At 42.1% G+C, this 144179-nt stretch overlaps 2 protein-coding genes and 2 long non-coding RNA genes across 5 annotated transcripts in view; 2 read left to right on the top strand and 2 right to left on the bottom strand.

Annotated features, from left to right (window-relative positions):
• The window catches only part of LOC147239650 (uncharacterized), a 3885-nt gene extending 2873 nt beyond the window's left edge, over nt 1-1012 (bottom strand). Inside the window, exons 1-2 of the long non-coding RNA XR_015111681.1 lie at nt 986-1012; nt 521-624 (exon numbers count right to left, since the gene is read on the bottom strand). This is a non-coding gene — a long non-coding RNA (uncharacterized LOC147239650). The remainder of the gene's footprint in view (nt 1-520; nt 625-985) is intronic.
• A 30413-nt stretch (nt 1013-31425) lies between these two features.
• On the bottom strand, nt 31426-36073 carry LOC147239649 (uncharacterized). Its single transcript, XR_015111617.1, has 3 exons — nt 35965-36073; nt 31646-31767; nt 31426-31539 (listed from the first exon to the last, which is right to left on the bottom strand). It is a non-coding gene; the product is annotated as an uncharacterized LOC147239649 (long non-coding RNA).
• Nucleotides 36074-57028: 20955 nt separating this feature from the next.
• Nucleotides 57029-63223, top strand: LOC147239648 (glycylpeptide N-tetradecanoyltransferase 1-like). 2 transcript variants are annotated; one of them, XM_086195139.1, is made up of 12 exons: nt 57029-57127; nt 57232-57340; nt 57619-57763; nt 58456-58574; nt 58818-58909; nt 59441-59557; nt 59643-59846; nt 60512-60620; nt 60770-60940; nt 61029-61196; nt 61287-61424; nt 62352-63223. In XM_086195139.1, the coding sequence occupies exons 1-12, from the start codon at nt 57108-57110 to the stop codon at nt 62373-62375; spliced, it is 1416 nt and encodes a 471-aa protein (XP_086051265.1). In that variant the 5' UTR covers nt 57029-57107; the 3' UTR covers nt 62376-63223. The 2 variants fall into 2 exon arrangements, with proteins under 2 accessions (XP_086051265.1, XP_086051267.1); XM_086195141.1 differs by having other exon boundaries at nt 59676-59846; nt 62352-63222.
• Nucleotides 63224-63822: 599 nt separating this feature from the next.
• Nucleotides 63823-105494, top strand: svild (supervillin d). Its single transcript, XM_086194985.1, has 29 exons — nt 63823-64166; nt 76269-76746; nt 81180-81214; nt 84729-84787; nt 86739-86827; nt 88347-88449; nt 89472-89935; nt 90040-90175; nt 95577-95724; nt 96079-96162; nt 96314-96400; nt 96573-96756; nt 96929-97101; nt 97961-98116; nt 98235-98371; nt 98460-98607; nt 98858-99003; nt 99215-99390; nt 99596-99725; nt 100157-100457; nt 100570-100724; nt 100850-100952; nt 101055-101262; nt 101331-101464; nt 101557-101712; nt 103352-103495; nt 103664-103776; nt 104165-104320; nt 104407-105494. Exons 2-29 carry the CDS (start codon nt 76376-76378, stop codon nt 104491-104493), a joined length of 4383 nt encoding a protein of 1460 aa, XP_086051111.1. The 5' UTR covers nt 63823-64166; nt 76269-76375; the 3' UTR covers nt 104494-105494.
• Nucleotides 105495-144179: the final 38685 nt, after the last annotated feature.

Here is a 144179-nt window from a genome sequence, read left to right as displayed (position 1 = left end):
TATGGTCGCCATGGGAACACGTTTATCCTGACAAGAACCATTTCATTCAGAAACCAGGGGAAAAGTGGATGGTTTGTATGTGCTCGGACTCTTTTTATTGGCTCACCAAGTGGAGACGCCAATTAAATATTGCTGTGAGGTAAATAGGCTTCACTGAGTTGGGCAACTTTTGAAAAAAAGAGAGCATGAATTTCAGATACAGGGAGAAAGATTCAGTTTCACAAGAGGCCAGAATGTCGGAACTGTCCCACAAGTGTTTGTATTAAGTGAATTCCTGGATATTAGCTACTCATCTGTACTTCCCTTCCTCATTAATGTGCTGCTTGCTGTTAAGTACCGTCTGCTATTAGTTTTATTATCCCCTTATTCAATGGACAGTTTGCCTAAATGGCTACTAAAGCACTTCATACTGTACCTGCTGTGAAAAGTTTGAGACCAACCTGAAAAAATAAAATCAGGCATTGCTTTTGACCTGCGGTGCAGTGCAGTGAGAGGCGGGCCAGGAGAGCTCACCGCGTACCCAGTCCCAGCTTACTCAGACGCAGCGGGGATGAGGATCCACCTGCATGGCCGAATGCCAGATCCACTGGAAGAGAACCTCTGAGCTGGATCTGTTGGATACCTCTGTGGAAAAATGACCGATTTTCTTAAGGGAGTCTGGTTTAGAAGAATACTGTTTATCAGTTTACGTGCACAAAGAACTCCGATCAAGGTCCGTGTTCTGGTTGAGGTACTCGTCCGAATGCTTTTAAATGCGCCGCGGTTGTGGGAATATTCCTGTGTACGTGTTGAGTTACAGATTCTGAATAAAGTATTCTTTGCCTGTGGTAAATACCACACACTACCTGCTCTACTTCCGGGCTGTTGCCAGGCAACATTGCCAAACCTCCCTAAGTTGTATTAAACTTTCATTCTTAAAAAAATTTAAAAAGTTATCAAGATAAACAATTAGTTGTCTCGAATGCAGTATGAAAATGTAACGCACCTTTGGGTCGTCATGGCAACACGGAAACTTGCAGCATAGTAACATTCTGCTCAGGATCCTTTTGGGACTTCTGTGTTTACATGATTTAATATTCTGGTTAATACGAGCATGTGGCAGGAGTCACATTCAGGTTTTGGTAACCAGTGTATGATCTTTATCAGGTTATAGCAGGTGTTTACATGAGTCACTCTAGAAAAATATTGTCATATTCCAACAAATACACAAATATGGTGTGAATGTAAACATGATCAGTGTGACTGAAATCAACACTTAACATCATTTTGCAATGAAGCTTTATATTCTGGTCAGAAGTGTTTGTGTTACGAAAATAATGCGTATAAGAAATGGAATTAGTAGCGTTAAAGTGTGCTGGCCCGGTCCTGTGATAATTGTGTGTGTGTGTGTGTGTGTGTGTGTGTACGTGTACGTGTACATGAGCATATGTGCACATTAAACATCCATCAAGTCAGCCTGTGATGCATTAATGCATCTCTCCTCTTCCTCTCTCACTTTCGCTCTCATTATAAATCATGTTAAGACAATAAAGGCAAATATGTGCACCCCCACATGGCCACATCCTTCCTCACGTCTTTGTGTGTGTGTGTGTGTGTGTGCGTGTGTTTGTTTATGTTTGTAATTATCAGTGTGATGATCATTACATTTTGAGTCAGTGTTGAAAAGTCTGGTTGAAGGTAGAGATGCTGACCTGGCTATGAACCTCACACACACACACACACACACACACACACACACACACACACACACACACACACACACACACACACACACACAAACTTTCTTGCACATTGAAAGACATCCACACTGTACTGTACACATCTTGTACGCATAACACAATTACTCATATTAATAGACATATTTTCTGCTTCAATTGTTTAACCACATGACACTGTGTGTGTGCATGTGCATGCGTGTGTGTGTGTGTGTGTGTGTGTGTGTGTGTGTGTGTGTAAGCGGGCTTGGTAGTGGTTTGGGGTTGCTCAGAGAAGGAGGGAGGAGATTTAATCATCTGTTTGTGACTCGGCTGTGACCTCCGGATGAAAAGACTTGTGACGTTGAAGATAATTTAACATGGATTCCTAATTTCATATTTCGATTAACATTTTCATCATGATTTCAGATATGTAATAGAATAGAATAGAATATTATAGAATAGACTTTGTCCTCATACATCGAGGCGTACAATGAAATCATTGAGAGCATCTTCCTTCCAGTGCAGGAATAAGAGCGCTTCCAGAATAAATAAAAAGAATAAAAATACATAGATATATTTGTGAGTGTGCATATATATACTGAATATAATCAGTGGTATCTACAGAAATATTGCACTGGGGTATATCAACCTTAGGAGCGGAACAGTAAAAGCTGCTGCGCAGAGGTAGACTGATTGTCCTTGGTATTGGAACGCGCGGGGATCACTCATGTGCATTTAAGTTAACACTAATGGTGAGAATAAAACAACTATAACCAGTGAAAATGGTACAAAGCTGTCAGTCAGTAGAAGTGAGCATGAAAATCCAAGAGTTCAACCGTTGGAACAAAAAAAAAAAAAAGGGATGTTCAGATTTTGTCAATGACTTCTTGAAAGAAAACAGAATTTATGAGTGAGAACTGTAGAGTTTCAAGAATTACAATTAAAATTTCAACTGATGGTAAACAGCGCTTACTTTCTTTTACAGTTTTGTTTTTTTAGATAAATGTGACTGTCTACTGCAAATATGTTTTTTTTTTTAAAGCGGAAGATCTTTTGCGTTAACCAAATCATAATTGTGATGCGTTTATAAATTGTAACACTAAGAAACATGAGTAATACACAATCACACACTATTTTTTTTTCGTCGGATGGATTCTTTAAGCCGTTGTGTGCAGTGTTGGATTGAATTCGGTGACCTGAGGACTGTACACCCCCCCCACCCTTTTTTAATATATTTTTTTGCTGATCTTGTAGTTACACTTGCTCCACTGAACTGTGACCTCCAGTGTACGGCTGAGTGTGAAGGTGCTCTGATGAGGGTCAGCAGAGTGGAGGAATTACGGACCCCAGCGTGGCCGGGGATCAACTGAGGATATCCCGCGAAGAGCTGCAAGATTTGACAGCTGAGATGGATCGTCGGCTGGAGCTCGCTTAGCCTGCAACCACGTCGACTTCCACCACATCATTAAGTTGTCAGAACATAACAAGAGTTACTGTCAAAGGTCTTTACGTGACAGGTTAAAAAGATGAACGGCGCCATCTCAGAATATATGGATTAAAATAAAAACATTAGTAACTTCCGGTTGAATTACAGGATTGTCTTTAAAAACTCAAAGTTTGACGCGTTGTGCGATTGAAGCTTTAAAAGACAAAAAAAAAAAAAAGCACTGATGAAACTATAATACAGATATATTTCAGATTTATTGATGTGGCCTTGTGTGAGGTATTCATCCATCGTAAGGGTCTCACCTTCAGGAGATGTGGGTCAACACACCTCCTGTGCAGCGAGCCCAGCATTGTACTGCTGGACGGACTACTGCAGAAAATACTTGCCCGACCCAGGAAGTAAAGTTGAAAATTCCTAGTTCACGTGTCTGTTGTATTTGTAAAATTTTCCACTACTTTAATTTCTTGCGGCTCTACATAATCAGCCACAGAACGTCCTTGTGTTCCTACTCATGCTGCTTGCACGTCACTCCGCAGCTGAATCGTATTAGTGCTGCCACTCGAAGCAATACTGTTTGAAATAATGCAAGTTATACACACACACACACACACACACACACACACACATATAGATATATATATATAGACACCAACCAACCAATCAAAACTCACAGAATGACACCAACTCCAGCCAGTCGAATCCCTTCAAAATGGATGTAACTGATGTTTAAAAATAAAATTACAACTACAACAACAGTAGATTATACATGAGATTGAATTTGGTTCGTCTGTAATTTCATGTTGTTTTGATTCATGTTATGATTTTAATGATTTAATTTATTGATTTTAACTTTAACTTCTATCGGATGATGAACATCCCAGGTATTATTCTGATTTGAATGTTCCCTTTTATGAGGTTTTTAATATTTTCTGAGCCGCAGTTTTTCCTTCAGCCATGACATTTTGTTTTGATTCTGTTCAATTTGAAGACATGAACAGTTTGGCTTCTGTTAAAAAAAATTAAAAAAAAGCTCAAGTTAAAATTTCTCAGACCAGTTATTCAGTAAAACTTATTACAAGATGGAACGATGAGACATTCAATGGCAAAAGGAAATTAAATTCAATCAAAATGACAAATCAAAGTTTTGAAGCCAGAAGAGGAAAGAGAGAACGACAGCTTCGAGTTGATGACCACGTGTGGTCGACTCATCCAACAAAGAATCCCTTTTTTTTTTCCCAACTGAAGAAAGAAGGAATTCTTTCATTATCTTCCACATATAGCAGCTCTTCGCTAAAATGCAGCCGCAAAGTGGTCGCAAACAACAAATGTCAAGCTTTACAATGACAAATTCCCGAACCTGATGCTGGCAGAAAGTTCAAAGACAAAGAGTGTGAGCTCAGTCGTGCAGGGTTAGAGAAACACTCCCAGGGAGAAGTCAAGATGCTCCTCTCACACAGGGCTGTCACATTCATTTCATACAAACCCTGATGCTCCCCGTCACTAAAAGCATGTCTGTGGCTGCTAGAAAGCTGTTTGGTGAGAATCGCAGCACTCATCCTTTCAAGAGAAAATGGAGCACGGAGCACCTGTTACTGAGAGAACGGCGGATTGTGTGCTTTCATTGACCGGTGGTGTTCCATTAATCAGACGCCGATTACAATCCTTCCAGGCCAACATTACTCAAGTTGAGTCCTCTCCCTATGCTTCGAAAATAAGAACGTTATTTGAAAACTCCATCATGTTGAATAGCAGTCCCTCACGTGTGCACTTTCCTAGCAAAAATTACATTTTTTTGTCCACGCAGGAGCCGCTGTTGTGTAGGGGCGACGACAACACCGTGACCCACGTTCACGTGTGACACATTGCATTCATTACATGAGATTTATGCAACCTTAAAGTTCTCAGTTAGTCGGACCCTTTTTTTTTTTTTTTTTTTGCAACAAATAGGAATTTTTTGCACCAAATGGCAAATTATGCCAGTTCCTGCAATTTTACTGCAAAAGAAAAAAAAAAGAAAAAAGAAAATCCCGCAAATCTTTTTGAAATCTTTAAGAACGATGTCCACATTGAAATGTGCTTAAAACGCTGCTCCTCTCTTTTATGGGGGTGAGCTCTCTCATCTATAAGGATGGGCTCTCTCATCTATGGGGGTGAGCTCTCTCATCTATAAGGATGGGCTCTCTCATCTATGGGGGTGGGCTCTCTCATCTATAAGGATGGGCTCTCTCACCTATGGGGGTGAGCTCTCTCATCTATGGGGGTGAGCTCTCTCATCTATAAGGATGGGCTCTCTCACCTATGGGGGTGAGCTCTCTCATCTATGGGGGTGGGCTCTCTCATCTATGGGGGTGAGCTCTCTCACCTATGGGGGTGAGCTCTCTCATCTATAAGGATGGGCTCTCTCACCTATGGGGGTGGGCTCTCTCACCTATGGGGGTGGGCTCTCTCACCTATGGGGGTGAGCTCTCTCATCTATGGGGGTGGGCTCTCTCATCTATGGGGGTGAGCTCTCTCATCTATAAGGATGGGCTCTCTCATCTATGGGGGTGAGCTCTCTCATCTATAAGGATGGGCTCTCTCACCTATGGGGGTGAGCTCTCTCATCTATGGGGGTGGGCTCTCTCATCTATGGGGGTGAGCTCTCTCATCTATGGGGGTGAGCTCTCTCATCTATAAGGATGGGCTCTCTCACCTATGGGGGTGAGCTCTCTCATCTATGGGGGTGGGCTCTCTCATCTATGGGGGTGAGCTCTCTCATCTATGGGGGTGAGCTCTCTCATCTATAAGGATGGGCTCTCTCACCTATGGGGGTGGGCTCTCTCACCTATGGGGGTGGGCTCTCTCACCTATGGGGGTGAGCTCTCTCATCTATGGGGGTGGGCTCTCTCATCTATGGGGGTGAGCTCTCTCATCTATAAGGATGGGCTCTCTCATCTATAAGGATGAGCTCTCTCATCTATGGGGGTGAGCTCTCTCATCTATGGGGGTGGGCTCTCTCATCTATAAGGATGGGCTCTCTCATCTATGGGGGTGAGCTCTCTCATCTATGGGGGTGGGCTCTCTCATCTATGGGGGTGACCTCTCTCATCTATGGGGGTGGGCTCTCTCATCTATAAGGATGGGCTCTCTCATCTATGGGGTGGGCTCTCTCACCTATGGGGGTGAGCTCTCTCATCTATAAGGATGGGCTCTCTCACCTATGGGGGTGACCTCTCTCATCTATGGGGGTGGGCTCTCTCATCTATAAGGATGGGCTCTCTCATCTATAAGGATGAGCTCTCTCATCTATGGGGGTGAGCTCTCTCACCTATGGGGGTGGGCTCTCTCACCTATGGGGGTGAGCTCTCTCATCTATAAGGATGGGCTCTCTCATCTATAAGGATGGGCTCTCTCACCTATGGGGGTGAGCTCTCTCATCTATGGGGGTGGGCTCTCTCATCTATGGGGGTGGGCTCTCTCACCTATGGGGGTGGGCTCTCTCACCTATGGGGGTGGGCTCTCTCAACTATGGGGGTGGGCTCTCTCATCTATAAGGATGGGCTCTCTCACCTATGGGGGTGAGCTCTCTCATCTATGGGGGTGGGCTCTCTCATCTATGGGGGTGGGCTCTCTCACCTATGGGGGTGGGCTCTCTCACCTATGGGGGTGAGCTCTCTCATCTATAAGGATGGGCTCTCTCACCTATGGGGGTGAGCTCTCTCACCTATGGGGGTGGGCTCTCTCATCTATAAGGATGGGCTCTCTCACCTATGGGGGTGGGCTCTCTCATCTGAGGGGATGGGCTCTCTCATCTATGGGGGTGGGCTCTCTCATCTGAGGGGGTGAGCTCTCTCATCTATGGGGGTGGGCTCTCTCATCTGAGGGGGTGAGCTCTCTCATCTATGGGGGTGGGCTCTCTCATCTGAGGGGGTGAGCTCTCTCATCTATAAGGATGGGCTCTCTCACCTATGGGGGTGAGCTCTCTCACCTATGGGGGTGGGCTCTCTCATCTGTAAGGATGGGCTCTCTCACCTATGGGGGTGGGCTCTCTCATCTATAAGGATGGGCTCTCTCATCTATGGGGGTGGGCTCTCTCATCTGAGGGGATGAAGACGAGAGGAACCACGCACAAGAGCAGTGCCAGAGTAGCTTTCAAAAGCGGAATGAGGACGACTCATAAAGGAGAAGACGGTGAAAGGTAAAGGTAAAGGTGTGCCCCACCCCCCACCCCCCACCCCACGGAGGCCAGTGGTGAAGGCAGAAACCCTCCAGAGGCTGGTGGTGTTGGCCGAACTCATCTGGAGGCCAAGCAGTAAAAGAGAAACCGTTGTTGGCACATCCTGGAGGATGAGACACCACCTGGGTTGTTGTTAGCATGGACAGCTTGCAAAAGTCTCACAATCCCTTTTTGCCAGGTTTTAATCCTCCATGTGGCCAAAAATGCTATCAAAATGGACTGAAGGGCAAAGAAATAAGACAGAAATATTAAATGAACTGGAAGGTTTACAGGTGGCAGGCAGAAGGTCAAAGATGATACACGAGGGAGAACTTGAGAAAACGGCTCGATACAGACGAAAACGTTGGCAACAGAAGGAGGGACAACAGGACTCTATAAATCCACAGGAGACTAATGAGGAACAAGACACACCTGAGACACATTAGGGCGGGGCAGACAATCTGTCCTCAGCCTTATCTACATGCCAGCCACCTCTCTCTTTCTATCTTCCTCTCCGTCATTCCTTTTCGTGCCTCCCTCCACTTCCCTCAACCGCGTCTTATCGATTCCATCCTAAAACTGGGCCTTGTTGGACAGCAGCGGCTCTTGCCTATGAAGCAGTAAATGTCAGGCACCTTTGGGAGGACATGATTAGAGAGCTCCGAGCAATCCGTCTGTCTCCCCCACTTATGGCGAGTTGATTCTCAGTCTTACACTCTTCTTCCTCTTGTCCCCCCCATCTGTTTTTTTTCCCCTCCACCTTTTCCTCTCCCCTAACTCTCTTTTTCCCTCCGTCACTCTAATCCACTCAAGTGCTGGTTGTTCTAAACCATATTAACACAGGAATCGTCTTTGTCTTGTTGAATTAAAATGGAAAGCGAGGAGATGTGAGTCGTAGCTGCTGTCAATGTGAAAACCCGGTATTTCTGGAAGATCAGCAGCAGCCATTATACCTCCGTTTCTATGGGATACGGAACTGTTTATTGGGGGGGGGGGGGCGGGATCATGGCTGGGTCGCTGTAAGTTTGTAGTAAAATAATCAGATGTAAGGATTGAGCCAAAGAATCAAGGTAAAATTCAGACAGAGTCCAATCCTCTTCCCTTCTAATTAAACAGTAAAAGATGTGGGAGCACCTCAGCCTGGGATAGAGGAAGGATCAAGGGGATCGAGAGTCTGGCCTCTGGGACACCCGCACTGCTTTTAGCGAGAATCATCTGACTTTTGCAGATTGAAAGATTGATTCACTGTTTAATTCATTCAATAAAAGATTTTATTAAGGCAAATAATGTTAAAAGTTAAAAAAAAGTGCTTATTTCAATCCAAACCGTGATATTTCCCTCAATCAAAGTGCCTCTCAAGACCTCATCCAACATGAACATGAACATTCGGGGCATCTCCTGTCGGTGGTAGAGGCGCTGGTTTGCAGAGTTCAGAAACACGGCTGCTACCAGAGGGTTAGGAAAATGTCACACATACGACTGTCTGGTTTGGTTTTGTCAGAGAGAACGACAAGATTTTAAAATATTTCTCGCTTATTACCTACAAATCAATCAAAGCCGATGGGGGCGCACGGTAATCTGGCATAATTTTCAGTGATTCAAATTCATACAAGAGAGATTTCATCGCTAGGGTAACTTCCTGTTGCTGATGAACAGGCAATGATTGACAACCGAGCTCCGCGGCTATTTATTAGAGCCATGGGCGTGATAGTGGGGGGGGGTGGACCTGACTACCAGGGCCCGAGTAGGTAGAGGGGCCCATGAAAATCCAGATTTTTTTTTTTGTGATGTTTTTATTTCAAATGAATTGGGCCCTCCAATAGTGTCATAATTTATTTCAAAGCGTAGTTAGTTGCCAACCAGGCTACTCGCGGCTGTAAGTAGAAAGATAATTATGAGCCAGCTAGTTAGCTGTCAACATTAACCAGTTTCAGAAACAAACATGTAAACAGGCACTGTAATGTAGCTTCTTTGAGTTGATTCTGAGTGTACGGTCGCCTCCTGTTCAAGAATAAATGTTTTGAAATCAAAATTTGCAGGAGAGTCATGGATCAAAACGTGAGTACACGAACCAGATGTAGCCAAATGGGTTAGCGCTTTGAGCCCAATGCATCTCAGTTCAGGTGGTGAATGAAAGAACCACTCATAAAAATAATCTGATTGTAGCTTAAAACCTTATTTATGCTCTTTTATTTTAAATAAACACCCCCCCCCTTTTTTTTTTTTTGGAACCCTCCCGCCTTAAATTAATGAGCAGAAAAACCAACTGCTAGTAATACAACATCCCTATGGCCTCCACGTTTGTTTGTTTTTTTCTGAAAATGCATTTTAAATTTCAGAGTGATGAAACAACCTCATAAAGCATTCCTGAGTGGAATGTAGCTCTTTTATTATGCACCGCTGTGTCATAATCAACAATGCACAAATCTTTTTTTAAAGAACTTGGCCAATCAAATACTTGATTGGGATGGCTCCTTAAATGAATGAGTGGTTTTGTCATTACTGGCATCTAACAAAAGCACACACCCACCCCCCCACACACACACCCACACACACACTTTCAGCAATTTAAATAGAAGGATTAATGGGAAAAAGCTAGCACACTGCTAAAAAGAAGGTGTCAAAGCTAAACCTTGTGATGCTAAAATAGAAATGATTTAATTCATACCTAATACAAAACAAAAGGAAAAAAAAACAATCAAAAGAATAGCAAAATAAATAAACACGTCTGAACCTCGGAGTAGTGAACCGAACAAAAGAGAAACTTGGTTTTGCTCTTTGTGAACAAGAAAGGAGGAAAAAGGGTCACAGGTTTGTTTACAAATGAGGGAAAAATCGGAACAAAGATGTTTTGTTTCGTATCCACACTGGTGCGCACAAAAGGATGGAGCTTCATAAAAAGAAATAAAATAGAACAGAGTACCATAAGGGAGCAAGCTTCTCCAGTTAAATTACATTATGTTGCCTTGAATTTTGTTCTGTTTCTCCCTGCAGGACAATTGTAAGGTCACTGTCACCATAAAGAAGGAAGACAAACAAAGACAGCGTGCGCTGGATGATAATGTCATATATCACAAAAACTCTCTGGATAGAGACACAAGTATATCACTAACTAAACATATTGTTAAAATTAATAATTACACACAGGCCACATTCCTCAGAAAAATCTAAAATTTCACGTCTGAGTTTTTCCTCTTTCTTTTATGTGAAGAATACTTTTTTTCCCCCCAGCTTCCTCCTCACTGTGTCCTGTGTCAGTTTGACAAACTGCCAACGCTTTAGTTCCATTTGCAATGGAAGAAGAGCACCTTCTTTTTTTTAAACCACTTTTGTGATTCATATCCGTCTCCCTTAGTGTTACTGTTGGTCACAAATGTCTAAAAGTAAAAAGAAATCAATGAAATAGGAATCCAAAAAAGCCTATCGGATATTAGCCAAGGTGATGAATAGACAAAAGCAGCCACTCACTGATCTGGAGCGCCTGGATTTCTTTCTTGAACTTGATATATTTTTTGACCTGCTTATTTCTTAACGGTCGCAGAGCGCCCACACACACGCCAGCTCACACACACTTTGTAGCTACGCAGTAAAGGTGCGGGGCGAACAGCTAAACGATTTACTTTTATGAGAGGCTCCACAAAAGCTGAGTAAGATTCACTTTGTAATAGCACATGACCAGAAAGTGTCCGCTCCTTTCTACACATTTATGCGAGAGGGCCACATTTTTTTCAAAGACGCCGCTCTTTCGCCGTATAAATCACCAATTTTCACAAAAGGTTCGCAAAATATGTGGGGCTTGTAGGATTTCATAATCGCTGCATTTTCATTGCAAAAAAAGCCACACATATCTTTGCAGAAAGTTGAAAAATGTTACTTCACACAAGAGTCAAGTCGAGTCAGTTTTGTTTGTTTGGTGCCAAATCACAACAAACGTTATGTGATGACACTTTACAAGTCGAGCAGGTCTAGTGCCACACTCCTTCAATGAATCTACACCCAACAATTCTCCATCAGCAAGCACAGGACAGCAGCGACGAAAACCTTCCTTTTAACAGGCAGGAACTTCCAGCAGTTCCAGGCTCAATGGGGACGGACGTCTGCTTTGACCTCTTGGGGCGAAGGAGAGCAGGAGAGCGGGGCAGAGACAAAGACAGATAATGGAGGAAGACAGATATGCAGAAAGAAAGAGAGGGACAGAGATAAAGAGAGAGAGAGAAAGGAGAAGAGACAGATGGACAGACGGGGACGTGAGCAGGTGGTGCTATGGGGGGCAGCTTGAGCCTCTTTAGGTCTGCAGCCTCCTCCAGCAGCACTGGGGATCTGGGATGCGGGGAGCCCGAAGGCTCCGGAGAAGAAGATGAGTTCATACTAGAGCAGCCATTTTTTTGCGGTTGCCTTGGGGACATTGTGAAATGACGTCACAGGGAAGCTACAAACCGCACGAAGGAGACATGATGACTCAGTCTCATTCGCCAACAAAAATAAGCTTGGAACTCGTTTGACTCATCAAGGGTTTGTAAGTTTGAGCCATGTTTTTACTGAGGTCTGAAATAAAACAAGATGAGAACTTCATTATTCCCAGCACTTTCTGTGACGTAGTAGCAGTTGTGAACTGTTTATATTGCCTTATTTTTTAAGTGGTGACTGCAGTTGTGTCTGGTCACCCATAAAATTGTGTTTCTGAACCTGTATTCATAAAACGGATTGTAAGGTAACCTGTTTTGAAGCAGAGATGTTTTTCGATCAAACGTTTGAGTAATAGCACAATACATTTAACATTGGAAAAAAATCATAATAAAAATAGGGGTCGCTGCACTTTTAAGCTCAAAATAAATGAGATTTGTGTACTTTACTGTTGGTGGAGGTAGTTGACGCATATCAGTACGCACTGAAAGGCCAATCCAAATACTGCCAAATTCAAAATGTTTTAAAATCCAGTTGCTATCTTCATTATCAATGTAGTACTATTATTTTTACCTTTAGAAACAATTCTGACTTATTGCATCATCCCGTGTGCGTTACGGACCGTGTGTTTTTTTTGGTTTTGCTCTCTTTTAGTTTGCATCACCATGAACTCCCGTTTACATCTTTACATCATTCTCCGGTTTTCTGTCAGATGTGAGGAAGAAGATGGAACCTAACGCTGAGAATAGGTGGTGAGCTGGGAGTTCGTTAGCCAAAAACTAGAAATAGTTCAATAAAAGAAAACAGAATGAGGCGGGGAAAAAAAACCAACCATGGATGCTTAGGAACACACGCACGGAGCAAACTGATGAAACATAAGGGAGGAAGCGGAGAAACAGAACTATAAGAGAAACTGAGCTAGTCCCGCTACAAGAAACAGGTGGGAGAACATCAGGGCAGGGAAGAAGCTGAGCGGAGGAGAAACCAACGACAGAAGACTAACGGGCGAACGAGACCGAGGTGAAAGACCCCAAATGAGGAGGAACGTCGGAGAAAACACATGTAAAGCAATCATGACACAAGAGAAAAGGGGATCTCAGTGGCCGACACAAGTGATCAAAACACAAAGGAGAAACAGACACTGAGCAAACTCAAGAGCAAAGATCCAAACGAGTTTACTACATCTTGCAGTGTATATATATTTATACATATATAATTTACTGCAAGAATGCAAGAGTAATCCTACATTTATAGCGTCTTTGTCATCCGTATTTAGAGCATTCCTGCGATATGTGTATATTTTATGGCCGGAGAAAAAAGAAAAAGGATAGCAATATATCTCAAGAGGTAGGTGAGAAACCTACACAGTTATAAAATGACACAGGTTTGTATGATAGTGCACATAACCATACACGCATGAACATACGTGCACATGCAAATTTTTGCATACACTTCTGGACACACGCACACACAAAAACAACAACAACAACCAAAGTGGTGCTGTAATTCCTCAGAGTTGTTTCAGTGTGATTCATACGTTAAATGAATTCGTCCCACTGTTTCCAATGTTTGTGCCTTTTCACTTTACTGTGTGTTATTCCGTCTGTTTCCGAAGTGTCATTGACAGTTTGCTTCCACTTGTTCAATAAAGGCAGAGTTGCTCATGTATTTTCATGGGTTAGTTCCTACCAGTGTCAAGACCTGTGCCAACACACAACCACAGAAAACGCCCCACCGAAGGAGCCGTGACCAAACGTGTTGCAGCAAAACAGAAAGTGCTAACACAGGGAGACACGGGAAAAGTCTAACGGCTGAATACAAGCATAGTCGCTAAATTATATTCTGTCTTTTGTGTTCTTCATCAACCACACAAACACTCGTCTTTTTATGCATATTTCTAAAGCAAATAATGAAAACATTTTGATGAGGCTGTCAGAGACGGTTCGTGTGTGTGTGTGTAGCAACCCTGCAGTTGTTTTTCATGGATATTTGAGGGGAAGGGGTTTTTTTTTAGGTTTGTGTGTGTATGCACAGTATGAGGTCATACAGCAGGCAAACACATGCCAGAGGAGACACATTAGGATTAACTCACACTGAGTCAAACTCACACACACACACACACACGCACACACTCACACAGAAACCTAGGCAGAAATACACATTGTCAATGCATAAATACAAACAGCGAATACAAATATATCAACAAATAATCCTCCCCTCCTCTGTCGTGTCTGGTTTGCTGCCAAAATCTGCTCCATGAATATATGAGTGTAATAAATAACTCAAATTAATCACCTGCAGTGCAACCAACACCTAATGGTACAATATGGATTTTGTTTACAACTTTAATCCACACCTGAAATTATATCTTTCCTTTTGCTGGGGGTGTTCTCGGTGCTTGTCTGTGCACAAATATAAGGAATTTTAGCCAAATTTATTCATCACTACAAGAGCCCTCATTCATAGTGCACTGAACATTATGAAAGCCTTTATTGGTGCCAATATTAGGATGTTTTCTACCATTTTGTGTGTGTGTGTGTGTGTGTGTGTGTGGGGGGGGGGGGGTTACGATATTCTGGAACTCAATATTTTGCAAAAATATCTGTACTTCAAAAAAAATCCCCATGGAATCATCACAAACTGACATCAACAAAATATAAAAAAAGGAGACAAAAAAAAAAATCCTGTGGAAATGTAATGAACATGTAATACCTCATGTAATATACACACTTAGATTTGTTTTCCCTTTTATTGATAAAAGTCCTGTTTTCATTTAAAGATTTCAAAGTTTGACAACAAGAGACTCACCCAGATTACAAAACTCTAAAAAAACCAACAAAAAACAACGTTGATAATTAAAGGGTTTTGGAGGGTGACCAGGTAAGTGCGTCCTACCATATTTACCATTTGTTCCTGCTGAAAGAAGCTCTACCACCAGATTACCGTAACAACATCAAGCACAAACAAAAGGACTTCTGTTTAATGCACTCAAGACGATTTTTCAGACTAGGATTTGATCTCTGGGACACGCTTCAGATATTGCGCTCATTTATAAACCAGCCAAGTTTTCTTTTGGATCTTAACTGTTATCTCAAGAGCTGATTCCTTCAAACAAAGACAAGAGGAGCGGAGCGAGAAGCATTTGAAGAACTTCAATTCGGACGTGGCTGGGACGAGAGGACCGTGATCCCTCAGCTATGGAATTTAGAGAGCATGAGAAAGAGATGAGATGTAAACCTGAGCTTATATACCGAGGAGAAATTAGCTGGAAAAAGGACGAGATCTTATTTTGAAATTTACTTTTATCTGGCTTCCTCACTTGATTTATAGCAAATCATTCAAAATGGCTACAAGAGCAGTTCAAAGATTTTTTTTTTTTTTTTTTTACATCACAGGTTAATTGAGGACAATCTATCCTGGATAGTGTCCTCATTTTTTATTGCTTGTATAAATCTGTCAATTCCAATCTCCTTCACGGGAGAATTTAAATACAGAAAAGATTGAAAGTCTTCTCTTGGACATGAGACAATTCCAAACAATGATATAGTGTCATATAAAACTGGAATAAGCATTTATAAAACAGTGAGAGCACTTTATTCTTTAAAATTTCACCATGAGAAGAAAAAAAAAATCAAACAATTTCCTGCCCACGTATAGTTCTAACGATCGCAATCCAATTAAATTTCTATAGGAAACTCTTACGGAGAGTGAAATGTCACTGCGGCGGAGATCTGAGTGTCACGTCGATCGGAAAAAAGATAGAGAAGTGTTTTGTAATTTAGGATTTGACTCTCGTTGCAGCTCCACAGGAAACTAAATAAATGTGCAGCAGGGTTCATCCTCCAGCAATTCTGACGTCTCCAGTCAGTTAGTAAGTAAATTAAAATGGGCTTTATATCCTCATTGGGAAAAAGAAAATCTGAAGTCGATTCTCCTTTGACGGTTGATGATCCAGTTGCCAGCTGGCGCGGGTGGAGGTGGTTCTGACCCTTGACCTGCTGTACTAGAAACACTGTGACACAGAGCAGCAGACCCATGAAAACTTGGAAGCGAGAGAAAAGAACTCTAAAAAAATAAAAGTTCTTGGCTACTTCCGAAGTCCCGGAGAGTTTATTTTATTATATTTTTTCTTAAGGGGATGAGGCACTTTTTTTGTTTTTTTGTGCCAATATCTGATATATGCTGATGATCGATACCAATATTTTCACCCTGTTCTCTACCTAATTGCAGACACCTTCTGCAGTTACATTAATCACTATAGAGTGCTCTGTTTGTATTTGCCCACCGTTGGAATGAGAAATGAAATACAGCGTATGAACGTGTCAGTCTATTAATTGTGCTGAATAATCGCTCACCGCAGGTTATGTAGAACACGTCGTATTTATTTTCGGACCACTTCTTGCATCTCTTCATCAGAGGTAGAGAAGAGGTATCGTAGTCACTTTCCCAGGATCCTGATTGAAGCTGCACAATGTAATCACGTATTCCTGATTATGACCCAGCGCTACACGTCACACGTCTGCCGTTTAATTAAAAACAGGCAGGAGACGATGAGCCAGGGAGCCGGTAACGAGCCCCGTTTGGAGGAAGATGATGCTGAGGAGATTCATTTCTTTAGACGATCGTGTTTTACCCGATGCAAAAGCTCACAAATGAGTCTCAGGTGAAGATTTTTTTTTTGTTATGCGTGTGCGAGTGTGTCGTCGGTGGAGGACAACTCACACACATATTACCCACCCCTCACAGCAAAATCACAAGATTCCATGATTTGCTTTAGAAATATAAAATACATGAAAACAAGTATTGATGTAAAGAACATACAGTAGACTCTGGATTAGGTTTGTACTCAGCCGTCCTCCCATGTCTTGCTCTGTTTATATTTTCATTTTTTGGGCGGCACGAGCAGAGTCACGTGAAAACACACTCCTCTATTGTTTCCTATCACGGTGCAGGAGAAAAACTCACTATATTCATACGGTTGTGAGGACACAAACTATTCAAGACTGTCGGACATATTTGTTTGTTGTTGTTTTCTTCTAAAAACGTGTAAAAACCCATTAATGCTTCACCAAATACCATTTGGATTACTCTCCACCCTTCAGTACGCACACACACATACATATCGTGAATGATATATGAATTTAAAAATGTTTTTTTGGAGAGTGGTGTGGGAGGGTGATTGATATTTGTCAGTCTTTTTCTGTATTTCAGCCTTGAACGTTGCACTAAGGTTTCATCATTGTCTCAATTTACTGCTTAACTTTGTCTGTGAGATGGAAGAAGAAGACTTGTGTGTGTGTGTGTGTGTGTGTGTGTGTGTGTGTGTGTGTGAGCGTGCGCGCACAGCCTGGTAATGGAGAAGAGGAAACCCGACACGATAGAACGATGATGGTGTTAAGAAGAAAGAATGATGTTTGGATTTAACACTTAACTTTAACTTTTATTAATAAAAACTCCTCCCGCACCATCGGCTAACTCTGAGGGTGTGGTCATTAACTGAGTGTCTCCGGTGTTAGCTTCTGGAAATCTGCCATCTAACTCCACGTTAATCAAGTTGTAAGTCCTCTCCCAGCCAGGACAACAGCTCGGGACTAAAGACGTCCAGCAACCTTCTCTGAATCTCATCCGGGAAGATGTAAGGGGCCGTGAGGTCACAGGTAGACGGCTGCCAAGATGGTTATTATCAGCACCGTGCCCCCTGTTTGAGAGATGTGTTAGCAGGTGCTTACACTTCATCAGCCTCGCTTCAATTGCTTGAGACACACTACACCTTGAAAAAAAGGCCCGTTACTCACACACACAAAAAAGGAAAGAAGCATTTCCTGTCAGTTTCCCCTGAAGCCTGCTGGGAGCTGGAGAGAAGAAATGATGCGGTGAGCAAGACTAGTGGAAGCCTCAATACTGTTGAGTCCAGCAAAAAAAAGACTCACTTAAGGCTGGATAAGGTCTTTCTGGGACAAAGTCCTGCTCGTTCTTCACCTATCAATGTCAGGCTCAGGTAGAAAACGCCATCCTGAACTAAGGGGACTTTAAAATGGGAATGGAGTGTCATATTTAGCCAAATTTTGCCGGGATGCGTAAATTGAGCGGAAACATCTACCAGTGAATGACAGTCGTTAGGGTTTTCACTCAGATCACTTCTGGAAGGCAGACCTATGAGGCTTTCCCCAGCATCATCACTGAACATCATCGGTGTGCGTCCGGTCGCCATAGCGATGATCAACCTTGACTATCCGCAAGACACTGTCGCTTTTAAGAAAGCGGGGAAAAGTGCGGGGGGAAAAAAAGAGGAGGAGGTGGATTTGATTTGAAAAACACGAACACAGTGGCGTTTTGGTGGGAAAAAAAGACGCAGATCTGGTTGGCGCCGATCAGCGCGTCAATTCATGGGGAATGTCTGTTAGTTTGGCCAGTTGGTGTTAAACCTTTTTTTTTTTTTTTTTTTTTGTCAGGCTGTTTTCAGTCGCAAAGCAATCCAGGGAAGGACCTCTTTGGACCTACATACAAAAACAGAGAAAGAAAGTCTGAGAAAGAATAAGATTTGGAAATGGATAAAGAGGAATAGAGCATCTGTCAGCTGAAGATGCAAATAAAAAGATTGTGGGGAGAGAAGATAGGAGTTGAATAGCGGGGGGGAGATGAGCAGGTCAAGCCAGTTAACAGCTTTCATTGCGGTACTTTGGAATTAAAGTATGAAGCTAAATGTGATGGAAAGGTGTGAAATGGACGGCCACTCTAGGTCATTCCAGCAGTTTTCAAAAAACTTCAGCTCCGCGACCTTCAATGCAGGGAGATTTAAGAAGATATCAGAGGGAATTTTAATGAATCTTTTTCGTCGTAGCATTAACAAATCTTTCTAAACAATATTGTGGTCAATTTTTGTTTTTGTTTTTTTTATTTTGAACTGTGAAAAAAACTGTGTAAAAGACTGTCAGTTATAAAAGTCGTGGTATCGAACCCCTCTCAGTCATCCGAACGTCATGTTCGATGTGCCGATTGTTGCGGGCTCCTTCATTGCCTCTGTCTGCGTCATCAATTAAAGAAGTTAATTGAGGTTTACAGTGAACGAGACGCCGAGCTCGCGTCGTTTTTGTCGTCTACCCGTTTGAATGTTTTCTCTCTCCTCACTTTTTCATCTGGATTTTGTAGTCGGTGCTGAATGTCATGAAACCAAACATGTCTATTAAAACAATTTATGAGGGGAAGTGTGCGCGCGTGTGCGCGCGTGTGCGCGAGAGAGTCAACGCGTTAGAAGTCCACGTGATATCCTGTCGGGTTAAAGCTCAAAGCGTTGGTGTTGACCGAGGTCTCATTCTCTTCCTTTTTTCTTTTGCGTCTACATTTCCATTCAGATTTCTCAGAGCCAAATTCGACACACTGACTACTGTCCAACTGTACCCCATTAAAATCAAAGGGAGAAACTCTGTGAGCATAAATTTGACTGTTGCTTATCATTACTAAGCTCATGTTGCTGCAGAAACTTCAAAGGAAATCCCCTCGGCTGCAGACCTACTACAGTACATCTGTTAAAGCCAATAAAATAGAGTCAAACATGGAAGAAGGTTAATAAAGACACTCAAGACACGAGAGCCAAAAAATAAAATAAAAGTGAAGCACGGCTCTCCTCAAGCCTGAAACTGCATCCACGCACTTCTGTTAAAAGAGCTGGAATTACCACGGTTGCCCCGGTAGCAAGGGTGCACCTGTAAATATTGTCCCACCAGCAACACGCTCATTGTAGGACGTATGAGGACGATACGCCGAAGACAGAAGTCAGAAGCTAATTTAATCTTTTATTTAGACATAATTCATCCATCCGGTCGGTGTTGCAAAGTGGTTGGTTATTTCACGGCATGGCTCAGGGGTAGAGTGGCCGTCTAGCAACTGAAGGGTCGCTGGTTGGATCCTTGACCCCTGCGACCATGTCAAAGTGTCCTTGAGCAAGATACTGGACCCATAATTGCTCCTGATGAGTAGGATGGCGCCTTGCATGGCAGCCTCCACCATCAGTGTGTGAGTGTGTGTGTGAACGGGTGAATGAGACGACACTGTAAAGCGCTTTGAGGTAGAAAAGCGCTATATAAAACTGAGTCCATTTACCATTGACCACAGCGAAGGACAATATACTTATCACTAAGACCCGCCCCCTTCTAGCGGTCTGTTGCTCACTCAGTAAACTATCAGCACAGTGATCAGAGATCAGTAGAAGGTTTCAGATTTCCTTTTTCTACATTTCACCATATTCAACTGTAAAACAAACAAACAAACAAAAAAGTGAAGGCATCAAATCTTCAGTCGCTAATCAAAATGATCCAAATGTCTCGGTTTTCAAATTGATCAGATCAATATAAAACATGAACTGAGCGTCATCTTAAAGATAATTCGAGGAAACATTCTTAAAGGGACGCACGCACACCAGAATGAACAAGGACAAAAGTAACCATCAAATGATCATATATATTTTTAGATATACTTCCAAAAAATATGCCTGAAAAGATTCCAGAAAACATTTTCTTGTATTGTTAAGATGAATTTTAACACAAACCCCCTGTGTAGTGGGAGCACAAACAGATTCGCTGCAATCGTCAAGATAATAAAACGTCTCCGAGGACGACAACCTCTACCAACCTTGCATCACGAAACGTACGCGGCAGATGTTTATCCAGCCATATTTTGACATCGCCTTTGACCTCACATTATTTCTTTATCTACCGATGGGCCGGGATGGAACGGCTAAATTCCTTTTACATGATTGCAGAGAGATGGGGAGAAAAAGAGAATGAGAAAAGATGTAAAGAAACACAGACGGTGCAAAATGCAAACAGGGACAGTAAAGAAAAGAGTGAGGCGGAGACAAGCTGCCCCGGTGGCATTATGTGATAAGGATATTATGGAGATTGAAATGCTTGGTGCAGGTTGAAATCAGCATAAAACGCTACAGCAATTTTCTTTTTAAACTGCCGTCATTGCTTAACTGTCAAATTATACATGCACTCAACTTTGTGAATGATCTGAATATAAATCTGGACGCCAACTGGGAACAAGTTGGAACCTCTGATGGCGTATAAATGTTTTAGGTGGATGTCAAAACCTCACTAAAACACAACGTTAAATGTTAAAACATTTTAAAACTCTTGTTTTATGGGAAAGTAATGGCCAAATACTGCATGTAAAGGAAGAAAAACTCTCAATTTTAGGAAAATATTTGCCAAAATACTGCATGTGTTGTATGATGACAAACACTGAAGGGCACAATATAATAATTCAGTTTAGTATTGCTATGGCTTTGCTTAACAAACATCTTTGACATCGCGAAGACACCTGTCCTTTGCACCTAATGATTTTTTTTTTTTATGAAATACAATTTTTGATAACGTGACAACGCTGTCAACAGAGAGTTCTCATCTTGTAAGTGAGGGACATCAGAAATGAAAGCCACTGGCACAATTCAATATCAAAATATTTTCAGATTTACGATTTTTTTGACGAGCTATAACCATTTCCCCATTAAAAAATTAAATATAAATTACAATTGATGGATGAATCCAACCCTTTGGGCGCATTAAAACTCATATTTCTATGTGAAATGTTATAGAATAGCCAAGCAGGTGTGATAAACTGTTCAGTCGGCTAGAAATGAGGTCAGGATTTCTCGTTGCTTTTAAATAAAATGGTGCAATTTCACACGAAAATACGTATAATTTCAGGCATTATAAGGGCGCTTGAACCGTGTGACACACAAGTCGTGTTGCTCACAATGGGAAGAGGAGATTAAGTTGAAGTGTTGTTGCAGACTCACTACCCATGGACACATAATGCACGGATGAATTATTCATCTTTACATCCCACCTGATGTATAACTCTGATTTTACGACGCTGTCGGCACATCTCTGTTCCTCCGGTCAGCTTTTTAATGCAAACAATTACAGAAGTGACAGAATCCAAAATATAGAACGTGTGAACGTGTCGAAGCCAACAAAAGGCTCGCTTTGGTGTGTGTGAATGTGAGTGTCATAAAAAAAGATGAGCTCATATGTAATTGTATTTAAGGCTCCAAGCAATTGCTGGCTTATGTTCTAAATATGCGTAATTCATTATTAATTCACATACATGTGCAGGAAACATTAAAAATTTAGCTGCCTTCGGTCTAAATTTGAATCTGGTCTAATCCTCTGGCTTTTTATGTGTATCACAGTGCCCCCCCCCCAAACAGCTTCACATTTACAGCCGAATCTATTAATAACATATTGTTCTGTAATTGTGATCTGACAACCTGTTTTGTATTCTGCGATTGTGTGACTCTCCCTTAGCTTTCTGCCTTTTTATAAGAAAGACATTTTTAAAAAGCGTGTGTGTGTGTGTGTGGGGGGGGGGGGGGGGGTCTTTTTTGGAAGTTGTTCCTCAGCTTGATGGTGGGTCTCAGGACGGATGATGTTACATTAATTACAGACCAGGACCCCCGACTCCCTCCCTGAGGCAGATTGGGATTTGACCTTATTATTTAGTCAGTTACATTTTTGTGTGTTGTGTTGTGCAGTGTTATGGAATGTAGTTGTGGAGCCCAGGAAGACTTAGCTAGCTGCTGTAGCATCAGCTAATGGAGGTCCTTATTAAAGATCCATCCATCCATCGTCATCTTCCACTTATTCCTACACATTAAGGGTCTTGGGGGGGCTGGAGTCTATCCCAGCGGCTATTAGGGGTTCACCCTGGACAGGTCGCCAGTCCATCTCAGGGCCAACATAGAGAGACCAACAACCATTCACACTCACATTCATACCTACGGTCAATTTAGAGTGTCAATCAGCCTCGTCCCCAATTGCATGTTTTTGGACTGTGGGAGGAAGCCAGAGTACCCGGAGAGAACCCACACAGGAACAGGGAGAACATGCAGACTCCACACAGAAAAATCCCGTGCCCGAGCCGGGACTCAAACCCGGAACCTTCTTGCTGTGAGGCCACAGTGCTGACCACTGCACCACCGTGCAGCCCCTTATTAAAGATCTTCACACAAAAAAACAAAAAAAAGCAAATAAACAAATTCGGGGCTAATTGATCCCTAACCGCATTATCTCACTCAGACTCTCGTGTACACACACAAGGTGAAATTGCGTCTGCTTCCAAACGAGTGTCACTTATTACCAAGGCACACGATTGGCTGCTCATGAGCTGAGGAGGGAGGAGCTCTGTTACAACTGAGCCTGATACACTTAATATCTATGCATCAGTGAAAGCTCAGTGTTAATGCGTTTTAATAAGAACAATATTATTCATTTCATGAAGAAATTGTGTCTTATTATTAGGTTGATGTTGCTATCAAGACATTGCCCCGGCCTTTGGAAATCAAAAGCATAAGCGATTCCACGGTTGCCAGTCAAAATTATAAAGATAGTGGTGACGCGGGAAATAGGACAGATTTAGAAATGATTTAGTTCCAGTGCCCAACTGTGCAGCCAAACTATTTCTGGGACCTCGACCTCATAATCCCCTGCCCGCCAACAAAACGTTTCCAAACTCATTCCCTGGAGGATCACTTCAGCCGTAAAATCCCAAAGGGAGCAGTAAACGGACTAATAACACCCAAAGGTTTTCTCCAGTCGCCTTTGTCTCTTTAACCTGACTGTAACTTACATCCTTGTGGGAAAGATTAACTCCAAAAGGCCGATGAGCGGGTAAAAGGTGGCGAGGCTGTAGTTTTCAGGGGCGTGAAACAAGCAGGCGAAGAGCATTAATCACTGTGATCAGCTTGAACCCCCCCGAGTGACAAATGATATCTTAATTGATGAAGGGGATTGGCGATCACTCAGATACGACACGGCGGCTCGCTGGGATGTGTGCATGTGTGTGTGTGTGTGTGTGGGTGGACATCAATGCAGTTCGAGCGAGGGATGCATCACCAGCCGATGGTAAAGGAGGAAGGAGCGTTCGGCTGCTGTCGAATCTATACAACACCTGACCGATTTGTCTTCCTCTGCTTTAAACGTCTTTTTTTTTTAAACACATCAGAACAGAAACTAGAGGACTGATTGACTGAAATGTTTGTGCGTGTAAAAACGTGCAAACTGATGCAGGTGATTTCAAATGAGCACGATAGCACGTGATTTAGCTCATTTCAGAGGAAACAAAGTCTGTATCGCGGTTTTGTCGTCCCGTTTCTTTTTTCTTCTGCGTCACAAACGGTGCGTCTCTCCTCTCCTCCGTCACCACTGAAACAAGGAACAAAAAACTGTGTAGCATCTTACAATATACGTGTATTTTTTTTAGTACGTACAGTAATATAATTCAGGCCCTAAAAATTGTGCAGTTTTGCACGTTGGTGTCGGGGCACGAGAGCTCGGAGCAGCAGGACTGTTGCTTGGACACGCAGCTCATTAATTTACATCTACGTCAAACCCTGCAAGAACTGTAGGATCAAGAAGGTCCATTCAATATCCAGCTAAGTATTGCTGCTCTATAAACCAAATACTTAATGCACCTATTGATTGAATGATGGAAAGATGCTGACACACACACACACACACACACACACACACATGTGCGCACGCACACAAACACAGTTTTGATTTTACAAAGGAACTCTTTTTGCTTTTTCATTCTTTAGCCTCCTTTTTTTTTTTTTTTAAATTCTGCTTCGGGTATGTTCACAATCTGTGCATGAATATTAAAACAACCAGGGATAAAAATTTAAATATTTAAAAGAAAATGTGATTTTTTTTTATTTTTAAAGGCATGATTAAAACCACAGCAATCCAGTTTGAGCATTTATTATTCTAATGATTTCTTTAAGGGTTATTGATCGTCTCTGCTCTCTTCAGTTGTCTCCCCTTCTGGAGGAAAACTGTTTCTTAAGATCCTTTATTTTCCGTAAGGAGTGTTTTGAAGCAGAATACGCAACGCTTTTGTGGAGATTTTATGTGTTCGGGCTTCATGAATTATTTTTAATATTCCAGTGGAAATACAGTAGAATTTGATAAATATAACATCTTTAAATAAAAAAAAACATGTAATTTCCTATCAAAACGATCTAAACAGCACATAAAAGTTATACAAAAAAAGTTAATTCACAGTTCTTGCCCTCGTTTTCATCGCCCATTAAAAAAAGAGTGAATTTCAGCTTTCACTTAACCTTTTATTATAATAGATGAGTACTTGTGTGGCAAATGAGCCAAGTCATTAAAAGTATTAATAACAATAACAATGTTGAACAAGTATCAGTACATGACGTGAACTATTAATTTTAATGCGCTAGCTCATATAGCAGACCGTTAACTACTCTCCCTCCTAAACTGCACTGCCTGTATGACTTGGCATTTAAAAAAAAAAAAAAGAAAAGTTGCCACAAATCAAAGTCCTTATGATTTAACAAAGCTTTGAGTTTGTAAGAAGTGACAGGGTTCACATCTTAGGATCGCAAAGGCTCGGAGAAAGGAATACTCCCACGCACGGCTGCAGTCAAGTCACATTTGCATCCACGAGGAAACAGAAGATGTGGCAAAATTCATGTGAGACTCTCAGTCTAGTTTTAGAACCTGTTCCTCACGTTGACTCTACATCTGGCAACCAGATTTAAACACAAACGAGCTGATGAGGTGACAGGAACCAGGTGTGACAAGATGAGGGCGGGGAAGGAGCTGATTGATAAGAGGACTGATTAACAGCTGAGACACAGGTGCGACGACAAAACAGGCGAAACAGGAAGGGAAGCAGGCAGCAGGACAGTGATTTCAAATTAAAACAGGACTGGTCTTTCACTTGAAAAGGGCGGGGTGTAAAACGGAGGGAAGCGCTTCTATAATGAAGCAGAAACTGACTACAGTGATTACAAGGAGAAAAGAGTCAAGAACACAAACTTTCAGTTCAAAACTCAAAAGTACACCACTAAAAAATCCACACAGCCCAGATGGGTTTTTTAGAAGTCGGCCAGAAACCTGCTGCATTAGATGGTTTGTTCCAACGAGGGTTTTCAAAAATACCTGGCAGGTGATTGGATGCATCGTCCATCTATCACGGACTTGCAGGTCAGCAGAGGAGCAACTCCTCCCCAGAGCCATCTTTGCTCTTCTTCCAGACCCATCCAGTTGTACGCTCCAGCAGCATCTAGGCTAACCTCTTCAGTCCGAACCACTGTGGTGTGAACACGGACTCGTAGCTTGATGCCCGAGGAGATGGTTGCTTTTTTTTCCTTCCTGTGATCTTGCGATGCTGTGATCTTGCAGAACTTGCTGCCTCGCAAAATAAGGTCAGCCGGTCCATACGGCTTCACGCACAGTTGCTGAAAAAAAAAAAACCCAAAAGCAATCCCTCTGAATCCATGTGAAAAAGATCAGTTTTATTTCAGATCAATTATAGATGACATGAATTGGTCCTTAACTACAACTTTAACTTTATTCGACAAAGAACAGCACATATATACGTGTATCTATGCATACATTTCTATATCCCTTATCCGTTTAGGGTCGCGGGGGGCAGCGCCTATCACAGCTGACATTGGGTGAGAGGCGGGGTCACCAGGGGAAGTGAGGATCGAACCAGCGACCCTACGGTTGCTAGACGGCCACTCTACCTCTGAGTTGAAGGAATTGAACTGATTTTTTTAATCAGGGGAACCAACTGAGAGGCTCTCTTTTTCCATGGCACCTGAACACACATCATAAAAACTGAAGCAAATTACACCACATAAATAAGAATATGCACATTAAACCTCGAAAATGAAGTCATTAAACCAAGAAACAATGTTTTATTGAGCGGCTAAATTTGTGAGAACTGGGAAAATTCAAAATACGAAGCAAAAGTTGGAAATCGTTGGAAAAAAAAAATGCATTGATCGTTCTACCATACCTAAAGAATCGATGCAATTTTGCATGACAGAAAGAGTTTAGAATAATTTAGTTCTCAATTACTTTTATTTTGTAAATTGTAACCACCCCCCCCCCCCATGTCAAAATAGTGCGTGCTTGACAGGTGGTGCAGCTCACGTCACGTGATGTTTTGAACCTTCTTACCTGCTTTTTTATTTTAAAAACACAAAATCAGAAACTGAGATTTCAACCAGCTCTATTTTAGAATTAGCATCGATATTGCTAGCGAGCATCCTGCTGAATGGTTCGGTCCAGACTCTGTCGTTACCAGTGTTGATACTGTTGCATAATTACATCTGATCAGATATCAAACATTTGTGGAGATTTGGCTTTGACACCATCCATCCCGGTCTTTGACAGACGCGACAGGACAACCGGTTTTGTTGAAAACATTTGGCTTTAGTTCACTCACAGCTTGCAACAATCTTCATCGCCATCAATCACTGTCATTTTCTTTTTCAATTCAACCCTGATATTCAAGTCATTTGCCACTGAGAACCCCTCTAATTTTTGGTGTATTTCCAGTCTGACTTTTAAACAGCGTTTCCTCTCGTTGCACCGTCTCTGAGGACGACCGCCTGCTAAGTCCTCAGGACGCAACTCTGAGTCCAGATGTTACATGTCAAAATTCATTGTGTGGGAATTGTGTGTATGTTTAATGATGAAGAGGGAAAGTGACAATGAGAGAGAAGCAGCACACCTTAGATTCTTTTGTGTCTGTATGTGTGTTTGTGTTTGTGTGTGTGTGTGTGTGTGTACTGTCAGTTCCCTGATGAAAACATGGCATCGCCCGTGATGCGTTTGGTGGTTTCTCTGAAGTTGACAGTGGGCTCTTTCACAGATGCTGCTCCTCCACAAAGGCTAAATAGAAACTATTCCCTTTGTTATTGTGCATCATTTATCAGCATCACCTTCATTTACTTTCATATTAAAAATCTAATGTACTTGCTATGCTACCTGTTAGCCTCTTGCTCTACCCTCATTGCAGTAATGTTCAAAACTGGTACAGAGGAGTGACACATGAAATAAAATACAGAATTAAATGTTTTCGTGATGTAGTAATATAATACCAGAGCAACTAACTGCATGTGGATATACAGCAGGTAAAATAAGTACTGAACACGCCACCATTTCTCAGTAAATATATTTATAAAAGTGCTTCTGACACGAAGTTTTCTCCAGATGTCAGTAACAACCCACACATGCAAAGAAATCAAACCTTGGATGTCCATAAATTTTTGTGTAATAAAATGGAATGACAAGGAAAACGTATTGTGCACCCTTACTACAAACGTCATATAAAAGCAGTTGTTGGTAATAACAGCTTCAGACGCCTCCCGTATGGAGAAACTAGCTGCATGCATTGCTCAGGTGGGATTTTGGCCCATTCTTCCACACAAACAGTCTTCAAATCTTTACAGTTCCGTGGGCCTCTTCTATGAACTCTGATCTTTTTATCAAGAATGTCTCGGTACATTTTCCCATCCATCCTTCAATTATCTGAAGTTTGTCAGTGCCGTATGCTGAAGAACAGCCCCCCACCATGATGGTCCCACCTCTAAACTTCCCTGTTGGTACGGTGTTTTAGGGTGGTGTGCAGTGTAATTTGACCTCCAAACATGGTGAGTATTATGGCATATGAAGAGTTCAATTTTGGTCTCATCTGACCAGCCTTTAGTCTCCCAGTATTTCACAGGCTCGTCACAATGTTGTGCAGTAAACTTCAAACGAGCTTCCACATGTTGTGTCTTCAGCAACGGAGTCTTGCATGGTGAGCGCTCATACAGGCCACAGCTGTCCAGTGCAGTACGTCTTGTTTTCTTTGAAACGACTGTACCTGCTACTTCCAGGTCTTTCTGAAGCTCTCCACAAATTCTCCTTGGCCTCCTTGGACGACTCTTCTGATAACTCTTTTTACTTTTCTGTCAAATCTTGCAAGGAGCACCAGGTCATAGCTGGTTTATGGTGAAATGATGTTTCCACGTCCAGATTACCGCCCCAACAGTGCTCACTGGAACATTCAGAAGTCTAGAAATCCTTCTGGAACCAATGCCATCAGTGTTTTTGCAACAATAAGGTTGCGAAGGTCTTGAGCTCTTTGCTTTTACCCATCATGAGACGTTTCTTGTGTGACACCTTGGCAATGAGACACCTTTTTATAGGCCATCAGTTGGAACTAAACCAGCTGATATTAATTTCCACTGACAAGGGGCAGGATTGCTATGCAATTACTGAGATTTCAGCTGGCGTCTTGGCTTTCCGTGCCTTTTTGAACCTCCATTTCTTCATGCGTTCAATACGTTTTTCCCTGTCATTCCATTTTATTACACATAATCTATGAACATCTAAGGTTTGATTTCTTTGCATGTGTGGGTTGCGTGGGTTGTTACCGACATCTGGTGAAAACTTCATGTCAGTAGCACCTTTAGAAATATATTTACTGAGAAAAATGGTGACGGGTTCATACCTATTGTTCCCATTTTGTACCGCTGCAATATGGTATTCATCAGATGTGGATTTTTTTTTTTAAATCTTTTCATCTACAAAGTTCCTACACTTATTCCAAACTTTTGGACATAGTTAAGTAATTGAAACCTTTATTTTTAGAAGAGTTGATAAACAGCATAATGGAGCCAGTATGGAGTATTGTTGCAGCACTGTCTGGATTGAAGACATTTTGTCATTTATGGTCTTAGCTCAGAAATAAATTCTGTATCTTGAAGGCAAGGAAGTAGCTGCAGTCTGCAGAGTAGTGGATCACTGTCATTGCCGTGGCTGCTTAGACAGCAGATAGTCTGTATCTTCTCTCGTATCTCTCTCTGAGGTATTTGAGATGTTTTGACCTTTGGGTGGCCGCTTAAAACTTTTAGACAAGGAGCTTATTGACTGTCAGCAATGATTTATGTTAGTCAAGAGTGAGAAAGAAAGGGGGGGGGGGGGTCCCTGAGAAAAAAAATGGAGCAACAAACATAGTGTCAACTGCTATAAGGAGGTAAGAGATCAGTCATGAGGAGCACAGCGTAGCTGCATGTGCTACTTTGCATTCCGCCCTGTTATTTGACAGGAACCTGAAATATTCGGTTCACCAGCAGCACATGACCATGATGTCTTTAATCCTTCACTTGACAGGGCCGGCTCAAAAACCCTGAGACATTTAGACCCGACTATTTCTCTGGCCGTGTGTTTGTCTGAATCTTTTTCGATGCAGCCCCCCCCCCCCCCCCCCGTCCATGTCCAGGTTTGCATGTCATGCCGTAGTAAATTAACCAAGCATTCAATGCATCATGTTTTCTGCATACTTCCAGTGGCGCCCTGGAGACAGACCCTTCCTCCCCTCAGGATTGTGATACCAGCACACCAGGAGCCTCTCACCAGCTCCCAGCTGGTCTCTGATCCATGTAGAAATAATCCAATGTAGCCTCACCGACCTCAACAGTCACTGGAGAACCAAACGCCGGATCCGCAGGGGTCATGTCCATGTGTTAGTGAGATCTATATTTACATGCTCACCATGTTCTGATTCAGCCCTTATTCTGGTTTAAGTATTGATATTTTTTTTATATGCACTGCAGCTGTGGGAATATTCTTGTTGAATTTGGTACATAGAAGAAACACCTTATCTTTACGTTTGGGAAATGATAAGCGCAATCAGCCTGCTATACTTCGGGTTCGTCGCTAGGCAACCTCGCTCAACTTAAGGCTCGGATAAGATCTGCGAAACTCATTCACACACGAAAACACAAGGTGTAGTTTAAAGACATACACACGACTTCATGGATGTATTAGAATTGTGCACTTCAACCTCTGGGTGGTCATGGCAACATGTCGAACCAAAAAAAACCAATATGAGCTGACATGTTAGCATACGGCTCTTACCAGGAACAGCTACAACTTGCTTGCAACATGCACAGATATTTCGTAATATTCTGTTGAGGGTTATTTTCTGATTTACATGACCACATATTCCACTTCACACAGGCCAGGTATGATTTTAATCTGATTAGTAGTTGTTTACATGACTTGTACATGATTGGAATATTCGGATTAATACAAGAATAATGGTGTAAACGTACATATCGCTTACTGGGTAGCTGCGTCTCGTTTTTGCCGTATCTTCAGGGCAATGACTTTGTCTGAGTGACATCAGACACCTCTGCTGATGACTTTAGTCTCACGAGCTGCGGGTATTTTTTTTTTTTACTTGAAAAACCCTCTTTTAGCAGTAAAAACAAGGGAAAACAGAGAGCAGCAAATGATCCATAAACACCCACAGACTGAGGGCGGGGCCTGTCAAATACAGCTACTACAGTATTGTTGCTCCAGACTTTAATCTTTACAGAATGTCTTAACTAAATGGAATTCAAATGTCTAAATAAATGCACCAATATTTCATGTGCCCTCTATAGATATATTTAATACCAAAAAAAAGATAATGAGCTGCTGTTACTTGAGATTTTTAATTTATTCTGGGCATGAAATTGTGCAGATTTCATGCACAACCTGCATTAAATTGTTGGGAATAACTAGTGTTTAAAACATCTTCAGAGCCCCACAACTTCATGTCTGGTCTTTGAAGATAGATCAGCAAGAACAGCCCGCGCGATTTGTTGAAACCATCTGCTGCCTCCTCGCCACCGTCTTTCTTACTGGTCCGGTTCCTTGCAAGATGTGAAAATGGGACCAAGTCAGAATTCAAGATGCACAATTGTTAAATTTATTCTTTGTATTTAAAAAATAATACGCGTTTACAAAAGGTATATTTTGATTTCATTAAACAGTCTTCTCCTTCTTCATCTTCTGCATCTAGAACAGTATAGATCCATGGACACCTGTGGGGGGAGGGGGCCTTGGCTGCATTTCATCACTGCTAACCTTTAGACGGGTTTTAGCATAGCAGCTGGTGGAGCTCGATGGCTGTGCGTCACATTTATTTTTTTTCTGTAAAGGGACATTTCAAGGGTTAACAGATTGAAAATGGCACAAGTCATCTTGAGGAGTGACATGAGGAAAATTTTGCAGATTGCCAGCGGTTCTTCTCTTTGACCTTTTGGGGAAGGGAGTGATACTCATCCTCCAACAATCAGTGAGCCACCCCCGATTCTGGATGGCACTCAGCGGATGTGTGTGCGTGCACGTGCACGCGCGCATGTGTGTTCGTGTTCTTATCTGCAAAATAGCAAGGAGAAGCTTAAGACTTCCCTGTGACTCACATAGCAGGTGTGATCAATCGTGATAATCCCAAAAGTTAGGATTGAGAACAATGATCTTGATAATCTGGATAACCTTGATGATCTTAGCTGGTATATTGTGCGGTGTGAATATTCTTCTGATTTACTAATGACAAATTGCAGGTGCAAGCACGGCACAATTATTCACAAATCAGTGTAGAATCAAAATTATAGGGTAATCATTAGGCTGCCTCTTTCAAAATGTTGCTTTAAACTCTCTTACAATGATTGTTGACTTTTTTCTTGTTTTGTTTTGTTTTTTTTACATCCATGCAGTCCCTTTCCATTTGATCTCCCTCACAGTTGAAAGAGGATTCAATTTCTTGTTAAGATACACAGTAGATGTTATATAGGCAGCGAACATCCTTGGACTAATTATTGACATTAACTACAAAAGTGAAAACCTCTGTCTTTTACCGCATAAAAGTTCTCCCCTCAGCATCATTGCTATTTTTCTTCTTTTGTCTCTAATCTGATCTTTTTATTTCTGTTGAACTCCATCTTGCTTTTTTTCATCTCCTCCTCCTTTCTATTTTTCCCTCCACTGAGACTGGTCGACATATATCTCACCAGTTCTCTCTTTTCCTCATTTTGATTGTTCTCTGCTTGCCTGAACCTTCTCTGAAACTCCCTGCAGGATGGGTGGTAGGTGACACACACACACACACACACACACACACACACACACGGGCACCTATATTACCTCCTATCCTTTATTGTACATACAACATCAGTGAAAGTACAGACGCATGAGCCCAAAAACCTGGAGAGACATGCTCACATACACTCAGAAGCTTACGCTCACATTACGGAAGGCCTGCGGATGAACGCATTGGTCCGCGCGCGCACACACACAAACACACACACACACACACACATAGAGAGAGAGACTCAGCAGTTGTTGTGACATTTGTAATAAATTGCTTAGTGGTATTTCCTCTCCTGGTTAAAACGGATTGAAATGCCACTGCAGGCATGATCACAAATCAATAAACCATTCACAAAGCTGCCATTTTCATTGTGTATGTGTGTGTGTGTGTGTGTTGTGTGCGCGCGTGTGTGTAAAACTTTTGTTCTTCCTCTGCAGTTCCATTTTCTTTTTAACCCACTCAGTTTCACTCAATCCAATTTCATACCCTTAATTGTCTCTAAACTGGGTTGATAAAATGAATTTCTTCCCTCAACCAATATTATGCCAGTTTTTTAAAAAAAAAGAAGCTATAAGTCACATTCACGAAAGCGTCTATATAGGATTCTTTGTTGCGTTCGCTTTTTGTCGAGGAGTTCATGGCAGGTTAAGGATCGCCTTAAGTTTTGTGTTATTACAGCTTTACAGATGTTCTTTTGTGAGTGTTTGCAGGGAAAATGCAGCAGCACTGGGTAACACAAGACAAATCTGTGACCGTGAGCCATTAATGACTCCGTGCACCTCACTCGGGCTGCCATATGTGAGCCGTTGTGAGGAAGTACGGGCCAGCAACTATAAAAGTAACGTTCTCCATGGTACAAAAAAAAAAAGAGCCATTAGAATAATTAACAATGCAGGGTAGTACAAAACGAATTCAAATATCTGATTTGATCGATTGTTTGATTGAAATCGGACTGAAACAAGTGTGTTTGTACAACATTTAAAAGTAAGTGTGTTCCAGTTCGGAGTGGATGTGGAATTCAAACGATGTAAATCAATTCAAAGAGACATACGGAAACAACATTTAAAGAGCTGGAGGGATGATATCTGGCATTTTTAAGTGTGCAAAGGGAGCAAGTGTGCCCAAATGTTTGTTTTATTTAAAAGGTTTAAAAAAAAAGAAAAGAAATGACATCAGATGTGTTTGCGTTAACAAAAAAATACAAAGATTTTGATGAATTTGTAATCGAAGAAATGATGACCTCTTAAGTTTGTTCATTTATTTACTGATTTACTGAAATTCAGAAATACTTGTCACAGCTAAAATGCAATAGACATATGTAGTTAAGTCATTTTTCTATTTGTTTGCCAGCCCTTAGGTTTAAATATACTTTCACTCTGGATTGTTTTCGCGGTGTCATTAGGTGTTATCATCACCTTGAAGTGTCCAGACGGACGGGAATCAAGGAGTAGATCCCTTTCATTAAAGATAAACCCTGATTGGATTTACTTGTGGCTTTCTAGCCTAAGACTGGATATGATCCTCTTAGTTTCTACAAGCCAAAGCACGTCGTGAACAAAGTATTTAATTTTTGATTTGCCTCTGATCAAATCAAGGCTTTTACTGGGGCACTCTCCTCAATTCCCTTCTGCCTGGGTTCAATGAGGGATTGAACTCCAGCATGGCAGTGAATGCTCTAATTTCCTCAGAGAGAGCTTTGTGTGGCCCAGTGATGCTACATCCTCTTTATCTTGGCTCAAGTGAAAGCATGAATAAATCTGGCAAAGGATACGCACTTGATGTCCACAGTGTTGGAAAAGACAGATACTTTCAATGCAAGGGGAGGGGGGGGGGGGTTAGATTTATTAGTTACACCTTCACAGCAGGGATCCTCTGTGGCAGTTTGCACTTGCAACGGCCTGATTATTTTATAGTTCTCCCTCCATGTTCTAAAAGCACCCACATCCGTTTTTTTTTTTTTTAAAAGAACTGTGCTGTGCATTTCCAGCTCAGGGCACCCGACTATACGGCCTAATAAACATGATTGATGGCCGAAATCTCGTCAGCTCAAGCCATTCAGACCAGACTTTTATATTTGGGAAACGGCCTTTCGCCTCAACATGTGATAACCCACATGATACCGCTCATTCAAATTTCAGTGCAATATTGTTTAATCCCGAACTGAACATGTTTAGAACTTGAAATGATTGGCGACTGATTGGATCTAACTCAAGCTCAGAGGTTTCATTTCTTCTTTGGATTAACGCTTTCACGCAGTTTAAATCTGACCGTACACGATAGCACTTTGACGTGGCAAAACCTTTCATCTGGCATTGATAATAATCAATCGGCATCACGGGTACCAAGGCGAAAACTTATATTTTGAAAATCGAGGGTAGAGCAGGTTGACCGAGGCACTGAGCTGTTGCTGGTCTGAAGGTAAAATGCTCATTATTAGCGGCGTAAATAGTTCAAAGCTGCACATTTCCTGTCTCTGCCCAAACTTCCCTTGACAAGGGAGACCTCTGATCTCCTGTTGAATGATATCTTCCGCCTTTATGGTTTGCCATCTAACATCATCACAGACAGACCTGGCGGGTCTGGAGGATATCCTGTACTTAACTGCCCTGGGAGCAAATGTTAGCCTTTCATCATGTTACCAACCACAGACCAAAGGCCAATATGTCCACAACACACTGCCAAATACACACCTTCAGGTAACCCCCCCTTACTCAGACTCTGTCTCCTGCCCAGGGAGAAAAGTTCCCCGTCCCCTTGATCCAGGTCCATACAGGTCCAAACAGAAGCCTCCCCTTCTTTGTGCCAACCACAACCTGCTTTGCCAAGTGGTATGGTTTATGAGAACCCCCCCCCCCCCTTAAAGAGGTTAATCACCTAAGTTTTACAGTATCAGTAATCCATCTAAGCTTTCATGTCTCCTAAATTAAACCTGTCCACTCCATTTCTCTGTCTCCATCTTGGCTTATTGATGACTTTTGGATCTAACAGTTTGTTGCTGGGGAGACCTGGGTCTCCCCAGCAACCCCGGGGTTTATCATCAATCCTATACCTGTTGAAGAAAGAAATCCCTCAGCTGGCTTGTCTGGATGGTGAAACCAGTAACAATTGTAGCTCCAGGAACTGCTCTTTAAGGAGTGTTTTTAGTTCCTACCTCAGAGAACTCTCTCAGCACAACAGAAACTGCACGTGATGGAAGTGTTCAGTGATTGATTGAGGACAAGCAGATGCGGCACCAAACAACGTCAACTCAATCGCCAACAACAAGAAGAGAAAATGGCTTCCACCTACTTTTGGCTGGTTTATGTCACATTATGGTTCCACAGGTGGTGTGAATACAAACAGAAAAGAGGCCCTGGAGGATACCAGTTCTCAGGAAGCTCCCCATTTGTTAGTTCCTATAAATAAGGTCTTATAACTGCATGGTCCAAGGTTTGGACTCCAGTAGATCTCCACTAGACAATCTGAGATATGTTCCAGGATCTCACCTCCAGACGGTGTGTGCTCCTGATTGTCTGAGAGGAGACCGGAGCTCCAGAGTCGGGATCAGTTTCACCTGGTGCCACTTCACATGATTAGTCCCGCTACAAAAACCGGCTTCAGACTCTACCCCACCCGCTCGTAGACTCCGTTATCACGTGGAATCACACTCCAGCCAACTGTAAGTTGTTCATGTTCCATTGTGTCCCGTCTAGGACTAATCCCTCATCCTCCTGCGTCTACCGTCAACCCCCAACCTGACTTCAGCCCCTGTCTCCAGATCCCCTCCTTCATCCGCCTCCCTTCCTCGTGTCAAGCTTCATCAGAACTTGTCAGCCGGCTTTTCATTCCTTTTTTTCCCCACATCCACAATAATTAATTCTTGAACCAATGATTCAGTCTCTAATCTTCGTGTTAAGTCTTGCCTGAACGATCGAGTTCATGTTTCTGATGTACAGCGGATGGATGATTGGTTTGCGTCTGAACACACTATGGACTATTGTTGCTCCCAGAGATTTTCTTATATTTAGGACTGGTTAGGCCTCATTTTCCTACATTTATTAATTTGTTGTTGTTGAAAAATTATCTCCTGCCTCAATCTTTTATTTAAACTGTTGCAAAAGAAGAAGTCCAACTCTGATTTGTGGATACAAATGATCATTTTTTTATTGCGTAAAAAAATATTACCTCTGTACCTTTATTGGTCATTATTTTTTAAGCCATTCCTCCACCAAACAAGAGTTACATCCTCTCCTATATTTTTCTACCCAGAGCGGCCTTTAAAACAGCTTGGTGCAAATAATTCTTCTGTTTTTTTTATTTCGATGCATTGTTTCTTCCCATTTAATTTGACTTACCATTCCCACATTGTATGTTAATCTGACACATGGTGCTTTTGGAGCCACCGTCGCCATCATCATCATCATCATCATCATCATCATCATCATCATCATCTGCGGAGCTGCAATTGCATCATTACCCATACAGCTACTGTTCCTCCTGCTTGTGTAGACGTTGGCTGAACCTGGCAGATCTGTGCTAAAATGGTGCACAGGTGGTGCAGCAGTAATGGGTTTGGACCCTCCGCCTCTAGGATTTGGTCTAAATTAGGTCCAGGTGCCTTTTGGATCACATTGGTGGGATGAAATTAGAGACTGGATGTAATGTGATGATGCAAATCAAATATTCAAAGCACTGAAATTACACAGCAGTTGTTTTACAGTTTGTACATGTAGATTCTGTGTGTTTGTGTAGGTTTTCCTCATGTTGCGGGGACACAGACCTGCTTATAACAGTCACAGATAAGTAGGTAAAGGTTGGGAACGAGTGGATTCGTCAGGACATTTATGGAAATCAGTGGCTGGGTTTACACAGATAATCAGACGATTTACTTCATTCTAAATAATATCTCATTTAAAGTATTTACATGGATTAAATGGTAAGTTCCTTTCATATTCCTGGTAACAGGCTGCACCGCTAAAGCAAACTATTGACTGAAAAACGCCGGCTCACATTACATCGTTGGCTCTGCATCCTTTTGGAAGTACAATTTCTGTCATTAATGCAACAAAAATCAGAATGCTCCACCTGTCATGATCAGAGTACTGCTTACTGTGGCTGTGATCTTATTCAGATTGTTGGTAGAAAATGCTTTTAACATGGCAGTCTGCTTCATACAGTTGTCTTAACTGCTTTGACTTTGGAAGGAAATGGGCGTAGGGGATGCATTATGTCATTGAGGGTCCTATCAAAGATGTAAATACAAGGGTGTGTGTGTGTGTGTGAGAGAGAGAGAGAGAGAGAAGGGTCTTGGGAAGACAAGGAAGAAGAGGAAATAGAATGTACTGTATGTAATGAGTATCAGAAGTGAGGGAGAAAGAATGAGCTCTGCCTGACCCGCATTTCTGCATCAACACCTGTGTGTGTGTGTGTGTGTGTGTGTGTGTGTGTGCGTGCAAACACACACACACACACACACACACACACACATATTCAGTGTGTACCATGTTTGGAATACAAAATTCCAACAAATGTTGGAAAGACTGAATCACATATTATACCGAAACCTCACAACAGTACACACCTTACCACAGCTCACCAAACCTATTTTACCCCATGATGGGAAAAACCAATCATGTCCAGCAACTATTCAATTGTCAAACTTGCCACTAGGACAAATGTCGCCCTTCTCATCTATGTTCAGCCATCTGCTGGAAGTCCCAAAGTCACCTCAGAACACCATCATCATCAATTCTCCCTCCTGCAAATCAGACTCCACCGAGGGTGTTCTTGCATAAATTTGATCCACCATTAGCGACAGACTTCCTTCTGCTGTATCAGAGACGGATGTCCCTCCTTTCCTTTATCATATCATCTTCAGCTCTCTTCCACAAACAACAAAGCTGCCTAATATCTCCCTCTCTGCCAAAGTGCATGCTCTCCTAGTCTACAGGTTTGCCAAGCCTGAATGTAAAGTACCTTATTGTGTTGCTTTTATGACGTTTGCTTCAGTTTATTTGCACAAAGCTGTGAACTGCGCTGTCGTAAAGAACCAGGAAAAGTTGTTGCTCGTTTTTTGAACTCGAGAAATGTGTTTGTGCAGATATATGTTTGCATCTTTCTTTTCATTTTATATACGAGGTGCTTTCCCTTCCCTTTTCAGTCACACCTTCAGGCTATAAAAACATTCCTTCTTGCATTTCATTATTATAAGTTTAAAAAAAACGATTTATCGGACAATTGGAGCTTTGAGCTAGATTCTCTGTCTAGATTATGACAAGGCAATTTAGAAGATGGTGTGAAAGAAGGACTGACAATAGTTAAAGAAGGAATTATTAGTTTGGAATCTGACCACTGAGATTAGTGCTGTCTTTCAGTGCCCCGTGTCCACTTGTGTCTGCTGAGAGACTCAGACACGTTAGACACGTTATTGCTTATCGTCCCAACGTCCAGACTGATCCGCAAGGAGCCAGAACTTTTAAATCCTAAATTTGACTTTAAATAATTTTATCGCTCATGTTTTGTGACAGCAAGTGTGCTTTTATCTTGTGTGTGTGTGTGTGTGTGTGTGGGGGGGGGGGGGGGGGTCTGTTAGAAACTTTATATTGTAGAAACATTTAATCTATCACTAGTAATCAATCACTAGTCCTCACTCATTGGGAACAAAAAGATTCTACTGCAGCAAAATGTAATTGTGTAAGGTTTGAGTTAAGGTGCTACTTGAGGTTAGGTCGAGGTTAGTACTAGGCATCAATTGGTTAAGATAAGGATTAGGGTTAGGGTTTGGGGTTAGTCTGTCCATACGAATAGAAGTCAGTGGAATGTTCTAAAAAGGATAGCTGTGCTAGTGTGTGTGTGTGTGTGTGTGTGTGTGTGTGTGTGTGTGCACTCGTGTGTGTGTCACCCAGTTGCATGCTGTCTCATCCTGTTGTATTCCCCCTCTTCATGTCTGTGCTGAATAAATCAGCTGGGAGCCAGAAAAAGGAGCAAATCCTCCACAAACTCAACAATATCATCTCCTCTTGCTAAGAAGTAGCTTTTATGACAGCAGCATATCCATGCAGTCGCCACAGAACCTTCTGAACCTCCAGTATTTGTGGTCCTTCAGTTCAAACTTTACAAAGGTTTTTTTTTTGTTTTTGTTTGTTTGTTTGTTTTTTCATGTCCTCGGGAACCAGGAATTTTATTCAGAACCCAATGTACATTTTGCACTAGCCGGTCTGGCCTTATTTGACTTTTTATTCTATCCAGAATCAAACAGATTCAACGCCCAACAGATGGCTGAAATGTTTTTCTTTCTAACAAGTGTAATTTTTTGAATGTACATCTTGAATTAAGGTGACTGTTTTTGCAAAGAGCACCAACACATTGTCTTGTGAAAGGAAGAAAGAATGGAAGCTTGTTTTTTTAGTTTTTTAATTCATGACCGGTAGTTCCGACATTTACATCAACAATTCAAACCAGTGATCTTTCGCATTTGAATTTATTTGTTTGCGCCCTCTTTCAACAGTCTGCTTTTTATAATGAGAGACAGAGGGAGAAGATATTTTAGGATGCTGCAAAAGACAGCGAGGACAAGGAGAATCTCCTTGGACTGCATGGACAAGTGCATCAGTCTGCTCCATTTTCCCTGGGATTGGTGCCATCAGCCAGCGTGTAAATCCAGTTACTATCTCTGCAGTTTCCATCACTCCTGCGTTGCAAGTGAAGCGACCAAAATCGAAGGGCAAACTCAGACTTGGCCTGGTTGCCAGGTACCTTGCACACACTCCCATGTTAGCTAACATAGCTCCGGGCTTGAGCACATTTACGTCATGGCTAAAGTGTCCGAGCCTGATATGTGGTTGGGAATCCCATGGGTCAGGATTAGTATTTCATAGTCACAGGAGCTGGACGGGAGTAATCTTGCTGGGGCGAGGGATGGTACAGGAGTGAAAATCCATATGACAATTTTGCACCCCAAACTGTAGATTTGTGAAAGCAAGTCAGTAACATTACTTGTTATACATCAGGATAGTTTGCTGGAGTTTGCTTGTTTTGTTTTATGTAAGGCCCAAACACATTCAGCTGCTGTCCATGTCACATATGTGGACGGGCAACTGTGGCACGCACAAGCCCACCTCTTCCAACCTGTCAGGTTTTGTAGTGGAATGGTGATGATTTATCAAGCAAAAATCAAACAAACCAGATTCAAAAATCAGCAAGTAAGGAGACAAAAAAGGCAAAATGTGACATGAGGATCTGACAGAACTGACTCAGATAAACCATACTTATGTCCAGTTAATGACAACAAGATACAGGTGGAAGGAGCTGCTAGGGTAACAGGCACAAGGAACGGGGCTGATGAAGAATAAAAACTGACACGACACAGGTGAGTAACTTAAATAAAAAGCAGGGAAAGTGATAACAAAATAAGACAAGAACTGAGTAGACTCTGGACTCTGGTCCAGATGGGACCCCAGGGCTACATAATCATACCATGCCTGGTTGCAGTGCAAAGAAATCCCTCTACTTAGGGGACAAACATACCTGGCCACAATACAGATCTCCCAGTGTGAGTAGGCCCCAAAATCACGACTAGCTTTCACTTGATGTGTGATGATTGTGTGGTGGTGACTGCGCCTGGAGAGTCACTGCCCTCTGACTGTGTGATAAATTTTCTGTTCAGTCGGGGTGTTTTTGGCCAGGGACTGGGGATGCAAATCCCCCCTCCAGTGACAATGCATAGGTGATGTTTCTGAGTAATGAGAAGTTGGTCGGCTTTCCGGAGGATAGGTAGGTCACTTTTGCTTATTGGTGTTTAGCATTTCCAAGCTAGCGTTTAGCGTGTGCTAGCCAGCAGTTGGCTGGCTGGGGCATGAATTTCTGGTGCCACTGAGCGCAGGAAGACCGGCCGAGTTTAAATATCTGTTTTGTTTACAAGCCGCGAATTCTACCTTTAAAGAGTTTAAAAACCATTAGGTAGCAGCTTGCAAGGCCAAAAGGTATAAATACCCAGGGCTTGTAGTTCTATACACAATCTGTACACAGTGCATTACCTCTTAGCAACATAAGTCAGTTCCTAAGACAGAATGCTCAATTTATAGATAATGGGATAAAACAGGTGGTCCTTGATTGACTCTGTTCATTATGCATCAGAGAACACATACACTCAGCAGGAAAGCTCTCCAGGATCAGAAACAGTTAAACCGAATTCACAGTATAATGTGATTATCCTTTCCACCCTAAAATAATGCCTCAAAACCACGCTCTCATTGTTACAATTGGATGGATTCATTCAATCACCTTGTGCCAATCCCTCTGTCTCTGCCAGCCTGTCAACCAAACATTGCAACTCCCTTCTGTGCCAGTGCTGGCTCAGCACACAAGATCCTTGCAAGTGCAGTGTGTGTGTGTGTGTGTGTTTGTGTGTGTGCGCCCAATACCTGTTTGCATGCAATGTGTACTCATGCATATGCAAACTACTCATAACTGGAGGCAATATGAGTATTTCTGCCAAAAATCCCTTCCCTTGGTCTTCGTTAAGAGTGTGATTGGCGGAACACACAAAATGCTCTCCAATATTATAGTAGTAGGATTTTGGTTGCCTGCTGGCCTTTTCCTCCCTTTGCAGCATGGCTCGACTGAAATTCTACTTCAGAATCTGTGAAGTGTATAAATATTACGTTGGATGAATTAATTAATGATTCAAGGATGCATTCTTTGTACTTTGATGATTCAGTAACATCTTCTCTGGCACCGGTTTCACATTATATCTAATATTCTAAAGAGCCTTGAGCCTTCAATGGGACCAACGTGGTAATAAGAAATTAAACATAGCGATATGAGACAGAACACTGTCACATGGACACACAAAACACAGATTTGGTTTCAGAAGACCAGTCACACAAAGCTGGCATCATGATATTACCAAAATTAAGGCCCCATATACAACAAATGCAACAAGGAAATCAAAAATTGTATTTGTTTGTATCGCTGAATTGAGGGCAATATATTGAAGCTGCAGAGAATACATGGCAGCTCGTTTTTGCTTTAACAATCAGCAAAATGTATCAACACAAAATTACAGCAGTGTAGGATGAGGAGGGAGACTGAAGAACTGATGAAAAAAAAAGGAGGAGATAAGCGGATAAAAAGGAACAAATTTCCCAAACAAAACAGAGGAAACTGAGGAAATTAGCACTTCAGTAAATAAGTAACGGCTGGAAAACCACAACCGGTGCGCAAAATAATGACCATAACGAGTACAGAGCAAAGACTGATATGAGAAACTAAACTCATCACACAAGAAACAAGCGGGAGGACACGAGAGGCACAGAAGCTAGAGACAATACAGCTGAGGCTGACAAGGACTGATTACAAAATTAGATGCAGGTGAGCACACAAAAGGGAGGGAAAAAAAGACAAAGGCACAAAATAAAGCTAACAAAGATAGCAGCGGAAGGGGATTTCAAAATAAAACTAACTAGCTAAATCAGGGTTCAATTAAACACAAGACAGAGGGATATACAGCACTAAAAATTAGTAAAACTAAAAAATAAGTCTAAATAAGGACCATGGCTGCCTGCTAACGATGGACAGAAACTGGAGCTACTAGCTTGAAAATGCTACTACTCGCTCTTATTAGCTTTCAGTAATCCTAGCGAGGCATGTGTTGGTGAAACTTTCTAGATTTTTTTTTTTTCTGAAAAGATTTTCATGAAACATTCAATTTCCAACAGCCACAGGGTCTTTCCCCCTCCCGCCCCATTTTTTCCCGAGGGAGGAAAGTCTCCAATTGTTTGCAGTCTATATACTGCAATCTCTTCCTTTCCTATCAATGTCAGTTGCAACACTGTTTCCACATGTCATAATGTTAAAAGAAACATTTTTCCACTGGATTGTGATGATATGATCTGTGTAGTGATGCAAACTGATCACCTGTTAAATTCTTAGAATTATTAACATACGCGTGTATTGGCCTGTAAACCTAGCAGGAATCGTCACCTGCACTAAAGTCAACAACATTATTTAAAATTTTACTGCTAAATGCTTAGGGATGTGTGACCTTGGATCGGGGGTTTTCCGTGAAACTCATTTTTATGTTCAGTGCAGTGCTGGAGACCTTCATCTTTGCTTGTGTTCCTGTAGGAGTTGAGAAGCCAAATAAAGGGGATGTAGACTCTAAGGAGAGAGGATGAGCACCCACTTGGCTGTAATTTCTGCCATGCCTGAGGTCAACGGTGGGAGACCATCCATTGATCCTCCCAGTGCGATGGACTCAGCAGAAACTTCAGCAAGCGTGGCCGCTGTGACCTTTGGTAGTGGCTCTACACAGACTGAAGCTTTGGTGACTGCGAAAGATGAGGAGGCTGCTGAGTCTGGCTCAGACAGTCCCAGTGTCCCTCCCCCAAAAAGAGAAAGTAGAAGTCCTGCAGATTTGTGGTTTAATAGCTTGTCCAATCTTGTAACATAATCTGGTGTTGATTTGGAGCCACTGGGTCCATTTTCTATCTGCTTATCTGTTCAAGGTAGCGGGGGGTGGGGGGGGGGGGGCGCGCTGGAACCCCAGCTAACATTTTGCCACCCTGGACAGTTTGCCAGTCCGTTGCAGGGCAAACAAAGACATTTTCCCCCCTGTGTAACTTTTTGATGACTCTCGTTTTCCCAAAACATCAGCCACAAATTTTTAGCTCTACGCTAATGGAGCCCAACTAAGCACAGCAAAACTGTCCAAATCAGATGTGTTCAAACTCAATATTCTCTGTATTCTTTATCCAGCTGCACACTCAATACTTCACAATTGATTTGAGCCAAAAAAAAACAAAACAAAACAAAACAAATGAATAAGACATGGATTATACTGGACACTAATGGTGACAAACACCATTAACGGGCTCATCTGACATGGAGGACACCACATCCAGACCTCCACAGAATCGAGGCCACGGCAGTCAAGGTTACTCCAAGTGAATTTATAGTATAGGAACAGTGCTTCAGGGCCATTTATATATGAATACTGGTGGAATTTAAGCCTACAGGAAAGAATAAAAGTTTTAAAGCTGTCAAACTGTTCACTTCTTCAGGTACTTTACCTTCTGCCCCCTCTTCACCCATACAGTTCACCTCGTCTGATCCTAAGTACTTATTTGCTGTGTTCCTGAGAATCACCTCATCTCCACAATTAAGAAGTCAAATTGTGATCGGCCTCCTGTACGATGGCGTGCTCGAGTCATTCTGTCCGCGTCACGGTTGGGACGATGTTTCTGTCAATAGAGGTTGCAGCTTGAAAGGCCTCTTTGTAGCTGTCAAAAATTGCTCGACTCTGGATATACCCCCCCACACACACCCCCGGCTTTTTTGCTTCCTTCTCTCTCTTTTGGCATTATCAAATGAGGAAAATAGAGCGAACGTCTCCTGTTCCATCACTCTTCCATCCATCTGTCTTTGAGTAGCTTCCACATCTTTTTGTCTGTCAAAAATAAACCTGTTCTCTCCTGCTCTTTTCTCCTTCATCTGCTCTTTCTTTTTTCTTCTTCTTTCCACTCCCTCTCTCGACCCTCTCTCTTTCTGTCTTTCATAGAAGTCAAAGACATTTGTGTGCTCTGAATGTGGAGTAGAGGCGATGTTTTTGAAGCAAAACTGACTAAATACAGACTGAGACCTATTGATTTCTGGTTTACGGAGGGATCAGAAGCTAATCTATATAGTAAACACACAAAATGCAAACACACACTTTTATACCAGGCTTAGTGACAAATATTGTCACCTCATTACAATAAATGTGTGTTTAACTCAACCAGACATTAAAAACTGTTTAATTATTGTGTGCTCAATGAAAACTCGTGTCTTTTGTATGGAAACATTTGCGAATGTGCACAAGGTCGTGGTCAAATGTAGTCAAATGGAGTTCACTTGAGGTCGTAACGGCAGTGAAGCCTGAAGAATCTCTGCAAAAAAAAATAAATAAAAGTTAAGTCTTACTTGATACATCAAGGATATACAATACCTGCGAGGAGATACACTGCAATGTTCTGAAACCCGCCAGGTAACATTGCTCGATACAGTGAACAGAAATTGGACAAGACAGTTTATGGTTCCCATAGCAACAACCTTCAGCGATTCGATTCTAATTTCAGCATTTTTCTTCTCTATAACTGGATAATTTAAAGCTACTCAACATAAAAGAAAGAAAAATGTTTTAAAAGCAGTTAGCACTAATAACCGGCCGCTGCTCAAATCGACAAGTAAATTTTAATCATACAGATATTTTTGTATTTCCTCACAACAATCTAACTTGCAGTACTGCTCATGAGCAAGTATTTGAAGTATTCCAGTTTTGTTTTATGCATGCATGTACATATATCCTGTCACTACCATTGCTGTAAATAAGGTACCGGTAGATAAGTAAAATGTGCTTTGTAGTGTTGACTTTCAGTAGCCTTAAGCCAGTGATCAACAACAACGGTACTTGTACTGTTTAGAATACTACATTCCATGTAAACATCATATCACAAATAGGATTACCCTAACAACCAGGAAGAACTTTTGTGACAGCGCTTCGAGCTGATTGGCTGTTGAATCCTTAAAAAGTAGAGCGAATGCTCCCTCTCTCACCTTTGTCCGCTTTATTTACTGGTCAACGTTTGGACCAATCGTGGACCTTTGTCAGGACAGACAGTTCAAAACGGTGATGCGGCTTCCTGGTATACCCCCACCAAACAAGTGGGACTGGATAACACAAACACACACACACACACACACACTTACACATTCGGTTACACATTCAGTTACAAATACAAAACAAATACAAGAAAAACGGACTAAAAGTCAAGTCATGCACATATAATCATCCTTGTCTGACGCCCACACAAACAAAACACTGATCCCTTCATGAATTGTCTTCCGTTTTCATTCATTTCCTCAAGCAAAGCAACTTGGGAGGCTTGCGACACTGGAAGCCTGACACTCCAGATAACACAGCTTGTCTTTTATTAATTCCCTGTTCTCTTCTACCCACTCCTCCTTTTTTTTCCAAATTTTCCTCACTTCCTCTATCTATTCTACTTGCTGACACACTGAAATCTAGATAGAACAGAACAATCTGAACTAAATCACGGCATGATTTGTACATCTAACCTTAATATCTTCTAGAAGATGGTGTATTTTATTGAAAGTGGATGTAATGGAAATCATACTAAAGGTTTTACACCAAAAAAAAAGACTTTTTTGAAGGTGAGGACATGTTATGTTGTCAAAAGGTTGCAGGATTGCATTTTCTTACATGAGGACTTGTGATAGAGTTTGAATAATGTCCTCGACAGACCTGGAATCTTTTCTAACTTGAGGAGAGTTGTTTGTCTGACCTAGAGCTGCTGCAGGAAAGTGCCTGTCAGAGGGAGAATTGTTTTCCTCTCTGCCTGAACTTTTCTACTTTGCCACTCTTCAAAACAAGTGGTGCATCCTCTAAAGTTAGGTCACTTCTGTTTACTAAATTATTCAGGAAATATTGGTGTCAGACAAATTTATTTATAAAATCCTTTTCATGAACAAGCTTTTCACACACTTTTTTTGTGCGCGCCAGGAACAAAGGATTCTTAAGAGGAGGAGAATAGATAGGACAATAAATAGAACAACGGGTGGGGGCGGGGTGAAGGTGAGAAGATGTTTTTGCTTGCATTGTATGTATAGAATGTGTCTATTTTTAAATCCGTGTAGAGAAATAATTCAAGCCAATAAATGTATTGTAAATTCTGAGCATCCATCTACTTGTACAGGCCACGTTTGGCTGGATCTCAAACCAGCATATGGAGGTTCACTTGAAGTACAAAATTAGTTTGGCTGCAAGAATAATGGAAGTGACTGATGAATTTTGGAACGCAAAACCCCCCCACCATGGCCGAATCCCAAAAGAAGATTTGTTTTTTGCTCTGAAAATAAGTGAGCAGGATAGAGAATTGAAATAGTGGAGTAAATAGAAAGAGTGCATACATTTTGCTAGATTTGCTCCCATAGTTACAGATGACATATTAGAACAAAAAGCAAAGTGTTCCCTGAGGAACAAGGGGAGTTAATAAGATACGTGACATAAAATCTTTAAGACAAAAGCAGATCGTTATTCATGTTTGGTTTTCTATCTATAAGAGAGAAATCTTTAACTTGTTCGCTGACTTTATGCTGCCGGTGCCAATCGTAAAGGTGAAGTCAGTGATTGTAATCCAAATATGGCCACATGGTCAACCAGCTGTCTCTTCTGCCCCGGCTCCTCCACTAGCGGACAGATGCTCCAGCACTGCTTCTGTTACTACTTTCCCTCTTATGCTTCCTCATCAGAGCTGCACAGCGACAGCGATGACACATAAATAACATCAGAGATATTACTTGGCCAGATTGCTACAAAATATTTCACTTGAATTACTTGTCTGTGTAATGTTTCTCCTAAAGATGGTGATGGTGGCGCACAGATGCAGCGCCTCTCTGCCCAGAAGGACTGCAACTTTTATCCAAAATGGAGGGGCTGCGGGGGTGAAAGCACACACAAGTTGTGTTGCCAACATGATTTTGTTTGTTTATCATTGTCTTTTCTTTGTCTGCTTTCTTTGTTTTACTTAATTCCCTCACGCTAATCTGCAGCCTGATATGTACACTTTATTTATTTATTTAGTGTATTATCAGGTCTGGTGTTACTTATTTATTTATTTACTATCATTTTGTTCCAAATATAAGACAGTGTTGTTGTTTTTTCTTGGAAATACAACTAAAAAAAAAAAATAGTGTCATCTCATTTCACAACAATAGGTGGCACCAAATACCATTGAACTGTAAAGTGAGATGGGACAACTAAATCTAATGATTAGTGGCCATGAAAATATGATGTTAAATTTGGTTAGAGATGAGATGTGGTTTGTCCAAGTGGTGTAGCCGTAGCTGGCTGTCCAAGGTGGCGGACCTTATTGCATAAGGGCGACTCACATCTTGTACTGACAGGATCGTCTTATATTCTGAACGGTACATCTGCCGAGCTAAATTTGGACCTCGAGCCCCACACTGGGCCTCCCTGTCTTAGCCGCCATTTGTGTTGATTTCACAGCTTTTGTTGAGTGTGATGAATTCATGTCTCTGCAGCCACTACTCCATGCAATCCTTAACTTTAAAGTTATAAGATATTTCTTTTCTCTTTTTTTCCTTTCATGCACAAATCCAGATGGAGAATGGCCTTTACGCCTTGGTCTCTTACCTTTCCTGGAGTAGATAATGCGAGAGAACATGACGACGAGACAGAAAAAGGCAGACAAAGGGGAAAGGTGAGATGGAGGTTTTCCTTTATTGTTATTGTTAAATCAATGTTTCCATTCTCCAACAACAGCTGTTTGCTGCAAAAGCAAGCCGCCGTGTACTTGGGCCACACAAGAACCATCGCGATCGTGTCCTTTCCATGCTAGCGACATACCATGCACATTAAATACATACACACATACATCAAAAGATTCATTGTCCATGGTGTCCTGCAGAAGTGGCTTACTGTAAGTTGTACACTGACACACACACACACACACACACACACACACACACACACACACACATCTTTTTTGTAAATAGCAGTATAAAGGCCATATAGAACAATATGGGTTTTATTCTCGACCTCATTTAGGTCAAAATATACATTAACTCATTCATCTTCAATAACACTTTTGTTTCTTCCAGTTTCAGTCGGGGGCGCCACATTTCTTTCTTCAAGTTTTGTATTGTCCTCAGGTTGACCACACACTCGTTAACCTCCCGGGTCAAAAAGACATGATTTTGTTTGACTGTTTCTATTATCACCAAAATCTGAGTTTAACTCTTGGAATGTCAATTCAGCTCATTAGCTCCTTGTTTTACATCATTTTTTTTAATAATATGAGGTCAGGTGCTAAATGAAACTACCTAACTGACACTAATGTGGTTCTTTGCCTTGTTTGGAAGATCCAGTGACAATGTTCAAGAAAGGTGGTGATGAATTTATGTTGCTGTAAACTATGTGGTTGGTGTTGTGTGTGTGTGTGTGTGTGTGTGTGTGTGTGTGTGTGTGTGTGTGGACAGAATATGATGTCTGCAAAGCAAAGTCAGGTTGAGTCAGGTGTTGCTTTTGCTTGGTTGGAATGAAAACCTGCATCCACACGGCCCTGTACTGGACCAGTTTGACACCCCTGACCTAGGAGGAAAACTGCAACAATTTCATTCAAATTTAGAGCTGCAAATACTTTGGTGTGGAACCATCCATGTCATTTTCATAAATAAAGATATATTTCTACTAAAATACTCTTCCAAACGGGCCTAATTTAAAGTGAGGAACGGAAGTTTGAATACAGAAATAAGATTTTTAATTCGACATGAGTCAATTATTGACAATATGCTTTTTTTTTTAAACCCTGTTACCATGTTTGACACTGTTTGGTCTTTGGTATTGGATGCTGAACAACCTTAGCATTCAAATAGCACCCCATCAACAACAACAACATCCCATCGGCTTCATTTTGAAAGCTAAACTTCTCTTACATAGAGAGAGAGGCTGTTGTGTTCAGCTTGTTCAAGGTGAAATATTATTTGACTTTCACACTCATCAAAGCCATAAATAATATTACAAACTGAAGCACTGTGATTGCTTTGTTGAAAGAGGATCTTCCAGAACAAATCTAAGCTCATTTTTGGAGTTGTTGGCACAATCAAAGTGGAACCCATTTAGAGGAAAAGATGCTGATTAGAACTCAGAAAGACTGAAATCCAGTCTGGTGCTGTTTCCTATTCTCTTGCCTCCTATTCCAGCTTTTAGGAGTTGATCCCACTCTTTTCATAACTCTTATCCAAACTCACATTAATCAGCTCTGTAAACGCTGACTTTAATATTTGGAGAAACAGTCGGCTACTGGCACAAGAATTTGAGGATTAAACGGATGCTATATGTGATATAAAGGCAGCTTAGTGTGATTGTGAATCAGACTGCGAAGTGACCTCAAATGACACGATCTTTAAAAAAAAACAACCACATTCATTTTTGAAATGTAATGCAGCACATAATTCCATCTGCAAAAAAAAAAAAAAATGGAATTCAAGGGCAATAAAAGTCAAGCTGTGCTGAATTCAAAAATCTGAGAACTACTGAGTCAGAGGACAGAGAGAAAAAGAGAGATGTAGAGATTGTTACTCATTCATCCAATCTTGCAAACATCCGAGTTACAGACACTGAGGCTGCGGTGAGAGATGGAGGCGAAGGAAAGGAGAAAGGAACGCAAAGCGAGGAGGATCGTGTTCTACAGATAGATCACAGCCATACAGATCTATTTACAGATTAGTAATGGTTGTGACTGTTTGTGTGTGTGTGTGTGTGTGTGTGTGTGTGTGTGTGTGTGTGTGTGTGCATGTGTGTGTGCATGTGTGTGTGCGCGCGTGCGTGCGTGCGCACTGCAGATAGCAACTCAAGAATTCACACAGGCTCACACAATTGTACACACACATATACATGCATACAGTTGTGGGCTCACACGTCCTCCTACACACACTCCGCCTCACTGCGGTTTGTTGATGAGTGTCTATTATAGTATTTTTCTGTGCCACTTACAGGTTTGCGTCTGAACAGATAACATTTGTTATCTAACTGTTCTTTTAGCTATCACATTATTGTGTTGTATTCACTCTACTACTGCATGTTTTTTTAAAGGGCTACTAGTCCTACATGCTTGAAGCATGGTAATATTTGTAGGATTTTTTAAATAATTCAATCCTAAGGGAATACAGACTTTCATAGGACCTACTCAGAAAGCTTGCTGCTCTGACGCACTCCGCAGAAGCTTTAAAGCGATACTTCTGCCAAAAAAGTGTCTTTTTTTTTTGCCTTTCAAGTACACACAAATAGGTGTCTTTCAGGTGCTTGTGTTCACTGCAGCGTCACCTCTTTGTGACTCAAGAATGCAGGAAAAGCTAGCTACATATTTTTTTAGCTTGAAGCTAATGCTGCCCCGTTACACACACAAATAACAGTTTGCTAAGTAAACTGGGTAATCCACGATGTCTTTAAAGAAAGGCCAACTTCCACAGTAGCACCAAAATGTTAAAATATGTAAAGCTAGAGTGAACCACAATCTTTAGAGAACTCACTTAACTGAAAAATTGACTTTGAGATGAAGGAACCACATGTTAAAGAAACGCTAACGTGCTTACTTCTGTCTTGCGCCACTCTCACTCACAGCTACTAGCAATAGCAACTGTGGCAAAACCTTTAAGTAACCACATACATTTTATGAGGGCACTGCAGACAAGATGGCGGAAGTTAGTCTCCTTTGTGCTGTTATTTTCATAAACGCCATTTGTATTTTGATATTGCCAAAAATGAAGTTGGATGGGTGGGTGGGTGGGGGGTTGCAGAGGTCACGTGATTTCCTTTCAGTTTCACAGGCAGAGGTTAAGATGTCTGCCCAGATGGTGGGCCGATAAATTAACACATTGTAAATATTTCAGGGATTCAAATATACAAACAAATATCATCAGATAAACCTAATGAATAATCCCTTCACTGATTCTGCAACCTCTGCTGCTGCTCTCATCTGTCAACCTTAAATCTACTTAATTATTAAGGAGAAAAAAAGAAAAAAAAACCTTTGCGCATCAACAGGCTAAATTTCCTTTGGGATCACCAAAGTATAGCTATCTATCTACATGTCGTGAAGCTCACCCTGATACGGAATCTGAAGTGATGAAATGAGGCACAGCAGCAGTGGTAAGAGCATTTAATAAAGTGTAGCACAGATATAAAAGTATGTTGCAGGAAAAGAGGAGGCGGCGGCAGTAATGACTTTTACCGCTCTCAGTTAATAGCCCCCCTCCCTCTCTCTCCCTCCCTCCCTCTCTCTCTCTCTCCCTCTCTCTCTTCGTATGATGAACACATTCTAGGATGTTACCTACATCTATCCAATGATGTATTGGCACATCAAAGAGTACATAAATATCCATCCATCTGCCTATTAGCTATAGCACTTATCCTCTAGCGGTAGGGTGCATCCTGAACAAGTCAATCATGAGACATAGTCACTCTCACATATCACCGATAAACTTAACCTCAGTGAGTACATGCAAACAGAACATTCGACTCATAACTGAGCGCGTTAACAAAGCAGGGTGGATTATTTCTATATTTAAGGCTTTATAGTGTTTGATGTTTAAATCCCATGTGAAGGATGACAATTTCATAATACCATCACATATTAATGCTGGTATAAATAGCTCCCTTATGTGCTTATATCGCCTCCTTCACTGTCAATCAATCTAAACATCATCGGCTACAAACGTTTTGACTTAACATGTCAGATATTCTTGTGGTGAAAAATTGAAATGACTTGTTTCGGCTGGTAAAGATAATAGGTGTGGTTTACAATCCAAGCCACCCATGATGATAAAATTTAACGAGATGCTCAGGAAAGTGCTTTGTCTCTGAATTTATGCCATCGCATCAATCCCCAAAAGTACCCTTAGAGTTTTACAGTAAGCTTTAACAGCTCAAATCTTTAATTCATTCAAACATGATCACTTTTGGATGAGAGGGTCCCCCCCCCCCCCCCCCCCCCCGCATGATGATAACCTGGTTGGCATCCGTAGAATATTGGGAGCTCAGCTTTGAAATAAAAAGAAAGAAAGAAAGAGCTTCAATGAAACTATTACAATTGACACATACACAATGTATTAGCGGTTGCATGGGCTCTCCGGAGACTTGTGGTGTCCACTTCAATTGGAAATTTCATTTAGCCTTCATCCTCTGCCTCGCTGCCGCCTCCAGGGTGTGCAGCTGAGACAAATGTGTCATCAGTTTGTTAATCCTGCTGCAACACAAGGCTTCTTTTTCTAGTGAAAATGTTGTGACCAAAAAGTGCACTGTCCATGAGTAATTGGTAGAGCATGCGTTGAAACACCTGAGCCTCAAGAGGAATATGCCCCCCCCCCCGTCTCATTGTTGTCAAGTCGTCTGTTGTTTATGTGCTTCGCATGTACTCCTAGATCTGCACCACGTCACCCTGAATGGTGACAGGAGGTAGAAGTATCCCTCTCTTACTTGCACTTAGCTCTCAGTGACAGGGTAATATAGAGAATTGACGTCTTGTCATGGGGAGGAAGCTCTGGGTCCTTGTGACCTTGGTGGATGTGTGGTAGAGTCCTTCAAGATGACATGGTGCCACGCTATGAAGGTGAAGTGCGGGAATGTCGCCCAGGGAACCTGCCGGATGAATCACAGTTTCTTTGTTTTTTATTTTCCAGCTGGCATTCTGCGAAGACTCATTTCTGATTGGTTGGTGAAGACCTGGCCTAGCCTGCTTCTGATTGGCTAGAACTTATTTACTTTCAGGCATCTTGTGATTGGATGCTTAGTTGCCCAGGTATTGAGGAGCCTAATACCAGCTAACATGTAGCGAGCACTTTATCACTCACCATTTTTCACTTTTCGAGAGATTTTTATTGGTGCCTTGAATGTTGATGGAATCTGGATGGGGATTACATCTGACTGACCCAGTGGCACAAAACCACATGGAGGTTTATTAGATGTAGAAATGTTGTTGTTCTTCTAAGCTTACGTTGAATTGCAGCTAATAAATCAAATGTGAAACAACGCTAACACTTCTTCTTCACTTGTGATCAAAACAGTGCATTTTTTGCAACGATAGTGCAGGCTTGCAGTGTTTCTTTTGTGTTTCAGTGCGCAGTTGCAATACAACCCATACCAGATATATACAGACATCACGCTGGTACACTACATTCACTCTTTGAAATAAGGCTAATGTTACATAGCTATAACTGTATTCACTTTCCCTGATTATCCCTGATGCTGCACACTTAGCAATTCTCCTAACAAAGACCTGGGCAACCAGTATGGGGAAAAAAAGAAAAAAAAAACTTGTTGCATTTTTAATGAGAAGGACCTGGAAATCTCTGTCTGGGAGCTTTTCATGGGGTCTTCCAGTTCTCCGTGGAGTAGGTTGGATCTTTGTGTATTCAAAGACTGCTGCTCTTACTATTTGCATGGAGGTCAGAGGCTCCTGCTGTAGTGCCAAACTGAAAACACACTCTTGAACATTAGCAGTTGTGGAGGCTATCAGACTGGAGCCGTAAACCCTCCAGACTTTGTGGGTCCAAAGTTCTCCTGAAGCAACAGAGTCTGAGAGGTTCTTGCTTTACTGGTTGCTAACATTAAGGATAAATTTCGGGAGGCCATGGTGAAGGACCTTAAAGTAGTTCTGTTAAGGGCCAGTAGAGGCAGAACATCCCGAAGGTTAACGAACCATATGTTTCCCCTCTGTTATTAGACAACCAAAGAGATTATTTAACAGAAAATTTGGACAAAACACCTTAATTAACGAGCCTAATAAGTATGAAATCTTCTTTGACAGTAGTCTGTTGATGTTTGACTCATTCAGGTGTTTACTCCATGTAGTTACACCATGATGAAGGTCTAGCGCCAAAATGTTGCCAATAAAGATACTATTGCAGGTTTAAGCAGTGTGTGGGAATGTTTTTGTAAACTGCCTGCAGGACTAAGACTAAAAAAAAAAAAAAAGTGTAAAAATTGTTTCGTTGGTCTGTGAGCTCCAGCAGGCTCTAGGGTTGTTTGCAGCAGGGTGTAAAGTGGTTGCATTGTGTGCAGGGTTCAAGGTTCACGCACACACACACACACACAAATGCACACACATGATCCACAGGTAATATACAGAAATAATGCATTATTATCACCTTCTGATTACCATAGAAACGGAACATACCTCACAGTTAACCAGAGAGAGAATCCAGCTGTTAACTTTAGATACCCCAGTCAGGTATGTGCATCACGCTGGAATGAAGCTGCAGTTGCATGCAGTTTGTGCACAAATTTTGCATTTCTGCTTCGCAATTTCTTTGTTGCAGTGATGCATTTCATACAGTTATCCTTTAAAAGATTAGACTTAAATTGATTAAGCCACACACATAGAAAAATAGATCATTTACCAGCCTTGCAATAATCTGTATTCATACAATAAGAATTTGCATATTTGCTATGGCCACTAGGGGGGTCAGTGAGCCCCCTGAGCAAATGCAAATTGCACTTGTGGTTCCCAGACGAGCGGCAGAGAATAGATAATAGTGGAACAGCAGAGAGAGAAAAAAAACGAGCTGCATTTTGACAGTGTAAATAAACAAGTACATGTATATTTCATGTATAGAAACACTTGCATCAAAGCGGGTATAAACACTTGCATCAAAGCAGATTGAACCATTTATAGCACAAGAGGTTATTCAGACGCTGAGGGATCCACACTCATGAGCGTCCTCCCTGAAAGAGACAAGCAGCATGCGGCAGACTCCACGGAGATTGCAGTAAAGCCCTCGGGAGGTACACAGAGGAGAGAGTACATATGGTGCAAAGCTAAATATTATTAAAATCAGTGATATGACTGATCAGCAGGGGAAACTGAGAGATCTAATAGACCAGCAGCTCTCTTGACTTGTGTGAATGAAGCTGATAACTGGATGAGACGGGATGCGGATGATCCACTGATGGCTGGCATGACTACACACAAAAACAAAGCAACAGCAAGGGCAGGCGGTCTAGAATATGTGGATAATCATACGCTTTATTGTTTGATTCATAGCAGGCAGATGTGTAATAAGGTTGCTCAGTAGTTAGTAATGTAAAAAATAAATTGGAAAAAAAAGGTGGGGAAAGGAAAGACAAAGAAGAATAGGTCAATGCAGCCGTCTTCAGGACATGGTGGAGCTGGAGTGTTGTGGTTAAGCAGAGTGAGAAGAGTAGTTCCTGTTATTGTCATGTGACACCACCAGTCACATGAAGGGAAATCTGGATTGAAATAGACATCCAAAACACAACCATTAACACAAAGACATACAATGTTGACAATATCAAATACAACAGATAAATAAATCTATTAAAACCAGGATTAAACGAGTTAAATCAGTTCAAGAGAATAAAATAGACACACCCATTACCATTCATTAAATTGATCATACATCTGTAAAATAACTTACTTGCCTTATCACTTATTCTTCTTAAAAAACTGAAATATTTAATGTCACCTCAATATGAATAGATAATGCATTAAACATGAAGACCCCTGTCTAAAGACGGGAGATTTTCATTAATTTCTAAATCCATGTTGTGCTTTGCAAGCCCCGTATTTCACCTATGATTTTCAGATCTAAAAAGAAAGCCAGTTTTTGAGCAAGGTAATCAACTTAAATTTGTCAAGGTCTTTGTAATTAACATGTAATAACAACATGAATAATAACTGCCGTGCAAAATCATCTTAAGAAGTTTTGCAAACTACTGGGAGAGAGTTTTAAGTGTGAGAACATATGAGATTTCTGCAATTAGACAAGCACAACTAATTAAACCTGCTCACTGGATCGGGCAGCTACAAACTTTAATCTGTAGTGCTGCTCTCTGTTCAGCAACTGCCTGACATATGAAAACCGTGAGAAGGAATATCAAATGGTTAGCATTGTTCTCTCAGTTATCTGGGTGGGAGTTGGGATGGGTAACTTAGGCGGTCACTCTCCTCCCCTCACTGCTGGCTAAGATAAGAAGCTGAAAAACCCACGAACGTGTCAAAGAAACACCTCAAATCACCCTCAGCTTCAAGGACTCCACCATACTTTTGCTATGACTGATTCCTACTCTGGGTAAGTACACCAGAGTTTTTTGTTGTTGTTGTTTTTTGTTTTACTTTCTAGACATGAGTGAATCAACAGAATAGGACTGAATATAAATATGATTGTATTTTTAGAGAAAAGATGCTGGGAGATGACGACGGTGGCAGTTTAAAGAAGAGTAAGAAGAAGGAAAAGAAGCAAGATACCTGGAGACCAAAGGAGCGTAGAGACCCAATTGAAATGGTGTGTGTGTGTGTGTGTGTGTGTGTGCGTGTGTGTGTGTGTGTGTGTGTGTGTGTGCCTGCGCATTGGGTGTGGCTGTGTGTGTGTGTGTGTGTGTGTGTGTGTGTGTGTGTGTGTGTGTGTGTGTGTGCGCGCGCGCATATGTTCAGTGGCACACATGGTTTTGAAATGTCCTGTGTTACCTTGTAGCTCTCCGGTCTATACTGCTGGGTGACAGTCAGATTTTCGATGTTCTATAAAGAGGATTATGAACCTGTCCTTTCCCCGCCCTGTCTTAGCTGAACTCTTTGCCAGAAAAGCAGCAGCAGGAGATCCAAAAAGCCATCCACCTTTTCTACTCAGGCTCAAATCTCCCCAAGACCCTGCAGCAGGCCAAGAAACACAGCTACAAATTCTGGGATACTCAGCCTGTCCCCAGACTAGGTAAAACAAACAAACAAAACAAAACAAGTTGTTCTTATCAGCAAACATTTGAATCAATATTAATTGTCTCTATTAGTGGTGCCAAGACTTTTTACCTTGGAGGGCCAAGCACATATTGGTGGTGTTTAAATGCATTTAAGCTCCGTGCCTGGTCTCTTTCTTTCTGTCTTTCGTTCTTTCTTATTTGACTCATGCCCAACTGACATCCTGCTTAAAGTATCATTATTCTGCTGTTTTATTGGAGACACCTTATTAGAGATTCACCTATTTAAATCAAATGTATTCTTTTACTTTTTGTTGTTGTTGTTGTTGTTTTGGTTTTTTGCTTTTCACGGGCCAAATTTGGTCCTGGAGCTTCACTTTGGGCAACCCAGATCCATCTGACTAAAACTTATTTTTTGAAAGTTATATTATTGAAATAATATTTCCTGCTACCTTGTTAAATTTCATTGTCAGATTCCTAACCTTAACAGAACAAACAATGCAAATGGGAACATTGCTTAACAGGACCGATGATAATCATATTATACTGTACATTTCACGTCTCGGCAAACTCATGTACATATCTTAAAAGTTATTTAATAAAGTTATCTATCCAAGTTATTTAAAAGTTTTTAAGAAACAATTTGACTACACTGCCCTTTAATCCCTCCTCAGCGCTGTCATGTAAACCCTCTTCGCTTCGTCCTCAGGCGACAGTATAACCACTCACGGTCAGATAGTTGAGGGTGAAGCAAGCATCCGCGGGGAGCCTTACTCTCTCCCTCAAGGTTTCTCCTGGGACACTCTAGACCTGACTGACCCTACAGTGGTGAGTTTCTTATATTTTATTAGAAACCATTCTCTGAAAATCTAGTTTTTCCTCAAGTAAAAACTACTGTATATTTCCATTCATTCCGGGTGCACATACATAGTTTGAGATGTCTTTTTCAACGTTAGTCCTAATCTATCGTCTACAAGGACAGAAAATTGCAAAGAGAGGTTCAAATTTATAATCCAAGCTCTTCTATGTGTGTGTGTTTGTGTGTGTGTGTGTGGGGGAGGGGGGTTTCAGCTGAAAGAGCTTTGTGCGTTTTTAAATGACAACTACACAGAGGACGATGACAACACCATCAGATATGACTTCTCTCTGGAGTATCTCCAATGGTAAGCTCTACGCGGGTGTCGCGTTGCATTTTTTTCCCGGAGTTTTCTTTTCCAACGTCACGTACCGCGCTGCTTAATGTTCATTCGCGTGTTTACATATTCATACATTCAAAGTGCACAGTCGCACATTTCACTGTGTAATGCTGGTAGGATTGTACTGGTGAGTGTTTTGAGAGGATTCCGCACAAGCCTCCAGTTGGGCCCTGCAACACAATGTATCAGTAACAAGCCTGCTACTCTAATCTCTTCGCTGCTGCCTTTTTTTCCCCTCTGTAATCTACATAAATGGTATCTCTACCTTCAGGGAGCACTTACATCAAAATATAATAACATTTACTTTGAAACGAATAATTAAGATTAGAATTCCAGGAAATTGCACAGGTCCTTGCCCCTGAGGTTTTAAAAAAAAAGAGAGAGAGAAGAAGCTGCAGAATTCACTCAGCCTAGTCATCACATGCTTGAAGCTTTTAAACTACACTTTATATTTATTCATAGTCATATTGCAGACAGTGGCCTTCTTTTCCTCTTCAGGGCTTTGCAGCCACCAAATTGGCTATCCCAGTGGCACTGTGGTGTGAGAGTAGACACCAATAAGAAGTTGGTGGGCTTCATCGCGGCGGTCCCTGCAGATGTCCGTATACATGACGTGTGAGTAACTCATAAATATATGTAAAGATGGATATCTTTCACCACATAGCATAAAGAGCGCTAACGTCCTGTGGCTATTCCTTAGCAAAAGTCTTCAAGGTCTGAGCATGTTCTGCAGGGAGAAGCAAATGGTACAGGTCAAATTCCTGTGTGTTCATAAGAAGCTACGCCTCAAGCGGATGACTCCGGTTCTGATCAGAGAGCTCACCAGACGGGTCAACCAGCAGGGTCTCTACCAGGCTGTGTACGTGGCTGGCGTAGTGCTTCCCTCGCCACTGAGCACCTGCAGGTAGTAGCCGCTACAAAGGACTGATTCATTTTTGATTTAAAGGCAAACTGAGTCAAATGATCAATTTCTGCACAAGAAACTGAATGAGGAACTTGAGTTACTGCTTCTCAGCTGTAGGCCAACTAGTTCATATACATCCTCGTCTAGAGTCCATGATTTGGTGTTAGCTAAGACTTAGAAGTGTATCTCTTGACGTCTTTTTTTAGCATTATGGTTTTAAGTCACATTGAAGTTAACCTTTGACCTTTTGGATATAAATCAATGATCATATTCCCTATATGAATGATTGACTTACAAACAATTTTTCTAATGAAATTGTAAGTGACTTTAACTTTTGACCACAGACCTAAAATGAGTTGACCCGCATGCCCAAGTCTGGGTCATGAAATTTAGATCGAGAGGTCACAGTGACCTTGACCTTTGACCACTCATGTCATGATTTTGGGCCTAATTTGCATCCATTCCCTCAAGATGTCCCTGGGATGTGGCGCCCATGATAATGTTCTGTTTCTTTATCTGGTGATGGGGGTCAAAGTACCTTTCCCCTTTAACATAGTAGTTACAGTACTTGTTTAAAATATATACTTTAACTATTATGTAACAATAAATACTACCAATTTTTCCTCTTCCTCAGTTGTATATGATGAATTAACCAATTGCTTCAGGTACTGGCATCGACCTCTGAACCCCCGTAAGCTGATAGAGATCCGTCATCCAGGAATGAGAGGAGACATGCCGCCACAGAGGGCTGTAAAATTCTACCGCCTCTCTCAGGTTAGTTTGTGCTGCCACCTAGAGACCCAAATATGTCAGTGCCGTTAGTGTCAGTCCAAAAACACACATTACATCAACCTGACCAAAATGATGAAATGCCTGAAGATCTGGGCTGTGATTTCCTCCTTCCTTTTTTTTCCCCCTCCAAGCTAACAAAGACACCCGGTTTGCGCTCCATGACTAAAGGAGATGTTCTGGGGGTACACTCACTCCTCCAGGAGAACATACAGAAGTTCCTCCTCAGCTCCAGCTTGTCTCTGCAGGAAGTAGAACACTGGCTGTTGCCAAGGGAGAATATGGTTTACACATATGTGGTGGAGGTTAGACCTACAATAAATAATATTTCATTCCTTTGGAGAGGACTCTGTTGAAGAACACATATCCTCCACCCTCTCCTCTCATAATCAGGGTACAGATGGAACATTGACAGGCCTGGTGAGCTTCTACAGCATCTCCTCAAAGGTACTGAACCACCCACTCCACGCCAGCATCAGAGCAGCCCACCTCCTCTACATTGCGGCTACAGGCACAAACCTGGTCGACCTCATGGAGGACACACTGGTCCTGGCTAAATCAGTGAGTTGGTCCCAGTAAAATATCACTGGAGGAGAGTAACTTGGTTTTCATGAGTAATGAGAAAATGAGCCGTGTTTTTTTTTATGACAGAAAGGTTATGACATCTTCACTGCTGTTGATTTGATGGAGAACGGGAGCTTCCTTGAGGAGCTCAGGTTCAACATCAGTGTCCAGTGTCTTCATTACTACCTATACAACTGGATGTGTCCCACTGTGAGTCCAGAAAAGGTACAGAATACTGTAATATCTCCACTTGCCAACACGCTCACAGATTATTCACAAAGGCCTCTGCATTGTTTGACTGTACTCTAGATTCCATTTGAAACTCAGACCTGTTTGGGTCCCTGGTCCTTTGGTACTCAACCCCTAATCAAAGCTGCAAGCAGTCATGAGCAGGCCCTTACACGCCTGCACAAGTCAGGGTGTGTGGCTGTTGCCTGTTTCAGCTAGTAGACGTCTCCAGACCAGACATTTTATCAAATACGTGATGTTTTGGGAAAGATTTGACCATGTGGATTCAAGCTGCAGCAATTTTTTTGCTCTATGATGAAATATCAGACTTGACCATGTCACCATGGTAACACCATTGACACTTAGTCTTCACATCGACCCGTCACGTCGTTCTTAAACCTTTCTGAAAAAATGTAAGATGGATCTGTTTGTCCAACAGGGAGGAGTATATCAAAGTGTTTTTTTTAAAAGAAAATATTTTTTTTTAAAAAGAAAACTTCTGTTTCCCCGAGTTTTCACTAAGATTCTCCACAAAATTGGGTTCTATCTTGGCCAATGCTATTCTTATCCTAATCCAAATGATAAACAATAAGACTGGCTCCTCTAAAAACACTACCTTCTTGGTGGAGGTAATAAAAATGAATAACAGTCAGGATGGATGAGAAAATGAAGGGCTGGAATTTTCTGTCTAGTTTTTATTCATAATGTTTTATGCTTCCTTGTTATAGCCATAAAATTCAGCTGGAGCAATCTTCATTACCTCAGAAATATCACTCTGGTTTTACCAGCAAACACAAACACCATAGCTGTTGAAGTTTTGTATCATACTTGATACATTATGCAGCATACTTGTTTATTAATGTGTGTGTGTGTGTGTGTGTGTGTGTGTGTGTGTGTGTGTGTGTGTGTGTGTGTGTGTCACAGGTGGGCCTGGTGTTATCCAACTGAACTGCCACAGTGATGTGAATGGTGAAGATGAAGGATCAGTGAACATCAAACTGCATCAACGGAAAACATTCGGCTTTAAATTACAATCTGACAAACCTCGAACACACAAATCAATGAACAAAATAAAGTTATAATCCCATTTCTAGATACATTCATCATCTAGATGTCAGTTATTTTTTGTGTTCAGCATTTTATTTTTCCACGACAGGAAAAGATTACTTCTGACTTGATGGGAAATTGAGTAAAATCATTGGAGCAGATCAGAAAATTCACCCTGGACATCCTAATACCAGTGTGTGTGTGTGTGTGTGTGTGTGTGTGTGTGTATAGTCCCTGGGTATGTCAACAGGCAATTCACATAAGCTTTGTTGACATGACACTTAATATTAGTGCAACCAATACACAAATTTTATTACAGGACAAGATCATTAATCATTCTCACTCAAAGGCACGTAAAAAGGGGTAAATACACACGCATGCATGCACGTACACACACACACACACACACTGTTACTGTGTGCATAGAAATTCAATTCTAGGCTGCAGACAGTTGTCAGAAGTAATGCAATCACGTTTAATCCTGTTTAGATAAATTCACGATGTATGTAAAAATCAAGAAAAAAAAAAAACCTCATGTGCTTCAACCTCTTAAAGAACATTTACAACCAAAACAAAAGTAATAGGGACTTTAAGGTTCAAGAAAACTGTAAGATTCATTTTTGGACTGGTAAAAGACTGTTAGAAAATATATAATTTTTAGGTGTTTGTTTGACATGGCCCGTTTCTTGAATTTGCTGAGTAAGAATGTCGTTATAAAGTAAAAACCACAATATGAAGAGGTTTATGCTGCAGGGGGCGCTGCGACCTCAAATTTAAATGTAATCCTGCCATTGGAAACAGTGTGTCTCCTGCATCACCTGCTCCCCGTTGTAGCCCATTGTTATGTGCGCAGTGAAATAAATATGACTGTTTGCTTGCTGGCTATCAAACCTGACCTTGAGCTGCCTTCTCAACCTGTGGAAAAAAACAAAGTTTTTACAAGTTTCAAGGAAGTTAACTGCAGTATCACAGTGGAAAAACGAAAAGTATTAGTTCAGCTTTTCTATCAAGTTTAAAAAACATGAAAGATGCCTTTTAGTGTGACGAGCATTGCAATTAAAAAAAAAAGCATCGAAAGCGTCAAAGTATAACTCAGTGTAGTTATTCAGTAAACTTTAAATCACTTGTAATGAGATCTAAAATGTTCATCAATAACTCTTTCTCTGCTTATATGATTGCATTGCATTTTTCCGATGATTCATCGTGTTATCAAACCTCGCGTCTATATGAAAAGTATAAGTACAATGGAAACCAGAAGTGGGCACTTCCCGGAAGCACTTGAACGCAGCACGGCGCTTCACGATTTGAGCCAATCAGAAGCGAGAAGGCAATTTAACTTAGAAGAAGAGACCGCGACCTGCCAACAGTTCAGACACGGACGCCTCTGCTCGGCTGCAGACGGTCGTGTCTCCTTCCTTACTGTAAGGAAGATGAATATAGGATCCCAAACGTTTCTTTGACGTAGATTAAAAAAAAAGTTTGTGTTCATTTACTCATTGTCACTGGAGTGGAGGACTCCCGTGTGCCGGGGCAACGTTAGCTTGCGGACTGCCAAAGACGTCCCCGGGTTAGCATTGTCACCAAATTATCAAAACATAGCCACTGTGTTGACTTTGGTCCCGTCGTAACACCTCGACTAATGTGCCAGCGGATGTGGGATTTGCTGACACACAAAACAGACCACCATTACAGGTAAGTTCTGTACTTTATATTTCAATTTTTTTTTCTAACGTTGGTACAATGTTATTAACACAAGCTGTCACTTGGACTAACTAGAGGCACGAGATAAAGGGTTCCTGCGATAAATGTACTTGTTTTTATTACATTAAATCCTCGTATGTTATTTGTTAGAACATAATATATAGCCAGGATGTGAGTTTTGTGTCGAAACACTGTTGTACAACTACTCAACATGCTGTCATCGCGTTAGTCAGTGCAGTTTCCTTCCTTAATTATTAGCCGAGCTCTAACAATACAGCAGATTGAAGAATGCTGCCTATGTAACCCTTTCCTCAAAGTGTTGCATGTGCGACGAACACTATTTGTATTATTTTAAGAACCTTTACATAACTACATAGTGCAACACCCAGGTTCTTTTTTTTCTTTCCTTAAGGCTATTCCTGTGTGACATAATCAAGAAACTGAAGCATCTGGTTTTATCCTTTCACTCAATTGCTCAACGTAGACCGGTATTTGGCATGTAGCACCCCCGCTCCCCCCAGCTCCCTTTTCCACACGAAAGACCAATCCCTCCACATGACAGTGCTTCCCTAAACAGTGACCTAAAGGAGTGAGCGTGCAAACCATGGTGTGTAAAAACACCTGTGAAAACAAAGTGAGAGAAAGGTATTGTGCGAAACAACGTTTTGCTGATATAATTCCAGGAGACCTTCATGGTTTTAATCTCTGTTGGAATTCAAAAGTTATGTGGCAACACTTAAGTTGGCACAATATAGCCAGGAATCAAAGTCATGTTTGTCTGTGTCAGCATGATATGACTGCACAAAAATGTGCAACCTGCTGCTTGGGTAATGTGTGTACTGACATGGATGACACTTGTTTGATTTCTGTTTAAATACAGTGAGGTGAAGTGAAGCTCATGTTTATTCTGTGTGCATCTCTTTCAGCTGTTTGTTTTTGCTATGGTTGTCTTTCTCAGCCTGGCTCTAATCACCTCACACCAGCCTCTTAATTCCGATGCAAATATTCAGAATAATGGATTTGAATTTAATGCAAGTCACCCTTGACTTAGATAGTGGGCGTATTTTTTTCTTGATGTGTCACAGGGACCTTGACCACCAACGTCTTTTCAGTTCATCAGAGTCCCAGTGGACGTTTGTTCCAATGTTTGTAAATTCCCTTAAGGTGTTCCTGAGATGTAATGTTAACAAGAACGGCACGGACAACTTTAAAATATAATAACATTGCTACTGATAAAGTGTCTAATACATATTGCTGCTCCAGGCTTTTGTTGATGAATGTTCCTACTCGCGGCTGCTCAACCAAAAGACTCCATCCCAAACGCTTTGATAAAAACGTGTGTCGAACATCTTATCTGCAGCTAAATTGAAAAATGTATCACCCTCAAATTTTTAACTAAATCATTACTTATTTACCATCCTCCACCTATATTCAAGTTTAAGTTTGTTCCGCCATTCATGAGCAGTTTTTCTGAAGTTTCATGTCTGAAAGCAATGGTATTCGTGGCTTGCAAGCCTATATTTTTGCCGCTGTAAGGCATCTCAGTGGTTTGTGTCACAACAAGCTTCCTAAAGCAGCTGGTATTAAAACAGACAAGAGTCCTGATGCAGAAGACCGGGGCTGTGTCTTAGGCTTGGAGCAGGACCACACATGCTTATGTCGCTCATTGATAATGGCGCGCTGTGTTTGCTAATTGAACTGTTAGTAGAAAGGTGATGGACTGAGCACACTTCAGGTTCAATACCCAGCATGTTTAGAACAGCTGGAACGGAACGTGTCAGTGCAGGGAGTGGCTAAAGCCTTGACTCTCTCTCCTCTCTCCTACATAACTGCCTCTCTGTACCTGGATGAACAAAGAGACAGACGTTCTATTGTTGTTGAGCAGACGTGCGTGTTATGTTGTTGTGGTAAATGTTTTCACTCACCTGAGTACCTTGTGTCAGTCTAGGGTGGGTGTGTTGCCCCTGCAGGGATCCTATTACCCAACACTGCTGAGAGGGCACTGAAGGGTGGAGGAACGTGCTGGGGATGAGGGCTGCAGAGGCTTGTTTTGTTCTGCTCTAGAACATTATCCTGTCATTCCTCCATGGCTGACGTTACTGTAGATTTAAGTTTCAGTTACACGGTCATCAACATCATGAGAAAACAATCACAATGAGTGGAAGATGTTTAAAAAAATACCCCTGAAGGGTGATCTCCTCTCTGAAGTGGTGATTCTCAACCTGGGAGGTCAGGAGCCCCACAGGGTTCACAAGATCTTATCTTGGACTCATCAGCTAGAAACTGTTTGTTTGTTTTTAACATGATACCATCACCTGCAACAGTGTTATATATTTATTTAGATTTTAATGAGTATGCGTGAGTCAAAGTATGTCTGTAGTTACAGGCATCTCCCGGTGTCATGTCAACAGGTGGTTTATCACACACGAGTGTGGTAAAGATACATTGAGATAGTCTCTGCACTTTGATGCGCATCACCACTGAGGAATTATAGGAATAATGAAAGTTTTTCCCAAGCCTCCAGGAAAAGCTCATATTAGCTACGCTGGTCTCAGTTTAGTTCAAAATGAGCGATAATGACTTTTATGTCTGTTAGTTAGATCAGTGACCGGTAATTTACTTTTGATTTAGTTAGAATTCTTTCCTATATGATGTCGTTTGTCCATTGAAACCTTTTGTGTCATGCATTTCTGCACCTGTAAAAACAGAGAGAGGGGAGCTCATCGTCACTTGTTCCTGATCATATTATGATGATTTAGGTATGAATTTAAACTGTTGGGGAAAATTTTGCTAACCTATAAAGATATTTTTGCTGTAGCTAAGGCAGACATTATTTATGACAGAGTGGATATTGTTTCACTTGATCAGCACCAAGTCATATTAGTGTCTTAATTCAGCATTTTATAGTCTTTCACAGTCACCTTCCTTTGCTGCTGAAGCAAAAAACTTGGCTGCTGCTAACTGCCAGGCACAAAACCCACCCACTAATCCCCGTCTCTCCTTTCTCTCTCTGGTTCGGGCCTATCCATTTTACGTCGGTTGCGCAGCCAAGAAGCTCTTCAGTACAAATATTTACATGACGACTAAGGGATGTGACAATGTTAGAAATAAGGAAGAGTGCAAAGGGTTACCCTCAGATTAATCTCCTCCAAGACATATTTGTAAACCTAGCTAGCAGTTAGAGTGGACCGTTTCCAGCTTCAACACCAAGACATTAACTGTATTTGGTCAACCACACCCGCTGCCTGGTGTCTTTTAACTTGCATGCCACATAAACGTATAGTTACACTTCCAACTTTCATTTAATTTGCACTCACACGTAATGGGTTCCATGCGGAGGGTCAGCAGCAAGACCTCTCGCCAAACTTTTCACTTTGTTTTAGCTCATTGCCAGAGCCGAACTTTATCTGACACCGTCGTCACCTGAAAACAATGCCTTACTGTAAAATATTAGTGTTTTTAATCTATGTTCAAAAACATATGAGCTCATAGGCAACCTTGTCTGTGTACATCCATCAGGTTTTCTTTTTTAATTGCCTTTATGTACTTGTGAGTCACAGATGTTGCCATGAAACAATCAAAATACACAAATAAATCAATTTGAGTTAGAGAAGGACATTTAAACGCTGCGCTAAATGTTAATTGAAAGGTTGGTTTTCTTTTTTTTGTTGTTGTTGTTGTTGTTTTTTTTTTGTTTAGGGTGTATCCAAAAATCAAGTCATGCTGCCTTCATTCAGCTCTGAAAATGTTATTACCTCCAACAAAGAGGTAATGTGATCACCAGTGTGTGCCTGCTTCTCCATCTGTTACCAGGATAACTCAAAAGGTTGCAAACAGATTCTGATGAAATTTGGAATCTAAGTTAAGGAACAATGGGGTAGATTTTTTTAATTGAATCAAAACTGGATCTGCATCTGATCATCTTGGCATAGCAGAGATTTGCAATCTCTTGAGTGCACTACAATGTCTCCTTTGTTGTTGTTTTTTTAATGTTAAAACTACTGCTGCCCCCCCCCCCCCCCCCCAAAAAAAAAACTGACGGAGTCCATAGGGACCTTTTGGGGTAACATCCATTTACCATGGCCAAAAACTTGTCTTTTTTTCTTTTTTCTTTTTTTTTTATACAGTACACTGAGTGTGGTGGAGTTGTGCACTGCGCTGTGTCTGTCTTGTTTCAAAGTGAAGTGTGTAAGCTGCAGTGTGTGTTTTCAAGATGAATGCAGGTGAATATTTGTTTAAGATAGAGTTTAAGTTGATGTTTCATGATAAATCATAAATCAGGGACATGTACTGTCATTCTGCCCGCATCACATAATTAATCTGCCCCCCCCCCCCCGTTGCAACACGTGGGTGTTATTTTGGTTCATGTTTAATCATATGAAGAGTCAGAAAACCCCATAAAGCTTTCATTTGTGTTGTCTGTATCTTGTAAATTTTAGGCACATTTATTTATTACATAGAAGATAAGAGATGGCTTTATTGGCCTTAGCACACTAACCCCAGTGTTCTACCATTTCTGTCTTTTCCACTTTAAAGCTTGTCTGGCATTAAGTGTTTAATACTACTACTGTTAATACTCCCATATCTGATCCATAACCCATCCCCCTGCAAAATAGGAGACCTCTTAACCCCTCCACCCCCTTACTCGGTAGCATTCCAGCTGGCCAGATGGTATCTGCTCTACACAGTGGACACCAGAGAGCAGAGAAAGAGAGAGAGAAACCCCACGAGCAGGATAGTCTGGATGAGACATTCCACTCCAGTTACCCCACCCCACCAACCCACAGTTGAAAAAAATCACATTATATGCTTCTGCAGGGCAACAGAGCTGCAGTAGTGCACTGTAAGCACAGGGGACAGTAGATAATACTGCTGGCATTGTTTGGTTTTTTTTTTGGTTTTTTTTGACACATCCAGGCAACATTGTGTAAATTGGGATGCCTACAGGTGTAATTATATGTGTCCACGCTTGGTGGAAAGTAGGTTCAGGGACTAGTACAGTAAATCCTTGAAGAACACAAATGATGATAAAGATTTAACCAACCATTATCAACGTAGCTTCTTTTTCTACTCAAAATGACATGGCCTAGTTTAACTTAGAGTAGTTGCAGCAGCTGAGATTCAGCGTACTCGTACCACTGAATGCATTTTTCACTGTTCTCCATCACTGGCATTAATATTTCACTTGAAGTATAGCTGGAATGAGGCAATGCTTTGCCTGCATGTCTTGTTCAACAAAGAGTAGCAATTAGGGTTATGGTAGGTGTTTTAACTGCAGCTACTACATCTGTCCCATAAAAACCAGGAGTGGGTGTTTGTTTTTGGCCTACTTTACCTCTTTGAAAAGAATCCAGCGTAGCGCGCGTGTGTGTGTGTGTGTGTGTGTGTGTGTGCGCGCGTGTGTGCGTGCCTGCTGCCTGCCTGCATATGATCTCCTAGCTAGATAAAGCCCCATAAACCCCACCCTTCCCACTCCACACTCCAGCCTCCATGATTGCAGCCTTGTTTGAGAGCCAGAGTGTGTATTTCTGTTGGCATTCTTTCGTGATTCTACACTTTTGTGTCTGTGTTCTGCACTGTGTGTGTGTGTGTGTGTGTGTGTGTGTGTGTGTGTGTGTGTGATGTCGTACCTCACATTTAATGGTTCCTTTTGAATGCAGTCAAACAGAAGACCGGAAGGCTGGGACAGAGAGCTAGTCAGTAAGAAAACAACACACACAGATATGCATTTCAATATAAAACCTCACAGTGTGTTTGAATTACACACACTGCTATCCCCTTTGACAGATATTTCAAAGAGAGGAAGCAGCACACTTTTTGTGAGTGGTGACAATGGTTGCTGCACTTGGAGCAGGTCAGTACAGTTTCTAGTGTCAGTTACTAAGGCAAAGCCCAGTTCAGGCCTGAATGCCCGGGTGGCTGTTATGTCAACTGCCTTACGGGTGACTGGCTTCAGTCAGCAGGAGTTCTGGTAAAACGGATTTGAGGGAGTTTGTGTCTGTGTGAGAGAATGAGTATGGAGGGAGGGATAGGGAGAGATGGATTAAGATTTAGGCCCTGTTTCTGCCCCATCCTCCTCCTCCTCCTCGTCCTCCTTCTTTACAGCAGCAGATCTCCCTCTGCCCCTCTACCATCAGACTGGGCCCCCTTGGCACCCTGGAGACACATGCCCCACAAAGCCTTCATGTCCACCCCCACAAAAGCCCATTCTCTGCACCCTCTTGTCCATCTCCTTTCCTTTTTCCACTCCTTTGACCTCTGTGGTTCTCTCCATTCTCTTCCTCTGGTCTCTTTTTTTTTCATCCTCCTTCCCTTTTTTGTATCCTCCTCTGCCCTGCTTTCCTCCTTCCACAGCTTTTCCTTCCTTTGTCACTGTAACCCCATCTCCCTCCTTTTTCCTCCTTTCCTCACTCTCACAGCCAGGGAAGAGTTGCGTCATGTGATTTAGGGGCTTTGGCGTGCCATGTTAGACAAACATATCCCCTTTGTCAGAATCATCTTTGATGCTCTATTAGTGGAGGCCTGTTTCAACAGGATGAAGTGTTCTGCCCTGCGATTGCAATTAAAACTTAATGCGGCCTGTGGTTGCAGGCGAGATACTTAAACCAGTGTAAGAGCTGAGAGATTGGTTTTTAATAGGAAACATATTGGCCACTCAGTATGTGGTTGATTGTTGTATGAGGGTGGCTTAAAAACTGTGACACAAGCTGGACAGGACCCCCTCCCCAGCTGTTTTCTGCTACATTTGATTGGTTGGATAGGTTGGATAGAGGCCAGAGCCTAATATATGCTATGTCAGAGATGGAGTTATTCAATTAAGGCCCGGTGACCCGTTCACACTGGTTGGTCACATGACCTGTCTGTTCTCATACACACTGAAACACAATGTAAAATGTACAAAACACAAGTGTTGGAAGCTGATGTTATTGTAATATTCGCCTTTAACCTAAAGTAAGATCTCATTTTGTTGAATTCTGTACACTGAGATAATTGTAACAAAATTTGGGACAGTTTAGAACCTAAAAAGACCATTGCAATTTACAATGTACTTCATAAGCCCATGTTTTTATTTGGGCTTTTCTAAAAATCCCCAAACTTCCTTAAACACAACTTCCGTAAACATTGAATGGCAATAATTTGATTTCCTGCTGCCTCTGCACTCCAAGCACTGGCACCTGGTTTTCTCAGCGGAGGAAAGTTTCCACTCCACCCTCTTCCCTCAGGAAGAAAGTGTGTCAGGCCCTGGCTACATCTTTAACTGCCTCCTCTCTTTTTGGTCAGTGAAGGAAAGTTGTGTATTAAAATCTCTATGGTAACTTTTATGTGGATTCCTTGAGGTTTTAAAATGTTGTTATGATGGAAATTGTTGCAGTCGAATAGATACCCCACTGTCCTTTGGTGTGTGTATAGCCTTGAAAAGACATTTTTTTCAACCTAATAACTGTCAAAATGGCCACTGTTTGAGTTGTAAAAGCTCTGTAGTGTTTGCAAAGGGTAAAAGAAGGAATGACAGTAAATGAGCCGATGCTGAGAAATATCCCCAATGTAATAACAAATTGTGGCAGGACACAGTTATACAATCTGTCTGTAGGTAGTTGTCGGTGCTCTGTGTTGCATTAGTTATGTCATTGAATGGATGACTTGTAGGGAACTGCAGTTTGTCTGCCTGCCTGTCAAAGGACTTCAAATGTTTGCTAAACAAAGCCTGCATGCACCCTAGATCAGGGCCAATGACATTACAAGGGTACTGCTTTGCCTTATTTTCAATCTTTAGTTCAGACACTGGAAGATAAAAAGTTGTTTTGTTTTTTTTTTTTACTGTCAAGATATCCCAACTTCCCCGTGTAAATCCGCTGTGTATGAGTAGGGTGTTGCCTGCATTCCTGCTCTGTCCTCTTGTGTGGACATGTGGATTGTGGAGGAAAAAAAATGTGCAGACCAATATCCTACAGGTCAGCCTTTGCCCCAGCCAGACAGCTGTCTGGCAGTTGTTGTCATAGGAACCAATGAGTCTATGCTCCCTATGGACCTCTTAGCCAATTTTACTTTTCTCAGCACAAAGTTCCCTGTTGGTGTTTTGCGAACATTTTGTTTGCTTTGTACCCTCTTGTCAGTCAGATGTTGATAGAACTCCAGGCTGAGAGACTTATCAGACAGGGATGTTTGATAACTCCACCTGTACTTCCTGTCTCCTAAAGTCAGGTTTGAAGAAAATCACCTCAGCGTATTATCAGAGCTCTATTCAGCAACATGAAGATTAAGGACATTGCACAAGTTTAAAGGGATAATTTGGGCTGTTCGCAGGGGGCGGCGACACCCTGACACACTACATTGTACTGGTATGGCTGGGGTTTGCAGGAAAAAAACCACATTAACTTCTAATTCAATAAAATCAATATCTGTTAACATGTAAACACTATTTGTAACATTTTTAACACTTAGGTTTTGTTTTGGTTCTACATTCCAATAATAGAACTTCACTGTACTCCACAGTAGTGCTCTGATTCAAACAGCTGGTCTGCAGTGCTGCATGTGTAGGAGTACCAAGGACACTCTCTAAAGTTCTCTCTATGATATCTGGACATAAATTACTGGGCTTACATTACAATTAATCATTAAACCTTTGGCAGAATGTCCCAGGTGTTTCAAACCTCAGCGTTTGTGCTATATTCAGTACTATTAGTCATTTGGCCTTGAGCTGCATTAAGTAACTTCTTAAGGTCCCTGGTGGTCTTTGCAGGGAGGGAAATTTCGTTTGGAGTTCAAAGGGGATGTTTGGCTGTTGAACCAAAGATTTCTCAGTACTATTACCAATTCTTTTGTGTGAGGGAATTCTGGATGTTTGCCATGTTTAGGAGTAACATTTCCTGATGAAATGAGCTTTAATGAAGGAGGATATATGGCATGGTCAGGAAGTGACACACTTGGCTTTTGTTGAGACAGATCTTCTCTCAAGGCCAGGAACGACTCCCAATGGGCACTGTAAGATTAAAGAGTTTCCCAGTGATTGGAAACAGACTATTTGGTTAAATTACCATGGCCTTAACAAAAATAATGGAGCCCACAGGTAAAACTGGTATAACTTCTAGAACTGTGGTCCTCTGTTGGGTTTGTTGATTGTTTTGCTTGATTTGTTCTTGTCAGATAAGATTCTCATTGGTCAGACAACCACCTGTCTTACATTCATACATCTTTCCCTCTGGACTAATCTATTGTTTTTGTTGAGGGAGGAGCAGACCATGCAGCTGCTTGCCAATTTGCAGATTATTTAGTGTTTTAATTCCTTTTTAAGCATATTTTTTTGTTTTGGAAAGTATAATCCCCCTCTGGAATTGCACATTTATTACATTTTGAGTCATATTCGCTCTGGGACTAGTGCTGAAGGAACTTGAGTTATAAGTCCTTAGTTCTGTGCATATCCATTGAAAATTAAACACAGAGTGCACATGATAGTATGTGACCCGTGTGAATCAGCGTTTCATCTTAGGGATTTGAACGCTGTCTGATATGAGTTCTGTCAGTCAGTGCTGTCGTTGGGGACAGTCCATCTGCCTGCTACTCATATTTTTAGATTTACTGAGTCTTTCTCCCAGAAAAGCAGTATGGCTGTCACTTACACCACTAACGCAGTTTTCTCTGGGTCAGGAGACTGCTGCTGCTGCTTCATTCACCAATCTTGAACCATCATCAGAAACAGAGGCCATGTAAATTGGAATGATACACCAAGCCAATATGTTCTTAGGTTGACTAAACACCTTGCAGCTACACACTGAGTGCAGTGGATGTACTTGAATCAGGTAAACAAAAGCCAGCTCGTTTATGAAAGATGAGACACTGAACACCTTCGATACCAAACGAGCTCAGCTGTGTCCAGCTGATTTAAACCCAAGTGAATGTTTGTCCTCCTCTAAATGTATCATCTTTGACTAAGTCAATACTTTCACTTTCTGAATGGGTTTTGATTTTGCAAGTTTCTGCTTCTCCCTGTTTGTTTTCATTTCTTCCATTAAGTCAAACATCAATAATTGGTCACCTCAGGTTGTTTTGCCAGTGTACAACACTCAACCAAAACAAATCATCTTGAGTGAGTTTAACATTTGCTGATAGGGGGGACGATTTTTAATGTATGACTCACTTGTAGTTCCCGTTGTTGCTTTAAATAACAGCAGCAGCTTCCAAACAAAGCAGCCTCGGTGTTCTGGGTCTCAGTGGACAAGCTGTTACACGCCGTTTAACGCTCCTTTTATAGGTAGTGACCAAGGTGACTTATGTAAGCTTTTGCGTGGTTCTGAAATCAACATCTAAGCCTCGGGCTCCTTCTGCCTTCATATGGCAATTCACATGGTTCGGAGTGACATGTTCAAATTAAAGAGCTCTGCATTTGATTTCAAAGACGGGCCAGGAAGCTGCGCAATTTACTGCTGCAAAAATCAAAGTCTGTAATATTTAGACATGTTTTGGTCTTTTTCAAAAATATATTCCATGGCCTTCAGAATCCAAATAAGCCATATCTTGAAATGCTTAGGCAGAAATTAAATACAACTCCAAAAACATCCCTTTCTGATTGAATTCATGGATCTCCTGCAGTCTTTAGGCTGTGTAATAGTAGATTAATTGCATTTGATAGGATATTAAATGCAGGTCTACTCGTGATGTTGTGAATTCAATTCAAAAAGACTTTAATCTATTCGTACAGACATTTGTTAAATCTGTCTCTGCTCCTGGTACGTTGGTTTGTTTAGCTAAGCACTGCCAGATGAGGAGGGATGGGAGAGGTCAAGGTGAGGACTGGCAATTAATTACACACACCTCCCTCTCCCAGATACTGATTTCCTCTGTAATATTTCAGAACCATATTATTTATGGGACCTCAACTCCTGAGTGTTGGTTTTAATCCCAGCAGGTGGTCATGGGTCATAGTGGGTGCACTGGAGATTTGTTCAAGCTTGTCATCATTACAGAGAAGGTTCTTGGAGTAAGCTCATATATTCCGCTTTATGACTTGCCTGGCTTCTCCCCCTTGCATTGACCCACTCTCAGTCCCCCACCCCCCCACCCCCCCATTACTAACACTGTCCAGACACAGAGCCTCCATTTATATTTTTCCAATTCCCTTGTTGTTGCCCATAAATGTGAGCTCATGTGCTGAATTAACTCATGCCCTGTAATTGGAGAGATACCACAGGGCTACACTAAGCCCCTGCCCCTCCAACATAAATCATACACCTCCACCTATTCATCTGCATCATCCTTCTTTCTCTCTCTCTCTCTCTCTCTCTCTCTCTCTCTCTCTCTCTCTCTCTCTCTCTCTCTCTCTCTCTCTCTCTCTCTCTCACACACACACACACACACCCTCTTTCTGTTGGTGAAGCCCCCAAAGCATCATAAATAAGCATACTTTTGCTATGAGAAATGTCTGTGGAAAAGCCCCCTCATTTAGTGCGGAACAAAGAGAAACAGCACACATAATGTTTCACTACAGTTGTCAGCTGGCGATGCATTTAAGTACCGTAAGTGCCTTTTTTTTAACCTCTGCATCCAAGCCATGTGTGGTTTTCTGCTCTGTGAATATTTAATGGAACAAAATGAGCTCAACTCAGCCTGTAAAATTTGACCTCCTTAATTTAAGGTTTTGAACAAACATTATATAGTACTCTTAATTGCAATAGATGAATAGATGCTGATGCCAATCCAAGTATGCAGGTAGCAGGGTGTAACCTCACAAGTTGCAGTTGCTCATGCATTGTGTTTGCAATAAATACACAGTCATTATGAGGTTGAAATATGTTTAAGAGGTAATTATCACTGTGCAAAGCTCTAAATAAAGTCAGAAGTAAAATGGGATTGCCCCCCCAAACCTGTATCAGCCCTGGACTCTCAATGCGGTGGTCTGCATCTTTGTGCAGAACTGGCTGACATCATCCTCACAGGGGGCTGTTAGCTGGGGCAGGGCTTGGCTCCCAACTCGAGAGCCCAGCCTATGAAAGCTGGAGCATATGTCATGATACATTTAATTTGACTGGAGAGCTTGATGTCAGATATTCTTCCCCATAGTCATTACATATTAATGATGTCTTCCTTTCTTGTTTCTAGCACTGTCATGACTTTGATGGCGTGAGGCTCCCGTGAAGGAAGAACTACATTTACAAGGCTTGAAGAAGCAACCTGTATTCAAACCTTAAACAACTTTGACCTGCAGAATGGATGGAATTGACACCTTACAGAGCTCAGCGCCAGAGACCAAAGCTGAGCGCATTGCCCGCTACAAAGCAGAAAGGAGGAGGGAGTTGGCTGAGCGTTATGGCAATACTGAAGAATTCACGTCCAAATATGTCCGTAGTAGGGACAGGAAAACTGCAGACTCATCTGATTCGGTGTCCATAACAACTAAAGAAAAGGATGTAGATGGGTCAGAGCAAACCTACTTTAGGAGTGGCCTCAGGAATAAAGTTGCAGAACCTGATGATGAGCCTGTCCAAGAAAAAGAAACGCCAACTCGCTTTAAACCAGAAACCACTCCATCCTCTAAATCAGAAGCTGAGTCATCTGTGAAGACGTCATCTCGTATCAGGTGAGTTCATGCAAATTTTCACGAGTAACAAGACCAAACAACACCAAGGGTCAACTGTTATTTATGGAAGACCTGTTCTTGTGAAACTAACTTGCACATGTAGCAGTAACCTAACACTAAGATATTTCTATATGTTGACGTTAGGGCGTCAGTAAGCTCAAACCTCCCATGTCAGCAACAGTGAGGCTGTGGGAAAGCAAGCAAAGTGTGCACCTGTGTCTCTATTCGTAGGATTAATGGTGTTTACAGTCAGCGTCAGAAGCTTAATGGCTCATATCCTAGTGAGTCTGCTCAAACTGGGTGCATAATATTTAAGAGATCCCCTCTAACTACATCCCACTACATTAGTTCCTTCATGAAATGTAGATTTCAGCAAATGAAGGGGACTATAAATGTGACTGTATTGGTAATATATGGCTTGAAAATAATGAAGAGGAGGCAACAAGTCTGGGGATTTGGAGAGGACTTAGTGCTATCTTCTGTGTAAAGTAAACACCACCGCTAACATTTCCAAAATTGGCCTTGCAAGTAGAGCTTACTGCCACATCTCTTTTGCTGCAGTATGTTTTCCTGTGACTGACATGTAAGATTCTTGTTTCATTTCACCTCACATTCTAACGGGTGAACACACATGTTCAACACTTAACCTCAAAGACTTTCCCAGTTTACTAACTGGATGCCAGAAATGCTCTGAATGATGCACATAGATGGAACAAAACATGTCCATTCGCAGCTCTGGGGATGTTTCAGTTGAAATCAAGCCGGAGATTCTCCTGAATGCACATAGCCAGACTTGTCTCCTCTTGACAAACAGCCTGAGAGAATGAAAGGAGGAGCATAGACGGACAGAAGAGAGGCATAGTTTGGTTCATGCGGTGGTAGTGTGATTGAACTCTGCCAAATTTTCATGCCCTGTGCTTAGTCAAGCAAGATATCCAGATAAGTGTGATTGATGTCCTTTTATGGACTAGTGATTTAATCAAATTACGAAAGGCGGGTATTCTACTGAAAAACAGCATGTGTGACAGGTTTCAACACATCTCAGCTCAGAAATGTTCAGTTTTCTCTTTTTTTTTCTCTTTTTCAACTGTGTTGACAAACTCATTTAAAAATAAATATGCAACAAAAACAGAATAGAGCCTCAAAAATGTTACCAGCTACATTTGAGTTTCAGGAAACTCAAAGACAAATGAACTTGACACGTTTATCTTTCATACCTGTCATGACAGCCACTAATCCTGACACTTGTGTTATGACATTGTCTGCATGTCACAGTCGAGTTGTGCAGTCTTGTGTGCAGGCAACTCACACAACATATAGAATAAGAAAGGGATCAGAGATTCATTTATTTGGAATTGTATCTCTGTACAGGAACTGGTCCTTGAACCCAGAAGTCGGCTTGTATTGTTGACTGTCTGGTTCCCTCGTATCAGTGTCGATGGGTTTTTGGTGTCACTTCTGAAGTAAGCTCTGTGGTTTGCACAAGCTTGTGATATTTTTGCATGTTGTTCTACAGCATAAGCACTTCATTAAAAGCCACATTCTTCAATTTAAGCTTTTTTATGTGTGTAAAAAAAGTAATTTGCCCATGAGTGGCTAAACAAGACTATAAAAGTTAAACATTAACTTTAATCATCGTCAAAACAGATAAAGTGTGAAGCTTAGTCGTGATTGCATCAAAGTTTTGCAAATGTGGTGTAGTTCGCTACCAGCACAACGTTAGTTTTATACTTCTAGTGATCACAAAACGAATCATGTGAGTCAAAGCGCCTTTTTTGGCAATAATCCAATGTAAAATCCACTAGACTTTTGTTTGAGGGAACCCATGGCGATACTGAGTTCTGCTTTTGCCTGCAAAAGAACAACCCTGCAGCAGTCTGTTCAGTTCCTCCTTCAGCCCGACTGTTGTCGTTCCTGTGATCCGTCTTTATGTAGATGAGTATAACTTGTATGTGCATACAGTAAATATATCCCAGCATCTAATCTACTTGCATGTGCTCATTACATGCTGGATCCTTGGCAAGATGTCCGTGGGTGTCAGTTACAGAAATAGGACAAGCTAGAACTCAGCTGTCCTAGTGATAAGGAAAACTGTCAGTCCACATGTTTATCTGACTCTGACAGGAATCCTTCTGTCATAAAGTTACAGCTGAAGGGTTGCATTCCAGAACAATTTGTTTTGGCACTCACTAATTGTAATTTATGATACGCAGATCCTTTACTGTTCCATAATCAAATGTTGGTAATCAGCTCTCTGGCATCTCACTCAGAACACAGTAATATATCAGGTCCCTGAGCAGAGTTTGTGTTAAGTGTGGGATTCTTAATCTAAAATATGATTCTCACGTAGTTCAGTCTGTTCAACCAGCGAATGTGTGGTCATGTGACATCATCAAACAAAAGTGAGATTATGGGATTTTTTTTTTTAAACTCTGCACTGTATATGGAACAGTTCTACCTTTTTGTGTGTTCTATATTCACTTGAGAATGTGGTTGATTGTAGTGTTCAAATACTAGTACACGACGGAAGGCGAATGTTAAATATGGTGTCAACCGTGTTTTTACTCCCAGTTACTGGGCTACTGGGATGTTGGGGTTAGTAAAAAGCTTTGGAACAAGACTGAGTGGCATTACTATTTACATGGTTGAACTATTATAATGTAAAGATTAGTATCAGAGCCGATGCAAGCACCTTTAAAGGATCACTATCAGCAGAAATGGACCTCATCTGTTATGTTTTTATCAGTCCAGTTTGCTCTTGTTGTTGCGTTGTTCTCCATCACGACAGCCCACAGTGCCAGCAACCCTCTACTATTTTGGAGTATATAATGAATAAGAATTTAGTTTGGTACACTGGTTGAAGAAACACTCTCATACTCTAGTTGAGGGGCACAAAACATCAGCTAGCTGTCTTTTATTTTTAGCTAGCTCCGACAGATGCTGTCACAGGTGAAAATGACACATGAAGGACGGAAAACGAACGAGTGCTCCAGTCAGAGACTAAAAGACTTGAATCATGAAGCTTTGCCGAACTCATTTTTATAACCCTCCTTATTTCATCATCTCATTCCGTTTCTCAATGTGTGTGAGTGTGTGTGTGTGTGTGACATAATTTTAAATACAGCCGGAGTAAGGAAGTTAACTTCAAGTGTTTGATGAATGACTCGCCTACTTTCAGTCCAGTATGTTTAGCTTTCCTCTCTTCAACTTTCCCCATTACTGTCCCCATCTTACTGCTCCCTGTAAATCTTGATGGCAGTGTGTGGTCAGTCAGTGGCTATGGCCCCTCCCCTTTCAGCCAACAATGAGAAAATGGGTGGGGTTTAGGAAGATACACCAGGCTCTGAGGAGGGAGAGGAGTAGAATCAGCCAAAGGTAGATGTGTAAACAGTACAATCACATTTTGATGGTGCAGTCGACAGTGTGCACAACCCCTGCTAACTTGGAATTTTCTTTGCAGTAACAGTACAAGCCAGCATGGTGAAAAAAGCCAGTGTAGCCCTCGCCTTAAGCATTATTCTTTAACCTCGTGTTAGAACTATGTTTCTGTTCTCTGTCTCAGTTTTGTTTTTATACTTTCCCCAACAATAATATTATAATGGTACGATACCCATATGAACAGATTTGATTGAACTTGCTGCTATATACATACACACACATTTAGATAAATAGATAGATAGTTATGGATATATATAGATATAGATATAGATATAAAATCACCCAGCAGTAATTTGGAGTATTACTTCAAGCTTATTTCCAAATATATGTATCATCCATGCCATATTATACATACTGTTTGGCCATTACATCTTTATAGGATCAAAATTCTTAATTTTATTTAATTTTTTTTTTAAATGAACAGCTCCAGTGATTTGGATATTGCCTTTTTTTTTTTTTAAGTAATTTTCAAAATGTGAAAAGATTTTGACTTCAGCCCTTTTATTATGATTATTTAAGTGTTTATGGGAATAATTTAATAGAATATAACCTACATCACAGCTTTCCTAATGTCTCAGTCAGCCAATAACACTCCTGGGCTGTCTACCTCCATCAATGACCTCTGACCTTCTCCCAGCTGTGAACCACGATTCTCTATTGTATTCAAACCAGACCTCTCCCCCTCCTCTTGTTACATCACCGCTGCTACCCCACAGGCAGCTGCTGTCCCCATCCATATTTAACGCCCATTACTTAGAGATGAATGACCATCGTCAAACGCTACACAGGCTTTGCTGTTATATCACTGCCAACACAGGTTTGGAAGAACAGCTTGAGTCCATTTTGTAAGATTGCCCATCATCGCAGCAAATATAGCCGGTTGTCAGGTGGGTTTATATTTCCTGAGGTTTTTCTCTGTGACTTTGACTGTAACCGCTATGATATATTTCTAGCCTGTCAGAGTGACCTCATGTCTCTCCCTCTCTCTCTCATAGGCCGCTGGCAAATGAGGACATACTGGAGGCAAAGGGTAAGAAGAACTTCCCACTTGCACTGAACTGTGAAGCACGGATGGCTTTATCAATCAGCTCCTTCTTCTTCTCTCTGTGAGAAAGAAACAGGTTTAGCAATGTATTTGGCTCTGTTGACTTGGCCCCAGGAAATTACAAAAATTAGGTAGATAGTTTTTGGCAGGTGTCTTCAAGACCACGGCTTTATGGTTGTGCGCACTTACACGTGTGCGTGTCATTTTGTTGCAAATGTTAGATTATGTGCAATTACACTGGAAGTTTGTTTCAGCCAACAACAATTATGAGTAAACTTAGTTTGACACTTGTAACAACAGAGACAAGAAAGTGGCTGCACTTGAGCTGCTGCTAGCTGCTTGCCAGACCCTCTGTCTGAGCCCCACAGCCTGAAAGAAACCTGTTCTCGCAGCTCCTTGTCCTCCTTACCTGTCTGCTGAGCTGGCTCCTCGTATTCTCTGCATATGTATTTGATTGGGTATCTCGGTGTTGCGTTGGATGTATGAATGCCAGAGAAAGACAGACAAAGGTGATGGAAGGGCCCCGAGAGCAGCGTAATTTCACTGTTTCAGGACATGTGCAGCAGTGTGATGCAACATCTTATTTGCACAGCAATGTAAACTGGCCAGTCAAGCAGTGAGTTTGGTTGACCAAGTCCAAATGTCTTTTCAAAAGTATACTGATACTCTCATAACTGTCCTTTTAGGATTTATGATTGTATTATTTATGTATGCAGTTTTAAATAGAGATTTCCAGGGATATTTTACTCCACCGGACCGGTTGCTGTTTGAATGATAACAAGCACGAGGAGCGCCAGCATCTCAGCAGGGAAAATTATCTTTAGAAATCCAACCAGTTACACATTTAACTGACGTAATAGTAAACACTCACCAGGGAAAAAAATAGATGTTATATTTTAAGATAGTGAGGTGAAGGGCTGTAGTTCTCTTCTCTTTCTTCCATGCCCCCCTCCTTTTTTTCCTGGATCTGATTGGATTTTTCCTTGATGCCATCTGTGACTCAAACAGTTCACAATCCGAACCATGATTTTGTGATCTGTTGCCGCCTCAATATATACTTTTTTTTAATCTTACGATATTTTCTACTACATTGCAAATAGGATATAAAAAAAAACGACTATTCATTTTGAGTGGAGTATCCTTTTTATATTTGAGTATGTTTTTTTTTGTTTTTATAAAACCGTGATATAACACATATGCAAAAAAAAATGGAGAGAAAAATAAAATGTGATATAAATTTTCATTCATATTGCCCACCCCCAGTGTCAAAATACCATTTTAAATTGAAAATACTACTGGACTGAAGAAAACATCTGTTTAATACAGATACCTACAAAAATCACACTTCAGTGAAAACAAGAATAATGATTTAAATATTAACATTCCTTTTAATATCTCAAATCACGTCAGTGAAATCCAAGAGCCACACTTGCAAACTATTATAGTAGCAATGATGTTTTTTAATGGGATTTACAATAGTAGATCATTTAAAAGTTTGCGTGTCTGTATGTGCTGCATGTAAAACTCAGCATTTTTAACAGAAAACTAGTCAGGAATATTTTAGAAAGTGATCAACTGCAGTGTAGCAGTGTTGTAAGAAGGAAAGTTTCTTCAATTTAAGCGAACACTTCACTTTTTCCTTTAATCTCTTTCTCCCTCTCTCTCTTTTCTTTATCGGATGGATGATGCTGTAAAAAGATGAATGGGCCGAATCTAAAACCTGGAAAACTGCGTACTGAGTGGAATCACCAGTCCGCAATGCTTTGTCTTCAATCATCAGCAGTAAATCATAATAACTTCACGACCGCAGGAAATTGGAAACGTAATATAACCTATTGAGCTTCAATTCAGAGTTTGAGATGTCATTATATCTTTTTTTACTCTGCGTTGTGAGAGACTTGTAGTATTTGGTTATCTTTGGCAAGAGACCATTTTGGTGAAATGTCACATTGTCAAGCAATAAAAGTAGATTTAGAGAGGAAGAATGACATTAAGTATGCTGACTCCCAAAATTAATGTTGTTTTGAAATAACATTAACTTAAAGGATTTCTTCTCTTTTTTTTCCAGACTAGAACATTATACCCTCAGTTTGTTTTTGACTCAACTTTCTCACCCTAGGACTTTCTGTCACACGGACAGGTATACACAGTATATAATATATATAAAAAATAAAGCTGTTCATCTCCTGAAAACTCATTAAGTCTGGAGTCACTGCTGGAGAGAGAATGACATATACCCCGAATGTCTGAAGCCACTTCTCAAACCCACCTGAAGGCATTTCTTTCTTTCTTATCCATACCTCAGACACTGTAGAACTCAACTTCACCAAGGCCGTAAGATTTTATTTTTGTTTATGCTTTTCTGTCTGCATTTTTTTTCTCCAAGTTGCGCTGGTCCCCAGAGCCTAAATCTTCCACTTGGGTCAAGCAGATCAAGTGGACTCATGAGGCGTAGCCAGACTTTTGAGCATCCTTGCAATTGTTAGCAGGACTATGGAGAGAGAAAGTACCACATTTAAACACACGCCCTCACTTTTGAGGCCGGTTCACATATACCGGCTTAGCCCTGCCAGGGATCTGAGTGACAGGCGCCATGCGATAAGACAGGGGAGAGGCTGAGTGTCTTCGCAGCGAGCATTTTGGTCAGATGCAGGAACTGGTGGTGGCCAGCTGTCTTCCAGCTAATTCCCTTCTTTGCTACCTGGAGAGACGACAGGTCTCTCCTCCGAACACGGGACACAGCTCTTCCTGTCTGTCTTCACCGTTTATAGCAGTAACAGTATCAAATGGAATCCACTACACAGGAGGATTCGCGCACAATCAGACATGTTCTGGAGTCTGGTTAATTAAATGATTAATGCCGTGACGTCGGCTGATAAGGTGCCGTGTGCAAAGGACTATATAGGTTATAACACATCCCAAGGTATACGGGGCCTCCTAGCCAGCAGATGGAAAACTCGGCAGAAAAAGACGATTCCACAAATTTGAGTGACTTAAGTGTGAGAAAAATGTGAATGAGCAACTGTCTTCCCCTTGTGTCCTTTATCGCCCTCAGCGAATGACTCTGCACAGCCACATTTAAACTTTTCCACTCGCTCACCCACTCACTCACTCACTCACTCACTCACTCACAAGCAAAAATAGTCACAGGGAAAGCTGCATCTCAACTCTACTAAACCTGGCTCATGTCACCTGCACCTGAGCTTATCAAGTCACCAGTTATAAATGATGCGCTGTGTCATCTACTTGCAGTGTAAAGTGGTGGTTCTTTGAATGTTGCAGACCGGCACGTTGCAAGTAGTGTCACTTTTCCATGAGTCTTTTTGGTCGTAACTGCATTTAAGTTGACTTCCTGCCAAAGCAATTCTCTGCGCCCTTTGTCTTCTTCTTTTTTTTTTTCTTGCCTCCTTAATGGTGTGTGTGTGTGTGTGTGTGTGTGTGTGTGTGTGTGTGTGTGTGTGTGTGTGTGTGTGTGTGTGTGTGTGTGTGTGTCTTTCAGCTGATGAGATGTCTTTGGACTCCAAAAGGAGTATAACCTCCAAGATGTCTCATTTCAAGGTAGGGTGTTTTTGATTTTTTTTGACATTTACACACAGGGTTTTTCTTTTTGTTGTTTTTCATTCCTTTTGTATTCATGAGTCCACAGAGCTTTTGTGACATTTAATTGTGGGAAACCCTTTTTTGTTATCCAATCTCTGTTACTTCACCAGCGATTGATTTTTAACCTTGATTTAATGTTTAGACTTCAGGTTCCAAGCATGCCTGAGGCACAGTTTTTCTACTTTATAGCCCAACTAAGGAACTCATATCACATCACAGTTCTTCCGACCTCAGTGAGATCCAAGACTCTCCATTTTTGCCTTCAGTTCAAATTTCAGTGCTCAAAAATCTGCCAAAGCACAAAGCACTAATTCCAATCCAGGCTTCACGACATGCATTAAAAGCGGATGGGGGATGTCAAAGGTATGTCTATAGTTTTCTACGGCTAAAGGTTAATTCTTTTCATCTCCCTTGCTGATGTACTCTCAGCTTTTTCCAGTGCAGCTGGTGTATGCTTCAACCCCTTTTTTTGGGGGAAGATTGCTCCATTAATAACAAATCAAGCGGTTCCATACAGTGCTGAGCTGTCCCGCACCTGGATGCACACTTGGCCAAAGTCATGACTTCACACACACACACACACACACACACACACACACACACACACACACACACACACACACACACACACACACACAGTCCATAGAGGTCCTAAGACAGCGATGGGAAGAACAAATTAGAGTGATAGAAGATGCACTAAGGAACAAAACCTTGTTAATGTCCTATTTCCTTTGGGAGATATAAAAAATGAACTGAGTGTTGGGCTTTCCCCACGCTGCTTCACATTCAGAAGTGGGTAGGTTTCACAATATTGGATGTAAATAGCTTTTCTATCTTGGCCTTCACAGACCAGGATCAGTGCCAAGCTTGGCCAAGTGAACCCAGATGGCAGCAAAAAAAAACTGCTGGGAAAACTGACTCCCACAAAACTTCCAATCACACTGCACACTTTGTTTCTCTTCTTATCCAGCCGTTATTATGACCTCAATATTTTATTTTTTTTTATTTCACTGTCGATCACCTCGTAGCAGTCAGGAAAACCCCTTCACTCATTCTCTTGTCATCCCTCTCCTACATCGACGCTGTTGAAAGCTGGTGAGTCAGTGTCTCCGACAGCAGGGACACTGAAAGACAGGTTACAACAGTATAATAAAATGTGCACATGGAGACACCTGAAGGACGCTGCAGCTCATTTATTGACTGATTCTTCCTGACTATGAAACTTGTTTTTCATAAGGCAGCGCACTCGTGTTTCGGTCAGCTTCGAAGTGTGTGGAAAAAGCATCTGATTCTGAAAGCACAGTGAGAAAAAGCAGCGGTTGATTTCCGTCCCTGTAATCGCAGCTGGAGATCCGCTTCTCTTCCCCAGGTCACCTCAGGGATTGTTTGCTGAAAAAGGTCTTTTACAGCTGCGTGGTTCACAGTGTGAGCACAAACACATCAAGGGAGAGGGAGAGAGACACTTGAATCTCTTATTATTTTGTTTAAATATCTTTTTTTTTTTTAACAGCGCAGTTCTGGTTTCATAAACATTAACCACTCATTGTTGATTTATAAAGCGCATGTACCAGTCAGGAATAACACAAGGAATTAACCCCCTATTGTTTAATGCATCTATAAATGGAAAATGGAAGTATGTTGCACCCAGAGGAAGTAATATTGAACTTTGGAGATGAGGGAAAAATATAGAAACAAACTATAATAATTCCCTCGAGGGGACGGACATTGCTTTAAAGTGGAAAATGCATTAACAGCATCACTCATTCCTCCCTCTTGTAGCTTTTACTGTATTTACTCAGGGTGGTATTTGCTCTTAGCACATACTTCACAATCCCTTTCATACTACAGCTTTGATTTACCTCAAAGCAACGGGGACCAAACTCCAGGTGTAACTTCTCTCTTCCTGTAGGATCTTGAGGATGGAAGCAGTGGTCAGCATGCAAGAGACCAAGTGAACCGTCTACTCATCAGTAGTGATGAAGAAGAGGCCTCTACCAGGTTGATGATGTCACACTTTTTATGTCACCGTTCTGTTTGACTTTTCAAAATCGTCTTTTCTCATTGATCGGATACAGATTTTCATTGGCTGTGACATACAACATATACAATAAAACTAACAGACACATGCACAAACGGGCTGATCTGAGATCAGGGGACATTTCAGGCCAATTCAAAGGAGAGCTCGAGTTTAATCAGGATTCCCAGTACACCCCACATCAGCATGAATAGATATCCTCGCTGGAGTTGCTCTTTTTTTTTCCATCACTGAACTATGTTGTACAGTAAAATCTACTGAAGGATTGAATTCCTCCATGTAATATTTACAAAGAAATCTGGGGAAAATGCCAGAAATCTTGCGCATTAAATAAAATCAAACAAAACCCTGATGTGGCCTTTTATTGGAATCCCCTCCACAAACACTTGTCTTTTGTGCAAATTGGCCTGTTAATTTTTGTATAATCCTGCTGAAACACAGACAAACACACGGCATTAAAAAAAAACAAAAAACAAAACATTACCTCTTTAGCTGAGGTAACCAGATAAACCTGCAGTGCTAGCTCAATTACTACATAATAGCACACAAACACTCAGGGCTTTGTGGTTGCCATGGTGATCCACGCCAGATTATAGTTAATAGCTGCAGCAGTTGGAGCCAGACTGTATTTAGCTGTAACCACTGGAGTGAAGAATCTGGTGTATGCGTGTGTCTGTTGATAGGTTTGAAATATAATTAAGCTCATCCTTGGTTTGGCTGATATAATGATTATATTCCGCGTAACGATTAAAAATTGCACCGCAAAAGTTTGACTCTCATGTGATCTTGCAAATTCTGCTGCCTCAGAAAGTGACCTAATGTTGGTCGACGTGGAGAAGGAGAGTCAAGTTGTAAATACAGAGCAGGAGAAGGCCTCCCATCCATAATCAGATGTGATGTACAGTATCGTTACCATGATATACAATTACAAACCATGGGTTTGTCAGTTCTCAACAATTTTGTGTTATGGCTTCATGCTCAGGAACAAAAATAATCTAAAAAAAAAAATAACAGTTATGAAATCACAAATATTCTAAAAGCTAAAGTGAATGTTTCTGAGATGAGCAGAGTTTCCCGAAGGTTAAAAATGTAAATGGCATGATTAAAGGTACATTTCACAGGTTTTCAATCACTTTTTTTTCAAACCTGCAAATGAACGATGTTTAACTTGTCTGTATTTGAGGGCTAAACCCTGCTGAGTGACACAAAACACGTCATCTGGTGAACTCTGGGAGTGTTTGAACTCCAAATTATACATCAGCAGCACTATACAGCACTACAGCATATACAGCACATCCGATCAGCTCTTCCAAAATGAACAGTCCATTAACTTGACACCAATGCCAAAATTGATATTACTCAGCAGAGTAACAGTGACATAACCGTCTCCCGTTTCACCTTGACGTCAGACGTTTCGTATAACTCCGTTGTGTCAAGTCTGCGTTGTTTTCATCTCTCAACCATTTCTTTTTGATACCTCAGCTTTCCTCGGTCTTGTAAAAGCAAGCAAATGGAAGAAAAACAGACTCCAGATGAACCTCTATGGAAGGGGCAATGTGAAATTGATGCGGGGGAAGAAAAAAAGGTCAGTCTTTCATCTTTTCAGATTTATTCCATATTTAGACAAATTCGATTTTATTTGAACATGTGATGTTTCTAATTTTTCAACAGTACTTTTGATTTGTATTGCAAATTCAGCCGCACACACACATTCTTAAACTCCCACAGTCATTTGCATCAAAACATAGCTAATATTATAATCTCTGTGTTTAACCCAGACCTTGAACTTTGCTCCATGTCTGTGGAATTGACAAATCGTTGTTATGTAACACAGATAACATAAGGAAAGCATGTACTTGGAGACTGTGTACGTATATCAGGCGGTCCAGCCGAACCACCTGGCCGGCTTTGCTCTTTCACACCCAGCTGGCATCCATATCTGCTGCTTCATTCATCTCCTTAATCAGCACTCCCTCATAACCTTTGCTCCTCCAGATGTCTGCAATTGCTCCAGCTGCTATTGTGACATGTACAAAGTAGCGCAAGACACACACACACACACACACACACACACACACACACACACTTAGATCATTAGATCGTTTCATTTTAATGTTTCACATACAGGTATGTGTCCTATCTTTTAGTTTGAAACCCATAAAATTAATACATAATCACAACATTTGTCAGATTTTATGGTGTTTTTAATGACAAAAGTCTTCGATCTTAGAATAGCAACATGTGTTTTTCATTGACGTGTTTTAAAAAGTTCCAAGCTAGGTCTTAAAGATGTACTGACAGAAAAATAAAACAACATAAATCTTTCCCAGTCCTTGTTGCCAGGCAAACACATATCCGTCACATTTTTCATTTTCCCCTCACATTTGTGTGCCTGACCTCCCACGCTGCTCATCTGACCTGCAAACCCAGAGCTTCTTGATAATGAAAGCAAAGGTACTTTTAGGGTGTGAGACTCTGAGATAAGTTAGAACTTAATTATGGAAGAGCTGAAAGAAGAAAATGCAGTGCTAGGAATAGATCACATTTTAATATGTAGTATTGCTACTTTGATAGTCTCATCCAGATGTTCTCTCCTCTCCTTGTCAGCCTACCTTGCTGCAGCGCCAAGACTCCGGACAGCGAGGCATCAAGGGAATCCTAAAGAAAAGCCGCTCCACTAGTGTGGAATCTGACCAGAGCGAGGGTTCGATGCCGGAGTGTGCACCTGTTCGACAAAGCAGCGTCACCCTCAGCCATCCAGAGAGCGAGGAGGAGGAAGAGGAGCTGGGCGAGTTAGAGGACGAGGTCAATGGTGGAAATGAAAAAGAGGACGAGTCATTTGTTGATGATGATGACTATAATGAGGAGGAAGAGGAGGAGGAAGGGGAAGAGAGCTTTAGCATGGAGAGACAGCAGAGTGAGGGCAGCAGCAGTGGCAGTCGGGGGAGTTATGAGGAGATGCTGAGCCCCTCCCCTGATGAGAGCCTGGAGAAGTCCTCCACTGTGTCTGAGGACGTGGAGGAGCTGGAGAGCAGTTTGGATGGAAGCATGGGTTCCTCTCTCAAACACAGGTCATTGAATCCCACAGGCCGCATGCTTAACAATAAAGGTCTGAGCAGGAGACCCAAATGCCTCCATTTTGAGAGTAATTAATGGGTTTATGGCCTTTTTCTAGACTGGCAGAGTTACACAGTGGCGAAGGTGAGAAGAGGGATTGTATAAAGAAGCCCAAGCCTTCGGAGCTGATTCAGACATCACTGGCTGATCGCTTCAACCAGCTCCAAGATGCTGAAAACGCCTGGAGGAAAAAGGTGAGTGTTTTGTTTTGTTTTTTTCATCATTGAACAAAAAGTAGGTGAGCAAGAAGAAATAACATAAAATCCTTTTTGTCAGTCTGCTTTGAAACATCTGTTTGCTTTCTTTTTTAAAGCCTAATGTAATGTAATGTAATTATAGCCTCATGTAGTTCCCTCTTGACTTCTTATAGCAGAGAAATCTTTCTCTCTCTGCATGGACTGTGGACACATTTCTTCCTCTGCTGAATCAGCTTATTTCTCTGAGTTGCAGCCAAAAGGGTGTGAGCTTAACAGGGCTCAGGGGCACAGCAAATTTTGGAGTGGTAATGCCAAAGGTTCAGGCTTTAGCTAGCCTCCCAATGAGTAAAAGAACACACACACACACACACACACACACACACACACACACACACACACACACACACACACACATCCTTCTCCCTAGTAAAAATAAAACCCAATGTTAAGACCAAACACCTACAAACCTTCTAAACCAATGCTTACTTCCTTTGCTGTTTTTTTGCACTCTCCCTCCCTCACTTCTCGCCTTCTTGTTAAAAAATCCTCACATGAACAGGCTTTTGTACTCCACACACCCCTTTATTTTATCTTTGCGTTCTCCTTATTTTGCAGTATCTCGAGTGTGTGTGTGTGTGTGTGTGTGTGTGTGTGTGAGTTTATCTCTTTGCTTGCTCAGCTATGTTTGTCTAGATTCAAAAACATTTAAAAGGAACACATGTTTTAAGTGGCCTACGAGAAGAGCATGCAGGTTTCTACACGCTCCTCTGCTCTACATCACTTCGCCTGTACTAACAAGACCACCACTGCTGACTATTCAGATGGAAAATACTTGGACCATTCCATGGACAGTGAAGGAATACTGCGTTACTATAGTAGTGCACAAACACCCTAACAAGTTTATCCCCTAGTTGAACACCAATATAACAAAATTCACTTTATAAGTCATTACACATGTTTGATTGCAGCCCCAGTCAAATAAAAGACTGATGTCATTTCATATTTTAGTCTGCCTTCAAGATAAATCATCACAAAATCCATGAAAATTTATCGTCCCTTCATTAAATACGCAGAAACACACACAGAGCAAAAGCATCTGACTGATGTCCAGAAGTCTCCAGATTTCTTCCAATAATTAAATCTGAGGTCGTGCCCTGTGAATCAGTCTGGAACCTGAGCTGTTCTAGTCTTTCAAAACTATCACCTGAGCTGTGGATCAACACAGTTTGGTTAAATTATTAAAATTCATGCCTTGTCAGTTATAGCTTTGGGATTAGCTTTGGACTATTCTTGATCCAGGTTCAATTTATCTCCGGAGAAAAGAACCAGATCGGTTTTCATTTCTAGGTTTGTCATTGTATCTCCCACGCCGAGGCCGAGCAGATGTTGTTGCTCTTTGGGCTGATATGTGGGAGACCAGGGAATGTAACATGCATGGTACATATCATGGTCATCTCCAACCAGCTCCAGATGTTTCCTGTTATGCCTGCTGAACTGCTCTATACACCACGGCTGTGTTGTAAAAAATGAGGCCGTATCATAAAATTGATTTTAAATAGGGTCTGTTTAGTCTTTATGATTATATATCAAAAGTTATGTTGACTCTAATGACACATTAATACAAACTAAGAAAACATTTGCAGTACAGCTTTTACATCCTCCAGGTACAGCAGGACTGAGTCTACGGCAACTTCAAAAGGAATTATTCAGATTTCTCCTATGTATACGGGGTGCATCTATAATGTCTCTCCATCAGGGTGCTTTCTCATCCCACTGGATACTACAGGGAAAGATTCAGCTGTTTACTTGCTGTTTAGCACCTTTTTTTTGGGGGGGGGGGGGGGGTTGGTGACACTATCTTGTGCTACTCTCACTTTTCCCACTCGCCTTCATGCCTCTGTCTGGAATAGATTAGTCATGCATCTGCCTCAAGTGCCACAGATTTTACAGCAGACAGCCAATTGCACGACACCGGATTCTGAACCATCTACAGACAAGTGGTGAAAAGGTGTCTTTTTTGGGGGGGGGAGCTCAAGTGGGAGAGGGAGTGCTGTGACCTATGAGACCCGTCTCACTCCATGGAAATAGTAACCATATTTATGTTCCAAGAATATAAATTCAAATAAAATCAATCCATTGCTAATTGCTTACTCGGGTCTGACTTCTGTCCAAGAGTCCAAACACTTGACTGCAGCTCTCCTAGAGATACTCCAGCCCATTAACTCTAATGATCAGTTGGAAAAATTGTCCCAGTTTTAACGATTCCTGGAAAATTTGTCTGAGATATTCAACTAACGAAGAGTTGATTGTCTCCAGTACTGTGGCATTATTGAATTGGACTCTTTAATGAGCAGTTTTACAGGACAAATATCTGTTGACAGCTAATGCAGTCTATGTCCCCTTTCCTTTGTCTCTCTAACTTGTTTCACATTTTAAACTGACCGTGGTTCCTTCCTTGGTAGTGCTAATTTCTGCTCACTCCACATCTGTTTCAATCTAATGTTACCCTCCTGTCCTCTCCTCATTTTCCTTCCTCTTCTCCTACCTTCCCGCCTCCTTGTACCCCTAGTTCCAGTTATGTCTTACCTCCAGACTTCCCTTTCTTTGACACCTGCCTGTCAACCTTTCCTAATATCTAGAGGTGAGTGTGTACATGTACTGTATGTTTGCATGGATTTTATTGATTACATTTATTTTTTGTCTTTATTTCCCTGCCTGTATGTACTCTGGACAATCTCTCACCACAGAAATCAGAGCTTTCAACACGCTTGCTGTTGCTACAAGAATGTGGTTTGCTGACCCTCATTTGCTAGATGTATATCAGTGGTTTGGCTGTGGTGCTGCCTGCTTCGTACAGTAAAGGCAGGACTTAGGAAAATGGTTTCCTGTGGGAATAAGAGGCCCAAGCCCTTTTCCTTTTCGACCTTTCTCTCTGGGGTCCTGTCAGGCCAAGGTATTTCCCCTCTGTGATTGACTCCAGAGACGGGCCGCTAGCTGGAGGGGCTGTGTCACTCTGCATGTGTGTGAGAGAATGATTTAGGACCATGTGATCGGACGGATATTGTAGTTTATTGTTATTGTGCTGAGAAGCAGAGTACAAGCATAAGAGTATTTATAGAGAGAAAAAAACAAGGCTAAATAATCCCATTGTACTGCGCTGGATTGTTGATCCATACAAAAAGAATTTCATCAAGTCAGAAGAATTCTAAAATGTACAACGTGTGCAGAGAGGACCTGTCGAAAGATCTGTTATTCACTTCAAAGTTGACTTTGATTTCTTGTCCAAGTGTGTTGTCACAGCGCAGTTGCCAGTATAATTAAACATCTTTCCTTGAATCTTTGTTTTGTGTCATGCAAATATTTGACCACACTTTGCAACAATATGTTTGACATTAGTGTTCAAATAAATCTGTTACCACTTGTACCTTTGCCTGCGTATATGGTGGGGGGATGACTAGGTTATGTGAAGGAAGCTGGTGTTTTTCCATTAATTGTTTTAATATTCCAGCATGTTTTAGATTAATTCAGGACAAATAACACATCGGTTAACACCAGCTGATGTGTGACGGCTCATATTTCCAACTACTTCCTTGCCAGGCTGAAATATGTAATAGACCAGGATTGATCGTGTTTCTCAGCCGTCTGTCACCCCCACCAACCTGCGTACACAGAAGCACTGTGGAGACATGAAAATACACAAGGATGCACTAAGAAGGAGGCAGGTTGTAGGCAGATATAAAGATGAACAACACAGCCAAAAGAAAAAAAACATGCTCTGCATTCATTAGATGTCAAGAATAAACCCGATGCATGTGACACTGAACAAGTGATTACATTTATTTAATGTCAGATTGAGTGCACAGAGTCAAGCAAGCTTTTCCTTTTTGCAGTGCCACATTGACATTAGTTTGGCTTAAGTTCACTTACTCTAAAACATCTTTTTCTCTTTAAGGCTGCTGCTGACATCTGTGAATGTTTAACTTGGCTTCTCTTCGGAGCTTACAGTACAGATGACGCGACGAGTTTCAGTTGACAGTCAGCAAATCACACAGACCATATCCATCCACAGAGAAACTTCCTAGATGTAAGAAGCTATTTGGTATGACTATCCCCGGTCATTTCTTAAGTACTTTCATCCACTGTTACACAAGCTGTTGCAGTGTTTCTCTCGTATGAAGAAATACTGTGTGTTACACAGCTCGGCTCCTGTCCAGTCTCCTTTCTACAGTCAAGAAATTCTCACATTTTAATTATGGAACAGCTTCTAGTCTTTTTGTGTGTTTTTCTGCTGTAATGCAAAGATACAGGTTTGTGTCTGCAAGACTAAACCGTGCATAACTGCTCTAGAGAAGAAGGCAACACCCCGCCATGAATTGCTCCTTTAGTGGTGAAGAAATAAGGGATGGCAGCCAGTAAAAATCCATTCAGGGTGATAAAACGCTTGAGATATTTATGTGAAGAATGTCATTAATTACTGTAACACATATTCTGGGGTCCAGTCAGACCGAGGAGGTGGTGGTGGGGGGTTCAATTTAACGTCTGTTAATTCATTTTTAATAGAAGAGTTCAGGTGCAAAGGTGGCAGCAGGAGTAAAACATATAAGTATCATTCTACTGACTAATGGCTGATGAATGACCGCAGTAATTTTAGTGTTTTTCTTTCAGGACTCATTCTTCATTAGTCATTAAGCTGCTGCTGCTGCTGCTGAAGTTGTTGGTTTTGGAGGAAACAGAGCACCCACATTCAGACGCTATTATGGATAGAGTTCCATCGTCATGCCACCAGTAGCCCCTCTGGTATCCTCATGTGACCTTCCACTGTAGTCTCCCCAACCTTGAGCAGGAGAGAGAGAGAGAGAGACCAAGATCCCTTGACAGTGTTGGTAGCATAGTCACAATGACAGTACTTACGTACTGACACTGAGCAAGTATAATGGTAGCACATTAGCATGCGAGGATGTACTCTAAGGGGGCCAGTAAATGTGTTTATTCATAAACCGAAGTAACGGAGATACTGATATTTTTAACTGATGAATGAAAAGTCAAAGATTCCTCATTAATGTGCATATCACTTACTGAGCTATTGAACATCTTGACATCTGTTGGCATCTGGTAATCATTAGGGGCAAATTTTATAGGGATTCATCCATTAGCGGTCCCAAGTCTCCCTTCAAAGCTTACCCTGTCACGCGGCTGGTGGTACTAGTGGAAAAGGTGATCATAGTGGGTGGGTGTCATCGTCTTTGAACCGTGAATGTACAATCTTTCATTACACTCAGTCATCATCAGCAGCATTTGATCTATTTCTGGCTTTGGTAAATTAACAAACCAAAATTGCTACGTGTCTACTGTGAAAATAGTCCCAATGCTAAATCTAACGTTGAACTATTTTTTGCAGAAATCCAGTGTAGATATGGGTCCCAAGATGTCGCTGGCAGAGAGGATGAAGATCCTCAAGGACAAGGAGGAGCAGTGGAAGAGCAGAGGCAAAGGAGCCGCCAACGACTCCATCCAGTTCACTGTGGCTGGACGCATGGCCAAGAGAGGTACCGCTGCAATGGTTGTGTTCACTCATTCACTCTGCTCAATGGTGCGTGATGAATCAAATAAGTCCTGCAGACCTTCATGCTACCATGTGACTTGTGCATTCCAGGACCTTTTATTGAACTTTTCTAAAAGAGTGCAGCTGAAAAATAATGCATTGGTCTTGTCTGGAATAACACAGTAAGCTGCAACATGTATTTTTAAGACCCAAACGATCCTCTGATATGCATTTTGACTGATTTGACATTTGCTCTTGTGAACACATACGCTCCTGCGGTGGTTTGGATAGTTTCTTCTGTCCCATGTGACCTGTGAAGTCACAACCTCACAGTGAATCCCTTGTCATGTTTCACCAGGTCTTGTGACAGACAGGGGGAAGGAGGAGTCCGTTCTCACCCCCGTCAAGAAGTCCAATGCCACACCTGTAAAGCCACATGAAGGTAGGAGTCGTGTGTGAGGCACGCAGTCGAACATGTCTAAAAATCAGCGTTTGAATGCTTGAAAGACATTAATACTGTAATTGTGATGTTATGACTCATGTCACAAAGCATCTGGAATTTAAGAATAACGCAAACTGTTTGTTATGGACAGAAATCTCCAGTAGAACTGATGTCAAGGTGGAAGGAGATAAACGACTCGACAAACTTGAGTCCTTCCTCGACAAGCTTCACAACAAAGGTAACAATTTCCCCTTTTAATTTTTGTTTTCCAGCAGAGATCATATGTACATGCTCTAGGGCTTCTTTGCTAAAACTCTGTGTTAAAGAAGCAGAAGAAGCAACAATTCATCAGCGTTGATGTTATGCATCCTGCTCCGTCCTTCCTGTTTCCTGCCTTGGCAATGGCTCAGGTGTGAGTAAGAGCAAGACGTCCACCATCGAGGTGACAGCAGAGACGGAGAAAGAAGTCATGACCTTGGATGACGAAGAGACATTTGGCAACTTCTACAAGTCTATCTCACCCTCGACCCTCCAGGACGCCACTGTGGTTGTGACTGAGGAGGACCTGAGCCAAATCCAGGCGAATACACCGAAGTCAGTTCAAAATAATCAGAAAGTCATAAATCATGTTGGCAGAACTCTTCAGTGAATGTGGTCCTTGGTCATCTGTCATTTCAAAATAATTCCTTCAGTGTTTATAGACATTTTAATTTGTCGTTCTGAGTTTCTTGATAAATTCCAAATGTTTGTGTGAACATGTGTTCAGACTCACCTCCGCTGTAGCAGAGCACAAGCGTGCCGTGCGACCAGCCAGAAGGAACCAGGGCTCCAGGAACCCTCTACGTGCTCTGGCTGCCCGCAACGATATCCGCCGGGTCTACACTGAACAGAGGCTAAACGTAGCCACCGTGGAAACCAAGAGGATCCAAGTGGAGAGAAGTGAGATTTATCAAACATACCTGCTGTGGTAACTTAGAGCTCCAGTATTCTGACTCTTCTTTGCTCAACGCTAAGCTTTTAGGGGTTAATTTCCAGTAACTGAAAATTGGAAGAAGAAAAAAAAGTTGAAATATGAATAAAACCTTGCCATGCCATGTTTTACCCTGTTGTGCAATCACAGTTGAGGGAGGGTGGGACAAGCACTACTAAGAAGATCAGTTGAATCCTACATATCTACAGTAAGGATGGCTTGAACTAGACGATGGGTTCATCACCAACAAAATCTCTCCAACCCACAAAAACTGACGGGTCCATCCTCTTCCTCTCTGGTTTAGGGAGGAAATTCCTTATACTGTCAATTTACTTTTGACATTCTGCACCATAGCAACCAAATGTTGCACCTGTAAAGTGCTGTCATACGCTCCAAGGGGTGCTTTCAGGAGAGCGCTGATTTGGTGGTGTGGTCATGTTTCTACTCATCTTCGTCCGTGATTACAAACAGCAGGTCTTGTGCATGCACAGTGACCAGGTTACTGAGGTGAATGTCTACAGTATGTTAGTGACTGTTCTCATTGTTTTGCTACAGTCTGCCTCCTCCATATATTTCTTACCTCCACTTCCTCTGTATATTTACTCATCAGTGACTATCTTGACCTCAGTGAAAATTTTACAGGTTTCACAAGAGGAAGTGAGTTCCAGTACTTGGCTGTCTAGTGTACTTCACATGAGAGAAGAAATTGAAAACCACTCTCTGTCTTGTCGAATCTATTGTCAGACATTAATTGGGGGTTTTCTGTGTATCTGATCCACTCTATCTAATAATAACTGTGTAGCTAACAACTTTTGTTTTCTTTTGTAGTGGCTAAACACTCCAACCTGGCAGACGTGGCCTTGGCAGGCCTCGCCAGCAAGGAGAACTTCCGCAAGGTCAGCCTGCGGAGCGTCAAGTCCACTGATGTTGTGACCAACAACAGCACACTGCCTTACAACAAGCTGATGCTGATCCGCATCAAAGGTCAGGAACAGGGTATTAAGATGTCTCATGTAAAGTGTTGTCCTTAGCTAGCTTGTTTCCTCACCTCAGTTGTGTCTCGTCCCAGAGGTGTTTCTCTTACTTGTGTTTCTGTCTGTAGGTCGGAGGCACGTGCAGGTGCGCTTGGTGGAGCCCACGTCCAAATCTTTGAACAGCGGCGACTGTTTCCTTCTAATAACACCAAAGCACTGCTTTATGTGGAGTGGCGAGTTTGCTAACGTCATTGAGAAAGCTAAGGTAGCGACGAATAATAGATGCTCATACATGACAGAAGACTGTCAACCAGTATACGGCCGTGACATGTCCGATCTGTTTGTGTGGCAAGGCGTCAGAGATGGCGTCATTCGTACAGGCTAAGAGGGACCTCGGCTGTAAGGCAGCTCAGGTGACAGTGCTGGAGGAGGGCATCAACGCTGAGAGTAGATGGGCTAAAGAATTCTGGAGTCTACTGGGAGGAAAGACCCAGTATAGAGGTACACACACACACACACGACTATACATGTTGACACCTGTAACTGATGGAACGTGGAGGTATTCTTTGTTCTCAGCAGCAACATTTTAGCTTAATGGCTGCTGTCTGACCCAGAAGACCACTGAAAAGACTGATCTGTCTCACTTCCAGCCCCCCTGCCAGTCTGCACATATGCTCACTCCTCTGCTGTGTGTGTGTGTGTGTGTGTGTGTGTGTGTGTGTGTGTGTGTGTGTGTGTGTGTGTTTTACAGGGGCAGGGGAGCCAGAGGAGGATGAGCTCTTTGAGAGTGGAGTGGTAGACTCTAATGGGGTGTACAGACTCCAGGGAGACAAGCTGGTGCCTCATGAAGACGCCTGGGCCTCCATTCCCAGCGTCTCCTTACTCAACTCTAAAGAGGTACACACAGCTATTTCATGAATGACCTCATAAGCAGGTCTGGAAAAATCTTGATATATGTGGAAAATCCTTTTTTAGTTTATTAAAAGATACAATAATTTCAAGGAAAACACACACACACATATATAGTACAGGTTGTATTGTTTTGTTTTTGTTTTAGTGACCCAGTTTTTGCCATCCTCTCTCCTGCTAATGCCTCCACCCACATCAGGTCTTAGTGTTTGACTTTGGCGGTGAAGTATACGTATGGCATGGGAAAGACGTTCCCTTGGGAGACAGAAAAGTAGCCGTCAAACTGGGCAAACAGCTCTACAGTGGCAGCTACGACTACAGCAGCTGCAGAGTCAACCCATTAGATGCCTCCTGCACAAATACAGACGTGCCTCAGTGAGTATGAACCCCCCCGCCCCCCATTACCACCACCACATTTTCTAGCCCTTAACTTGTGTATTGTTATTTGGTGCAGGTTTATTTGTTAAGTTAGCAGCAAATCCTTTTTTGTTGTGCAGTTGTAGCCTCTAGTGGTTTTATCTCGCAATAACAGTGTGTGTGTGTGTGTGTGTGCGCGCGCGCATGCGCGTGCTTGGTTCAGGCAAGGGGAGACTCGTCCAAGTTGGGCTCTATTTGGCCGTCTGTCCGAGCACAATGAGACGTCTCTGTTCAGAGAGAAGTTCCTGGACTGGGCCGAGAGGAAGAAGGAGGAAGCAGCCGAGGAAATCAAGGTAGACATAATAAAATAATAAACATAGATTGTACTGACTCGTAACTAGACACGATAAAAACACAAGTGTGTTTTTCTTTGCTCATCCCTTTTTTTGCAGTTGTGTTTCGAACAGCTTGCATCATGAAATCTCAATAGGATACACTCACAGGAGTAGTTGAAATGAAACGCTGCTTATATTCCAACAATTAAAGTTTTTTTTAATTTATTGCAATACACACTGATTTATTAGACACACCCAGATCATATAAATGCAGTATAACTGAACAGCAGTACAGTAAATCCTTCGTCCACGTGGGTCATAATGGTGTTACTAATTTGAACGGTCATTTTGGAGGCACAGCAGCATCACATTACAGCCTCTCAAATGACCATCAAAATAAATCAACACCTCTTTTGTCATTAAATAGCCTTTGTTTTATGTGTGTTCAGAGTCCCGTACACTCAAGTCCGCGATCGCCTCTTGATTTGGAACTCCACCCATGTGACGCCAAAGCCCTGCTGGACAACGAGCCAACAGAGGTCAAGACTGTACTGGAGGGCGTGGATGTCCAGCGGGGCCACGGTGTGGTGAGGACAGAGGATGGAAGGCAGGCGGAGTTGGCTACAGTTGCAGTAGACGCCTGGCACATCAAAGAGCACAGTGAAGAGGAAGTACCTAAAGAGAGCCTGGGACAATTACACGAAGCAGACGCCTACATCATCCGCTGGAAGTACTCGGTCACCACACTGGGTGAGTCATGTATTTGGGCCTTAAGAGTAAACCAGGGAGCCCTTGAGACAGTAATACCACAGTAGCACAGTTGTGGCTGGTATGGTGTGAATCATCTGTTCTGTTCTGTCAGTTGGGAAGCGTCAGAAACCCGGGGAGCTGAGTGCCGGTGCTCCTGGAAGAGAGAGGACGGCTTGTTTTTTCTGGCAGGGCCTTCACTCCAGCATCAGCGAGAAAGGAACCTCAGCTCTGATGACAGTGGAGCTGGGCAACTTTAGGGGCTCCCAAGTGAGTTTATCACAACACCAGAAGGAGGAGGAGAGATTTAACAGCGAAACAAACGTTCCAACCATCTACTCACAATCATCGCTGTGCTCTTCTTTGATGCATCTGATCTATTCTTGTCTATTCAGGTGCTGGTGACTCAGGGGAAAGAGCCCCCCTGCTTCCTCCAGCTGTTCCAGGGAGGTTTGGTCATCCATAAGGGTAGTAGAGAGGACGCTGGCAAAAACACGGGTGAAGACCAAGGACTTATCAATACTCATAACTCACTGTTAAGTGAGTATGTAAATGTAATGTAAATAAACTCTGTTAACCATGTCTGAGTTGCTTCCTCAGGTGGTTGGAGGTTATTCTGTGTACGTGGTGAAGCCGAGGTGGAGGCCATGCTAGTGGAGGTGGACTGCAAGAGTGCCAGCCTGCGATCTCGTGCCGTTCTGGTGCTGCTCAGTGCTCAGGAGGCCTGTCTCTACTTGTGGCAGGGCTGTAAAGCACATGCCAGCGCGAGGCAGGTGGCTAAAAGAGCCATGGACAAACTAACTAAGAGGTAAGTTCTGGTACAGATGGATAAACAGATGCATGTATGTGGGGGACCAACAATTTCTTGTCTTCTAGGTGTCCGTCGGAGTTGGGTCTGAACAGCAGCAGCAGGCTGAAAGTAGAGGAGATTGAGGAAGGCGCCGAACCTGCAGAGTTCCTGAAGGCACTGAGCATGAAGGACAAGAAGGCCTATGACTGTATGCTGCAAGGTTTGTTAAACATTCCTACGGCAGAACTACAGAGAGATAAAAATCAAGTTTGTGAGCTGATAACGTGAGATATGTGCGTGTGTTGTCCTCAGATCCAGGGAAGTACAACTACACACCCCGGCTGTTCCGGCTGAGTGCCAGCTCTGGTGTGTTTGAAGGGGAGGAGCAGCTTTATCCTGCCAGGGTGACAGAGGGTGTCATGGCTATGCCCTTCCTCCAGGAGAACCTCTACTCAGCACAACAGCCTGGTACACACCAAGGATGTCTAACTATTATCTTAGACTTAGGTTATAAACTGCTTGGAAAAAGAAAGGGAACACATAATCATCCCAGTGGAACTCCAAGTCAATCACACATGAGATATCAGCCTGTTCTTTAGGTAGCAAAAATGATTGTGAATCAATTTCATCTGCTGTTGTGGGACACACAACACTTGGAAAGGAGACAGCCCTTGTTAGGTAATGGTTTTGCATGTGATGGCCGCAGACCATTTCCCTCCTCATCCTCTCTGGCTGATTCTTGGCTAGTTTTGCATTTTTCTGGTGCCCTCACCGCTAGTGGTACCATTAGGCAGTATGTGAGGCCCAGAGACATTGCTCAGGAAGTGCAGATCCTCCAGGATGGCACATCCACACGTGCAGTGGCCAGAAGGTTTGCTGTGTCTCCAAGCACAGTGTAAAAAGGGTGGAGGAGATACCCGGGGGCAGGCCAGTACCCCAGGAGAGGTGGAGGAGGCCGAAGGAGGGCAACAATCCTGCAGCAGGACCACTATCAGCTACTTTGTGCGGGGAGGACCAGGAGGAGCACTGCCAGAGCCCTACAAAATGACCTCTAGCAGGCCACTCCTCTACATGCTTCTGCCCAAGCTGTCAGAAACAGACTCCATTGGGTGGTATGAGGGCCTGACATCGACAGGCCAGGCTTGTTCTCACAGCCCGGCACCATGCAGCATAATTAGCGTCTGCCAGAGAACACCAGAAATGGCAGAAGCGCCATTGGCACCCTGGTCTCTTCAAAGATGAGAGCAGCTTCACACTGAGCACATGTGACAGACGTGAGAGGGTTCCTTGGAGGGTTTCACAGACCTCCTCATGCTAGCCAGAGGTACTCTGACTGCTGGTTGGTACCAGGACGAGCTGCTCAGACCCCCATGCTGGTGCTGTGGGCCCTGGGCTCCTGTTGGTGCTGGATAATGCCCGGCCTCATGTGGCCAGAGTGTGTCAACAGTTCCTGGATGACGAAAGCATTGATGCTGTTGACTGACCTGCTCATTTCCCAGACCTGAATCCAATCCAGCACCTCTGGGACATCATATACCGTTGTCCCATCAGGAGCACGCCCAGATGTCATAGGGAGTGCTTACAGGCCCGTGGCGGCCATACACACTACTGACCCACATTGTGGCTCTTTTCTTACCAGAACATCCTGAATCAATGTATTTAACCACAATTTGACATCAGTTATTTTATAATATGTATAAATTTTTTAGGCAAAACATCAGTGTCTATATTTTAGATGTCATTATCTTATATTCTCTCCCCTAAAAACCCACCCTGACAAAAGGAGCTCTATGTGTGCAGTATGTACTGCATTGTAGTGTTTGTTCTAAAAAAAATTTAAAAAGTAGATGTAAACTATGCACATCAAAGTGGAGAGTCTTAGCCTGTCTTCACTGACACACACACACACACACACACACACACACACACTAAACTTGCCAAAAAAGAAGGAGTGATTGGGTTTATAACACCTGCTGTTGTAATAATAATAGTATTTGGTGTCAGTGTACAGGTACTGTATTGTAAGCGGAAGTATTGCGGTATATTGCTGCACCGATCAGTGGCAGGCCAAGTCATGTGACTTGCTTGTGCCCCCCCCCCCCTCCAGCTCTGTTTCTGCTGGACAACCGTATGGAGGTGTACCTGTGGCAGGGCTGGCAGCCGGACGACGCCCTGTGTGCCGGCTCTGCAAAGATGCGCTGGGACAATGAGAGGAAGTGCGCCATGGAGACGGTGCTGCAGTACTGCAAAGGTCCGCCCTTGTTTGATGCTCTCGACCCACTTCCTTAAGGCTTCTGTAGTTATCACTTGCAGACTTCAGTTATTTGTAACAGTCATCCAAGAGGTCTTACTAGGCTTCCAGATGTAGAAATGAGCTGAAATGTTTCTCAACCAGACTGACGTGTAGTGTAATCCACAGAAAAGAACCCTCGGCGCCCCCCTCAGGCCTACTTGGTCCTAGCAGGCTGTGAGCCACTCACCTTCACAAACATCTTCCCATACTGGCAGAAGGACCTCAGTGTGGCTTCAAAGGTGGGTGACCTTTTATTTTTTTACTCTTCTGTTTAACTAAGCTGGTGTGTGTGTATCAGGGTTGGTAAACTCAGGTGTTTGACAAAGGAAAATAATCCAAACCATGTCACTGAACAGGATCTGTAAAGATAATGTGTCATCTGGGTTCACAGCTGGTATGCAGAGCAGCATCTAGTGTGTTGTGACGAAATGTCAGAAAGTGTAGACAAGAGTGTGCAAAATACACCTCAGCAGAAGTCCCTAGAAAACAAAACATGGTGGCTTTAGCAGCAGAGTCTTCTTTCCTGCAGGAGTCACAGACTCACACATCTTCTTGAATCTGTTGATGTATAAATTGAACACCTGATGATTCTTGTTTGCATGTGTACGTGTGTGTGTCTGTGTATAGACCGAGAGCTCTAAGAGTAAGGTGATGCTGGTGAAGGAGGTGCTGTCCAAGCTCAGTAAGGAGCAGTACTCCATCGAGGAGCTCACCGGGTCTCCTCTACCGGAGGGCGTGGACCCCCTACGGCTGGAGGACTACCTCTCTGACGAGGACTTCAAGGTTTTGTTTTGTTTTGTTTTTTAAAGCAGGAAGTCAAATGTTGTCACATGACCTTGTTTGTTTACATTTTGCTCGCTGTTCTGCAGAAACTCCTGGAGATGAGTCGGGTGGAGTTCAACGCTCTGCCAAACTGGAAGCAGAAGAATCTGAAGAAAAGCAAAGGCCTCTTCTAAAACTCCTCCTTTTTCCTACACGAATCTGCCCGTTTTCTCTCGTTCTCTGCATGTTTTTATACTTTTTTATTTCAGGACAAATAAAAAAAACATGTCTTGTTTGTAAAGGTTTAAAAAAAACAACTGTAAAGTTTTGTTCAGTTCTTGTATTCGTGTGTCAACATTATTTGTTTCTCAACACATTATAAATATGTAATATACTATTCATGAATATAAGATACATGAATGTTCGCTGCAAATATCGTTTGCTTTTGTGTTGAAACTGTAAAAATCACCCGTTCGTTAGCTTTGCTTTGAAGCGAGGGAGTTGTTCACGTTGTTTTGTTGTCTACTTCCTCAAGTCAACTCTGTAGTGGGATCACATTTGCGCAGAAAACAGACTTACAGTCGTAAGTTGACGTTTTGCTGGGATTTGCAGTTGTTAGGTGGAAGATTATGTTGTTGCATTCACTTTTTTTTAAGCGTGTGCGTGCGTGCGTGCGTGTATGGACTCCCCCATCGATAATTGCGTTATTGAATATTTCTGCCATCTACAGTGATCGTTGCCTCGCTGTAAAGTGAAACGTGACACGTTGAATCATGGTGCCGCTGACGGCAGCCCTCTGATCACGCGAACTGGTTGTTTGGACCAAATTGAATCTTTGTCACATGTTCTGAATGCGTGTGTGTTTTCAGTAGAGAGAGAGAGAAAGAGAGACTTTAAAAAAAAAACAAAAAACTTACCAGCAGAGTTGCAAACTGCCAAATCTGCGCTCTTCATTTTTTAGTGTTACATTGATGATGGTTATTTCCCGTGACATCTGAATTACCCTGCATGATTTGCATTAAAAGCCTTTTTTTCTTTCTTTTTTGCTATTTCAGTTTCTTCATTTCCTTTCGATGTTTAATCTCTTAATTGTAAAATATCAGGCCAGCTTGTATTCCTTGGCACATACACCTGATGATGGTGAGTCGGGAATGAAATACTCCATTGTCCCTTTTAAATAAAATACTTCAAAATGTGCAGTTGTGATTATTCGTGACCCCGATGGGTGTAATGGTGGCTGGTGGTTACTGCTGGGTGGGCCTTGCTCATTTTCACAGCGTGAATCGATTGGAGGTGTGACAGTTCGAACATGAATAGTTGATAGTATTTTAAGGTGGCTGAAAACTGACCACTGCAGTTTTTGCTACTGAAAACATTAACTCGTGTGTCGAACATAGCTTTAAATGCTATCTGAACTAGCCTTGTCTCGCCTGTTATCCAGGTGTAATCTGTAAACCATCCTGGATAAAGGCGCATTCTGCAGAAAGCTGTTGGTCACGAGGAGAAATACTGCGGGTTACTTTCTTTCTCTTTTTTTTCCCCAGCTTGTGTTCTAAAACAATTGTTTTTTTTTAAAGCTCAAAATCACAAGTACACCAGCTCGTGCAGCAGCTGACCGCCGAGAGGATTCGGAATCGTGCTTCACTCCAGCAAGTAGAAACGGTGAAGGAAATCATCTTTCTAGACTTTATTAGTGATGACAGACCTTTTTGAAGTGTAAAATTAAAGGAGAAACTCTTCAGTTTTGCAAAAGCTCCATGTCAATGAAGCGGGAGCAATAGAGCTGGAACTGGTCCCGCTGAACTGGACACGGATGTAATGTAAAGCCACAACAGCTTATTTCACACACAGAGTGAATGCTGTTAGATTGGCCGAATTAAAAAATATTGAACTTCATTTTAATTTGCAGCTAATAAAAGAATTGATTTCCTGATTTTTCTGTCAAGCAATACTTGAAGTATTACGTTCCCAAGTGTGCTCAGCGTTTGGGGAAAAAAAAGTGTCTATATATGACCACCAGGGGGCGGTGTCAGTCCAAACTTTACTGCAGTATCTGCTTCACATCATCAAGAAGTGATGAAGAAAAGAAAAAGAGAAAATTGAAATCTTTTTAAAAGCTTTTTGAGTTCATTTTGTTGGTGGGTGGGAGTGATTTCCCAACCAAAACAAAAAAAAAATAAATTAATTAATAAAATTCTGTCAATCTCATATATCATAGTAGCTGCTTGGCCCTCTGCATCTGTGCGTCCCAGTTTGGCGTTCAAATATTCAAAGGTACACTGTTCTCTAAAACCTCCTCCCTGACAGACTTTCGCGTTCCAGTGACGCCGACAAACACGCAGCAGCAAAGTTATTTCCACAAGAACAGATGGCAGGAGGCAGCCGAGGCCTCCTGGAGCAGCAACTGGGTGGGTGGTTTGTTTATTTATCGTCATCTGGGTCCTGTGAGTATTAATCACCTGCATTACTCTGCCTTCTGGCTCAGGAACGGTTCTCCTGACATGCAAGCGAACAACGACAGCGCTAATTTGAAGGTGGAGTCAGTTTGGGTAACGACGCGGATGTTAGATGATGATGCAGCTTCGGGAGGAGAACAGAGGCGAGGGCTCTTTGATCAGGACCCAGATTTCTCGAGTGAGTGTGAGCCAAGAAGATGTTCTCCACTTATCCATGTTTAAAGTCCCCCTCCGGTCAAAAAACAACCAACCCCCAAAAAATAAAAGTGTTTTTCCTCTTATTCCCACAGTTGAATGTTTTACTTGAACGGTGTATGTGCCAGTTGAGTTTTCACATACATTAGTAAATGTTTTCTCTGAGGTGCTCGGTGAAATTGTTGTTTTCCAGGTGGTTCCAGGAGCAGGACTTATGACATCACAAATGTGTCGGAGGTTGATGCTGGTCTGATATTCAGCACACACAACATGGAGTACTGAAGCCTCCAGAGCACAAACGCTGCCGATGTTTACATGTATTTTCCTATTGTTCAGGTTGTTATTTCCTGTTTTTAATCTTATTCAGAACATGAAAATATTCCTCCAGTCATGTAAATTCCAACTGGCTAGGCTTGCAAGCAGGTGGATCTGAATGTGGCTGTTCTTGTTTCACTCCTGTCTTTTTTGAGCCTTACACACTATGAGACCTAACAAGTGTAATTCTCCTTATACTGTATATGAATGGTGAGAGAAAAGACAACAATTTTAAGTGTTATTCTACCGGTTCCTCACATGTTCAATGATGAATAAACCCTGAATCTATTTCGGGACGTTTGACAAGTTGTATGACTTGTTAGCGAGCTACATGCTAGTATTAAGCTAGCATATTTAAGCTAGCTCAATGCTGATTGGAATTTTAAGTGGTGTTTTAAGGCCTGGAATTGTTGTTTATCTGCTCAAACAATATTAGCACAAGCACAGTATTTTTTTAAGAGATTTTGTATACGTGTGGGTGAGAGAATTGAGAGGTAGAAGAAATAATAGTTTGAATGAAATGTCAAAGTCTACATTTTGTGTTGCAGAGCTATCTAGTGAAGTTAGCATGCTAGCTAGCTAGCCCCATCCAGTCCCATAATATCTCTGTTGCTCTGTAGAATCAGCTTTGGGGAATTTCCACCATTGTTAGAGCCTGGTACCCACATCATACCACCTGTGTTGAGGTGGTGAGGAGGGGGAACAGATAAGGAGGAAACGCTGCAGAAAGGCTGAGTGACACTCGGTGCCTAATATTCAGATCTGAATGTAATCACTGTTGGACACAGCTGAAGTAAAAACACAGATTTTCTTAAGGGAGTCTTGATTGGGGAATAACATAAAACATTTTTGTTTGAAATCATCATGAATTTTCGTTTTCAGATCAAATTTTGATGTCCGAGATGAGTATTTGCCATCTGGCGCTGGCCGAAGCTGTTGGCGTCTCTTGTTTTCGTCTTTCTTTCTTTCTTTCTTTTCTGTATAAAAATATGACAGAATTAGAATTGAAAATCTGGTATAAGATGTTGTTTATTCTGGGGTAATAACCCTCTAAAATGTTCCACCTGGTCATATAATGGCTACTTAGTCGACATCCATGGAGACGAAAAATGGATGATGAGGGAGAACTGCAGCTGTAAAAGTGATGTGTCCCTGTGCAGCACTCGCGTGCACCCTGTTTTTGTTTTACCTCAGCATTTTTTCCATTTTGCTGAAACTGTCCTTGCCAGGGTGATTTAGTGTGTGTGTGTGTGTGTGTGTGTGTGTGTGTGTGTGTGCACGTCTCATAATTGCTCTATAAAGCCTTAAAACACACACTAGAGCGTCAGGAAAACAAAACAACACAAAAATAATAACACACCACTTTCAATTGTTCCCAGGAGACATTTTAAAATAATTGATTGCCTCCAAAAGAGACAATCAATGCTCATCTGCATGGGTTGAGGACCTACTGCTTTTTTGTTTTGTTTTGGCTTCACTGTAAGATGGGGTGTTTATTAGCTGCAGCAGCAGCAGATTGAGGGCGGAACAGGTGAGGCCTTCATAATTCACAAAGCAATAGTGTCTGGTTGGCTCAAACAGAAAGACAGAGAACAAAATGCGTCTTTTATGTGAGAAAACCAAGACCTTGAAGAAAAAGCCTTGTTCTCTCTGTGCTGAGGCCAATATTGAACCAAAACTAGCCTGCATAACCTTGAGCCTCCATACGTGTGTGTTTGAGCGTGTGTGTGTGTGTGTTTGAGAGAGAGAGAGAGAGAGAGAGAAAGTAGAGGATAATATTATAAACAGTTCTCTGGCTCACCACTGATAAACTCACCACGTTAAATCAAGTGTGGGCTGTAAAATATGTTCATTTTTAAAAGATGTATCATCCCCTGGAGGCATAATCCATCTCAGGAACATTTGAGTTATTTTCTGAGAAGCTTTGTTACCTTTTATATATACTGTATACACACACACACACACACACACACACATATATGTATATATACACTTAATTCTACTTTTGTTAATTACTTGTTTCAGCCTTTCAGTTCGATTTATAGAGAACTACAAGAATGGTGTTGAAGAAGTTAGCGTCACCACAGGTTCTCTCAGCCAAAAACAAACAGGATTTTTAAATTAGAATACAGACGAGAAGTGAAGTTAAACCGTGCGCTAGTTACTAACATCTTTTTATTTCTATTTCATTACGTTTTTTCGCATCTTTTTTTTATTTTTAGAGCACGTGACGTGTAGTACAGAAGCTCAAAATGAAAAAAAAAATTAGCACTTTCATGTATTTTTTTCATACCGGTTTATATTTTACTTGTATTTAACCTCTTAAAACAAATAGATAAAGGTTACTCTGCTCTATTTTCCTGTGTTTTCCTGTGCAGCTAAATTTGATGCTGAATATATTTAGACAGCTGTCAGATGACCGCCATGGAGACGACAGCCGAGAGGGACGGACAGCAAAGCATGGACAAGCTCGAAACTGTATCACCGCATCGAACTCCATCTAAAAAAACAGATTTTTATAGGTTGTTTGCATGTCATGTTGCAGACAGCTGTCATAAAGCCTAAGTTCATAAAGAGTCATTATCAGTATCATAATGAAGTTGTTTCGGCATCCATTTGATCTGTTTATTGAATTTAATCACAGCAACATCTGGACAAAACCATCATCCAGATGCAGCAGTAAAAGAACTCTGAGCCTTCCACGTACAGAGAGGCCACCATATATTACCACAAAGTTCTAGTTGGTACTTTAGATAAAAAAAAACATTAATAAGATCAAATAAGCAACCACTGACACACCACACACGCACGCGTAAGACTTAGAACTGCTCCAACTGAGCCAACTGCTGAAGTGAGCGTGTGTATTGTGTGATGTACAATGTCAGCGGGTGTTTTCAGGCAGCAGATGGTGACAGTTTTCCTACTTAACTTCAGCACAGCACATTTATATATAAATGCACACACGCACGCACGCACGCACACACGCACACACACACACACACACACACACACACACATAATCTATGCAAACTTTCACCAAACAGAGAGAAGAAAAAAATCATCTAATTCCTCGGCCACCAGGTAAAAGCAATTACTGTACATCGCATGCATGCTTGAACACACACACACAAACACAAACGCGCCCGCACACATGTACACACACGTGTCAGAATGACAAAAGCCTGCTGGTATCGACCATGACATCAGTCCTGCTCCCTATGGATGAGACGGGAACTGTGGATGACAGATTGAAAGCTCCGACGTCTTCTCTCATCCATCATCTCAGCCTGTTTCCCATCTTCTAGCTGTTCCGACCATCTGCCTGAGAGAAAAAGAGGACCGTTCGGGCCATCCTTGACCGTCCGGGTCAGTCACTCAGAGAGGCTGTGACATCACACAGCCGAGGTTCAGACATGACGTCTACCACACAAGGCAAGAGAAGTCACATTCATTTGGCTTGGATTTAGTTTTTTTTTTCTTCTTCTTTTTCTACTTATCCAGGTAGCAAACCTTCCCGGCCTGATGAGCTGCTTGATAACCCCGTGCTACATCACCAGAGTGAAGGTCACACACACTCAAGACACTTTAATCAGAGGAGACTTGTTCGTGGGATTTGTCTGCTCCACCAAACTTCTTCCATCAGGAACTTCCAGCTGGCCAAGAAATGTTGGATTGACAAGCGTGAAGTAAATATCACGTCACGGCCGGGATGTGTTCCTGTACCAGCGACCTTGGCCTTTGACCACCACGGTTTTTCAGCTCGTCCCTGAGTCCAACTGGATGTTTCTACTACATTTGAACATGTTCCCTCAAGGCCATCCTAAAATATTGTGTTCAAGTGAGGTAACGGTGACCTTTGACCCCTAAAAACATCTCAGTTCATCTATTGGTCCCAGAGGTGGTTTGATCCAAATCTGGGGGGAAAAAAATCAACAACAACCTCAAAGCACTTCTGAAGGACCATGTTAACGACATCAGAATCGCTATCACGTCTATGCGAGCTAACATCGACCTTTGGCTACGAAATGTTTTCAGGTCGTCCTTGAGTCCCAGTGGAGGTTTGATCCAAATGTATTTAAAAAAAAAAAAAAAAAAACTTTAAAAAAAAACCTCAAGAAGTTCCTGAAATACCATGCTAATGAAAATAGGATAGAAAAGCGTATGTGAGGTGACAGCAGGCTTGACCTTTGACTCGCAAAAATATTGCAGTTCATCCACGAGTCCCGGTGGAAAATGGAGCCCAGTTTGAGGCAACTACTTCAGATGAATGGGATTAACCAGGATAAAAGTTACCACACCAGCTATCAAACTCACACATTTCTTATTAATATCTATGCATTTCTCACCTCTAACATGTCGACTAAACTTGTGCACGACAAACCATCAACAACCGCGCACAAATCCACCCAGATGGACATTCTGAGATGGTGGAGTCGACAACACCTACACAGGATCATCGTGGCCAAGCAAACTCAAACTCAGTAGTTGAGCATCCAAAGTCAAACACGTAAACACAAAAATAATCTTTTGTGATTGCGAAAACAGCGGAACGTCCAAACAGGTTGAAAAACAAAACTCTCCAGTATTTCAAAGGCCCTCGATCCCCTTCCAACACCCTGAATCGGCGATGATAAAGGAACGACACTCGTGACGAGTTCAGAGGGAAAGACAGAACCAAGTACTGCTGAAGGTAATAATGATTACTTTAATGCCTGACCGTGAATCTGCATCAGGAGAAAGCAGAGAGAGAGAGAGAGAGACAGAGAGGTGGCTCAGAGTAAAGAGAAAGTAAAAATGATAGAGTTTCGTCTCCTATTTTATACGCGGTTAATTAGATTGCTGGTAATAAAGAGCGTGTTTCACTAACTTTTACATCATGTGACCCAGTGACTCTGAATCACTAGCAGCAACGGTTAATGTAGAAATAGGACACGCCTCTGTGGTAATTTATGAAGTCTTTGATTTGTTATGAATATTTTAAAGGAAAATATTTCCCCCCCACACCCAATGGCTTCCATACCACATCACACAGTGACTCCACATTCATCTCAGTTACAAGGAGACTGTGCAAGTAAGACAAATCTTTTTAATGCATTTTTAAAAATATTAACGTACAAATTACATAAATTTTTTTCAAAAGCTTCAATGACATGTGACCTCCTCACTTCAAATTAATATTAGAAACTATAAAAACTATACCTGGAACTAGAAACTTAAATTTAAACTTAAACCTCCTTTTCATTTATTTTTAAAAAAAATATTACATAAATATTTTTATTTAAATTTGGTTTTTCTACAGCTTCCACGTCACGTGCTCCAGGGAGGCAAATCAATACCAGATAGTATCACAAGAGTAAATAAATAACAAGCATTGCATTTTCCTGTTTTATTCTGCTTGCACTGATTTTCTCTTTTATTATATATGAAAATCTTAATGGAGAACAATTCATCTCTGAATAGCTTCTGTGACATTTTACCTACTCACCCCAAATCAATGCCAACATAATTGCCAGACTGCACAAATAAGACACGCCTCCTTTATATAAAATGTACTTCTATTCCCATTTGATATGAATAATTCAAATGTCACACGATGGTAACGTCCTGTTTGTCTGTCCTCCGCTGCACATAGACTCTCCTGATACTTGCAGCCAATAAAGGAATAAATGAGTTTCCAGAGTGCTCTTTCATCACTGGAGCAGCTGAATTCAGCCTCGGCTTCGCAGCGCCGGCTGAGAACGAGAGACAAAGACTTTGATCGGAATCAAGCGTTTTTACTCACTGTTATTAAAGGTCTACTGTGTGACAATGCAGACAACACGCTGGCTGTTATTCCACATCTTTCAAATTTGCCTCCTGCTATTAAAATTCTTTGCCAGTATGTATCTGAGGGATTTCAGCGGGAGGTGGCGGCTTTGTAATTGAACCATAATTTCTGTGTGATGATGAGACTCGGCTACTTGGCGCTTCTTATTCCAGCCAGTGATGTTTTTGTGCTCGTGGTCTAATCCTAGCTAAGCCTATTGGGCTCTTTGGCAAAGCTAAATGGGGTTGTCCACTCTTTGATGCGAGGTGACCTTCTCGATGGCAAACTAGAAGGAAACGTAATTAATTCTGAGGACGTCGTCGCTGTCCTGCATTTCTTTTCTTTTTTTTCCCCCCCATTTATTTCTCCTGCTCTTTCATCAACAAACTAAATCTGGGAACCACACTTCTTTATTCCATTTAAAGCGATACTTCAACTAAAACGTCTACTTTGTCTTTCAAGTATTTACCAGTAGACTTTGAGTTAAAAGGAAAAAAAACACCTTTTTGTTCTTTTTTTTTTGTCTGTGAAATTGTATCACAAAGCAGATCTCTCAGAGAACAGAACCGTACTTCCTCCCTTTCATTTTGGTGGGGTAGAAGTGGGCGGGGCTGACCAATTAACACAGGGGCCCAGGTGTGCTAACGAGGCTGTGCAGCAGCGTGTGCGGGAACTTGGAGCTGAACAACTTATTGGGAAGATGCCACGTGACACTAAAATTGATTTTGCCTTCAAATAAAAAAAACAACAACAACAACACCTTCAGCTGTGCTACGTTTTGGAAGAAACTTCAAAAACCTGAAGTAGAAACTTTCCAAGGATGTGGTCTGAAGCCTCCAGCTAGCCACTAAAGCTAACACAAGATAAGCCTCCACACGACCCAATGGCAGCTACCAGTCATTGTCCTAACATGAAGCTAATGGCTCCCTTTGGCCAACAATAGCAAAAATACACATTTTGGGTGAAGCTTTGTTTCTAGGAACATCCCGAGCCTCCAAAAAAAATCATCATAATGAAGCAGGTGCTGTTGTTGAGGTGAAGCTGAGGAGAATGTGAAGCAGGTGCTGTTGTTGAGGTGAAGCTGAGGAGAATGTGAAGCAGGAGAGAGACGGAATATGTAGCTATGCCCCACCATTAAGGATCCATATTGACTATTGGCATCACTTACATAGTGTTGGCATGTAAATGCTACCTAATGCAGTGTTGAGAAGCCGCCGTCATCCCACCTGTTGTGAGATCAGGTTGCTCAGATGTAATGAAGCCTTTACGCAGCTTCATGCTGTCTAGTGTTTGTAATGTGTGTGTGTGTGTGTGTGTGTGTGTGTGTGTGTGTGTGTGTGTGTGTGTGTGTGTCTTTTGTTTGCTTGTCTGCATGGTCTTATTTCTTTTATTAAATTCACTCTTATAAAGGCCTTTTGTGACCTTGCTCAGTGAAAGGTGCTATACTAAATAAACTCAACTTACACCTCCATGCTCCGGTACACTTTTGCTCCTGCTTTTTGTATGAATTGATTCAACCTAAAATGACACATCCACCATTATGAGCAAGCGTTTCACTGACTGATGGTGTGATTCTGAGGAAACTGTGCAGGGAATATTAAAGATGACAAAATGGAAGTAATTGTTATTCATTTTCTGCATTTTAGTGCCTTTTACCATCCACTTTCCCCGCTCCCTCCTCCTGTCTATCATTTCTTTTATGTCTCTTTCATCCTTCAGATATTCTTGCTCAGCTTTTTTCCCCCAGACTGATGTCTAAATCTTTCTTTCCTCACTGCCGTTGAAGAGAGGAATACTCATTTTAAGCATACTGATTGAAGTGAATGACTTCTATAAATGAAATTTCTGTACATTTGACATGAAATTGAGAGAAATATATGCTGCTTTTTCAGAGTTATGACAAGACTGACGAAACTGTATGATACATGATGTTTTCACTGGTTAGCTTAGCATAGCATAATGGTTTGAAACCCAAAGTTGTATTCTCCACCCCAAAGCGTAACCTCGTGTTACCATGGAAATATTAACAATGTGGACGTTCACAACAGCTAACATTATCAGTGAGGACTAATATCTGTATTAATATTGAGTTTCCATGCTAGTGCTAGCCAAACGAGTGATAGCGTAGCATAACATAATGACTGGAAACCTATTAGATTAACTAAAGCTGTGTTCTGATTCAGCGGGCACTACTGGCACTTTCTACTTCCTGTTTTGAGTAAATCAGCTGGAAACTTCCCTAAACCAAATAACCACCATTTACAACTCCCTGAATTATAACTCTGTTACCTAGGCGACGTGAATATCTGAGACCTTTTACAGCAGGACTAACATTAACATGGATATTGAATTTACACACTAGTGCTCACTAAATCAATGTTAGATCAAACTTGTAGGACAATTTAGTGCTGACGTGGAAGCCATGGTTTCCTGGTTACCTGGCAACATGCTGGACCGTTGGCTAACCCTGTGAACAAACAAGCATGTCAGCTGTTTGTATTAAAGATGCTGTGTTAATCAGTGAGCTTTAGAGGTGCTGGTGGGCATATTTTGTTCCAGACGGCGCTTTCACATCCTCAGTTGCTTTACTCACACAGCTGCAATCTAGATAAGGCAATTTATTTGGATAACTGCTAATGTCCTACTGCACATGAATCAGGAAAGACTTGACTTGATGGGAGTTTGTCTGGTTGCACCTTTAGCCATTCATCCATTGTCTTCAGCTTATTCCTGTTAAGGGTCGCGGCGGGGCTGGAGCCTATCCCAGTGGCTACAGGTGAGAGGCGGGGATCACCCTGGACAGGTCGCCAGTCCATCACAGGGCCAACACATAGAGACAGACAACCATTCACTCTCACAGTCACACCTACGGTCAATTTAGAGTATCAATCAGCCTCGTCCTCTCTTGATGTCTTTGGACTGTGGGGGGAAGCTGGAGTACCAGAGAGAACCCATGCAGGAACAGGGAGAACATGGAGACTCCACACAGAAAGATCCCGTGCCCGAGCCGGGACTCAAACCCAGAACCTTCTTACTGTGAGGTGACAGCGCTGACCACTGCACCACCGTGCCGCCCTGCATCTTTAGCGTCACATACATTTCTCTTACTCTGTCCAGAAATGTATTCGTTTTGCCAATTTTAGGCTGACTGCATTATTGGGGTATAGTCTGACTGAAAAGTACAATTTTAGTCAGATTAAAGTGTTTTCATGCAAGTTGGTCAGAATATCAAGGTTAATCCTTTTTTTTTTTTTTAAACATCATGCAGTGTGAAACACTTTCTCTGGTCTTCTGCTAAGCTAAGCTAACCTGCCTGGTTCCATCCACACTGGGAATAAAATTGAATTAATACCACTTTTACCTCTTTTCTGTCACATACGTTCACAAACATTTGCACTGACACTCTTCAAATCTAATTCCTCTGAACCTCTTTTTAAAAACCAACCAGCACTCTCACTAGTCCCGGGGACCACAGCAGCGGCACGGTGTCATTCTCCCGTCATGAGCGCTAACCAGCGACCGGCTATTAGATCTGTAATTGGACTCTGCTGCTGCTGGTTTGATTAGAGGGTTGATACTGTACCTAGATCAGAGCAAGGACAGAGCGAGGTCAGCTCAACTCACGCACAGACTATAGCTGAGGGAGAGGAGAGAGGATATTGCGTCGTGTGTGTGTGTGTGTGTGTGTGTCTGTGAGCGTATCAAGGGATTTGGGATGCAGTCATGATTGTTTCTCTAAATTTCCCCCCAAGAGTTTCTGATGAGGTTCTCTTTCGTTTTTATAACCTCAAATGTATTTATTTCTACAGTATCTAAGGGTTCATACGAACTCACTCACCTGCACAGATGCTGGCATTATTGCTTTTGTAGTTGTTAACCTCATGCCAGCAAGGCGTACTGCGCCAGGACTTCATATAATACCAGGAAATGTTCGAATGTTTATCAAGCTGTAGATTCTCAGCAGCACTTCTGGATTCCAGTGACACCGCAGGCACTTTTTATGTGACAGTTCAGTTATTTGTATCATTTTCCCTCCCTTTATTCTCTTTTCCTTTCATTCCGTCTTCCTCCCTCACACTCTTCCATCTCCATCCCTCACTCCTGCTCCCCATTTTTTGAGACTGTCAGCAGCTGTTTAATGCTCAGAAATGCTGTAATATCTTCTTCTTTTTTTTGCACCATTATCTTGTTATAATTACTTTTTTGTCACATGAGTTAGTAGCTGTTTTGTCACAGTAAGGGTTTAATTATCCCGTGCTGAGTTTATTTTTTTCATTTTAGCTGTGTTAAAAAGAAAACCTAATTACCAGTAAAGTAATTATTGATGTCCTTTCTCAGTGTTTGTAATCTGCCAACACAGGCATCTCCACTTTAATTTTATTCATTGTTACCGATCAGTTTTATTTCCTCGCTCTACCTTTGATCCCATGTGACTGTGACTTCTGTGACCCGCTGCATGTACAGTTGCCAACGTCGATTCATTTGATTTAGCGTTAAAAAAAACTGCTGTCTAATTGTCTCAATTGGTTTCCTTTAACAGGCTTTCCCCCACATTTGTAAATGCGTTTGCATTGTCACAGCACATTACAAGAGAAATATCACAATTTAATTGCAGGCTTCTGTTGCACTCCAGATGACGGGCTATTAAAGATGGTAGCATTGGGTGTGTAATTGTGATGAATGTTGGATGCTGGTGTTTCCACCAGTAATGCACGCTGACACTCACGTTAACTGACCAACAAACCCTTAAGGGCTCCTAAGGAGGTAATGAACTCTTGCAGGTCAGTGTAGCGTGCGGCTGTGCGAGTTCTGGATCAAAGAGCTCATATCTTGCACCGATATTATGACGCGCCCAAATGTGTGCGCGCACAAAATCGCCTCACTCTTTCAAAAAAGAGAGGACTTTCTCTCCTGGTATTTTAACTTCCTCAAATCAAAGAGCTGTCTCCCCCTCCTAATCCCAAACTGTTTATGTCCTCCACTGCATTTCAATTTTCCTCCAAAGGTGAAGTTTTTTGTTTTTTTTGTCCGCGCAGCATGACTTCCTGCCCGTCGTGTCTCTGCTAATTTTATCAGCCGTGCCAGAATGCGAGTTTGAAAATGTAAAAATGAAAAGCCCAGAAAATGATTGAGGTTTTTCAATTTGTTTTTCCTTCCCTAATATCTACAGAAGATCAGGGAGATATTCTATAAATTGCAGTGATGTAATAAATGGCAACATCAGCAATTTTCCTTGTGAAACTCAATTTCTGCAGCAGCTCCAGGAATCCCCTCTGCTGCTGCTGCTGCTGCTGCTGCAATTGTTTTTCCATGTCTCACCTCAGTGCAGCCCATTACAAGCATTCGCTATCAGGGGAGTTTATTACGGGTGAAAAAACTACCGCGATCCCTCAATTTCCCCCTCGCTGGTGTGTGTGCACTATAATGGCACGTATTCGATTTGGCATGTTAATAAAAAAAATCTGCGCTGTGACCCGTCCTGTCAAAGGGTTATGAACAAACCCATTTTCCTGCTGTTTTTACAGCCTCTCCGATGATTTCTGACCCTGCTGGCTGGGTGTGTTTGCTGTGTGCCCCTGATCTGTCTCAGCGTGACCCCCGGGGTCAGTCCGCAATGCCACAGCAGCGTTTCCACACAGCTAAAAGAAGTCTCATCTGTGTTGGGTTTTTGTTTTTTGGTTGGTTTTTTTTTTGTATGCACTGTTAGCCTGAACTTGACGTCTGCGTGTGATGCTTCAAAGACAACGGTCAGTCAACAACATGTTTAATTCACCACCACTAACAGCTCGTATGTACACGCCTGTGTTTGCTCAACCACTTTTAAAAAGTCTCCTCCTGCAAATCAAAGATCGTCTGAGAGATTTATGGAGTGAATTTAATTTCCTTCATTTGCATAATTTTTTTCACCGTGAGACGCTGCATCAGTCTTAAATTATAGTTTACAGTTTAGTAGACCAAAGGTCCTGCCTCCTCGAGCCGAACGTCGAATTGTTAGACTGAAATTTCAATTTTCTGTAAGTGCTTGATCAGTTATTGTGAAACAAATTGGACTCTCCAACGGGGGCTTTGATCTCCCAGTTGCTGCACAGAATGTGCAAGTGCCTGTGAGTGCATCCATAAAGCTCTCCAAACCATTACAAGCCCTGAACCTCAATCAGATCTCTATGACTGACGTCTGCCTATTTATTTTCCAACACTGAATGGACAAAAGATTACCACCTACTGTTTTTTCCCTCAATTAACATTAAAAAAAAACCAACCCTGAATAATTATCCACCCTGCCTCTCGCCCGTAGATGCTGGGATAGGCTCCAGCGCCCCCGCGACCCTTACTAGTAAGGAATAAGCGGAAGATGACGATGGATGGAATGATTATCCAGCTGACAGATGAGCAGAGAACAAGCCACTTACTTAGGTTCAGGTTTATTTCTTAGGCTGAGGTTTCTGTGGGTTGCCATCTCAGAGTGGTAATTGTATAGCAGAACAAATACATGTAGCTATAGCTTTAGTTTTTGTACAGCTTGAACCAATATTTTACCTAAATAGGCCTTTCAAGTGTTCACACATGGGTAACTTGAGCTCACAAACGATGTTTTTTTTTTTTTGACTGCTGCATTACCTCCGGAATGCAGAAAGAGCCAGCGGCGTATATTTAGCTTCAAGCTAATGGCAACTGACAGCTAACAACAGAGAAATGTCCAAAAATATCAGTTTACAAACTCAGGCATGCCAGCTGATATAATACACATCGGCTATATTTAGCTCTGTGTTCAGTAATCCACAAACACTTTGATATGAGCTTACAAACTAAAAACTTTCCTGGTTGTCACTTTTTTAACTGTAGCGCCTAGCTCAACCAGCTAGCGCATTCAGCTGGATCAAGTTTTTGCTAGCGGCAAACTAGAAGTGTTGGTTTTCTGGCTGGATGAAGCAGAGCTAGATTTACGCCAGACGAAACACTTGAGTTTGTGAATGCACATTTTTCAACAACGTGGTTGTTAGCAGTCAATCGCCATTGTAGCTCGAAGCTAAATGTATGTGGTTGGTTCTTTCTGTAGTTATAAAAGAAGTAATGCAATGGGAGGAAAACTCAAGACACCTATCAGTGAGTACTTGAAAGCAAAGCACAGTTGTTCAGTGAAGTAGAACCTTAAATATACTGTGTTTTGAAATGTTAAACTGCCAATAGCTGTTCCCACTGTTTGCCATTGAAGCTGCTGCCTCCACATTCTTCTTCTGTTCCGAATATCCCTCAAGAAAAGAAACCTTTGTTTTTCTCCCCCCCCTCTTCCTTATATTTACCTTTCTGTTGTCTGGCTTCTTTGGGTGAAACTTTGACCGAGGACACACTTGGCGAGATACCCCTCTTGTCCAGTTTCAGGTGGAACACATAATCCAACCCTTCCCAGTTCAGCAAAATTGCCTTTGACTTGTCAAATCTGTATTGATAACAGTAGGTCCTTATGTCTATTATTTTGCATGCCTGCATGAACAAAGCCGGTCCATGAAATCTCACCTACTTGTGTGTACGATGTGGTCATGCTGCACTGAAAGCTCTCATGGACACCTCATCCCCCTGGGGGTTAACATTTGATCCATCCATGGGAGGTTTCAGTTCTCCCACAGCACATAACACACACACACCCACACTACAAAAGACATCCCACTGCACATCACCAATGCATAGTTCTTCCCTCCTTCTGTCCCCTCTGTGCTGACACACGCACGTTTTGACGCTTAAACAATTAGACATGATAGCGTACCTACAACATATAGTTCACATGTAGAACAATGCATGCAGTTACAGCCTGCACTTAATGCCATAACATGCAGACGTGCTCCCACACTCCCACAAAAGACTACATACTGTTTAAGAATTCATGCACGTTACCTCTGCACCTCGGGGACACCGCAGCTCTGGAGAAGCCTTGTGGGGTGATGCAAGGACGTTTAAAGTAATACACACAAGTCTTAAAAGATTGGCCCATTTCTTCACCTTCCTGGGAGACACAGATACACAAATCCACAGTCAAGGTGTCTGAGGCTTCCACTTTTGAAGTGTTTGCTTGCTAAGCCACAAAGATGGTAGTATACATCATAGGCACTAAGCATCAAGTTGTTATTCGTGTGAGTGTGCAGATATGTTCCGTTAGCATTTTAGCTCAAAGCTCTTTTGCTTTCGATTAATTAACTTGCAGCGTTTGACTTATGGATAATGACATCATTAATTAATTTATTCCATTTCTCAAACAGATTAATTCTGCATAATTTGTTACAGGAATTACATCCTCTATCAATAGAAAGGGGGAGATGGAAGAAAATGTCTGATAGTGATATTAAAATGACAGAAAAAGAGTCCATGTAGGGAGTTGGGGGATGGCTCAGCTAAACTGTTAGATTTATCTTAAGATCGTAGTTCAATTCTCATTTTCTAACCAGATCATGTGGTGATACACCCCTATTGGTGTCCTTTTCAACCATGAGTCAAGAATGTTTTTATAAAACTATTGTCCTTTAACTTTAATAATGATGGTTATTTGATGACAAACTAAATAAGTTTGTATCCAAGGTTAACCAGATCTTAACCCTATCATTCATCTGCCAAAATAAATGTTTTTTTTTGTCCAAACGAGCACAAAGGGAATGTGCGGATCACATTCGAGGGCTGGGACAACCTGCTGTGGTTTGGGCTGAGTGGGCCCAGTCCCCTGGGGCTTCATGAAAGAGGTAAAACACATAAATGTCATAACAAATAATCCTTCTGCTTTTCATTGTAAGAGTATTATTTACACGAGGGAAAGAGTAAGCAAATAAGCAACTAGTCTGCTGAAAACAGACCACTAGCTTATCTGTGTGGTGGTAGGAGGGCGGCTTTCAGTTGTTCCCCGTTATGTGGACGTAATATGTTCATGCTCCAAATTCAAAGCACCAAAAACTGTTGTCTGATGTTGTTGTTGCTGTGTCAGAATAATGGACGGTGTTCTATTATGTGTGTATGAGGTGACTTACTTGCGGGCTGGCACGTGTCACACCATGGGAAATTTGTTGTTGCAATATCGCAGACATCTCAAGCTGTTAATCTACTTGATATAAAGGTTGCAGGTAGGATGTGAAAGTGACTCTCGCTCTCTTCCCTACAGCCGCCGGGCTGTGCTATATTTATCTCAGGCTTTAACACTAGTTAGCCCACAAAGCTGAGATTATAACTGGCCCATCTGCATCATAAACACAGATTAATTGCACCGGTCGTGTTATTTGCTGTCTCACACGCAGCGTCACAGATTGTTCATGTTGTAGTGGCTGATGGGTTTGTGCTACGTACTGTATGAACAGGTGGCTAACACATGCTAGTTAGACTCAGGTGACATATCACTCCTGCGCGTTGTCACACAGCTGACGCGTTTTATATTACGTGTTGCTTTTCTTTTTTTTTTTTTTTCAAGGACAATGAATAAGGTGAATGCGGTGGACACACAGGTGTTAAATCACTGCATGAAGCAGCGTCACAGGTGAGACTTTACCACCTTGCTGTTTAAGAGCAACTCAAGGCCCACATGTGAACCTCTCATGAGGTTTCAACTGTTTGGCATTTCTGTAAATTGAAGTCGATTGTGAGTTGTGATAATTTTGCCACGGAAAAGGTCAAGTATTAGCTTCCACGCTTGAATTGGACAGCTGTATTCGGACAGGAAGAGAACTTTCAAGACGCATGCATGACTGATTTTGGACCATTTCTTAACATTTTCCCTCTGAAGTCACTCCAAAAAGATATCCTGAAAATGAAATAAAAAAAACTGTACAACTGAATGGTTAAACTCCATATGTGAGATCAGATCACATGACTGGTTGATCATGCGCAAAATTTTTGCCATGTGAATTGCTGATTTGATTAAAATGCATGAAATCTGAACATGCATGCGGGGTCTGAATGTCAGCAGCAGCTGATGAATTGATATCTCAGATGAGCGAACAGTTTTTTATGTGAACCACTGACTCAGTGGGTCTGTGTGTCCGTGGGGATACTGGATGGCAGCGCGTGTGTGTGCAGATATGAATATGTGTGTGTGTCATGCGTCTACCAGATGGAGCTCTTGTTCGGGGGGCGACGACATTGAAATGATGTCACTCAGTCCTCTTCCTGTCTCCCCCTAATTAAATAAACTCTCTTCCTGTCTCGCGCAACCTTGCTCTCTCACTCTGTCCCACTCTAATTCCATCAGATGAGCAGCTCCTTGCATACATTGTGTGTGTGTGTGTGTGTGTGTGTGTGTGTGTGTGTGTGGAGCACAGGGGGTTAAACATGCAGCTAAGAGGACGGGTGCAGTAAATTCATGGCCTTTCCTGTTTGACAAATGACTCTGTCAGTCTCTGAAAAGGACAGTGGCCCTCCATCGACCCTCAAGGTGCCCTTCCACACACTGAGCAGCAACTATGGTTCAGAACCACGAGTGCGATGGACATATTGGGCAAATACGCAGATATCACCTCTGGGGAGCACAATTAACACATTTAATTGTGTCCCACAGTGTATCTACCTTGGGCAGAGTTGTTGCAGAGGGAATTAAACCTTCAAAGAGGGGGGGGGGGGGGGGGTTTATGCTAATTTATCCATAATGAATTTCAAAGAGCTTCTTATGGGCAGAGATTTATAACGGTGCTCAGACACGTGAGCGGGGGGGGGGGGGGCAGTGTTGTTTTATTGGGGAAATGAACTTTAACATAAGGTGGTCCAGCTTTTGAAGGGTTTTATCAAAAGCTGGAATCTGAAAACACACCTGAAGAGTGTGAGATTGAGGTTCTACCACACAAGTTATAGACAAATTGTTTGGTCTCACATGAATCAGCCAGTCATGTTTGGTGTGTTATTGCAGCTCTAAATAAATATTTCAGCATTACTTTCATATTTTTTAATTGATTGCCAGACTCTGGCGGCACGGTGGTGCAGTGGTCAGCACTGTCGCCTAACAGCAAGAAGGTTCCGGGTTCGAGCCCTGGTTGAGAATGGGATCTTTCTGGGTGAGTCTGCATGTTCTCCCTGTTCCTGTGTGGGTTCTCTCTGGTACTCCAGCTTCCTCCCACAGTCCAAAGACATCAAGAGAGGACGAGGCTGATTGATACTCTAAATTGACCGTAGGTGTGACTGTGAGTGTGAATGGTTGTCTGTCTCTATGTGTTGGCCCTGTGATGGACTGGTGACCCGTCCAGGGTGAAACCTGCCTCTCACCCGAAAACAGCTGGGATAGGCTCCAGCCCCCCGCCACGACCCTTAACAGGAATAAGCGGAAGACAATGGACGGATGGAGTGCCAAACTCTCATCTCAATGAGAAACTATTGTCTCGAAACCATGTGGTTTTTGGTACAGTGTATGTAAGATTTGTATCTTTTTTTTAAATTCATAAATGAATTGTAGATGAAAAAAGGATCCTTCCTTTGCCAAAAACAATACATACTTCCTTCAAAAAGTGTACTATTATTGACAAAGCATCTTAATTTATCTTGTATCCTGTTTATTTAGACTGAAATTAACAAAGAGCAAAAGATGCATAAATTATTGCGTAAAAGAAACAAATAGGGATCTAACCATACAGTGACACTTTTACCATTTTCTGTCTCCATTCGGTGAATCATTTAGTCCTTTGAAATGCATTACGAAATAAAACACTTTCACATACTCTTTGCTTTTAAAAGAAAACATTTTCCAGTTGTGTGGGATTTTATGGCAAAATCACTCACCTCAAAAAAAAAAAAGTGATTGGATGAAAAAGCAAATTCAAACGGCTTCATTAAAAAGCGTGTGGTGTAACTGTGAGCAAATATTTAATAGCATCGCTGGGGGGGGGGGGGGGGGGGGGGGCTGCTGCTCTTCCATTAAGGCTAGACACTGTTTGACAGTGGTGGTGATTGTGGTGGTGGTGGTGGGGGTGGGGGCGTATAGTTGGTTTGGAGTAGGCGGGTGCCATGTGACTTCCTGTGCAGGAGAGTGACGAGCTGCTAGCATCTGATAGTTTGGTCAAAGAGGACTGGTAGAGTTGAGCTCTCCACAGTAGTGAAAATGGAAGTGTGTGGGTGCCAAGTGGCTCATCGAACACTCGCTTATCTAATAGCATGTCGACATGTAGGAGCGAAAGGAGAGAAAATTAGCCGTGTGCATGTGTGTGTTCATTAAGCCCATTGTAGTCCTGTCCAACGTCTACATTATTCCCTGTGTGTTTCCACTACCGACTCCTTCGTCTGAGGGATGTAATTAAGTTATTTATTCATGCCGTTACGGTACTTTTTTTCCTTTTTTTTTTTTCCCCAGCTCCTTCCTCTACTCATTCTGGAGTGTTAAGGATAGCGAAGCTTGGATAATTGCTGCTGGGATTCAATGCAACAAGCTCCCACAGCAACCACAGAGGAGAGCAGCCCTCCTCGTTCTTCATCCTGTCTGTTAGCTGACACCAGGGGAGGGAGAGCTGCATCACGTTTGTTCAAACCACAGGAAAATGTGTTGATCAAGAATTAGATTTCCAAAATGCCAAATGATTTTTATCATCGATTTCTGCACTTTTACACCTTATAACACTTTTCAGCAAGGCGCCCCTCTTATGAGGTCGGCCTCAGTGTGATGCCATTGTGAATCCAGTTGTAAAGTGGAACCACCCCTTTACATTTAAATCCCAATTTCCAGTTGATTCAAATGCATTCCTGCCCTCTACTGATGACTTAGATTGTATTGTGGGTTTACTGGTGCAAGGAAGGCAGCAACGATACAGGCGTCTCATGGGATTTAGGAGATGGCAAAGGTCCAAACCAGAGAAGCAGTCCAGACTACAGACAAGACCCAAAAAATCTAATAAGAAGCTGGCAAGAACCAAAAGAGGCTGGTAACAGGAAGAACTGAACACAAAGGGAGTTGCAACTGAGCAACTGGAATGAACAGAGCAGGAGGAGGAGGAGGAGGAATAGATAAAGGAAGGAAAGTCGGAGGGTATCTGGTGGACAGACCAGGAGAGTTGGGGGGGGGGGGGGGGCGCTGCTCTCAGTGGCAGCAGAGACGGTCGGAGGAGCAGATCTACAGTAAATACAATTATGATTCATAGATAAGACCTTCAGCATTTGAATTCTGAACAATCCTGACAGGCACAAGAAGCACTGGCTGACAATTGGTGTGTGTGTGTGTGTGTGTGTGTGTGTGTGTGTGTGTGTGTGTGTATGTGTGTGTGTGTGTGTGCGCGCGCGCGCTTGTATTCTTATCTATGTAACAAACAACCTGACTCTCTCAACTTGAGGCAACTACCCCATCCTCCTGCACACACGCACAGCCATACATGCAGGTTTGTTTTAGACTCGGTTGAACCTTTTTTTAGAAGCTGATCGATCCTCTTCTCCTTACAAGTAGACGAGGTGTGGCCTTTCTGGTTTGTTTGTTTGTTTGTTTGTTTTTTTGTTTGTTTTTTTCCCTGCTGCGTCACAGTAAATGGCATAAACACAATCACAGCAGTTGGTAGATGGAAAATATGTAGTGAAAATGGCACCAAAGTGGAGCATCTGTAGTCTTCGTCACTGTCCTCCATGCTGCTTTTACTCCAACGGTGTTGCTGCTGCTGGCTGAACTTGTCTGTAGATGACAAAAAGCCACTGAGGTTTGCAAGTGGCAGTGACAAGCTTGGCAGGGTCGTACATTTACCACCTGCCCATCAATGACAACTACTCCTTTTAGTTCCTCGATCATTTGGAAAGGTTTAAAAAAAAATACCAGAAGGACCCTTTAACGCCAGAAAAGTTTGGGGTTATGCAATAGTTGTGATAGCTGGAGAAACGCATTATGGTCCTCACAAGTGCAGAAACCCAAACAGGTGTGTTCATGTGTGCAATATTAACAATGCTGTGTTTAAAGTCCTCCGCTGTGATCTGTATGTATGCCGCACTGTGCACCTGTTATATTATTAACAGGGTGTGTGTGTGTGTGTGTGTGTGTGTGTGTGTGTGTGTGTGTGTGTGTGTGTGTGTGTGTGCGCGTGCCCATGCACGCGCCAGGAAGATGAAAGAGATTCAAGGCATCGTATTTCTCCGAGTTTGCACCATTTCCTTCCCCTCCTGCAAAACTTCGGTAATGAGACATTCTAGGGGGGTGATGGGGGTAGCAAAGGTCACCCGGTGAGCCGCTGCAGCTCCTTCTCTGCCTTTTACCGACAGACCCAACACGTCTGTCGATAATACACACTGAGGACGCTCCAGTCAGAGAGGGTAACAGCGCTGGGACATGGAAGAGTTCATGTTTCATTCATTACTACCACCTCCACCAGGGGCAAACAGGAAGAGTGAGACACATGAGATCAGGTGTGCATGTATGTTGCATGTATGTGTATAGAATTTATGCATGCGCCTCAGAGAAAAGTGTGTTTTATGTGTGCATGAATGAACGTTGGTTGACAGGAGGGAGCCCCTGAGAGGACCTCTTGTTGTCTACATGCAGGTTATGTTTTGTGTGTGTGTGTCTGTGTGTGTATAGATAGATATAGATAGATATATATACACAAACTGGACATAGTAGTAATGGACAAACGGCAGAAGAGGGCAGTGGTGAGCGATGTGGTGATACCAGCTGACCCCAACATCAGGAAGGAGGAGCACGAGAAGGTTGAGAAGTACCAGGGGTTAAAAGAACAGCTAGAATGGATCTGGAAGGTTAAGGCTGATGTGACCCCCACCCTGGGAGAGCGGCTCCAGCAGATGACAGGAATAACACCTGAAACCTTAGTCCAGAACTGCAAAGTCCTAGGAACAGCTAAGGTACTGCATAGAACCCTCAAGTTCCCAGGGCTCTGGTAGAGGACCCGAGCTAGAGGATGACACAGAACCACCCTACAAGGGTGAGAGGGAGATTAACTACAAACAAATATACAACCCGATGCATCTCATAACCTTGGTTATAAGAGAACAAGCATGTTCTGTTAAGACTCAGTGTGACAAGTCTGACCCTGGATTGGTTTCTTCAGGAAAGGATGCGTCTGGCTCAACGTCTCTGAGATCAAGAAGGATGGGCTTCTAAGTGATACTCATCTCAGTGCATATGGGATACTTATTGCAGCAACTTTACATTTTGTTTGTTTACGTGAGTAACTGCAGGCTATTAGATGCCAACATGTCATCATCAGATCAGCTCAGACCTAATTTCTATAAACAGATCCTGCATACAAATACAGAATCTGATGGCAAGAGAGAAAATGTCTGGACAGGGAAGCTCCTGGTGTCCGTTTGAGTAGCTTTGACCAGTCACGGTTGACTGAGCCTCAGCTGGGTCCACAAACAGTCCGTGTGGAGCGAGAGACAGAACGCATTTGACTGAATTCCAGGGTCAGAAGTAGTGTAGGTCAGAAGTGTCCGTAGTCTGATCTAGCGAAGCTGCTACGGTGGTTTTAAGCTGTTAACTGGATACTTCTGAAATAATCCTTGCACTCTTCATCTTTTACCTCAGTGCAAACGTCTACGTTGCTCTGCAGACTGTCAACAATGAGAGGCAGACAGAGCAAGGAAGTCTTGGACCAAATATCCGCTGGATACGCCAGAAGCAACAAAATACTCGCCCTTGTTCCCATGAACCAAGTCATCAAATATAGCTGATGGGTTTGGAGAACTAGCTAAGAACTGCTGCTGCTCTGAGCCCTTTGCCCCAGGGTCCCAGACCCCTGGTGCCCCACCTTCTGGTCCAGCCTCCATTGTAGTCACAGCTGATCTTATCCTCCCTCAGCACCAGCTAGCACGTCCTTCAAAGACGCCCTACCTCCAGGCTGCATGCACATGGGCGTCCTTCCCCATTGCCCTCCAGGGAGAGAGGTCATTTGCCACAGCATTCAGGTGGTGCACTTGAACTTTCCTGCCTCAAGTCCAGCCCCCTTCCAGAATCCCTCTAAATCTTCCACACTCTGGAATCAGTCCCTTACAGTGTCAGAGCAGAAAACTGACTCTATTTTCTTGTTTTTTTTAACCATGCACATTTGTCATTTTGACTTCCTGTCTTCATTTTGGTATTTTTTTCTGCTGTGTCTCGTTAGTGATTTTATATTTATCTCTCAGTGTTTCTCCCTTTTTACTTTTCCAGACTGTCACTCTTCTCACCTGTCGAGCTCTCAAGTCGGCATCAGAGTCAGCTCCTTTAAGCCCTTGTGTGTTTTCTTGACTGTTTTTAGATTCTTGCTTTCTGCCTCAATCTGAGTCTTTTGGCTTCAGCTCCCGATTCTCAGCCAACTGACGTTGCCTCCTGCTTGTGTTTCATGTGTGATCCCTGCACATGATTCAACTCCCTGGTGTCATGGTTGCCACAAAAAAAGAAGGAATATTCTCAAAAGAAACACTATATTACTGCATTACTTCAGCCCTCCGCAAAGTTGTCAGTTAAAACAAACTGGCTCCAAACGGTAAAAATATGCAAACTGAAGCTGTGAGTTGTAGCTGAATCCCTCCTTTAATGTCTATACACCTATATTACAGTCCATAGTGAGGAGTAAATGGAGATATTGGAGACATTAATCATTGCCAATGTCCTGTCCGGGCTGACAGCTGTAGAGTTGCAGAGTGGTAATTTTCACATCTATAAAATGTGACAGATGGCTTTGTGCGAGTGTTGGAAGAGAGTACAGCGGCAGAGCGAGCTCATGTCGCGGGTTTCATTTTTGTTGCATTGCAGGAGTTGTTGAATGGAGTTCACATTAGCAATGAGAAAAATCTCAAACGTAAATCAAAAGAAAACATACAAAGCTTGTTTGGGGTTGTGTAAAGCAATTCATAACATGCTTTCTTTTTTTGTTTTTTTGTTTTCCTGAGACACCTGCCTGTAAGCCTTAAATCGCAAATTCCACATCGACACCCTGAATAATTAGAGTAGGAAACTCCATCTTTTCAGGAGCTGTGTCCCAGTTACTGTAGATAATCCATAAAGCTCCATGTAAAGGACTTCCTCTGGTAGCTGCACCCTCCGTCATATAGTTGCCAGGGAATCTGTGGACGGGAGTGTTCTGTGGATTATACTGGGTAACTGGGACACTCAGACAGAAAATGTCTGAGTACACGGCGCACAAGAGAATTGGATCAGGTACCAAAAAAAAGTGTTTAAAGAGTTGATTTTTTTTTCAAGATGGAAAAGAAAGAAAGAATCGGCCTCGCCGTCACACTGTTTTCTTACTCAGCTCGGTTCTCAGCTGACTGGTGTTAACGCCAAACACTCAACATATACAGTGGGACCAGTTTTCACACCAGTCTCTGTGCTGTCGCAGTTCATTTTGCAGATAAAAATGTAACCTGAACTTTAACTAACCCCAGAGCACCGCGAGTTTGAACCCAACAACTCCTTCAATGTACTTTTTTTTTTTTTTTGTCTGTGGATGCTGCAAAAGCTGCAGCTGCTTGTGTCGCACCGTAAAAAGTGGAATACGAGGAGGGGGGTGGGGGGAGTAGAAATGAGCTCTAATCTAGCAAAACAAGACCCTCTGCACGTATTTACCACCCCAGGTACATCTGTCCAACAATAAATGGCGTCCTCAAACGGTTCGTCATGATTGGTTCACTTGGAACTTTATTTGTGTGTGAAAACGGTGTTAAAACCCTTCAGATTCCCAAACTCAACAACTCAGAGAAAATTAACTGGAAAGATGCAATCCTACCATTTCTGTCCCACTTGGTTCGTAGATACTTACTGGTGCAGGTTTATGCCGTCATCTCTTGGGTGGCAAAAAAAAACAGTTTTAATTTTAATAAAGAACTCAGGCAATAATTGGCGTATTATTTTTCTCCATTTTGCGATGGGGGTGAGTCTGCTCACAGCAGGGACCTGAAAAGTGGGATTATCGCCTGCAGCTCCTCATCTAATGGCTCGCTATTGCATGGACACTTGAACACTTTTAATTTTCTGTTTTATAATATTTGGTTAGAATTTGCAGAAACTTAAAAAAAAAAAATGTATTGGTAATTTCTCTGAATGTCGCTACAACCAGCTCATTCAGACTTTAATAGCTGCAGATTCAAAAGCTTTCTTCAGTTGCCCAGGGGCTCGATCATATAATTCAGGGATAGAAAGTGTCTTTCATCTCAAAAATACTCAAGATTTTTACATTTTGAGCCGAGCCATCTCTACATCGCTGGATGGATATTTCATCCCTGGATCCTTCATCTCTCTCTGAACATTGTCACGTTGTCAATCAGAGGCTTGCACAGTCTCACTGGCAGTAACCACCTTGTAAGAATCCGGCATCACACTCCCAGATAGATTTTCTTTACAGAGGGAGACAAAACACGTGTCAGCTGAAATTCTACTGAAGTTGTTGATTTGCTCAAGCAATCTTCGGTTATCTCCTGCAGGGCCTGAGATGTGCTGCTGCTGCTGGCTATACCCTCGCAGCAAAAACACCTCGGTTTTTTCAAGGCCGGAGGTACAAAAGAACATGTTTTACTTTAATGGCTTATGCATTTTTAAACGTCTCTCGTACTTGAGTGCCAGAGCCTCTGGATGTATTTTGTATTTTCATATCTCTTCTTCATATTCTGGTCTAGAATCCTGTGTAGACCAGGAGGGAGGGACGGCGAGCGGAGCATGTAAGATGCTGTACATGTATTCACATGTTCCGTGTTTAGCGCTCGTCTACTTTTTCCATTTCAGTTTTGTAGAAATGCTCTTTTCTTCTTCCTCATCTTCACATGCTTAAAGTTTTACTATTCATACAAGCATGTGACGAATAATCGCTCAGTCCAGCCCAAGATCTCCATGTTAATAACGCTACACACCTGGAACGCCACCTTTTTTACCTGTGGCCCGCTCAGGCAGAGGTGAAATTAAACCTCGGGGCTTTAGCTGGTGTTGTTCTAATGTGCAGTGTTTGACTTGCTGGACAAAGTATTACACAATCCCTTTTCAATATAATCCAGTTCAGTGCGCCGCCAACTCTTGTGTCGCCTCCTAATTTTCCATAGAGTGCTGCCAGCACCTCTCTGACACTATCACCAAAAAGACAGGGAACACTATAATCTTCCCAAACAGGATTTATTGCAGGACACAGAGAATAAACATGTTGCTGGGACAATTTCAACAGCAATCCTGACTCCTCAAAATTAAATATATCTTTTAGCCTCTTTGAGTCTTATCTTACCCCGTCCTTCTCCTATCCCACAGCTTTTCTCAGGCATGTCACAAGGTCTCTGCGCTCACTAGTGATTAAGATATTAAAATGCCGCAGCGTTGCCTTGAGGCTTTGGGGGAAAATGAAGACTGGACAAAAAAGTCTTTAGGCTTCATAGGGAAGAAGAAGAATCATGACCTTTCTCTGGTTTAGCTGAAACAAGGGATTTTCACCTTGAAACAACAACAGCAGAGATGTGCTATGTGAGCATGTCTCAAAGGCCAAGTAAAGCATAACTTTGCTGCAGGAAAAAAAAAAAAAGAATACACAGCGAGGACACCTGGGAAAACCGAGCGATGAAATAAAAATGCCGGTGAGGAGAGTTGGTGTATGATGGAAACAGAAAAAGGATATTACTCAGGTTGGACTTTAAAAGTGTCAGGCATCCCACAATGACCATGCATGTGAAGCACTTTGCCACAGCAAAACTCAATTGTCACACGTTCACATCCGTGCTGCAATGTATCGCTCCTTAACATCATAAATTCTTGCTGTGTCAATCGCTCTTGAGTCCCCACTTCCGTCTGGGAGCTGCTGGTGTAGCTGGTGCTGCTAGATAAAGACACTCTAACATAACCCAAGCAGTTATCAGCAGGTGGATGAAAAGCATCCGCTGCTCCCCGCGAACATTTGTCTTTATTCACGTTGTCTTGGCACTACTCAACAAACACGTGTCATTTCGTAATCATAATAACTTGGGTTACATAGCAGCTTCCAAAGACTGTTTTTCAAAGCCAAAAATATTCATTGTTTGTATAAATATTTGTATTTTATGACTATTTCTGCATCAAAGCGTGTTGATGACGTATCTCGCAAGAGTGGTTCCCCTTTTGTGTCATAATCTTTAGCCAGTGAACTGATATTATCTTTCTGGTTTGGTTTTCACAATCTTTTATTGGGGTCTTAAAGGAGAATTATCTGACTGTGTACACATAGGCAAGGAGGAGGGTTTTGTAGGCGATGCAAGGCTGGACTGGTAGCCAGTGTGGGTGGTGGCGTGCCGCCAGGGCTTGGTGCGAGTGAGGACCCTGTGAGGTGACTGGTCTGCTGTCTCAGGTCTGGTCGTTGATTAGCTGCCACTGAAGGGAAACCTGAACCAAGATGGCTTCTGTGTCGCTCAGGGGGCACGTCCTTAACTACCTCCTGTCCCAACAATCCACACTTGTCTCCTTGTGTCATTTCTTTGTTAGGTTAGATTGTTCATTCCAATTTCTGTTTATCTTGGCTTCAGTCCACCCTCAGGTAAAATCCAGAATTATTTACTGACTCATTTGTTATAAATAAACCCCCTTTCGAAAATGACACCCAGGTTCCAGGTCTCAGGAGTGGTGAGCAGGTGGGGTCAGGGTCAATAATAATGTTCTCTAGCCTTAAAGGGGACGTTGACTTGAAACCATGACTATGAGATCGGTCTCTGTTGCTCCAGCCCTCATCAGCAGCAGCAGCAGCATCCCTCCTCCTTTCTAGGGTTACTTAATAAGTGAGCCAGAGATATTCTTTTGTTCTATTGGTTAGAAGTCCAACCAAGCAACAAACAATCACACATTCAGGCATCAGGCTGTTGTGGGCGGTCACAGATGTCACATATTCATTTCAACGGGTAAAGATGAAGCGCCGTCACTATCAGGATATCTGACAAATACTTCACGTTGCCTTTTTTTGGACCACTTTTTCCACTCTCTTCTTTGGTGTGGCGTCCCATGTTGTACCAGGCTCCTGTTGGATCTACCAGGGCTGATGGCACAGCGTGGACTCGAGGGGAGTGGGTGTTATCAGCTGTCATCGGGAGTACAAGTTACAGGTGAAACGAGCCTGCTGCCTCCTAATCGGCTCAGTCGGCCATTATTATCCATTAGTGGGAGACTGTCGCCACCCATCACATGAAAGGATGTAGATACAGGATTATCATCACTCTGGCCTTGGGGTATAATTTTTAGATGAATCTGTTAACCATGCACCTATTGAAAAATCATCATTTGATATTGATTCTTAACAAATGGACAATTGGATTAAAATAGTACCAAGTTCTGATCAGGATGAAAGCACCTGTGCCTCCTGACAGATATACAAGGTATATATTCATGTCAATGTCATATTCTATATTAAGAGGAAAGAAAGAGGACAAGACCATCAAATTATATGCATAAAACTTCCCCATAACTTTACTGCTGCTTGTCATTGTGTAATGGAATTTAACAATCTGGCACTTTTCTTAAAACTCTCCTGACGTGTATTTGGTTCTGAATAAAGTCAACAATTAACTAAAAATTCAAAGCTACCAAAAGTACCGCTGATGAATTAATCACTGAATGTTTTAGCGTTGATGGAGCCATCATGCTTTTTTTCAATATTATGCAAATTTGCAGGCTTACATGAATATGAAGTTCACTTCTTCTGCCCAAAGTCAGAACAGTCTTGACAGGCCGAGTGTGTGCCAGTTTCCTGGAAGTTGATTAAATCAATCGAGTAATTAAATCCAAAAATTGAACCGATTGATGGATCACAAGGTTGTATAAGGAACCACAGACCTTCACAGAACACGCAATCTGATTAAGTCCCTCCGAAACACAATTTGTCCTCAGCTAATGAAAATAAATATAACCTGCATCACCACACGGTATCAACAGCACCCCAGTAAGGATGCGGAGCAGCACAGTTTGTCCAGGTGTGTACTTCCATGTAAATATGCTGGCATGTCAAAGTACCATTGTCCACCCTCTTTTAGACTTTAGGCTTCGTCTGTGATTGAGGTATAGAGGTCAGAACACGCGACTGTCCTCACACCTTAACACACCTCACCACGACTGGCTTCCCCAAAGTCTAGTGGCATCATCCAGTACTGCACCCAGACGCAGAACTCCTTCTTGGCCCTGACTGGGCTTAAGCATGGTACAACTGCACGTGTACAAGCACAGAACATGGACGTGACATAATCTTGCTGCTCAGTGGACGTAAAGGATAAATCCCAGTGGTGCAATTCTGTCAACAAAATAATTAGCCTTCAACACAAAGCCTACAAGCTGAGATCCCGGTGAGCAGCGAGTATTGACGGCTACGCTGCGGGGTTGCAAACTTGCCACCTTTGGGTAGAGAGTGTACAGCTCAGCGATGATGCAAGTGTGCTCAGGCCAGGTCAGGCCTGCAGCAACATGGGGGGAGGGGGAGGGGGAGGAGGAAGAGGAGGGACCATCGTGCTTCAGTATGGCTGAGCGTGCCCTTAGTTGCAGTATTATCCTGTTAACCACCTTCAAAAGATGCCGTCACGGCTCTGATAGCTGAGCTGGATGGTAACGTGTCCGTCACCAAGGGCATGAATGTCAACCGGAGCTTCAGTGAGATTCATCCCAAAAGGTGAAACGCAGACACATACTGGGGGAGTCAGCAGACATGTTAGAGTTACTGACTGGAGCCTGATGTACCAGTTGTCAAGTAAATGTCCCACTTACTAATCACAGGTAATGGCGCAGCAGAAATATCTGTTGATGTGAGTCACAAAGCCCTAAAACATAAAGCGGTTTTGCTGTTTTTGTTGCTGTAGCTCTTATTAGCCTTGAGCCATAAGAAGCTTCAAGCTAAATTTCCACGGCTTGTTCTTTCTGCATTTTGGAATCAAAAACAAGCGATGCCGCGGTGAAATACACATCATTGTGAGCCCAAGACACCAAAATACACTTTAATGATACCAGCAATACTAAACTCATAAAGATCCAGGCCTATCTTCTCTTGGGCGTACCAACAACTTGATCCTCCTTCATTTATCAGTGTGCCCTAAGGTGCTTAGGTGGAGACTTTTAGCGGGTTTTACCGACAGTAAACAAATGCAAATGTTTCAGTAGAAAGTGCAGCAATTTAAAAAGGTAGATGTGTTTTTGTTTTATTGGAGCACCGGCAACTATTGTGGTCGCAGCTCACAGAATCATCACCGTTTGCTGATACTTGCTTGTGTTTCACAATGCGTATCAAGTCGGCTGCTGCAAATAGCATGGAGCCACTAAAAACAACACATAAAACTCAAAGGCGTAGCTCTTCTTCTGACGGTGCCACACACACACACACACACACACACACACACACACACACACACACACACACACACACACAGCGTTTCTTGAATTCAGCCCTCACTAACGGTGATGTAAACTTGAATGAGCGCCTTTGTGGCTACTGTGATTAAATGCCTGTATATTTTCTGCAGTCCTCTTTCTTTTATGTAGCTGTGTAATAGCAGTAACCAAAAAAGCTTTAACGTCACAGTCTTCTGCAGGCAATAGTTCAAAAGGTCACCGCTGGGGAGGGGAGAGAAAAACCTCACCAACTTCTTAGTGGAATATTGATTAGTCATGGGAGTGATGTTCTGAGGACCAATTTCATCTGCCTGTTTCCTCTCTCCGGTATGTTGGAGCATGACAAGTTTTATCCAGAGCATTTGAGGACATGAGACTCTATGAATTCTGATGAGAGGGAGAGATGCAACAACCCCCCAAATAGTGGGGGGATTCCGAGTGTAAAAAAATCATTGAAAATGAAATGGAGCGAGAGCTTGGTTAGTCTGGTCCACATGACAGCCATCAATCAGAATTTTATTGTCATGTCTTTTAATTGAATTTTTTTTCCCAATTGAGGTTAAAACCCAGGTCGTCGTGGCCTCTCATGAAAGCCCTCGCAATGGCAGTTACTCCAGGCCCAACTAGCTGGTGGGGCCATTCCTGGACAAAGCAATATTAATTTACAATGAATGCAAACTGAACGTTATTAAAAGCTTTTGGAGAGTTAAAATAGTGCTTATCAGTGAGCTTTGGCTGCTGTTGCTTATCAAAAATCTATCAATGGCCAGGATGAAATATTGCAGCCACATCGAGTGTACGATGAAGAGCTGCTTCTGCAGGATGACTTTACCTCCTGCTGTGAATTTTCATGATGATAAAGATCTAATTTTTTTTTTTTAAAAAGGAGTGCTTTAAAATGAAACAAAAGGGTGAATAAATACAAAACACCGGCCGAATTTTTATTTTAGACATCAGTTTCTTTGCATAATCACTGCATCCTTAAATCATACGAAATGTAGCTGTATTTCCACTCCAATATTATGATATTCATCCTATTAACCATGTAACCATTATAAAAATAATATTTCAGAATCCATAAATATGCACAGTTTGGCTCTATCCTCTGACTACATTTAATTGCCTGAGTCAAAGGGTTTGACTTTTTCGACAGCTATTAAGTACTGATCTTCTTATGAATGCGCTCCTCTGAACAGACGGCGTACATCCACCCATTTGGTGGTTAAAACTGTAAAACTCTGGAAATCAGTCGGCCGGCAAAGAGCATCGAGCCTTGCAGATAAATTAGCACACAAAGTGTCACAACCAGCAAACCAGAGCGTAGTAGAGAGCAGAGGCCCCGCAGGAGGCGAGCTAAGTGCTCACAAGTCTTTAATGGCTCACAGGTAAGACGAGAGGAAAATACCCACACCAGGAGTGCACACTGGGGGGAAGGAACAGGAAACCTCTAAAAATGGTGACGCACAGTCACAAGAAACAGTCGAGTGCAACAGGGATGGTGTATTTTTGTAAGCTAACCAGGAAGTTGGCATCACCATGTGCTATTCTGACCAAAAACCAACCTGATTCTAACCTTGGATAATGGATTTTTACCAATAATAAACTCTGTGGCGAACAAAAGTATAGTACACCTGCATATTCAGTCAGCTCGACCATTTGTATGATTGTGTTTCTGTCAGGTCCATTCACGTCAAGAAACAAGAGATGATAATGAGCTTGATTTGTTTATTATAGTACAAATTGGTGGTATGGCTCTGTTCAGAGGAGTCCCCTGATCATTTTTCATGAGCACCTTGAAACAGGGGACCAGCAGCGTGAGGGAAGGTTCTCCCAGTTTAAGACTGGAAGAGCAAACATACCCCCGTGAACAGAGCAGCAACATGACATGGAACGAACTATGCCATGTATACACGACAAGGTGGAGCTGGGGAGGTGGAGGGTAGCAAGTTGCGAGCAGGAGCAACTGTACAGCAAATAGCAGCAGATGACAGCGGACAGAGCAGCACAGCCAGAAGCTAACAGAGCGGTAGTTGAGGCCAGGTGACGTTTAAGTTGAGAGGGGCCAATCAGATGCGAGGGATTTGATCAGCTGATGCAGAGCAGCTGTAGATCAGCTGATTGATCAGTTTGATTGATGGACGGGAAAACCAATAGTGCTTGACTACCACGGCCTGACAGAACTAACGCTAACGCTCGATTTTTCAAGCATAAATATCATCAGCCGACGTTTTGCCTGAATGAACAACAGGTTTCTTCATTTTTCCAGTGTGATTAATGTCAACAACCTCTGGCCACTGGTCATCAAGACATTTAAACACTCCAAAATTCACAGATATTTCCTGAAGTATGTTTATACTGTAGAACAAAAAGTTAATGTTCAACAGTATTGACTAATTTATGGGTTTGAGGAATTTGTGGGCATCACTGGATTATTAATAACCCCTAACTAGACTCAGACGAAAAGAGAGAAAAATGAAAAATGGGAGTAAAACCGACATGTAAAACATCAGGGGATTTAAAAAAGTATAGTCCAAGACAGAACCAGAAGTCCAGTAGAACGTAAAGATCTTCACTCCTTCGTGCAGTAACCTTTCCTGTCAGGTAAAACATATTTTAACAAGCAGCACAACATTATACTTGGTTACACTTGTGCCCCCAGGATGATGTTAAAGGTTATGAAAGACATCTGATCCAATTCACAAGAATTACATTGTATATTTTTTTTCCCCCCATGTGCGCTAGGTCATGCTTGTACAAGGGAAGTCATGCAAAACATTTTTTCTGCGTATTCTAATTAGACAAACCTTCTTCTTGGAAAGAATGAGCTCACAGTTCAATGGAGCCAGATGGCAAAAAAAAATCCCTCCCTGGAAATGCATTTGGCATTAAAAGAGGGAGAAAAAAAAAGATTTTATTCATTTTAACTACATCTGAGCTGACATATTGTTATGATGTAGACCCATAGCATCAGCTCTCCCCTCAAGGGCATTTTAACATACACGCCCCCCCCCCCCAACTAATAACTGTAATATGCTGAGCTGCTCTCCGAGCCTCAAAGACCTTCATCATATCCTGGTATTAGTAGCTAACTTGACCCATTTTACTACCACAAGATATTAGATGTGGTCCCAGGAGGACACTGAACCTCCCTGAGGACACACCTTTAATGGTACTTTAACTTTTATTAAGTCCCCTCTAATGGACTTGGCTTGACCTTGACAGCGACTTGGAGTGGGGCTCTGTGATTAAATGTATTAACTAATAACTCAAATACTCTCCTCTGCTTTCTTTTCATACTGAAAATCCCCCCCCCCCCAAAAAAAAAAATGTGTCTGAAAATTGTACCCAGAATCATTTTTGTCATAAACGCCGGGGGGATGAGAATGTGCTGTGTAACCGCAGTTGGCCGTGACGCTTGCAAACTCAGGGCAGTGGTATTCCCTCAAGTATAAGTCTTTTCAGTGCATTAGCTGCTTTTGCACCACCACCCCCCACCCCCCCAAGCTGACAATCGAGCCACAGATGGCGACTGCAAGTGCACCGGAGGATTAAGTAAAGACACTAAGAACTGGATGTGATTCCAAACAGTCGCATTAGTAAACGGTGTCGAGAGAGAAAAAACTGAATTTTCTGACGCTGCCGACGCTACGCGTCGACAGAATAAATCATGTGTGCAATCAGTTATTCTGCTGGAGCGACGGGGAGCAGACGACAGAGATACAATCATCTCTGTCGTCTGAACACATTTTGTAAGGACTTGCTGGGTAAATAATGGAGAACCAACTGATTGGAAAAACTCCAATCAATTGGTTCCAGTTTGGGATATGTGCGCATGAGTCAGTCTGCTAAACTAGAGGAGCCACTGGTGAGAGACAGGCAGGTGTGAAACAAAGGCTCAATAGCAATGATCAGAGGTTTCTTTTTTATAGAAAGGGTTTCATGTCTTACAAATTTGGCCAAAGGGCCTTTTTGGGGGTTTGTTTACATGAATAAACATTGTTATCAAGTGAGAAACTGAGCTACAAGGTCAGTAGCAGTGGTGGTAATGAATCAGTTTGCAGCCGTACCAATTTGTCCCTGAACAATGCAGTGATTAAGCTTAACCTGGAGGCGGTAAATCAGCCAGACGGGAGCTGGATAAGAATGAAGTCTCAGGACACAGATGCAGCTTGTGCACAACTTATGTCCTGGCTAGCGCTGCATCCCTTTTCCCGGGAGACAGACGGGCAAACTGGCCAGTTTTTGGACACTCAACATTTGTGTGTTTGCCAGATTGGAGTTCTTGTTTGCTCAGCTGCTGTTTTTTTTGTTTTTTTTGCTTTGTATTTTTTTTAGCTTGAAACTGGCAAATGTGTAAGACAGACAACGTTTTATTGGTCACTACTCTGCTGCACTGATAACAAATCTGTTCAGACTTTCCAGTCTGGCGGTCAAGCGCTTGTGGTTGGGACATGCGGGCTGTCCAAGGACCAGCAGAGCTTAGTGGTAGAACTTAAATACAACTTGTTGGCAGTTTTCTTTCCTGTTTTTCAGGGATATATATGCACATAGAAATAAATACTACATGGAGTTCATGCCCATCTGGACCGTGTCCTCCTCTAGTTGTGGTTCTTTAAGTCATGTACTCTGCTTTGGAGTCCTGTCTCTGGTTGTTTTGCTCCCTGTGTTCTTTTCATTATTCAGTGCCTGTTTTATTTTGACGTTCACTTCTGTCCTGCGTTACTTTTGTCTTTATCCCTCCCCCCTTTCTTGAGTCTCACCTGTGTCTCATCAGGTCATCAGTCACAGCCCTGCGCCCACAGCTTCCTCCCTGCCCTCCTGCTCTCACACCTCCTTCTTGTTCCTAGGGTTTTTATTTAAGATCCGTCTCTGTTGAGGCAGGCAGACTCAGGGATGTGACAGAGTTGAGCCTCATCTTGTTTTTGTGCATTCTTTTTAAATAGATCCCTCAGTTTTTGCATTTTGCTTCTTCGCTGTTCGTCTTCGTTGGGTCCACCTGCTCATCCTGACAACATGAGGGGCTTCGACTTCCTGTCCCTGACAGATATTACTGTCTTCATCATTGTCAGGGCCTCACCTACGTTACCACCTGCTCTGCATGCGCCCACTTTCTAACTTTCTATCCTGTTTCACTTGCGAATAAATCATGATACAGCAGTCAAGACTTGCTGGAAATGCAGTTTTCAGCTGGACTCTTAATAAAATCAAAACAGCCCAAACTATAATGAAGCCGAAACAAAAACGATTAAAGGGTTCGGCGAGTTTGCTAAAAGTGGATGTAACAGTTTTTGCATCTCCAAATGTGAGCTCCTGTCTACTGTCAGTTTAATCGAACTCTTTTGGTGTTGATGAAGACAGCTTTGGACCGAGTTGCCTTTCACTTCAGCGTTCCTATGAATTTTGAATGAAAAGATGTTTTTCTGTCTACTTGCAAGAGCAGAACAAATGTATATTTGTAGAAGCACTTTGCGCAGCCCCTCTGGCAGCCACCAGTGTTTCATCCCAGCTCTCCAAATGCCTCCTATGGCATATAGGTATAATAAACTGAATTATTTACCGCATTTCTTGTGTGATGGATCCACCGCTCAATCAGCTGTCACGGCACTGAGCCAAACATGTCTGAGTGCACAGATGATCGATTTCATTTTGTGCTGAAAGCGTCTGGTCAAAGCTCGGTCAAAATATTCCGTCTCTCTGCAAATATACACGCACATGCTAAACACAACACAACTGGTCACACCTTCAGACGATAGTTTATTCCCCTTGACCCGCGACCTCTGACCCCTCTCACCCAGCAAAATGCCTTTTTGACTTCGTCCCATCAGAAAGAAGATGGCGGTCAGCACCAAAACCAGGAAACGCTTTCCCTAATGTTGAACTATTAAATGTAATAATATGCAATTTAGACTAGAAAATTACACTGCAGTTCTAACTGTAACACACACTTTACCACGGACTTGCGCTTTAGTGCACATGTCAGTGTTTAGGCTGATACATAGACTTCATCTGGGCCAGTGGGGGGATCGAGCGGTTGAGGATTGACGAGGCCAAAATAGTTTTGAAAAGCAGCCGGCAGAGTTTCTTCTGGTACTTTCACTATTAAAATATTATTCATAATCAGAACACGCGTGTGTAGATATTGTTCCAGTACACTTTTAGCCTTTCGACTTACTAAAACATTGATCTCACGAGTCACAATTCAGGCAAAACTTTCTCACATTCAAAATCTCACGTGTCACTTTAGACAAAAGCCTCCTGTCTTAAAAGTTGCGAGGATGATGATGGAAATCAAGAAGAGGAGGTAAGACATCTTCGTGTCCCAGAAAATATGTAAATTTTCTGAAAATATGTAAATTTTCTGGGACATGAACAAGTCTTCATTCTCGAGCTTCCCTTTGAAGATTACAAAATTATCCTACATGGTATTTACTGAGTGTGTTCCTTAGGTAATCCAAGAGAGGAAGATGAATTTATATGATGAAGGCTGCAAACTGTGCAAGCCCCTCTGAAAGATCAAAGATGTTGTTGGCTGGAGTGATGACGCTGCGTTTAGTCCACATTTCAAAGACGAGAAAATGACGTCACTCACTGGAGGTCTCGTCTTTGTCGAGGCTTGAAGTGGAGCGAAGGATGACGCCGTTCAAACCTACCGAAATAAAGTAAAGAATTCAACTTTCCTTTTTTTCCCCAGTTTCGCTGCCATATTCTTTGAAGTTTGTCGCTAAAAGCAAAGCAAAACCTCTCACCCCCTCTTAAACCTGTGCACCAGAGAAGTCTCTCAGGCGCAGAGCTGAAACTTTTAAACTCATCTTTATTTTGTTTGTTTTTACAGATTCTGCAGGACAGATGAAGACACACGTGGATGCTTTGAATACGTCCGCAAAGAGGCGGCTTCTCACTTATTAAAGTATCAATCAGATATTTATTAGACAAGCCCCCCCCCCCCCCAAACCACCAACATGCTCATAAATATTTCCTCACGTGGCAGTTTGCTTCTGAACCATAAATGATTCTGCTTCAGCTGTGTTTCACTTAAACAATTCAGGATGTCTGCCTCCATTTAAAGCGAGGAATGCTAAGTGAAGACAATTAGTCATTCAAAACAGCGTTATCCACTCTGGAGGTGCGTCATCTGCAAATGTTCCCCGAGTGATTTAGTATTCACAGTAGCAGCTTCATAATTCAGGGTGTCTTGAAAATGCCTTAGTGGGGAAAAAACCCAATTAGGATGCCAAGAAGGGCCATGTAATAAGATTCTGTCAGTCGGTAATGGAGTGACAGGGCTGGTAATCAAGCTGGCACATTTGAGCTTTCACGCTGCGCAGATTTCAATCAGGGTCATGGTGGGGAGTATTACCTGCCAGCCAAAGAGAAGAGAACATGATACCATTTTAATCAATGTGCAGTTTTATTGTATAATGAGGTGGTGGACATATAGTACAGTACATGATTGACTAAAGTGTAATCCACACAAATTCTACGAGCCCCAAAAAGGTGATTAATTACATTTCTGAGTGATGGCTCCTTTGACGGTGTTTCAGTTAGCTGCGATACAAACGTTTCCAGGTCTTCTTCTCCTAAATTATCCTTTATAAGTCTTGGGACTAATAAATGGTGGACTGATTCTCATGAAAAACTCACGAAATCATGAAGCGCATCATTTTAAAATGGACACTTGCCCCCAGGTGTGTTTTTGGGAATCTGTCATGCTAACTTAAACCTGGTGCACACAAGAGGATTTTCAAATTTCAACTGATCAAGAAGAAATAAAACCCCACTAAAATAAAAGAATAAACCAATGTGAAATGAAATTAAATGAAACAAAGTGAAATTAAAAAGACGAGACACAAAAGACATGAAGACAAATGTAAACCAATTTTTAACATTTATTGT

The sequence above is a fragment of the Aulostomus chinensis genome, chromosome 23, assembly GCF_037954235.1.
Source record: "Aulostomus chinensis isolate RoL2024-O1b breed Wild chromosome 23, RoL_Achi_v1.0, whole genome shotgun sequence".
Classification (NCBI taxonomy): Eukaryota; Metazoa; Chordata; class Actinopteri; order Syngnathiformes; family Aulostomidae; genus Aulostomus; species Aulostomus chinensis.
This window is presented reverse-complemented; position numbering and strand designations above follow the sequence as displayed.

Excerpts from the sequence above, each read along its gene's own strand:
- LOC147239648 (XM_086195139.1), top strand. The coding sequence starts at position 57,108 with ATGACTGATTCCTACTCTGG. Across the intron at positions 60,621-60,769 it reads AATTCTACCGCCTCTCTCAG|CTAACAAAGACACCCGGTTT; the intron begins GTTAGTTTGTGC and ends TCCCCCTCCAAG. Across the intron at positions 61,197-61,286 it reads CACTGGTCCTGGCTAAATCA|AAAGGTTATGACATCTTCAC; the intron begins GTGAGTTGGTCC and ends TTTTTATGACAG.
- svild (XM_086194985.1), top strand. The coding sequence starts at position 76,376 with ATGGATGGAATTGACACCTTACAGAGCTCAGCGCCAGAGACCAAAGCT. Across the intron at positions 100,725-100,849 it reads GCAACTTTAGGGGCTCCCAA|GTGCTGGTGACTCAGGGGAA; the intron begins GTGAGTTTATCA and ends TTGTCTATTCAG. Across the intron at positions 103,496-103,663 it reads GGTGCTGCAGTACTGCAAAG|AAAAGAACCCTCGGCGCCCC; the intron begins GTCCGCCCTTGT and ends TGTAATCCACAG.